This window comes from Tauraco erythrolophus, chromosome 1 (genome assembly GCF_009769465.1).
Source record: "Tauraco erythrolophus isolate bTauEry1 chromosome 1, bTauEry1.pri, whole genome shotgun sequence".
NCBI lineage: Eukaryota > Metazoa > Chordata > Aves > Musophagiformes > Musophagidae > Tauraco > Tauraco erythrolophus.
Genome location: NC_141465.1, coordinates 123,590,850 through 123,735,028, shown reverse-complemented (window position 1 = coordinate 123,735,028; position 144,179 = coordinate 123,590,850).

Below are 144,179 nucleotides of genomic sequence, written 5' to 3'. Positions count from 1 at the left end.
CTGGCCAATTAATCCAATGTATGTGCCTTGTGCAAAACACAAGGGAAAACGTTTTCATATCACATATCTTTTCCTCACTCAACCACACAATGCTGCTTCTCTCTGTTCTTGATTCTTTGCTTCAACTCCATCCTCTTTGCCCGGAAATCTCCTACATTTCTTTAAATAAGATAAACTTTGAAAGGGTTTACCTGGAATTCATAATGGTATATTTATCCAGAACATTACATCATAGTGTACATGAATGTAGGGAAGTCCCTTTGAAAAGTTTATTAATTCCAAATAAATGGATATGTTCTCAATTTTGAAAAAGTAAAGCAGAATTTTAAGAATATAATAAGATTTCAATGCTTTTCATAATGATAGAAACAGCAAGATTTTTTTGGTCTTTTTTCTATCAGAATACACAACATTTTCAAGGATTTAAAGTATTTAACTCTGAAAGTTGTAACTGTCATAACCCAGATAGAGGCAATTGTCTAGTCCTGTAGCATTGTATCTGAATACATTAACGTTATCATTTCTATTATTCACTACTCCCACTCACCTCCAGAATTATTTCCTCTGCTCTGTAGTCCTGTTAAGATCTATTTTGGCCATCCTGCTTTGGTGACATTGACAGCAGGACAAGTCTACGGAAATCTCAGTTCTAGGTGGTAACAAGCTCCCAAGCAGAAGAATTTACTCAGAGAAGTTGTGGATGTCCCATCCCCGGAAGTATTCAAGGCCAGGTTGGATGAGGCTTTGGGCAACCTGGTCTAGTGGAAGGTGTCGTTCCCACAGCCTGGGGGTTGGAACTAGATGATTGTTGAGGTCCCTTCCAACCCAAACCATTCTGTGATTCTATGATTCTGTGATAAGACAGCTAAGAATGGAAAACTATTCTGGTGCATTCCACATGGCAAAACTCAAAACCCTTCAAAGTTTTGGACTCCACAGCAATACTCAGACAAGTGACCTAAAGTGATTAGAATCATATTTTCTTCTTGAATCAGTCTGGCAGGTGGTGGTGGTGGTGTTATTTTATCATTATTTTGGGAGAAGTTAGATTCTATGGAAAGACATTTTCACTGTAACTCTACATGTTATAATCCATATATTATAACTTATGGTAATATTATATTTACCAGTCAGAGGCATAAGGCTTTCCATGTTTTCATTTTAAAGCCCATATTCTGCTCCTTATCATTTTGCCATATTTGGATCAAATAGACTAAGGTTCTTGTCTTAAATTTATGTATATATTGCACACATGACTGCTGAGGAATCTGGCTGATGTCATTATGAGGATACTTCATTATCTTTGGAAGGTCACAGGGATTTGGGGGACGAAAGTGTTCCTAAGTGGTGGCAGAGAGCAAACGTCACTCCTGTCTTCAAGATGGGCAATCAGTAGGATCAGGGAGACTACAGGTAGGTTAGTTTCGTCGTAATCCCTAGAAAGGTGATAGAAGGCTCCTAGAAGCCTTTTCCAAGTACATTTAGCAGAATAAGACGAATAGAATAGTCAGAATGGATTTGCAAAGGAGAATTGCAAATCAAGTATTTGCCTACAAATACTCAAAATCTCAAGTATTTGCCTACAAATACTTGAGAAGGGATGGTGGGGAGGTGGGGGAAGGGCTCTTTACATTAGTGATGGGTGATAGAACAAGAGGAAATGGGTATAAGCTTAGTCAGGGCAGATTCAGGTTGGATGTTAGGAAGTATTTCTTCTCTGAAAGGGTTGTCAGCCACTGGAATAGGCTGCCCAGGGAGGTGGCTGAGTCCCCATCCCTGGATGTGTTTAAGAATAGGGTGGATGATCTACTTGAGGATATGGTTTAATGGGGATTAGGGACGGTTGGACTCGATGATCTCTAAGGTCTTTTCCAACCTAGAAATCTATGAAATCTATGAAATTATGCCTGACCAACCCAATAATCTTCTCTGATGAGGTGACTGGTGAGCTGGATAAAGTAAGACCAGTAGATGCTGTTTATCTTGGCTTAAGTGAGGCTTTCCACACTGTCTTCCATAACGTTCCCATAGACAAGCTGATGAAGCATGGACTATATAAGAACGGTAAGATAGATTAGAAAACTGTCTGAACAACTGGGCTCAAAGTGTTGTGAACAGTGGTGCAAAGTCCAGCTGGATACCAGTCCTTACTGGGGCCAATATTTTTTAATATCTTCATGAAGAGTGTACCCTCAACAAGTTCACAGATTATACAAAACTGGGAAAAGTAGTTGATCCACCAGACAGATGTGCTACCATTCAGAGCATCCTCAACAGGCTGGAGAAATGGACTAGCGGGAACCTCATGAAGTGTAACATAAGGAAATGTCAACTTCTGCCCCTGTGAAGGAGTAATATCAGGTTAAGTAAAGGCTGGGGGCTGACTGGCTGGGAGGCAGCTTGGAGAAGAAGACCAGAAGGTCCTGTTTGACACCAAATTGACTATAGCAGAGCAATGAGCCCTTGCAGTAAAGAAGGCCCCAGATGACCCTGCTTTCAGCAGGGATTTGGAGTAGACGACTTCCAGAAGTTCCTTCACACATCAGCTGTGTCCTGCGACTGTAGGAATGAGAATGCTCCCTTGCCCAACACAGGAGCTTGCAGAGAACTTCCCAATACACAAAGGTGATAACAACTGTTCACAGGGTAGTTGAAAGTGGGCAGAACAACTGAAATGTGAGACACTGTATTCTTGCTGCAGTCTGTAATACTGCCTACACAGTACTGCCTATAGATGCGAATGCAGAGTGCTTACAGTCTGGATCTTGCTCTCTATCTTTCTCAGGGGAGTACTAGCTTTGTATTCCACTTTTCCTTGCTGCAACCACACGGCAAAGTCGACACACCTGATACTTTTACTTTTTGCACAGTAAAATGACTCAGATTTCTTTGATGGGAACTGTGCAGCCTTGCACACATTAGAGATGTCTCAGATTTCCTAATGCTCTTTCACTATGATGGAGTTTAATATTTCTTCCCAAAATAGCCTACTTACTAAATTTCTTACTTCCTGCAAATGTAGTTTCCTTAATTCTTATAACCTTGTCCTGATGTACTGCTAAAAACAAACACTTCTTGAATTATTTTAAGCTGAAAACATATTGGCCCCTAATGCTCTAATCAAATTAAATATAAGATCAAGTTAAGCAGTGATCAAATTAGCTGGTCCTGTTATTTGTGTAGCCAGATTAAATTTTGAATATCTACTCGGGCAGGCATCCACTAGCCGTGGATGAGTACTTCTGTTAAAAGCTCTGAAAATTGCATTCACTGCTGTCTCTTTTCCTGATTTTGTTGTAGTAGTCATTTAAGATATAAAATAATTATTATTTCTACAGCTGTTGGAATCAGGTGGTTACTAGAGAACCTCATCTTTCTTAAAGAAAATGTACAAGTAACCTGATAAGCTTTCTGTTTAAAAAAAAAAACCCACAAACTAGATACTGTGAACATCTGCAGAATATCTATCTGGTCAGTGAGAGGAAGAAAACATTGGAAGAAAAGCCAATATTTAATATTCTTAATCTTCATGTTTTTAGAAAAATAACTTCATGATTTTGGAAGCTTTATTTTGTTACATAGCAAGGACTTGAAATTAACAAAGTTCAATTCCAAGAAACCAGTAAATGAAAAAAAAAAAAAATTTTTGAAATGAGATATTGAGAAACCAATTTGGTCATTTCTCTATGGATTTTTTCTTTCTACAAATCAAGAGTGATTGAATTGAGATTGAATTGCAGGGAGGCATACTGAACAATGCTGCAGACAGAGAACAGCATAAAGTACACAGTGTGCGCTGTGCTTCCTGACATGCTTGCATTACCTCTGTGGGCAGACAAATTAAGCAGTGATTTTTCTCTTCCAGATCTGATATTTTCCTGGTCTTCCATGTAGACCAGTAAACATACTCTTTATCTTTATCAAAATTACTCATCCTCATGGTACAAACAAAATTAAAAAAAAAAAAAAACAGGACTCTAATTTTCAGGTGATTTCACGTATAAAAAGTATTTAGATTTCGTGTCTTAAGAAATCTTATTACTGGATGCAGACATTTTTGGTCCTTCATTTAATGAGGATACATTTGGTCTATACATTAATGCAATACTTCAAAAATACTAAATAATGTAATACCACTATGATACAGTACTACTAGTAGTGCAATATAACTTACTGTAATACTATAAATCCTTGTAAATTTTGTTTGTTTATTTTTGGCAGAAGACATGTGATTCTAGTGTTTGAAAAATCGCCTTGATGATCTGAGGATCTGTACATGCCAATTATCAGACTATCCGGTAACTCCCTTTTCCACCAGTGTTTATTTGTTCCTTTTTTTTTTTTAAATATCCAACATCTCATGGGCCTTACTGTAGGTTTTTCACATGCTGGTAAAACTAAAGCCTTTAGACATATTCCTGTAGCTATTTGAAAATCTGCAGGAAATATCTGTCTTAAGAACTCAGAAAGCTATCTTTAAAAAAAAAAAAAAAGAAAAGTAGTATCGTTTCTATCTTTAGAGCCTTTAGGCTTTCCCTGTCTGCAGGCACTCTGTGCTTTGAATTTATTCCTGATATTAACCTCTTACTCTATAAACATTTCTTGTCTTAAAAGAGGAAAAGTAGAATTTTCGTATAAATCCAGGAGTTCCACTGTCAAGGGAGTCTCAGACTTTACTTTGAAATTGGTCTATGGAAAAAAATCTTTTCTACAAGCACCTAAAGCCAGCTGGCTTGAAGGAAAGTTTAATTTTTCAATAGTTGCAAAGTGGCAAATTGGGAAGTTTACTGAAAATGCTCTTCTTAATCTAGTTGCAAACTCTATGATCTTTCACAATAAACAATCACAGTTTGGGAACCAAATCAAAAAATGTGATGAAAATTGACTATAAGGGACTTAGGGAAATATATTTTTCTTTACAGTAAAGTAAATTAGTATCCTGAGATGAAGAAATAAACCTAATTATTGAAATGAGAAGCATACAGAATGGCACATGAGAGAATACCATTCTTTAAATACAGCTGCATTGAATTGACGTAAGGAAGCAGCATGTGGATGGGATTAAAATCCTAATTGTAGACACCTACACTTTGCATTGGCATATGAGCTTGATATCTTGGCTCCCATCACTGGCCTCAAACAATTTCTTCACTGCAGGCATGTCCTTTCATCAGGGACACTCTAGGACATCTAGGACATCTGCAAATGTGATTTAGGACCTGGGGGAGACCTATTCCTGGCTAGAATGGCATCTGAGGGCCAGGGAGATAATGGAGGGTATTTCAAATGACACTACATGTCTATGAATACACAACTTGACCAAACCCTTTAAATCACATCGGTCCATTGAACTTTTTGAGAAGACCTCCTTTGGTTATGATGGGAGAACAGATCTCCAGACCACAAGCAGACAGCAGCACTCAGACATAAAAATGAAAGTGTCTAAGAATTTAGAGATGAATGTCGCCCCTGACAGACACTATGTTGATATGATTTGTTTGCAAGAGCATCGACCAGATGGCAGAGAGGATCCTTGCAAATTTTCCTGTGAAAACCATTTCTCATCTTCCTCTCTCTGATTATGGGAAACCTTGAGTGAATAAGTAAGAAATTTTTGTGGTTATCATCACCAACAGGAATTATATTTTCCCTGTGTTCCAGGTGCATGTTTTTCTACTGTTATTCCATTGAAGAAGCAAATAAACGTTTACTGATTGAACTGATTAATTTTTTTTCATGTTCTCCAAAGCAACAAAAGAAGACTCATTAATTGGCATATGTCTTGTCTGTTTTGGAACTGTGCTGTTAGGTTTTAATGTGTGTATATGCATATACATATGTACAGGACTATATATACATATGACACTGAACTTGGATTTTATAGTTTTACATGTTATTGAAAAATGCATTTTTTCATCAGAATATTGCCAGCAAAATACTTTTGTCCCTTTCCAATTCAAACTTTAAATGATTCTTTAAGTAATATTTTCACTGATTTCCCTTTGAATAACACCCTTCTGACCCTGTGTTTACTGATAGAAGCACCTGTGAGGTTGTGCAGAAAAATTGATAGGTCTCATTTATTTAAATAAACTACCATGAAAGTTCAGGGATTATTCTGCCTTTGGAGATTATTGGAATCCAGGAATAGTAGTACTAGTTAGATTTATCTAATTAATCTTCATATCTTTCATTAGTCACAACTCGTTTTATATTTAAACGAGCATCCAGATATTTTCTTTAGCTCAGTGGACCAGAGTGCTGCCTTTGGGGCCTGAGGAGCAGGTGTAGAACATCAGCTTGTGTGGTGTATAGTGGTATAACAAGCTGCAGGTTGTGGATGTCAAAGGTGCTAGAGTTATGCTGAAGAACATCAAGCGAGGTGACCTGTCTGTAACGAGGATACCTTTGAAATGTATTTAAGGGAAATAATCCGAGAGGGAGGGACTAAGAAAAGAGAGGCCTAATCCTGTTGATAAAGTGTCATCAAATCCCATTCTCTCAAGGATTTAAAGAGATAATCCCAGGCAACCCTCTCGAAGACTTTTTCACCACCTAGTGATAATGCTACCAGAAACTCTTTCCAGTACTGTGATATTGCAGTCGTGTGTCAATTTAGCTGCTTGCCTGCTTAAATTTATGGAAAGCTGTTTGTAAAAGCACAACATTCCTTCACCTTCCGCCTATATAACAGATGCAAAAGTACACTTGAGGGTATATATACTAGGAAGACTAAACTGTTCAATTTGACACATTTAGCTTGTTGGCAATGTGCTTTGTTTGAATTAAAAATAACGCTTTGCAAAAGATGACAAAGCAGACTGCTGCAGTGAATGAAAGTATTAATCATAATTATTGTAGTGATTCGTTCTTTATTAATGTTGTTGTTTTAGTAGTCTCAGGCCCAAACCTAGTTCACTGCCCCATTTGTGTAGACCAATTCATATTAAAATATTAATGAATTAAAATACACATTTCCTGTACACCAACACATAATAGAACTGGCCTCTTCTCCAGAGAAGCTGACTCTGCTGGTTTTTGTTTAGAATGTATGATTTTTGGTAAAGGGCTGGGTTGCATTTTGTTCATGTGGCAGAGCAAGACTCACTGGCCACTAACAAGGCCAGAGTATTCCCAGTGCTGCCATCCCTGGGGTTCTGGTTTCACTGATGGGGGAGGGATGTGCCTTTCCAAAGTCGTCTGCGGCATCAACGCAGCTGTACTTGTGAGTGTGCGTGCGTGTGTGTGTGTGTGTGTGAGGGTCCAGGTGAGAACATTTTGTACAGGGTGTGAGAGAAGAGCCAGCCTTGGTATATTCACATGGACAAACAGCACAATAGAAATTGGTAAATAACGTGGGTTTTTTCCCCATGTCTGTATTAATTATTCTTAAATATGGGCTGTCCTTGTCACATTTTGTAGGGAATCCATGAGTCGATCCTCAGAGTACTGGTTTGGTATTCACTTTTGGTGGTTATAAATTAGCGTAAATTCTGCTGATTCACTGATTTTAGTCCTGATAGGGCATCAGAGTCACATGTGAGGTTTGTTAATCAGCATGTCTTCATTTCCTTTATTGTATTTAAGTAGTTTTTAATGGCTTTTACAAAAGACTTCATCCTAACTCTGCTAATGCAGCTATATGGCTCACCTCCACAGCAGTGGTGGCAAATTAGTGCTACTTGTGAGGGATGTATTCCTGGGTGGTGCTCCCTGATAGTTCACTGCTGCTGGCTATGGGCAGAGCAGGGAGCCTTTTGACTGCAGAACTGTAAAGGCTTTCAATTAAAAAAGAAATAATAAAAAAAGAAAGTATTTTGCATTTGAAAATCAGGAAAATTTTTGAATATTTCATGTTGAGCTATATCCAAAGCCCTCTCTGAAGTTAGCTAGGAAACTCCAGGAGACTTTCCTTGTGAGATTCTATACTCTGATTCTGCTTGAGAGATAAATACTATCAGTAGATTTTATTCTCTCACTGGAAAATGAGGTGTTTCCATCTCAGTGTGAAACTAGAAACCTGCAGGTTAGACAAATACTGCAATTCTGAGAAAAAATTAAACTAAACTTTTATTACCCCCAAACCTCTGGGAAAAAAACAAAAGCAATCCCTTCCTCTAAAATGTTGTTTAAGTGGGAAGTGTGGGAGAGTTTCTCTAATGTCTCAGCAAAAGCAGTATTTATCTCCTTTAAATGAAAACAAGAACAATGTTCCTTGTTCTATAGCTTAGTGATCAGAGTTCTACCCTGGGATTTTGCTCTTCTTCCTTGAAAAACAAACAAACAGAGAACTCAGGGGGAAAAAAGTCTAATCTCTGTCTCTTTTTCTAGTTTATATTCTGGCTTTAGCTTTTTGAGTGAACATGGGTAAATGGTTTCACTTTTCTGTTTCTTCATTTTTGTAAACGTCTCACAGGTGAAGTCTTCTGTGAGAAACCACAATTCTGATGGAGGTGCGAAGGGCAAAATTGTAAGAGTCTGAGTACTTCCCTGCTGCAGAACCATCTTCCTCCCAGAGTCTGTCTGCGTTCCAATATGCAGAGGGAATGGTAAGTGCATTCAAAGTGAGGATATATCTATGATAATGTATATATGTATATGTATATGTATATGTATCTGTCTGTCTGTCTTTCTCTCTTTTATCTGTTCACAGTTGTTAATGCCAGTACAATTATTTAAAAAATTATGTTCCCTACTGCCTAGTTCCAGAAATCTGCTTTGCTCTGAGAGGGTCAAAGACTGGACCAGAAAGTTTATATTAAAGACTAGTCACATGACTATTTTACTTGTTTAAGTATTATACTCCTAAGTAAACATTACAGCCACTGTGCTATATCTGTATGTAGAAGCACACTTCCTAGACACAAGAAGAAAAGGTAATGAGAAAGCTTTATTCGTCTCTTTAGAAGTCTTGGAATCAGTTACTCTACATTTCTTTTAGGCTGTTCTGGTAACAAAACAGGATGATGGCGATAACAGCAAAAGGACGCTTTGCTGAATGATACAGAGACAAGGAAGGGGATCTATAATGTAACATAACCAAACATCTGGGAAAGCGTTGTCCAGAAGACAGTAATAAACTGATATGGTTTAAGTTCGTTGAATCTCAGAATTTATTTTCCACAGTAAGTCTTCATGTATTTAGAATAATAGTAACAACAAAGAACAAAACTCATTGAGTTATTGGTTGAGTGGGAGTTAGAGAGGCATAGTTGTCTCTAAAGAGAGGCATATCCTTGTCTCTAAACTGGAAAGACATGGTCTTGATGGATGGACCACTCGGTGGATAAGGAATTGGCTGGATGGTCGCTCTCAAAGAGTTGTGGTCAACGGTTCAATGTCCACGTGGAGGCCAGTGATGAGTGGTGTTCCTCAGGGGTTGACACTGGGACCGGTGTTATTTAACATCTTTGTTGGAGACATGGACAGTGGGATTGAGTGCACCCTCAGCAAGTTTGCAGATGACACCAAGTTGTGGGGTGTTGTGGACATGCTGGAGGGACGGGATGCCATCCAGAGGGACCTTGACAGGCTGGAGAGGTGGGCCTGTGAGAACCTCATGAAGTTCAACAAGGCCAAGTGCAAGGTCCTGCACGTGGGTCAGGGCAATCCCATGCACAAGTACAGGCTGGGCGGAGGATGGATCAAGAGTAGCCCTGAGGAAAAGGACTTGGGAGTGCTGGTGGATGAGAAGCTCAACATGAGCCGGCAATGTGCGCTGGCAGCCCAGAAAGCAAATTGTATCCTGGGCTGTATCAAAAGGAGCGTGGCCAGCAGGTCGAGGGAAGTGATTCTGCCCCTCTACTCAGCTCTCATGAGACCCCACCTAGAATACTGTGTTCAGCTCTGGAGTCCCCAACACAAGAAGGACATGGAGCTAATGGAACGAGTCCAGAGGAGGGCCACGAAGATGATCAGAGGGCTGGAGCATCTCTGCTATGAAGACAGGCTGAGAGAGTTGGGGCTGTTCAGCGTGGAGGAGAGAAGGCTCCGGGCTGATCTTATAGCAGCTTTCCAGTACCTAAAGGGGGCCTACAGGAAAGCTGGAGAGGGACTTTTTACAAGGGTGTGTAGTGATAGGACAAGGGGCAACGGATTTCAACTGAAAGAGGGCAGATTTAGGTTAGATATAAGAAAGAAATTCTTTACATTGAGGGTGGTGAGGTACTGGAACAGGTTGCCCAGAGAAGTTGTGGATGCCCCATCCCTGGCAGTGTTCAAGGCCAGGTTGGATGAGGCTTTGGGCAACGTGGTGTAGTGGAGGGTTTCCCTGCCCATGGCAGGGGGGGTTGGAACTAGATGATCTTTGAGGTCCCTTCCAACCCTAACCATTCTATGATTCTATGAATCAATGTCAGAGTCAGAATCATAGAATGGTTTGGGTTGGAAGGGACTTTAAAGATCATCTAGTCCCAACCCCCCTGCTATGGGCAGGGATACTACTTTCCACTAAATCAGGTTTTTCAAAAGCCTCATCCAGCCTGGCCATGGACATTTCAGGGATGGGGCATCCACAACTTCTTTGGCAAACCTGTTCCAGTGCTTCACCACCCTCATTGTAAAAGCTTTCTACCTTATATCTAATCAAAATCTATCCTATTTCAGTTTAAAGCCATTACCCCTTGTTGTTTCACAAATCAAAGTAGTCTGTGACAGTTCAGGGATAATGTGGTTCATGCTAGATAATGACATATGTTTTTAAATAGAAAGAGATTTCAAAACGATAGCTGAAAAATCTAAACATTGTGTGCAAAATTGCCCAAATATTCTATTGTTCCAGCTACGTTTTCAGACACAATTTTGTCAAAACTGACATATCATTTCAGAAACATTGATGCTGATGAAATGGCATTTTTGGTTGATAAATGCTTGGAAACCTTGGAAAGCTTTAAATTTGTTTTACTGTGACTGTATTGTCTCTAACTACTGATCTTTGATCCCTGAGGTCCTGAGCATCAACAGAAACTAGAAGAGATCTTCCTAATAGCTTGCATCAACTGCTTGTGATCCCAAGGGCTTGCTACTGCACCCATCGTTTTCCTTGCAAGGGCTGTCCTGGCAATGTCTTCTTCACTCTCAGTTATATTTTGTGTATCATTTGTAGAGTGGAGAAATGTATCACAACAGTGAATTTCTGATATCTAGAGATCTTTATCCACTTTACTACACATAGAAATTCTTATAGCTAATATTAATGTGATAAATCAATGTCTTCTGATGATGCATAACACCCCGAAGTATCCCAGTATCACTCTTTGGCAATACTTTGGAAGCATAACTCTTCAGAAATTTTTTTGTCTTAGTTTCTGATGAGGTTAAATGAATTTTTAAAGTGGTACATCTTCATGTATTCTATTATTCTAAATTATTATTTGATGTATTCTATTATTCCAATAAAATTGCATCTAGAGAAGGGATATGTGAAGTTTAATTTAAAAAGTCGCTAAGCACTGCACAATGGCTGATTTTCAAAGTTCAGTATACTGGGTCCATTGATCAAGACCTCCTGGGCATCAGTCTTTTTGTGGGAGGAGGTAAGAGACTGCCTTTGAATACCTTTTTTGTGGGATTTTTTTTTTTTCTAGCACTTACTGAACTGTCCTTGTCTTGACCCATGAGATTTATCACTTCTGTTTTTCCTGTTCTCTCCCTTGTCCTGCTGTGGAGTAAAGAGAACAGGGGTCTGTGTGATACTTAGCTGCTAGCTGTGGTCAATACACCATGCCTAGATATTTTCTTTCATTTTCAAATGCCAAAAGTTTCTCCTACACATATCAGAGCACTGCAGATTAAGGTATCAAAAACCAATCTGAATTGCAACATAAAAAAAATAATCAAGCTGATTAAAACTTTCAGTTTATTATTAGTCATGAAGTCTCTCAGACTGTAATGGTTAGCAATGAAAAGAAAGAGGTTTAGTTTTAAACAGGAGTACAAATCTTACATTTTCAGCTGTCAACAGTCAGTAAACACATTTTTGTAGAACATCTTATGTCTATGAAAACAAAAGAATAAAAGCCATAACAAAATCCTAATCTCAGCATTATTTTATTATTTCCTTTTATATTAAAAAACAAAACAAAACAACCAACCAAACAAAAACCAAACAAAACCCACCCAGTTCAGCATCTCTGGGAGTTTTGCGAAGAGTAAGAAACAGTGCTGTTTCTGAGGACTGCCTTTGCTGTCATCATACTGCGCTCAGAGCGGGAATGTGGTGAGTTCTGATGAGGTTGGTTCTGGTGGTTGAGTACCCCACCGGGGTGCAGGGATGGTGAGCTTTAAGCCACTGATGTCATTTGTGCTGGTGGGGCTGAATCTCTATCTGAAATTCTGCAACACAATGCCAGCAAGATGCTAGCAAGGTTTTGCGAACTGTTAACTATCATGGGCATCCCTGAAGAACTCTGTGGTATAGCCACAGCCTCATAACTTGATGTCCTGTGGGAAACTCTGCTTGTGTTCACCATAACATTAAGTGAAAGCACTCAGCACTTGATCTTCTTGTATAATTGTTCTTGTTCTTAAAAGCAAATTAGATCTGTGATGGAAAATTGTAACCACACAGCAGTATAATTCTATACAAAATTAGTCTACAAAGCTAAATTAAGAAATGAATCTTATTAAATGTTATATTGCATGTTATATCACATATTATAACATGTTTTTTAATTTTTTCTTAGCTATTACCAACAAATCCTGTTTATAAAACAAGAAATACACTTAAAATTTTGATAATGCTGATGAAAGTAAGTTGATATAATAAAAAAAGGATATGTCATACCTACGACTTTATATCTTGTTATTTAAGTTTTTCTTCTAAAATTCTAAAGCAAAGGGTGATGATGTATTTTATTATTACCAATAATGTGGCTTCTGTTCCCTAATTTTCTTACTTTTCACTCATCCCAAACAAAAATTGAACTACAAGAGACACAATACTAAGCTGTTTCCTGAGTTTCAGTTAGTCAGCTCTATTGATGTGCATTGAATACAAGAGGTAGAGGCAGCCTCCATTATATGTTTTAAACACAGCTCAGAAAAGTGAAAACTTAATGTCATGTTCATCATATAGATAGGGAGCTGAGACAGATAGAGCAAGAGTCTTCAACATTGTGTGTTGTAGTGCTTTATTGTTGTTTTTGTTTGTTTTTTCTTTTCTCCAGAGCTGCTTTAACTTGTAAGTCATTATGCTTGACTTACAAATAAGAAGAGAAAACTTATACTCCAAATTATTTCAAAGCTATTTTGTCAAATATTTGTTTCGAATGTAAGAATAAAATAAAATTTAAATAGAATTAAATTACATAAAGTAAAAGTTTTATAGATTCTTGAGAACGCAGGGCAGATTTTTGAATGTCATAGATATTTGGGAACAGATGGCCATGTGTATCAGAACCTTTTTCAGGATTGGGTTTTTTAGAAATTATAGATGCTCAGGGTCAGGTGTACCATGTCTCTGTACACCTCCTGTTAGTAAAAATGATGTTAGTAAAAATATTCTTTCCCAGATATAAATTTATTTTCATTAGTTTGTTGCTGATATAATTATTTATTAAACCAGCTCACCCCTTTCCTTTCTATTAAATAGCATCAAATTCTTCTCAGAAAACAAAAGCCAATAGGCAGCATCTCAAGATGCTAAAGTCTAAGACCAGCAGCATTAGCAGAGAATTCAACTGACGTAATTCAACACTTTCACATGGGCCACATACCTGACAGGAGTCCATACTGGTTTTTGATCTGCTACATATATGAATGTCTAAGAGGAAAATTCACCTTTCCCAAGTCCCCAGTGGACTTCACCTGATTCCGTGGGGAGTATGGGTGCAGAACGGGGGCAGACAATGTGTTCTAGATGGAGAAACCACATGTGCACTCACAGGGTTGAACTGTGCCTTAAGTCTTTCCCAAATTCTGCATTTCAGCTTAAAAAAAAAAGAAATATTAGCTTGTTATTCTTCGTAAAAAATACTTCATATCGTGGGTTTTTTTTTTAATTTTTGCTATGTTTTGAAGCAGCTATGCTGCCTTGCAATTTAAATAATTAGTCTAGTTCAAGTAGGGCTTTCAATGCTTTCAGCTTTGTAAGGATATATATTTTCCTGATTACTGAAACCTCTAGACACTTAAGAAAAAAGAGCAGTTGACTACTAGGTATTCATAGATTCATAGATTCATAGATTTCTAGGTTGGAAAAGACCTTAGAGATCATCGAGTCCAACCATCCCTAATCCCCATTAAACCATATCCTCAAGTAGATCATCCACCCTATTCTTAAACACATCCAGGGATGGGGACTCAACCACCTCCCTGGGCAGCCTATTCCAGTGGCTGACAACCCTAATAGAATCATAGAATCATAGAATGGTTAGGGTTGGAAGGGACCTTAAAGATCATCTAGTTCCAACCCCCCTGCCATGGGCAGGGACACCTTCCACTACACCAGGTTGCCCAAAGCCTCATCTAACCTGGCCTTGAACACTTCCAGGGATGGGGCACCCACAACTTCTCTGGGCAACCTGTTCCACTGCCTCACCACCCTCTGAGTGAAAAATTTCTTCCTTATATCTAATCAACATCTCCCCTTTTTCAGTTTAAAGCCATTGCCTCTTATCCTATCACTACATGCCCTTGGAAAAAGTCCCTCTCCAGCTTTCCTGTAGGCCCCCTTTAGGTACTGGAGGGCTGCAATAAGATCACCCCGGAGCCTTGTCTTCTCCAGGCTGAACAGCCCCAACTCTCTCAGCCTGTCTTCATAGCAGAGGTGCCCCAGCCCTCCGATCATCTTTGCGGCCCTCCTCTGGACCCGCTCCAGTAGCTCCATGTCCTTGTGTTGGGGACTCCAGAGCTGAACACAGTATTCTAGGTGGGGTCTCACGAGAGCTGAGCAGATGGACAGAATCACCTCCCTCGACCTGCTGGCCACGCTTCTTTTGATACAGCCCAGGATACGATTTGCTTTCTGGGCTGCCAGTGCACATTGCTGGCTCATGTTGAGCTTCTCATCCACCATTCAGTTCATAATTTTCAGAAATACACAGTATTTTACATATTAGTGGTTACATTTCATATGCTGAGACACGCAGTCGACAAACAAGCCTAGATTTGACATCCATGTAAAACAATGGAATGACACCTGTTGCTTATCTACACAGAAAAGAATACAGGTAATAAAACTGTAAGTGATTATTTGCCATCTAACAAACGTACGAATTGTAATTCATGGAAGTAGATAATGTTCCAGATAAATATAATTTTTATTGTTTTCTAGAAAATATGTTAAATTCAGGTATTCATATTCCTTCATTTACTTCTTGCTGGGTTTGGGGTCTTTTTTGGTGTTGGCATAGAAACATTTTGAGGGATCATTTTAGGATACTTTTAATTGCGCTACATTATTTAGAGAGAAATTTCACACCTTGAGGCATAATGGCAGGTGGGGACTTCCACTGACATCCCAACTCAACTGTTTCCAGGACAAGTGAGTGAGCAGCCCCCTAAAGGCTAATCCACCCCACACTCTGAAGGACTCTGTGGCACAAGGTCAGGGACGAGCCCAAATGACCCCAACCAGTCTCCGCAGGGCTCTCCCAGGGAAACTTCAGCTCATGGGCCAGGGGACATCTGTCACCATAAGCCAACATGAGAGTATTCCCATCACCCCATAGACTGAAGAGTCACTGTTGTCAAGGGGATGGGACTCAGTATGGGGTGCAGGGGGAGGATGTTCTGGGTTTTCACAGGATTTACTATGGGATATTTTAGGGATGAACCAAGGGTAAGGAAAGGAAGGGATCAAGGTAGTTTGAGGAGGAACAAGTGGAAACAGAGGGATAAGTGGATAGAGGAGCTGGTTGTGTGCAAGCAGGGGCTGGTCAGTGCACCTGCTTGGCCATGCTCTCTGTCGATCAACACAGTGTGTCCTGACTTCTCACCAAATCCCATTTCTAGCCATTTTCCTGAGTGAGTCAGAGTGGTTCAAGTGTCTGTGATGACAGGGACCGGAGTGAGTGCAGGTATGCAAGTGAGTGTGAGTGCTGGGAAAGGTCCCGCTGGATGAGATGATGAGCAGGTAATGTGGTCTGGAGTCTGGAAGGAGATCTCTGAGGGTACAACCACAGGAGGACCTGGCAGCTGGAGGGACCAGGGATCCAGGCCAACTGCTGGAGATATCGTGCAGTCTGGTGGTAGACTACAGTCAAGAGGATCCAGGACCAGCGACTGGATGGACTGGTAGTCTAAACTCAGTTACTGAAGGAATCCAATGTCTGTGTGTATATCTGTGTATATACACCAGTGAGGCAACCTGTACCTGCAGCTAGAGTGGGGCTGTCAACTCAAGGACTCGTATGTCCATATAGAATCATAGAATCATAGAACCGTTAGGGCTGGAAGGGACCTTCAAAGGTCATCTAGTCCAACCCCCCTGCAAGGAACAGGGATATCTCCAACTAGATCAGGTTGCTCAGGGCCTCATCCAACCGGGCCTTGAACGTCTCCAGGGATGGAGCATCCACCACCTCTCTGGGCAACCTGTTCCAGTGTTCTACAACTCTTATGGTAAAAAATTTTTTCCTAATATCTAACCTGAATCTACCTCCCTCTATTTTAAAACCATTACCCCTTGTCCTATCACAACTGGCCCTCCTGAACAGCCTCTCCCCATCTTTCTTGTAGACCCCCTTGAGGTACTGGCAACTGGGGAGACTGGGATCCAGGGGCAGCTACTGGGTAGAATGACTGTCTGAACCTAGCTATGGGAGCTGTACAGGTTGTACATAAGTGTGCATATATATATCCTGACTAAAAGATCCTCCTCTTACTTAGCTAGAGAAGGGTAGCAGTATGAGACTGTTGTTGCTGCTGATGTTTATGTGAGTGCTCCGTGTGGCTGTGTTGACCTGCATGGCTGGCTGTGAATATATGCATATATGTGGTGCACATATGTGCTCCATGTGTGTACGTCTACTGGGAATACAAGCTCAGTCTGGCTGCTGGTTGGATCTGAGGGCATGGTGCTGCTACAACTTCATGTCTATCAGACCACCAAATTTACCCACTAGTGAAGAATACATTATAGGAATTTACTGTTCTGACATTTTGCCAGCTAGCTTGCATTTTCAGTGAGTTTCCAAAAAGCAGTCAAAATACATTTAGCAAACGAGTCTACACTTTGAATATTTCCATTAACTCCTACAATTGTCTAGTCCTTAATAGGAAGCAGATGTATTTGTTTAAAGTATTCTTTTGTAATTTTTTTTACTTTGCACATTTTGATATCAGTGTTGATGACCTGTCCAATTGAAAATTTTTCTCTAAGGTCACAGAATCACAGAATGGCTGAGATTGGAGGGGACCTCTGGAGGTTGTCTAGTCCAAATCCTCTGCTACAGGTGGGCCATCAAGAGCCAGTTGCTCAGGGCTGATATATTTTGAACTTCCCCGAGGATAGAAACTCCACCACCTTCCGGTGCAACCTATGTCAGTGCTTGGTCACCCTCACAGCAAAAAAGTGTTTCCTGATGTTCAGATGGAGCCTCCTGTGTCACGGTTTGTGCACAAATGGCAGTCCAATAGTAAACTGCAGATAGGATTGAATTGCACAATAATAGTAGTAACTGGTAGATAAGTGGTGGAAGCCTGATATTTCCATAAGCATGATGTATTATGTAAAATATACTTACCATGAGATGGGGAACTTGAGCTCAGTTCCAAATTATTTTCCCTGGATGCTTCAGCTTTTATATTATGCCTATGCTAAACTGTTGACCATAGAAGTTGAGGCAATGTAGCCCACAGAAAAGATTTCAGTGATCTGTGGAAAAGGGACAGTTTTTTTATCATCAAAACATACTAATTTCACTTAGGAAAGAGCAAAATATGTGCTCATGCAAAACATTTTGATTTCACTGAACTAGTATTTTCTAACAGAAAATGAATTAATTGGAAATATTTTAAAGAGTAAGTAGTGTAGTGATATTAAACTAAATCCTCATCTTTTATATTACTATTACCTCTTTGGATGATGACGTAAATTTGTACTGGATCTGTCTGAGACGGAGTTAACCTTCTTCATAATAGCCTGTATGGTGCTATATTTTGGATCTGTGACTAAACCAGTGTTGTTAACACACCAGTGTGTTGTCTGTGGCTGAACAGTGGTGGTACAGCACCAAGGCTTTCCCTTTTTCTCACTCTGCCTTGCCACCCTCCCCCTGACCGAGTAAGCTAGGGGTGAGCAAGAAACTGTGATGGGACACAGCAGGCACCTGTGACCCAAAATGGTTGAAGGGATATCCCATACCATATGGCATCATGCTCAGTGACAAAAGTGGGGTGAAGGAATGTTTGTCTTCCAAGGTAGCCGTTGCTAAGACACTGGCTAATCATCAGTCTGCTTGTGGCAGGCAGTGAGTGATTGCCTTTGTATCACTGCTTATTGTTGTTCTTCTCTTTTTTCCTAACCTTTATCCCGACCCAAGACTCTTTTCACTTTTGCTCTTTGTATTCTTTCATCCCATTGAGGGAGGCAGGGACTGAGCAGCTATGTGGGTGCTCATCTCCCGGATGAGGAGGGAACTCAATGCAAATTTCCAGATCTAATTCAGAGTTTTCAGTAAAGATAATTGTATATACACAAACAATTTCAGTTTCCTAAAAACTGTAGTTCTTTAAAAGCATATTTCTTATTTTAGCATTTGTATTGGAAAATCAAATATATTACCTAAGTGGGAATATTTAGTTTTACTAAACTGCCTTCATTTTATTATCATTTTAGCGAAAGAGTAAACCATGTTTCCTGTCATTCATTAGGATTGAGTGCATAATCACTGCATCATGACAGATGTGCTTTGGATAAGGATCCCTGTCCACAGCAAGAACCTTACACTTTCATACTGCAGTCACTGTTGTGCTCTGCTCCCGTATAGAAAAATGCAGTTCAGTATTGAAAGGACTTGTGAGAAATAGCTGGATCTGTACTAGCCACCTTTAGATATGTGTGGTGGGTGTGACTACAGTCAACTGGTCTGTTCGGGTTTGTTTTATAGTCAAACATATAGAGGAGGAAAAAGACAACAAAAAAATATTTTAGGCTCTGATTCTCATGTAGGTGTTTATAATAAACCAAAGGAACTGCTCCCTAGCATTGGCTGTTTCTATCAGCCACAGAACGAACATAAAATGACTCAGATGAAGACTAAAATTAGGCTTGATTAATCTCATCCTCATTTTTATAGAGAATTTGCATTTAGAGAATGCAGAGATTTTTCATTTCCATTAAAATATCAAAATTTACATCCTGCAAAATAGTTTTGAATCTGCTTTCTTCCTATTTTGAGACTAAAAGAAGTTTGGTATATTTTTTTTGTCTTTTAAAAGTTGAATTTCACTTAGTACTGTTAATTATGGCTTCATTCTTGTACAGCTTCCCCCTATTACTAATTTTTTGAGGCTACATCTAGACTATGGTGTTTCCTGGTATTCCCCACTTAAGACTGTGGTGGAGATCTGGCATACTTGACTCGGCCAGAGTATGCTACATCTCTGAGCTCTGTGCAAGGGGCCAGTGAGGGTTATGCACCACCTCAAAGCAAAAGAATGAAAATGAAAATTTAAAGTCTGTAGTGCTTAAGTGAACTGAACCGTAAAACTTTAAGGGTGCACTGAATCAGTGATATCTTACTTTTGTCCTTACAAAATAAATAACCCTAAAATGTAATGTAGTAGTATGAAATGTGGATTTCTCACATTTATTTGAAGAATATGAGTTCATGAGTTTCTGTTTTAATTAGAATGAGTCATAGGTTCTGTATTTTCCTTTGTGACAGAGACTTTTTTTATTCTATTCATAGAATGCATTCTTTTTAAACCAGTTAGATAAGAAGCAGCATCTCAACATGGCACAAGTGGTCTAGAATTATACTTGAAAATAAAGTTTTTTAATTATAATTATGATCTGAAAATTAATTTTAAACTGTACTTCACAGTTATTTTTTCTTTTTTTTACAGGGAAATAATTCTATCTTTCTGAACTTTTAGATTATTTGACTATGTCAAAGAAACAGTTTACTCAACAATTTCTCTACACCATAAGGAACATTAATGCCCTCCTCAATCCAGTCCTTAGGTATTGCAATGGTTTTGTGAAATAGTTTATTTTGTAACAGTTTTCATAATATTAAATTTGAGCCTACTCCTCATGTTTAAAATACATTCCAGAACCTCAGTGCTCTAACAAATAGAAACATTTTCCTGTTTCACACCTTTACTTTACTTCTGGATCATTCAGTTCTTCTATTGATGAGGGGTTTAGAGCTTTCCTGCTGTGTCTGCAAACTCCTGTGTATCTGTGGACTACTTTGAAAAAGACTGGAAGGGGCATCGGACAAAAGCCTGTTTATATTCCATGTATAGAGTAATGCCTACATGATTTTTCTCAAACTTTCAAAAGCTCCTAAAGAAATGTTAGATGTTTGTAAACTGGAAAAGGTTGGAAAACACTGAATCAGATGAAAAATAAATTTGATTCTCTAGTACTTACTCCACAGATATGTTTGTAAGCGATGGTTACATTCCCTTTGGGAATTAATATGTTTTAACATATTTTTTGTCTCATAACACAGTAAGTTTAAGTCCCTGATCTCTCTATTTGTCTTTCTTGGACTATCTGTCTGATTTAATCATTCTGAAGCCTAAGGATGCGCCTATTTTGATGAATAAAAGAAAGACAAGGAGTAGCCCCTGGCCCTGGTGCCAGGTAGAACTGATTCAATCGTGTCCATGCTGTGCCAGGGACAGCCCCTCCCTGGCAGACTGGCTACATTCAAAGGCATACACTGGCCCTTGGCATCTTCAGGCCCAGCTAGTACCCCTAAAGTGTCAAATTATTAACACGTGTGGCAGTGATGGTATTGGGGATAATCCATAAGTGCCTTAAGTAATACAAGGATTACATTGCAGTTTGTTGCGGCCGAAGACGGGGAAGCAAGACGCATCAATATGATGAGTAAAAAGGCTTCAGCTTTATTCTGTGACACTGCTCTTTTTATAGCATAGCTCGGTTCTGTGCACGCTTTCATGCGCTGTACTTAGCAAGCTAATTGGTCTAGCACTACTGTTCACGCGACAAGCACGAGTATGATACACACTGTGATTGGATACAGATTTCTATATTTGTTACAATATTTTAATATTTTTGCAGTTAGTATGTTTTGCTCAGAATCTTGTTTTTCATAGTTTCATCCTTCTTGTTTTATTCCCAGGGACAGTGTGTTTTTCACAGCTTCAACCTACCTTCTTATCTCAAGGACAGTGTTCTTTTTATATTCGCTGATACACATTCCTTACTGTTAACACTTGGGCTGCAACATCTCCCCCTCTTTTTTCAAAAACGGCGTGCGCTATAGCTGACAAGCGTTGGGTCATACATTGCATTAAGCATGGTCCAAAAAGCAAGAGAAAGCCTAACAACAAAAGAGGCCCCAAGCACGTTTTGATGAGATCTCTCAACCAACCATCTATTCCCCAGGAAGTCAACCATCCATCGATGCCATCTACCTCTTTCAAGGCATGTAGTTTGTCCTTTAGTTGTTTAAGTTTTCTATGCACTGACTCTCCTGGACCTGTTAAATTCATACAACACATTCCTTCGATCTCTTCGCAACCATGCCCATGGGCTAAAAGCAAATAGTCAATCGCTGCTCTGTTTTGCAATACCGCATGATTTACGCTTTCTACATCTTTCGTTAATTCATCTAGAATGCTGGATGTTAAGTTTATCTCGTCACGAGCCCAGCAACCTAGTTGTTTTGCTAAGGTGAGCGCTTTTGCTGCTGCTAACCCTGGGAAAAGTGTGGAGGCAGCTACTCGTCCAAATTCACTCCAAAACGTGGGATTGCCTACACTGCTACAGTCTAGATCATGAAGGCTTCTTTTTCTCCTGGTGTGATTTTCACTCCATTTTCTCAACAGGGATATATTGGGATGGAATAGGGCTAGCTGGCCTAAATAACAAGGACTTCCTTGTGGTTGTTTTGGAATGCCATTCCATGCCCTGTCTCCACAAATTAAGAAAATTCCTTCGGGCAACCTTCGAGGTTCAGTAATGTTGCTGCCATTGCAGCTCGAGTATAGAAATCGAAGTACCGATGCGCTGTCAAGATTAGAATCTAAGGTTGCCCATAGTTTCCTGTTTTTATTTGAGCTGTTTGGGTCTAACGGCAAAAATGAAAACCATCCTCCTATTTTCCCAGCGGTAGTGTTTGCATGCATACTACCAAGCAGGTCTAATTCTTCTGGATCAGACTGGAGGGAAGCATTAAGTGCATGAATAAGCCGGCATTGTACTGCTCATACTGTTGAGGGGTCGCTCCATAGATCGTTGTGGTATTGAAGTTGCTATATGTTAGGTTAGTGGTGTTTACTAGCCCTCTAAAGGCTGCCACTTTCCATGTTGGTACTCCTATGAGACAGGTACGGAATGGGTTTCCAATACCACCCAGGGCTAGGCAAATTGATGACTGGTTCGTTTTGTTAGCAATGGTTACCCATATGTTGTCTCTCGGGCTGATGGAGTTGATTCCATAGGTCATTTGGCACCAAACTAAGATTCCTGTTACTATGAATATTGTCTTACCAATAAACTCCTCCATCCTTGTCATGATGTCTACACTGCCTCTGATATCTGGTACCCATCACTTGTGTCTTTTGTGCTACTTCTACAACAGTCAGTAGTTTTTGTAACCTAAAGGCTGCGTGTGCTAATATAGCTTCTTCTGCACTTTCAAACAACGCAGTTAACCTTTGTCGTGAAGCGTTCTCTATTTTAAGCCAAGCAGTGAGCGCCTGGTATGGGTTAATATCTAAAGCGCGTCTACAATCTGTACAGCCTTGCACTGCATCACGTTGCGATTCATGACATATGCGACTACAACCTCCACACTCTATAGTTATAACCTGTAACCTTCTACATCTACACCTACAGTGCGTTAGCGGGTATAATTTTGCAGCTTTGCGCGTGCGTATCAGACTACGGATAAAGGCAAAATCTATCTCGTCTGGATCAGAGTCGTCTAATATGTTCTTTGGAAGATTTAACACTTCTTCTATTCTTCTGCAGAGAGGTCCGAGTCTTTGGGAACTCCTGGATTGCCTCCGCCTTCGCCTTTCAGTTCGCGCGTTGGGGGACATCTCCCCCTCTTTTTTCAAAATGGCAGCGAGTCGCTTTACATCTTGATGGCACTGTTCAACAATAGCCTGACCCGTACTGTTGTACGGAACACCTTTTCTATGTTCAATTCCCCAATCTGATAAAAATGCAGCACATGCTGTTCCTGCGTATGCAGGAGCATTGTCTGTTTTGATGACTTGTGGTAAGCCAAGGGCAGCAAATGCTGAAAGCCAATGTTGTTTTACACATCGGAAGGCGGTAGAAGGCGCTGGTGTCGCCCATACAGCTCTGCTGCAAGTGTCCATGGTGACGTGGATATGGCGCAGTGGACCAAAGGTGGGAAACTCAGTTACATCAGTTTGCCACACTCGTCTTGGTTGCAATCCTCGAGGGTTGGTGCCTTGCAGCGACGATGGCACGGGCTTGTGCTCGCGACAGTGCAAACTCTTTCTGAAGAGGTCGAGCAGATTGGTGAAAAAATTTGTGTGATCGATCAGTGACAGCGTTGCCCCTTTTTCTTTTCTTGCACGAATAAAACTCTGTGTAGGAGACTGGCAATTTCAGTTACTAGCATATTGTTTTGGTACAGCCTTGCAAAAGCAGTTTCTAGTATACTACTTCCCTTTCCGAGGGCCTTACTATTTCCACTATACCCAAGATTTCGCTGAGCAGGAGGGTGTCAATCGGCAGGGTCGTTGTGGAGAAGGGAGGCAGGCACGGCACCTTCAGGGCGTCCCCTGTTTATCCACACAGTGTGCTCTGCAGCCTCCCTCAGCTCCGCTCTGAGCCATCTCTTTTCACCCTTAGCAGAGTCTACGACAAAGGTACTGACACGGCGTTGCCGCACGCGTGGCCAGTGCGTGCAACAAGGCTGCCCAGTATGTGCTCTGCCGGCTAACAGCGATTTTTGCGAATCGCAACATGTCGTTCAATAACAATCCTCCTAGCTTCTCTTTTCAAAGTTACGTGCTTACAACTAAGTCCAGTTAGTAATTCTTTGTCATTAATTTGGTACCAGTTAATTCTTTTCCTTCCAGTAGCTACGGGTGGAATCCATACACTTTCCGATCGGAGAAAAGACACAAAGCATATATACAAGCAATATATACAAGCAACTTTCACACACGTAATATACCTAACAATGAGAAACATAAGAACAGTTGATATATTAACATGAAATCTTCTATTACAAGTCTGTCCATTTGAACCATTCTCTTCATTCGGTGTTTCTGTGATCTCTGCTTGCTCTGCTAATTCTTGGATCTACCCTTCTCTATTTGTAGTTTCAAAAGTCCTGGTTGGCTTTACGTTGCTTGCTGGTAACCAGTATGGACCTGTGGGAAGAACACAAACATACCCTCTTCCCCATGTAAGCAGAGGCGCAGGGCCATCCCATGAGTTGAGTCCAACTTCTTATAACATGCTGTTGATTTTTCTGCAAAAATGGCACTGGGTTAAAATTGTGATCCACAGCCATAGTATGTTGCCTAGAAGCAGACAAATTAAGAAAATTTAAAACATATGTGGCTTTGTCCAAGGATTCTTGCGGGGAAATATACGGAAGACTGCCCCTTTTTTGTTTATCAAACATTTGTTTTAACATTAAATGAGTTTGTTCAATAACAGCTTGTCCCATAGGTGAATGAGGGATGCTGGTAGTGTGAGTCACTCTCCAATTCTGTAAAAAGGCACCATACCGGATCACTGTCTGTCCCAATTTTCTTTGGTGCTCCCATGGTTTTCTTCAGTGTGAGCAGTAGCAACAACAAGGGCAGAAAACATATCAACAGTTACATGCACATATTTAGATCGATTAGACAATTGAATATAAGTAATATCAGTTTGCCATAATTCATTGGCACATAAACCTGTTGGATTTACTCCTGCTGGAGTATTTGAAGGCACAATACATTGACGGTCAGGGTAGGCATGTACAATTTGCTAAGCTTGATTCACTGTCTGACCTGACAGAGAGCATCATCTACTACCAATTGACAAACTGTAGGACTATTCATCATTCCTTGGGGCAGTACAATCCAATGATATTGTTGCGTGGGTCGTTCATTGTTAAGCACTGGAACTGAAAAGGCAAATCTAGGACAATCGTTAGGGTGTAAATAAATAAAAAAGTAAAAAGGTGAAATAACCCAATCTTCTAAATCAATTGCCATCAAATGCTAACATTCTGGAATCATAGTAGGATTTGGTACACCCGGTTGTAATGCACCCATTGGTGAAATGATTGTATTAATAGCTCTTAAATCTTCTAACATAAATCTCCATTTTCCTGATTTCTTTGGGGTAACAAATATTGGAGGGAATTATATGTCCTAATTTGAGCTGTTCATTGACTAATTTTTGAGTTCAGTCCAGTCGCTCACCTTTTAGTGGCCACTGATCGACCCAGACCGGCTTGCCAGCTTGAGTCAGGGCTGGACATCAGTGACGTGCTAAAAATTTGAGGTTAGCCTCACATTCCAGTGATTCAACAAATCCCGACCTCATAATGTACATGGGACATCAAAAACATATGGTTTCAAAACAGCTTGTTTGTTACCTGGGCCTACTACTAACAAGGTCTGTGCACTCTGCTGTGGGATCTGTGTTCCACCTACTCCGATCACAGCTGCCAGGGCTTGTATCAGAGGCCGAGAGGGCGGTCAGTCAGGATTTTTCATTATAGATACATCAGCCCCTGTGTCAACTAGGCCAGAAAAGCCTCCCCATTAATGATTACTGTTAAAGGAGGCTGTGCAGCTGTGACTGTCTGTGTCCAAAATTCTTTTGTGATAGCAGAGTGACCTTTATTGTTGTTGTACACGCAGCTTTTATAGATTATTACTCTGGCCACGATGTGTCCATGCGGCTCTCACCCAACTGTGATTGATTACAAACAATAGTGCACGCACCTATTTTAACTTTATTATTGGCTATGCCTAAAAAGGAGCTATTTTTTACTTGCTAAACTAAACATCATTTTCTCACACACTCTATATCAACTTCCCAAACTCCTCATGTCAACTTCTCACACTCCCTGCACCAGCTGTTCACACTCCCTTTTCTTTCTCATCCTCTTTATCGGTGTTTCCCAACTTCAGAAAAGAGCACAGGCTTAAATCATCAAGGTCAAACCTCAACTGTAGCTGTGTGTATGATGCCACAATTCCCCTTTTTTGTTTTTCCGTGACCATTACTTGATTAACCGTACTCTGTACCGCCTGCTGGGAGCGTGACAATAGGCAGGGGGTGATTATTGCTATGCATAAAAGAACTACTAGCAATATAATGTCTGCTTTATTAAAGATTTTAACCATCCTGTCAATTAAGAGCATTGATAAAGCAGAAGCTGTAGCATTAATCTGTTTTGCAAGCCAACAACCCAACTTATTCAGTGTAGTTAACACCTGTGCCACTCCAACTCCTGGTGCAAATATTGAAGCTGCAATGATTTTAGCTGGTTCCCAAAATTTTGCTTTATAGTGTTTCAAGCCCACATTGTGACACGCCTTTACTAAATCTGCAATCATTTTTGCCCGATTTCTGATAAGATCAAGAGCTTGTTGGCAGTCTGTGTTAGCATTTTCAATGGCTGACTGGAATACCAACACATCTGCAGTAGCTGGATTTTCTGTTTATCTCTGAACTGCCATTTGTAACTGATCAAAGAAATGCTCATAAGGTTCCTGTGCTCCCTGCCGAATGGAAGCAAAGGAAGCCTCCCCTGTCCCAAAAATCAGGGACACGTTTTAATGCTCTCGTAGCCAATTCAGTCAGTTGTTGGAAAGCTACTTGCTGTAACCCTGCCTGTGCCTGATTTGACATGTGTGACATCTTACTCATCCCAAAAATATTTAGCTCTTGATTTAAGAAATTTAACACCTATAACACTTTAGCTATTGTTTCATTGAGAGATTTCCCCATCATTCCCCCTTCTTGTTTTCAAAGCATATTCTCCAAAGTACCATGTGCGTATTCTATGATCGGTCGCTCAGTAGGATTGTAAGAAGTACCAGCAACATGCTCAATACTTTATGATGACAAAAATACATATGTCTGATAAGAAGTGTATGCCAAAGTTCCTGCGAGTGTAAACCACGAAGATTAACACCATTCACTGGTGGCATGATCATATTTTAACAGCTAGTACACAATTGTACGATTGAGCGGGCTTATTGTCGTGTTAAACCAAATTGTCACTTAATAGCGTCAGTATCCTGATGGTAGAAGTCCTGCAAGGTTTTGCCTGTATTAACGAGTTTGGTACCAGAGCTGCACTCGTGAGAGGCTCAGCTCGCCTGTTCCCTTCTGCTATAGGCCCTGGCAGCGTGGTGTGCGCTCGCAGATGTACAATGGAATGTGCATGTTTACGGTTTTGCAACACTGATATTAACTGTTGAAATTGCTGGAACAAAAGAGGATTAGTTATTTCCCGCGATGCCGATCGAGACGATCCAAGTTACGATGTGCTCTGTGCTCTCTCTCGGGGGGTTCAGCAGCGGCGGGGGGGGGGGGGGGCAGCCCTCCCTCGCCTCAGCCGGGCGGGGGGGCGGGGTGGCGATGACGACCCAGCAGCCCTGTGCCGCCCCCCCCTTGTTGTTGTTGCTCTTGTTGTTGTTGCCGCAGCTCCGGCCGCTCGCGCTCCGCAACCGCCGCCGCCCCCTCCCGCCGAGGGGACCATCAGCCGCGAACGAACCGGCGCAGCGGGGCCCGCAGCGCGTCTCCGTCCTTTCCAGCCGCGGTTCGTTCCTGCACACGAGCGGCAGCGCCGGGGCAAACGCCGCCCGCGGCCCCGGCCGGCAGCAGCAGCGGCGTTCCCGGGGCGCCGCCGGGCGCGGTGGGCGGCGCCGCGCGGGGGTGCCGGTGTACCGACTTCGTTGGAAGAGGGGGAAAGAAATAAGTCTGTCTTTCGTTCGGGGCCCTGGATTAAAAGATTCGATGATGACTTTTCCAGGCCAGCAGCATCCCCACAGGTGGCTGCACGCCAAAGTTTAACGTCTATAGTGTCCCAAGTCCTTGTCAGGTATATATTTGAAGAGCTTGCCTCCGGTACATGGGCTGATACCCAAACCAGGAGTACCGGGAGTTTTATCAAGTTAGAACTGTTAGTAGTGCTGGTTTCTCTAGCACTTTGTCCCAGTCGCTTACCTCCTCCTGTTGAGGCAGTTGTTGCTTTTTTGTGTTTTTTTGTTTTGGTTTTTTTTGTTTGTTTGTTTGTTTTTGTTTCTTTTTTTTGTTTTTTTTTTTTTTTTTTTTTTTTTTTTTGTTTTTCAGTCGCTTACTTCTTTTGCATACCCCCCTGCAATCAGGGGCCAATATCTTTTTCCAAGTTTTAGTCCACGCTCCTCTAAGAAGCTTTTCAACAACGACAATGCAACGTCCCGTTCCATCATCTCGTTCCCAGGCTGTCATTGCAGCATTCCCATCCCGAACCAGACCTCGGTCTGCCTGACTCACCGGTCAGTCCGTAGCGCTACGATTCCGCCTCTCTCGGACGATCCGCCTCTCGGGCTATTCCGCCTCTCTCGGGCTATCCGCCTCTCTCGGGCGCCGGGATGGCCGTCCTCTCTCTCGTCCGCGTTGTGGTCGTTGAAAACCCTCTTGATCACGTCGGGGTCACCAGATGTTGCGGCCGAAGACGGGGAAGCAAGACGCATCAATATGATGAGTAAAAAGGCTTCAGCTTTATTCTGTGACACTGCTCTTTTTATAGCATAGCTCGGTTCTGTGCACGCTTTCATGCGCTGTACTTAGCAAGCTAATTGGTCTAGCACTACTGTTCACGCGACAAGCACGAGTATGATACACACTGTGATTGGATACAGATTTCTATATTTGTTACAATATTTTAATATTTTTGCAGTTAGTATGTTTTGCTCAGAATCTTGTTTTTCATAGTTTCATCCTTCTTGTTTTTTTCCCAGGGACAGTGTGTTTTTCACAGCTTCAACCTACCTTCTTATCTCAAGGACAGTGTTCTTTTTATATTCGCTGATACACATTCCTTACTGTTAACACTTGGGCTGCAACAGCAGTTTGTTAGGGAAAAGTTTTTATAGCATGAACAGGAGAACATGACTTGTATGCAATGGTGTATGGCATATGTAGGAGTACTCAAAGGTACAAAACTGGTTTGGATAATATTGTAAAACTACAGAGAATTGTGTCAGGCAGACTTTGTGTGGTTGTGTACACGTTACCTTATGGACACAGAAGCTGGGTGGCATTGTTCCCTGAAGAGGAATGGACCTATGCTGTGGAAATCATGCTGGAGCGATCCAGGATAGATCCAGACAGTGAGCTGACAGTTGAGCAATGTGAACAATCAAGTCTGGCACTTAAACTTCTTCCTGACTGTGTTATAACCGTCAATGTAGATGTATACTGTATGACTAGAGTATGCAGTATTCTGGTTGAAATCTTACCTGTGATTGCTGATTCTAGTATAGTTTGGAAAAAAATATGATGTTACCAGTATAGTCAAGGATTTGTCTTCATGATGACATTGTCATATTGGTGGCTCACCATTATCCTCCAATTGACTAAAAATTTAGGATTCCTCTCTCTCTCTCTCATATTCCAGCTAAATTAGAATTATCACTTTATGCAGAAGTGTCCTAGTCAAAATTACACTCTAAAGCTACTGACACTCACAGTTACTTCTAGGGTGTGTAGTGTGTTTTCTGCTTCTCAAATGGACTTGGGATATAGGGAATTAAAAAGATTCTTTGGGCTTTTCATTGCTTCACTAAACCATATGTGTGGATGTTTGCTGAGATAAAGCTAATGTTGGAAACGTTCCCATTACAGTCTGATTTGCAAAGTACCAATTAAAAGTCGCCAAGCAAATGCTGACAGGTTTTCATTGGGAAAAAAACAAAGTATTGTGTAATCGCACCACTGAGCAGGGCATATTTAATAGGAATATTAGGATGCTAAGCCAAAAAATAGAAAAGAATTTACAATTTCAGCAGACATCAGAACTGCTGCAGCTGTTTAGGGGTGACACACAGGGCTAACTGCTTTGAACTGCTGAAGTAGATCAAATGTCATTCTGTACCAGTAAAGTTTTTCAAAGTTCAACTGATGAGCTTCCAGTTTGTGGCTGAAATGTATTTAATTAATCCTGTAAAAGAGGCTTAGTCATAACTAGACACCCTTCAAACACCATTTACAGTTAATGAAAGGATCCCCCAGAAAACAACTCATTCACTTAGGATTCTGTATCTCAGTCTGGAGATGCCTGTTTCTCTCAACTGGTTGTAGAAATAACCTACAATAACTAGTCCCCAGATCTGTCTAAACTGAGATACATCAAGAGACAGGTGCATGGCCATATGCCTTAAATGATTATATCTCACTATTTTTCTGTATCATCCCTGTTTTCCTCTGTAAAATACATTGTAATCGTTCAGTATGTTAACAATGCTTCCAACATAATTAACATACTAACTTTTTTTTTTCTGCCAAAGCTATCAGTTATTTTTCTCTAGTAGAAAAAATTATTAAATAATATGGTCCCAAGATGTTTAAGTATCTCCACTCATAATGCCAATCCAGGTGGCTATTTCTATATCTTGCTAAACTCATTATGTCTTTCTTCTCTTTGATACTCATTTCTACATTCTTGCCCATCTTTCTTTGCCTAATTAATTATTTTCTCAAGGACAACAGATCTGTTGATTTTATCTTATTTTCCATTTTTTTTCTATGTATGTATTTTTTATTTCTTGCGAAATGCATTCTGAAAGCTTGCACATAGTTGAAGTCATGCTATTCTCTAAAGGTACAGTACCTTTACAAGTATTATTAAAATCTTTGCTACCACATTTGTAAATTCCTGTGTTTGTTCTAACAAAAATTTAAAGCAGAGGTTAAATCTCTGAGGTTTTTTTTTTGCATCTCAGTCATATTCTATTTCCAGAATCTGTCCCTATTCCACTATTCAACATCATTGTCCTTACTGACAAAAATTCAAGTAGAGATTTTAGGTTAAATTTATAAAGAACTTCAACTTTACAAAGAAAATAACCTCTCTGGGCAAGCTGTTCCAGTGTTTGACCACCTTCACAGTAAAAAAAAGAGAAAAAAAACCACAAAAGGGTTTATAATACTTAAAATGAGTTTCTTGTATTTCAATTTGTGCCCATTGCCTCGTGTCTGTTCACTGGACATCATTGAGAAGACTCTTACTCCATTATCTTTACTTCCCCCATCAGCTATTTATACGCATTGACCCAATCCCTCTCAGCCTTCTCTTCTCCAGGCCAAACAGTTGTTGAAAAATAACAGAAACTGGGGGAATGAGAGAATATTTGCCCCCAAAGTTCAGCTTACATCTTAAACAATGAGCTGTAATATTAGAGCAGCTTTGAGGTGATACACAGTTGCTGTTACAAGGAACGGAGCGCGCAGGAACGGATGTGTGAACGGTTAAGACCTGCATCTGGCCCGATGGAACGTGTGATATCCCTGAGATGGGGAGTAGAGTGGTGCGGAGGTACCATGGCTCATCCCTGTTATCAGAAGATAACAGCACAGCTGCTGTCAAGAAAGATGGATCGCAACTGCCTCCTCAACAACAATGGTGGAATCGTGCCCTGAAGCTGACCTTTGCTCATTATAATGTCATTGTAATATGTATGACTAGAATCACTCAAGCTCCACCTAAAAGTAAAGAAATAGTATAAAATGGCTAAAGAGAAAGGGGATGTTAGGGGAAAAGACTTCCATCAAAACGTCTGGTATCAGTCGACGGGCTGGACCTTTCTTCCCCCCCTGCAATCGGGAGGCCTGTTGGGTGAGAGCTCTGTGTTACGCGCGTTTACTTACCAACACTTTGTTAGCTATTTAGTATTATCACTGATCAGTTCTAGTTTGTATTGTTCTAAATCAAATCTGTTTTCACAGTCAGTCCCTATCACCGGCTATCTTTGAATCTGCAAAATCTCCTGTCACAGGCATCAGTAATAAAATTTGTTATTTTAATATAAGTTTCCGGAAACTTTATAATTGATATAATATAAGGGAGGATGACCCATTGAGCTGCCAGCGAGATCCCTGAATAGATTAGGCAAACACTCTCCAACTTAGCGGGCTGTCCAGGGTAGGCAGGTGAGTTGGATACAAGAGTCTTGTCTTTCTTGGGAAACTGGTAGACTGGTCAAATTGCTCCTGACTTTTATTGAACTGACCTCTATTGGTCAGATACTGTTTCATTCCGTGACAACAGTCCCAGCTCTCTCAGCCTCCCCTCACATGACAGATGCTCCAAGCCCTTAGTCACCTTAGTGGCCCTTTGCTGGACTTGGTCCAGTAAGTCCATGTCTCTCTTGTACTGGATAGCCCTGCACTGGGCACGGAACTCCAGATATGTCTCACCCAGGACCCCCAGGTCCTTCCCTGTCAAGCTGCTTTCCAACAATTTGGACCAAATCTGGTCCTGGTACCTGGGATTATTCCTCCCCAAGTGCAGAACTTTGCTTTTCCCTGTGTCAAATTTCATAACTCTTCTGTTGGCCCGTTTCTCAGCCTGTTGAGGTCTCTTCAGATGGCAGCACAGACATATGGTGTATCAGTCACTGCTCCCAGTTTTGTAACATCTGCAAACATGTTGCAGTTGAGCAGAATTGGCCCTGGTATCGAACCCTGGCACACAACACTAATGACTGGCCTCCAGCTGGACTTGATGCGGCTGATCACAACTCTCTGGGCCTGACAGTTGAGCCTCCTTTCAATCCATCTCACTGCCCACTATCTTGATCATATTTAATCAGTTGCTTCATGTGGATTTTGTGGGACACAGTGTCAAAATATGAAGTCAACATGAACAACATCAGCTAATCTGCTGAGCCAGTTATTTCTTTGCAAAAGGCTATCAGGCTGTTCAGGTATGATTTCTGCTTTGTAAAACCATGTTGACAACTCTCAATCATTTTACTTAATATAATTGGAAAATACATATAATTTTGAGATTATTTGTTTTGTCACTTTCTCAGGGACTGAGGTGATGCTGACCAACCTGTAGTTTCCCCAATCCTCATTCTTGCCTGTCTTGATAAGTTTGCTTTTTTTCCATTGCCCAAGAACCTCTTGTGGTTGTCATGATCTTTCCAAGACATTTGAGAGTGACTTTGCAACGTTTTCCATCTCCATCAACACTCATGGGTGCCCAGGTCCCATGAATCTGTGTTTGTTCAATTTCTTTAAATATTTCACAATCTGATCCTCCTCTATGGAGAGTAATTCTTCCTTGCTTCAGACTTTTCCACAGATTTCAGGAACCTGAGATTCCTGAAGATAAGTCTTAGCAATAAAGATCATGGTCTTTTCCATGTTCTCTTTCACCAGATTCCCTGCCCTGTTCAGCAATGGACTATTAGTCCTGGTCTTCCTTTTGCTGCTGATGTACCTGTTGAAGCTTTGCCAGATAAAACTCCAAATAGTTTTTGGCTTTCCTAACCACAACCTTGCACACTTGGACAGTGTCTCTATACTTTTTCTGTGTTACCCTGCTTCCATCTCTCATATGCTTCCTTTTTTTTACATTTGAATGTAGTGAATACACCAAGACTCAAACCATGTTCATCCTTGCAGGCATCCTGTCACCTTTACTTGATTTCCCACACATTGGGATGGACTATTCACAAGCTTGGAGAAAGTGACCCCTGAAAATTAAGCAGCTTTCCTGGACCCCTCTTTTGCCTGGTTTACTCTTTTCAGGATCACAAATGCCGCCGTCTTGTTGGGGCCTTCTCCCAGCCTCCACATTCCTGACCATCATTTGTTATAATTCTAAGATCCAGCAAAGCACGTCCCTTCATCAACTTCTCGATCACCAGGAAATTGTCAACAATGCAACCCAGAAAAATCCCAGATTGCTTTAGCTCTGCTGTGTTGTCCTTCTAGCAAATATAGGGGTGGTTTAGGTTCCCCATGAGGGCCAGGACTCATGGATGTGAGACTTCTTCCTGTTTTCTGAAGAAAGCCTCATCTATTTCTTCCTCATCAGGCAGTCACCCAGTACAACATCTGAGTCACATTGTGATCTGTCTCCTAAACCTGTCTCATCAGCTCTCAGATGGCTCAACATCCACACCTAGGCAGAGCTCCAGACATTCTGGTTGCTCCCTTGTACAAAGGGCAATTCACCTTCATAGGCTGTTCTTCCTAAAGACCCTGTATTCATTCATTGCAGCACCTGAGCTGCATGAGCTATCCCACCCTGTCTCTCCATCATCCCAAAGAGACAGCAGCCCTGCAATTGCACACAGACCTCTAATGCCTCCTGTTTTTTTCCCATGCTGCAAAAATTTGGATACCTGCAGTTCAAACATACACTCACTTGTGCTTTCACTCAGAAAGGGTATGAGAGTTTCACCTGTGAAGATATCCTCTCCATTCTTCTCATTTGTGTGCACACACTTGGGGTTGCCTCCCTTCAGCCCTGTTCTGTTGATTGCAAGGTGTCTCTTGTCCACATCCTGATCTTAACTGGTCTGATTTCAGCTTCCAGACACTATTAGGCTCCTTTTCGTCTGTCAAGTCTTCTCTCCCTATTGAATATAAGAAGCTTATTTTTAAATATCAGAACCTTACCCAAACTCAAACTAAATGTTGTTAAGTTATTAACTAGGACAGTTATTCGTCCGAAATTACTCTTTCAAAACTGGTGAGAGATTCTATACATTACATTAGACAATTATTTACCACACCTGCTCATTGACATAGAATGGTCGTTCTTTTGCTGGGGGTTATTAAAAGCAGTAATAGCCGTATATGCTTATGTTTTTGGTTTTTTTTAAATAAAAGTGCTATGCTTATTTTGGTTTTGAATTCATTCCTAAGTGCATCATTAACATTCAGAAGGAATTATAACAAGATAATGACTAGAAAATAATCTTTCTAATGGTTGCTGTTAAATTTAAAAAAAATGATACATTAGCAATAAAGCCTTTAAAAACCTCCTTCATTGTATATCTTGGTGAATGTATATGTACATACAAGCATCTTTAGGAAAGATCTTAGGAATGTGTGCTTTACCTGACGAGGAACAAAGCTCATTACCGCTAGAGTAATCAATAACCCCTGCTAATGTGTTCAGCTGGCGACATAGACCAGATCAATAAAACCTGCCACATGCTTTTGTTTTAGGAAATGAAACCTTTTAGTTCTTAATTAAGGGAGAGACCTCACATCCTTAATGATGTTTGCAATGACTGTTGCCACAGAGGACAAGAAGAACCCAGTTTGAGGTTTGCTCTAAAAGACTTTGACAAAGTAATAAGAGAGTTGAGCCAAAACTGATCTAAATTTCTTTAATTTATTTTAATGCAGGAAGACTGGGGAAAAAAATGTTCGAGAAGGAGAAATATTCTGATGAATTACTGTGGTTATCAGAGGAAATAACACTTCCATTAGTACAACGTGTGTGTCTGCAATCTGGCAACAAAGGATGCAGAATCCAACCACGCAGGAATGCTTTGTGTGGTACTGATTGTGGGTCTTCAAGACACTGTAAAATGTTAAGTTATTATTTTTGTCTTCATCTCTGTTATTACTATTCTTATGACTTCTCTACACTTCTATGGACTACTGCATTTTCTACAAGGCAGTTAAGCTAGGGGAGAGCACATGTGGAGTTGAGAGCAAGAACAAACTAACAGTAACAACTGCACTGAAAATAGCTCAGCTATGTACAACTAATAAAAGCACAAACATCGAGAGGGAATGAATTACTTTAAATGTTTAATAAAATATCTTATTTGCATAATACATGGAAGATGCAAACTGGCTTGCACACATGGGTCTTGATGATGGTAGTATTGTCTTTTCCGATGCTAATATGTAGGAAAACAACTTAAATCAGAGGTTTATATAACTGCAATTAACCCTTTCATTTCCAGCCTAGTTTCCGCGATATATTTGTTGCAATTAATTCTTAAAAGTTAAAACGAGTTTTAAGAGCAGCATATCTGAGAGTTTCGATTTGCAAAGCATTAAACCTTCACAGAAAGTGACTAACAGTTCCTCTGTGTAAGAAGCTGTGGGGATATGGATGGGAATGTAGGAATCAAAAGGAGAATTGCTATGCATTTGCATAGCAACCTAACAATGCCAAAGCTTCCATTATCAGTAATCCTACAAATACAAATCTATATGCCTAATTTTACTCACATGAGTGATCATTTACAGGACCAAGCTTAAAGGTCATCATTATTAACTGAGAAATAAAAGTCTCTAAAAGCATAATGATTGACTCCCCTTTCATTTGCACAGTACAAGCAACCACTAAATGTGTTGAAAGCAGTAGTGTTATAGTAGTTTAAACTCAAGAAATTAAGTTTAGGCTGGGTGTACATACAGGGAACAGTGTGATGTGGAGGAGATCAAGTTAGGTAAAGATGTAAAGAAATTGTGTTTCATGCACAAAAAAGGTATGAAACATGCAGTTTCTCAAAGTAGTCTTTTTAATATACATTGGAGTGCTTTGAGAACAATAAGTGCATCTTGAAATGTAAAATCCCGCATATATAAGATCTGAACTTTATACGGCAAATGATTAGGATTTATTTTGGTTTATTTTGCTGTGAGTTTTGGGGGGTTGGTTTTGAGTTGGATTTTTTGAGTTGGTTTTTTTTTTTTTTTTTCTGTGGTAATGATGTTGGAGCAGTTCTGGATGAATAAAACCCAATAACTATGCCAGTATTTTAGCTTGTCAAACAACATTTTTTTTCAGACATGGAACATTTGTTTCTTTTTTTTTTTCATATTGACATTCCTTTTTAATAAATTATGAAACCGAGCACTGCAACTAAAATTTGAATTTTATGATTCTATATGTTGTAAGTGTTTGTTCTGGTGAATAAACTGCTCACTTGGAAAAAGACCTACATGTACTTATCACTAAAATAAGCACAGTAGATAGTTTCATAACGTTCTTACCTATCTCTAGCCAGCTTCAAATATAGACATTTAAAGTTGGTTCAATAGCTTAAATGTAGGTATCGTCTGCTTTTCAGTTTCCCTACAATATCTGAGACATTAAAACATAGCTTGCATCTAAACAGAAGGCCAAGGGTAAACATCTTATCTTTCTGGTTGGATACCACATGGCATGTCTACACTAGATGCCTATATGTAGGCAAATGAGTTGCTTCCCAAGTCAAAACTAATTTCCTTTACAGCCAGTGGAGCAACAGAAGTGAAATGAGCTGACCTTTAGAGACACCTCTTGAAGATGCCTGTGTTAGGATGAAATGAAACACCATTGGGAAGTGCTGCTCGTTCTCTGATGGCAAAATAAGTTGCTTGATGATTTACCTAGGTTGCATGCATAATTCTTAAAAAAATTAGTTCTACCTCCTATGAAAGTAACAGCACCTCTGTATACTGTAATAATATATCCTGCCTGAAGCCACTGAGAATGTTGTTGTTAACCTGATTGATAGCAAGGGTGGACATGTTATTCATATGAATTAATGTACAAAAATACAGTAATTATTCTCCCACACTTTCTTTTTTTGAGTATTTCAAGCCTAAAATTTTGTATGTTTCCAAGTATCTTTAGATGTTTATATAGCACTCCACTGACAAATACAAAACAGCCTATTTTAGAAGATTATGCTAAATAAAATACAAGCTAACTTTCTGAGAAAATGAAGAGGGGAAAAATAGCTCTAAGAGGCTATACTTCAACCAGATGAGGAAGTTTAGTAAAGAAATATGATCAAAGCAATTTAATATATGCCTTCCAGAAATAATAGGTACATATTAAAATTTCCACTTTTAACTTGGGGTATGGTTGTTTAAAGATTTGCATATATCCATAGCTGTTCAACATTTTTCTTTCTACAGATTCCATGAAACAACTAGTATCTCCATGGAATGTGGAAAAAAAAGACATAGGAGAAGAGAGGATGCCAGGGAGGCTTTCAGGATTAACATGTCTGTGCTGAATATTTGATTAGCCAGGGATAACAACAGATAATTATGAAATGAGGCAAAGTTTTATTATACATCATTTTATAATTCATACGGGTGTGTCATAAAATTACAGGCATTTGTACTTTTAAAAAACTAACCGTGTGTTTAATGCAAATGTAATCATGCTAATGCAATTCACACTCTTTAAAGTGCACATTGGGAGAGTGGGTAATAATGAGAGGCTTTGTAAACAAAATCGCTGGGAGATACTAGATGTACCACTACTAAAGCATGTTATTTATGGCAAAATTTGAAGGAGAGAAACAATGGCCTATAATCAGCTCTTCATTTGCCTTTTTTAATTATCAGGTATTTTAGGATTGCATTTTTCTTTTATTGTTACTTTATCTGTTAGTGTTCCTAGTATAAGCACTAATCTAGTCAGAGCCCTTCTGCACCTTGCAGAGGCCTTGGATATGTAAGTCCAGGAGAAGGACTCGGTGTACAGAGGGAGTGAGGACATGTTCATACCATTTTGTTTCAATTCAGCTGGTTAAGTGGAAGGACATGATCTCCTCTGAACTGCCTCTGGCAAAAACTCAGGTGACTCCAGGGGAATCTTAGCCTATGTGCATAAAGTTATATAACATAATATATAAAGTTATAGTACATGGAAACTAGAAGGTGATCAACTATCTAAGGCTAGTTGTTACATTAATCATAGAATCATAGAATGGTTAGGGTTGGAAGGGACATCAAAGATCATCTAATTCCAACCCCCCCATCTAATCTCAGGTTGCAGGTGGCCTCTAGGGTACCACAGAGTTTCCAAAACATTCGTACAGGATGGCAAATATAATCTCCTGGTAAGCGGCAGCTGGAGGGAATGAGGAATACCCTAGACCTTCTAAAATGGCACAAAACACCTATGTTTAGACTACTGAATCCCACCATGGGTATCTATGTTCAGACTAATTGAATAGCTTTCTGTTCCCCACTAACAATATCGAATAGAACTAGATGAATTATGATATCTGGTGCACTCCTAGATCTAAATGTTAGTGTCTTAATCTCAAATGGAATCCTGACATCAATGCCTAAAGTCATGGGATGTGACTATAAAGAGACCAACAGCTTGACAGTCTGTATCAGGCAGAGTGTTGCCAGCAGGTCGAGGGAGGTGATCTTTCCTCCTATTCAGTCCTGGTGAGACATTCCTGGAGTGTCGTGCGCAGTGCTGGGTTGCTAGTACAAGAGAGACATGGACTTACTGGACCAAGTCCAGCGAAGGGCCACTAAGGCGACCAAGGGCTTGGAGCATCCGTCATATGAGGGGATGCTGAGAGAGCTGGGACTGTTTGGCCTGGAGAAGAGAAGGCTGAGAGGGATTGGGCCAATGTGTATAAATACCTGATGGGGGGAGTAAAGATGATGGAGCCAGAGTCTTCTCAACGGCGCCCAGTGAACAGACATGAAGCAATGGCCACAAATTGAAATACAAGAAAATAAATATATTAAAAAAACACTTTTTTTTTTTTATGGTGAAGGTGGTCAAACATTGGAACAAGTTTCCCAGAGAGGTTAGGGAATTTCCTTCCTTGGAGACAGACAATATCCAACTGACACGGCACTCGGCAGCCTTCTGTAGGTGACCCTGCTCTGAGCAGGTGGTTGGACTTGATCTCTGCAACTGCCTTCTCACTTCAGCTGTTCTGTGATTCTGTTCTGCTGACATGTGCAAGGAAGGAATAACTTTTGAAGGAAGAGCTACTTAGGAATGCTTCTAGCAGAAAACTGGGGTTTCTAGTATCTGTAAACACAATAATTCAGGCAACTAAACTGGAGTTCCTTGATTCATACTCGTGTATCCAATAACCAAAAATACCTACATTGTGAACGCAGAAGAATGTAATACTGTTGCTCATCTTGCAACCTGAAAAGCAAAGCAAAGTGTCACTGTGTAGAGCCTTTTCACTCTCCAATGTACCATTTTTTTAGAACAGTAATTTTAATGCCCCATAAAAATATGTTGGTCAAAACATAGGTCCAACTAGAGGTTTTATACAGATTCCTAGGTCTCTGCTCATAAGCAAAATATACTGGAGTTATCCAGAATACGTTTTTGAAGGATTTGCTCACTGGTAAATATCTTGACTCCTCATATGACTCCTGGTTCTCGGTATCTAGATCATTCACACAATTATAATTTCATTTCTTGGTTTTATTTTGAAGCCTTCCTACTGCTTACCTTCAAAATGGTATCAGGGAATGTTTCTCAGTAGGGTTAATCCCAAAAGTCAGTAGAAATGAAATATAATGCCCATAGGCCTTCGACATTATCTCAATGCTAATACTCTCAAACACTACCACTCCTCATAAATACATAAGAATGCTATATTTAGTCAATCAAAGATCCATGTAATTAATGTGTTCAATAGAATAAAAAGCTGCAAAGTATGAGTAAAGCATATATGGTACCTTCCCTTAATAGTCTCTCATTATATCATTCATGCCCCAAATTACTATCAATTACTCCATTATTTAGACATAACATGTTCTAAATTTAGAAAGTACTGTATAAACAAAAAATGGTAAATAAATATCTTCTCTTAATAACTGTGAAGGACAATGATTCAACAAAATTCATCTGTAAAAAGAGGTTTTTGTGTAGTTTCAGTTTTACTTTGCTAAATCTTTGCTTAAATACCTTCACTGAGTTGTTCTTGTATAAATATAATCTTGCAGCAGTGACTCAACTACATATACATTTTCAGTTTTTTGTGATGTGGAACTTAGTCCTAACAAGTTTTTCTTCACAGAGAAGTATGTCAGGTAGACAGTGAGGTTTAAGATGGCAATATAGCTTCTCCCACTTGAAGACTCTCTGCAGACTCTCCATGGAAATCCTTTAGCTTCAGTTTCATTGCATTTAAGATTATGTTGTAAATAACTGCATGATGGGGAAAAAAGTTAATATTTTGCTACATTCCCAATTTCAATTTCAGTTCAAAAAGCATAAATTATATTTGCAAATGGATACTTTGTTTTTCAACTTAAGACAGAGTCAGTTATTTTATGAAGAGTGGTTGATATTTTTTACTCTATGGTATTGTAATCAAAACTCTTTCCTAGGCAAAGCCTTCCAGCATTAAGCTTAGATTTTTTTTATTTTTTTTTTTATAGCTGACTCATAAACCCTGAAAAATGGATCTTATAATGGAAATGCTGACATAACATTAACCATAGCAGCAAGAACAGCACCATGGTAATTTATTTACATGTTGCTTTTCAATTACTTTGCATGCTATTGTTATCATTTTTATGGCAAGTATTATTTTTCAACAAGTTTCTGATTTGCAATTTTATACTGCAATCTTTACAGTTGGCTGGGGTCTTCTTGTAAATTAATTACACTGTTCAAGGAAATTGCTTAGGTCTAGAAAACTGACACAATTTATTATTGTTTCCAAAGGGAAAACTTAATGTCTTCACTACAGTATGGGCCTAGTCTTATTATAATTGTCTCTGTAGTGGTAAGCATAATAAGACAAATAATAATGTAATAATAATTCTTAAAAATCATTGGCATACATCTGTTCCAGTCAGAAAAGATTGCTGGTCTAATTCTCTTCTCAACTACAAAGATTTAATATTGGTACAACTCCAATTTCTGTGAATTTATTACAGATTGCACCACTTAGAAGAGTTAAACCTATCTCTTTTCTAATGGAGTGAACTAAAATCTGAAGAAATACATGTAAACCACGGAATTAAAGCTCAAGATTTATGGGGAAAGAGAGGACAAGGACTTTGTTCATAACAGAATTATAGGAAGAATAATTACGCTGTATTAGGTGTCTGTAAACTATTAACGTAGAAGTACAAGGAGGTACTTCAAATCTTAATTCATGATCAAAATGATGATTTGACTGTCATCACAGAGATCGTGTTGTATGCTGCGCATCTGACACAGATATAGAAGAATACAATTTGTTCAGAGAGACAAGCAAGGAAAAAAAGCAAGATATGTTCTTTATATCAAAGATGTGAATACTGATTTAAATGCTACATGAGAATAGAGTGATTTAAAATCTGGAACTAATGTTAAAAGGGAAAAGGAAAAGGGAACTGTTATGGCTGGTGATTACTCTAAGCAACAAAATACATACAAGGAGTAAAACTCAGGAGAGAAGTCGATTTGTAACTAATAGAAGAAGGAGCAAAGTGTCATAACAGGTAATAAGGGGAACATTTAGCTATCAAGGGGTCTGTTGACATCAGGGAAAAGGGAAATGAATTGTACAGGAAGATTTTGGAATTAGTTAAGAAATTATTTAAATAAAAATTGGAGACATCCATGAGACAGACAAGCTCTTCTGTACTGATTCTATTAAAGCGGGAAGAGGCTGCTGAAAATAAGGTAAGAGTGACAACATTATGATATGATTCTTAACAAAAATTGGATAGAGAACAGCAAACAAACAGTAAAGGACTCTAAGAAAAAAAGCCTTGGAACTGGTAAGGACGAAAGTGTGTATATATATATAAAGAAAGAGTGCAAGAGAGAAGATAGCTTTTAAAAGAAATAACTGCAAACTATTCCATTTCAGATGGTGGCTAGGGGAAGCAGCAATAGGTTAAGTCAGCTAAATCAAGTTATCTTATCTTCCTTGTCCTTAAATTCAACAGTGAAGTTCACAAAATGCTAACATGACCAAATACTGAGAAGCAATATTAAGGGAGACATTCACGTGGGACTGTAGGCCTTGATGAGAATAGAGATGTAACTATGGAGCAGTTTCTGAAAAAAAACAGCACTCTGTAAGTATATTAACAGTGCGAGGAAGAAAGGTGTTGGTTTGCTAGTGAGTGGAAAGCAATTTGGTGGGCTAATAAATGTGTTTGCAGCCTTGTTTGTACCACTTCTACTGGGAAGATATGACCCACATCCCAAATCCAACTGATGGACTTGAAGGAGCTCAGATTTCCACATATTCCATTACATTCCATTTCACTTTAGTCATAAGGTGAAATCAAAGAGGGGCTTCTCCAATTCTATTTATTAAGCAGAGTGCTACCTCTTAAGTCTCAGGTGTCAGTGTCACTGCTCATTATGTTAATTACTTCAGACTTTATCCACTAAAAACTAATACAGAAATCTAATAGTGAAAAAGATAGTGGTACACTTCCTACATTCTTGTGTCAACTATATCAAGGTAAAAATATTCTGATTTATAGCATTGAAGGAGTATGAGGGAGAACTTGATTTATTCTTGGTTGGTTGGTTTCTTTCCCCCCAATTAATCTTAACTGGTGCTTCACGATGTTACAGAAAATGTCAAAATATGTCTCTTTAGTTTTGAGATCCTCTTACTTTATCTACTTTATTAGTGCTGTCTGTCCTGCAGTAACACTCAGAAGTTGAAGAAATTACAGTATAAGTAGATAAGACAGCAAAGAGTGCAAGAAAGGCTTGCAGCATTCCTCTGAAGTACATATTTTTTACTCATACTGACTATCCACACTGTCTGTCTACTGCAACTGTGCTAGGGGATGAATAAAGCGAGCACAGAGAAATAGTCATCTTAACACGCAGAGGAGGGTTTTAGAGACTTAGTATCACCGATCCATAATTATCTATGCAGAAGTGAGATAGTATATATTACATCCATAAACTTCCATAAACTTGTATTTCATGAGACATTCCCATGCACTGTCTGATAAAGGGTGTATCTTTATATCTCAATCTAGTGAGCTTAGAAGAAAACAATCTCTCTACTATACCCGTATTATCCTAAAAGAGCAATGACTGTTTGTCCTCTTTGTTCACCTCATTGATATGTAGTTTTGTATTTGGTGTACTGCTGTTGACTCCCTGGATGCATGCTAACTTCTGCCCACTTTATTTATTTGAAGTATAACTCACCTTCTGCAATGAGATCCTACTTTACAGCCTTCATTTTGACAACATGGGCACTCCAAAGGAACGTCTCTAAGATTTTCTGAGCAGCTAGATTATATCTCCTAGACAGCCAGAATTGCTGCCCAGAGGGTTTTAGATCCTGATCCAAAGCTCACAGCAACACTCACTCCCTTCCACTGACTTTGCAGGATTTTGGATCAGGCTTATTGTTCGTTAGGATACATGATAAAAAGCTGGTCTCCATGCAAAAATGAGTCCCAAGGAGCAATGGCAGAGAGGGAGCTCAAATAACACCCTGACTCGGCTGTTCCCAGGGCATCGTAGGAGAGGAACAAGCCCCACAAAGGCTCACTCCCACCCCAAAGAATCTCAGGAAACAAGAGCAGGGAGGAGCCCCAGTGACCCTACCACAGGCAGGAGCCTTGACCAGTCCCAGCAGGGTTCTCCCAGGGAAACTTCAGCTCGTGGGCCAGGGCACATCTGTCACCATAAGCCAACATTAGAAGGTCCCCATCACTCCACAAACTGAGAGGTCACTGTCCTCAAGGGGATGGGGCTCAGTACGGGGTGCAGGGGAAGGACATTTGATTGAACAAGATTTACTACGTTTTAGAAAGAAACCAAGGATAGGGAAAGGGAGAGATCAAGGTAATTTAAGGAGGAACAAATGGGAAAATAGAGAGATAAGTGGATAGAGGGGTTGACTGTATGCCAGCAGGGGCTGGTCAGTGCACCTGCTTGGCCGTGTCCTATGCCTGACCAGCACAGTGTGTCCTGGCTTCTTACCAAACCAAATTTCTAGTTATTTTCCTGAGTGAGGATCATTCTGTCCTGTGTGCATGGGTCTCAGTGACAGCCCCTGGGTCTGGGACCAGAAGTCATAGAGGTCCCTGTGTCCATGGTGCCAGCAACTGGTGTGAGTATGAGTGTGATTGTTAGTGAAGATCCTTCCGGATGAGCCAGAGAGTAGGTAACATGATCTGTGGACTGGGAGAGGATGTGCATCTCTGGAGGTGAGACCATGGGAGAAGCTGGCAGCTGGAGAGACCAGGAGTCCAGGCCAGCACTGGTGAGGCCATGAGGTCTGGAGGTGGACTGGGAAACCCACCTGTATGTATGTATACAGAAGGGTCCTGCAGCTAAAGCGGGGCTGTGGCCTCGAGGATTTGTATGTCTGTGTACTGGCAACTGGGGAGGCTGACATCCAGGGGCAGCTACTGGGCAGACTGATTGTCTAAGCCCAGCTATTGGAGCTGTCCACATTGTGTGTAAGTGTATCTATATCTCCACTAAAAGGTCTTCCTCTTGCTTAGCTGGAAAGGGGGAGCAGGATGAGGCTGTTGGTGCTGTTGATGTTTGTGAGTGTTGTGTGTGTCTGTATCGATCTGTGTAGCTGGCTGTGAATATATGTACATGAGTGTTGTACATATATTCACTTCATGAATGTGTGTTGATTGGGAATACAAGCTCAGCCTGGCTGTTCCTTGGACCTGGGGTCGTGGAGCTGTCACAGCCTCACACCTAGCAGGCTTCTAGATTCAGCAACTCCCTAATATCTACAAATCAAGGATTTCATTAATTTGCTCAAACCAAGTGCTACATATCAAAGTAAAGAGCCTTACCTGGTTCTGTATTCCCTGAAAACGGTCTTTGAATATAGAAACATTTAATGACGTATATAAAATATAGCCATATTAAAATGAAGATTAAGTTTATGTGTCACTTCTCTGTTTGTATGTATTTACAAGACTGTGGGCTTAAGTTACAACCTACATTATTTAAAGAAAGGACTAAGCTACAACCAGATTCTCCAGGGGCATGGTGGCTAAGAAGTTTAGCAGCTCAGTTGCTATATCTATTATGATGTACAGCTAAAATCCTAGAGTCACCATCCTTGGTCATTATTCTGCAATCCATGGCCATTCTGCCAACACCAGATCTTCTGTTCTTTTTCTTCTCCCTTTTTTGTGACTTTCTTATTGAGGGATGTTAAGTGAAAATAAATGGTAAGGGGAAACAAAGCAAAACAGAAAAAAGAATCCATGCTGCTCAGTGTTTGAATACTCTTTAACAAGTTGCTATAGAAACGACCTTCCCATTGGTAATATGAAAATCACTGAATTCAGAAGACTTCTAATTTACTTTGTAAAGTCAAATTCCATGTAAATATTCAAATTCTATGAAGATCAAATGTAGTCTAAAATTGTACTTTTCACAGTTCAAGAAGATTCACATTCAAAACACCCAAGAATCCAGTGTCATAGCCTGAGTGCCATGTCTTAGAGATAAGAATGTTTATTGCATACCAGCACTGTCTCGCTCTTCAGAAATTCTCTAGTGAGGGAAGGGAAAGGAGGCACTTAAGTTTTACAGTTTCAAAAACTTTGATGGCATATTTGGCATTTCATCTCTCAGTTAAAAGTTCAGTCACTTTCATGGGCAGCAAAGCTTTCTGAAAATTAAGATCCTTCCTTTGTTCCATGGAGGTCCACTGAGAAGGGTCTTACTGGTATTAAAAGATTTTGTCATAGCTTGTAATGGCAGTGTAAACATAGAAGGAAATATTTATGTGTAGAAAACACAACATAAACTTGAGAGAAAGTAACTCCATTTCCAAAATAAAACAAAAAAAAAGAGCAAAAGAAATCCATCAGATGATCAAGCTGAGGAACAACGAGAACAACAGAAACCATAAGACCATATGGGTCCTTGAGTCTGCTGTGTACTTGGTAGTGGGTCCTCTTTCTTGATTCACACTTAGAAAAGTAACCAGCATGAAGCATTTAGCTTAGGCAGATCAGCAATGCCACTGCTTTGCTATTATTTGGCACATTTGTTGGCAGCTGCTTTGTTTGCGTGTAGTTTATCGCTAAGAATAATTTCAAATAGACATTCAGAATTCATTTGCAAAAAATCCTTTTACTCTTGTGGATTTCTTACTCTGGTAATTTAAGACCTACGAAACTGTGCCTTTCTCTAAAATTACTTCCTTCCATGATTAATTCCATGACTTACAAATATCTTAACAGCATCCAAACCATTGCTGACATTGGTACCTCTGCTTTCCAAATAAGTCAACCTTTTTCTGCCATGTAAAATCTAAAACATGCTATTAGGCAATACAATGTACACAGTGACCAGCTCTGCTGGTCATACGCTGCACTGTGATTACTGAATGCTCATAGCAACAGAGGCCTAAAAACCAACAGAGCATCTAAAAAAATCTAAAAACATCTTTAAAGCTTTCTGTCTAGACTTTTCCAGTTATTTTCAACATTTCAGTAAGAACAAAAGAAACTCTGCATAATTTCATTTAGGGATGTTTTCTTCCCATTTGTAGAGACAAGTTGTTGATTATTACTTTATCATTTAAGGCTAGATTCCGAAAAGATCTTATTCTTTACTCTGTTTCACAGAAACCGATGCACTGTTCAATAAGAATGAGGTTATCAATAAGAATGAGGTTATCAGGAACTAGCCCTGCTAGAGAAAACCTTAGGCAAAAGATGTGTTCCCACAAAACATTAATTAAATGACTGTGAATAATGCAGAAATTAATAGAAATTGCTGTCTATTCACAGACAATTCCGTAATGGATTGGGTTTGACAAACTGTTTGCTACAAATAGTTCACACCAGCAATGCATATAATCTCTCCAGCTGTATGCATATTTTGGATTAATAGAGGATTTTTCAGACCTATTTTCTCCCTACATCATCCGGTTTTTTTGTTCTGTTTGTACAGTTTGCACAAAATTGCTCAGCTTGTGGTCTATAGCCAGCAATTAACACCACTTAACAGCTGTTAAATAGGGTAATCGCCTGTTGTTATCCTCATGTAGCTCAATTCAGGCACTAATTGCTCTCAGTGCACCACTCATAAACCCACCAAAACACCAGGTATAATCTGCTGAAGATGGTCTGATATGAAATGGATTTTCCTTTCCTCCTCAAGGAGAAGTTCGACTGGCTACCAACACCTGCCAAGAGTGGAAGAACGTGGGAGCACTGAGAAGGATTTCCTCTTGTGAAAATCAGGGTGTCAGTGAGCCCACAGCTGGTCGGGTTTGGTGAGTAAGAAGAATTGCGAGTAAGATCACAGACAGCACCTAGTGCCAATATAAACGGCGCTGGCTCTGTCACTGCCCTGGTTTGAAGTGAGAGAACAAAAGAAACTATGAAACTCAGCATCCTGTGTGATCCCTACATCGTTCCGAAATCAATGGTTAATGTTTTCTCATTCCTTTTCCTGACTGTTATCCTGAAGACATTTTTAATGCAGATGGAACAGAAATAATTTTCTTAATAAAACTAACTATATAAAATCAAAAGAATGCTAGTGGTGGAAACAAATTTAATTAAAATAATTAATTATTAAATTAATAGAATGAAGTAATGTAATTGTGTTACATTATTTACCTGTGGAATACGTTTAATGTGGTCTTTTTTGGTGAAATACTCTTGAAGCACCAGTAATCAATAATGTGAGTATATTTCAAATATGTACACATCTTCTCTTGGCTTGCAGCTACACATAGAAAAGAAATATCATAGAATCATAGAATGGTTAGGGCTGGAAGGGACCTTCAAAGGTCATCTAGTCCAACCCCCCTGCAAGGAACAGGGATATCTCCAACTAGATCAGGTTGCTCAGGGCCTTGTCCAACCTGGCCTTGAACGTCTCCAGGGATGGAGCATCCACCACCTCTCTGGGCAACCTGTTCCAGTGTTCTACCACTCTCATAGTAAAAAATTTTTTCCTAATATCCAACCTGAACCTACCTCCCTCTATTTTAAAACCATTACCCCTTGTCCTATCATAACTGGCCCTCCTGAACAGCCTCTCCCCATCTTTCCTGTAGGCCCCCTTGAGGTACTGGAAGACCGCTATAAGGTCACCCCGGAGCCTCCTCTTCTCCAGGCTGAACAGCCCCAACTCTTTCAGCCTGTCCTCATAGGAAAGGTGCTCCAGCCCTCTTATCATCTTCGTGGCCCTCCTCTGGACCCTCTCCAACTGGTCCATGTCCTTCTTATGTTGGGGGCTCCAGAACTGGACGCAGTACTCCAAGTGAGGTCTCACAAGGGCAGAGTAGAGGGGGAGAATCACCTCCCTCGACCTGCTGGCCACGCTCCTCTTGATGCAGCCCAGGACGCGGTTGGCCTTCTGGGCCGCAAGAGCACATTGCCGGCTCATATTGAGCTTCTCGTCCACCAGTACTCCCAAGTCCTTCTCCTCAGGGCTGCTCTCGATCCAATCACCACCCAGTCTGTATTTATGCCTGGGATTGCCACGACCCAGATGTAGGACCTTGCATTTGGCCTGGTTAAACTTCATGAGGTTGGTACGGGCCCACCTCTCCAGCCTGTCAAGGTCCCTCTGGATGGCATCCCTCCCTTCCAGCGTGTCAACGGCACCACACAGCTTGGTGTCATCGGCGAACTTGCTGAGGGTGCACTCCATGCCACTGTCCACGTCACCGACAAAGATGTTGAAGAGGGTCGGGCCCAACACGGACCCCTGAGGGACGCCACTCGTGACCGGTCTCCACTTGGACATTGAGCCGTTGACCACTACTCTCTGAGTGCGGCCATTGAGCCAATTCCTTATCCACCGAGTGGTCCATCCATCAAACCCATGCCTCTCTAATTTAGAGAGAAGAATGTCGTGCGGGACAGTGTCAAAAGCTTTGCACAAGTCCAGGTAGATGACATCCATTGGTCGACCCTTGTCCACCGATGCTGTCACCCCATCGTAAAAGGCCACCAAGTTGGTCAGGCACGATCTGCCTTTGGTGAAGCCATGTTGGCTGTCACCCACCACCTCCTTGCTCTCCATGTGCCTTAGCATGGTTCCCAGGAGAATCTGCTCCATGACCTTGCCAGGCACAGAGGTGAGGCTGACCGGTCTGTAGTTGCCCGGGTCCTCCTTGTTCCCCTTTTTAAAAATGGGGGTTATGTTCCCTCTCTTCCAGTCATCGGGGACCTCGCCAGACCGCCACGACTTCTCGAATACAATAGCCAGTGGCTTGGCAACTTCATCCGCCAGTTCCTTCAGGACCCGCGGATGGATCTCATCAGGTCCCATGGACTTGTGCACCTTCAAGTTCCTCAGATGTTCTCGAACCTGGTCTTCAAGTACAGTGGGCGGTGGTTCATCCTCACAGTCCCTGCTAGTTCTTTCCACAGCTTGGGTGGTAAGACAAGAGGCTTTACCATTGAAGACTGAGGCAAAAAATTCATTAAGTACCTCAGCCTTCTCTATGTCCCGGGTAACCAGAGCACCAGTATCCTTCCGGAGGGGGCCTACATTCTCTTTGGACTTCCTTTTGTCCCCTACATACCTATAGAAGCATTTCTTGTTGCTTTTTATATCCCTTGCCAAATTCAATTCCTTCAGGGCTTTAGCCTTCCTCACTTGATCCCTGGTCACTCTTACAGCTTCTCTGTATTCCTCCCAGGCTATCTGTCTCCGCTTCCACCCTCTGTAGGCTAACCTCTTCATTTTCAGTTGGTCCAGGAGCTCCTTGCTCATCCACGCTGGCCTCCTGGTCTTTTTGCCCGACTTGTTCTTCGTCGGGATGCACCTCTGCTGAGCTTGGAGAAGGTGCTCCTTGAATGTGGACCAAATATGCCTTCAAATACAAATGAAATATACTTTCTAATTAATGGGGAACTTACCAATGCAGCAGTCGGAAGTCGAAGAGGTGGTTTTTAATCCCTGTACATATCTCTTTGAAGTATATTGAATGTGGTTCTAGAATAAGTAATGTAAAGTGACTCATGATATCTTGAATTTATCTCAGATATCCTCATTAGACCCTTGTCCTGGTCGCTTATGCCGGATACTTTAGAAATACTCATTGATTTCAGGTTTCCTCTATTTTAGACAGCTCCTAGTTTGGGTAGTCTAACTAGAAAAGATAATGATGACTCATAACTCCTCAAGAAATGGATAAGAACCCTACATCTTCCACACCACTGGAAGTTGGTTTTCTCTATAGACTTCAGGAGAAACATACGCAAGCAGAAATACACAAATGGTTATTGCATTGATGATCTCTGAGGTCCCTTCCAACTCTAACAACAATTCTATGAAAACAAAATTAAGAATCTCCCTGTGTTTCCTATGTATTAAATTGTACGCTTATGTCGTGGTTTTAGGCTGATCCAGCAACTAAAACTCACACAGTCTCTCCTTCTCCAATAAAGTAGAGAGGAGAGAAAAAAAAAAAAAAACCAAAAGGACTGAGGGTTGAGGCAAGAACAGAGGGAGCACCCACCAACCATGGTCCTGGGCAAAACAGGCAGCGCTTTTCTCAAAGCAAAACAGTTTATTAATGATTACTTAGAAGGACAAAGGGAAATAAAAACCGATTACTTGAGAGGACAGAAAGAAACAAAACCAGATCTTAAAACCGACACCTTCCCCCCCCCCCCCTTCCTTTTCCTCCCGGCTCTACCTCCTCCCCCCAGCAGCACAGGGGGCAGGGACTGGGGGAGTGCAGGTCAGTTCATTCCGTGCTGTTACTGCTGCTTCTTTCTTAAAGGAGAAGGAGTCCTTACACCCTTTTCCCCTGCTCCAATGGATCCCCTACCCACGAGGAAAAATCCACAAATTTCTCCAACGTGAGTCCAGCCCACTGGAAACAATCCTTCCCCACAGATTGCTCCGGTGTGGGCTATACCACAGTCTCGGGTACTTAGGGAGCTGTAGCCACTCGCTCCGGCGTGGGTCGTCACGAAGACTCCAGATGCCTTTCTGCCTTGCCGTGCCCCCAACACGACCATCCTCGGGCTCAGGCATCTTCTCCCCACGGGCTGCGAGTGGGTCGCTGCTCCACCGAGGCCGTCCTGGTTGCAGGGGGGCAGCCTGCTATCTCACCATCAGCCACAGGGGAAACTCGGCTCCGGCACACCTCCTCCCGCTCCATCCTCACTGACCTGCTGTCGATGCAGCTGTTTCTCTCAGATCTCAGTCCTCTCCAGGTGAACTCAGCCCAGTGGGCACCCTGGGAGTGGGGTGCCCCCGAGTTCCCCAGCTGGCTCCGCCGCCGCCATTCTCCATGGGCGGCGCCGGCCCGACGCAGGCAGCCGCCCGGCCGGGAGCCAGGGAGCGGGGGCAGTGCCCTCCTCCCTTCTCTGGTCGATCCTGGGCGAAGCACCTTTTCCGGTTCCCTTGTCCTGACTTAAATAGGGCAATTCGCAGAGGCGCCCTATTGGCTCAACCCCGAGGGGGATGGCAGTCTGATCCGGTGGCCAGAACTAAGCCTAACCCGGTTCCAAAACCGGGGAGGTCGCAGGGAGCAAAATCCCTCTCCTGCCACCAGAACCACCCCCCCCTCCACATCAAACCATGACAGCTTACAACATAATAAGTGTATTGGAAGGAAGCAATTTTTTATTGTCTGTAAAGTGTTGAAGTAGGATGTTATTCAACTTTATCTTCAAGCTAGTTTAAATGTTTTAGGTAAAGATCCAGGTAAAGATTCAGACCGGAACGTTAATGTTTATTGACTCTGGTATGAGCTAACACTAAAAATAAAACAGAAAATAGACTCTGGTATGAGCTAACACTGAAAATAAAACAGAAAATATTTTGCTTACATTGATAATTGGTTTTCTTTATTACCTTTCTGTTAATCTGACAAGGTTGTTTGAATGTTGTTTGCATGTGTGTGCATGTAGAGGGTTCAAGCATTAATTTCAGGAGCTATAAATTTTGCATATAATTCATATAATAATAAAACCTTTACAACCAACAACACAAAAACTCCCAGCAAAATACAAACAACAATAAAGAACATGAAGCAACACAAATAGCTTGCGAGTTCAAATTCACAAATATTGAATGAAATTGAAATGCACCTGTTACAGGTCAAATCTATTTCACTGTACAAATTTGTACTAGGACTATATGCTCATTTCTGTTAAAATGCTCTGCATCAGTTGAAGAGAAATGCAGAAGTTTAGCATGAATTCATTGTTTTGACTGAGAAAATGATGTGTCTAACCATAATGCGTCTCCCTGCAATCCTAGTTCCCAGAAGTTACAAATCTAAGATGGGTCCTTTTGTTCCCATACAGTAAAGGGAAAGAATTACAGCTTTAATAATAGCCAGCCTGCTGATCAGAGAGACCTATATGAGTTTCAACAACTCATGCTAAAAAGAAAGTCTGAAACTTGGATTATGTCCCATATTATGTGTGTATACATGAGAATTAGGTGTATACATGAGAATTAGATATATACATATGAGACAGCGATTTCCAGGATGAAACCTCTTGAACCTGCCTCGATCATTTATTTACAGATGACTCACACTGAATACTCAAGGTAGTGTTACCTATGAGTACCTACTAGTTTATTAGAATAATCATCCAGAAAGGAGGATAGGATTTGAAAGTTCTTTCTACACAAGAAGACTCAGATTTACAGCTTTATCCCTCCATGAAGGCTGAGATCAGGTGAGTAGTTTAGTGGCAGTTCCTCAGGGTTCACAGAACACCTCCCTTGGTCCAGAAATTTTGCACACACTTTCATATCCTCATAATTCATCATTTGTTCCTTTATAGCAAGCTTCCATCCTTTGCAACCTGCTGTCTTTCCACACTTCTCCAAACTCTGCAGTAATGTACTACAGCAGATACACTCTCTCAGAGGTATCAACATAGTATTGCCTAATAGGGTGGCAACAGAAACATTCCAGCTTTTCGAGGAGCTGCTATAGCCAAAACACACAGAAAAGCTTTCCTGAAGCTGTTATGCATCACATAAGAATTTGTTGTTCTAGGTGAGTACCCAATATACCTGTATATCTGATTATTACATATAACTTCAAAGGGAAACATGCCAAAGACCTTCCATTCAATGAAATATCCAAAATCCTATGATACATCAAAGAAAAAATCCAGTAGTCAACTGAGTTTTGGATAGAATGCAGAATTGATATAACAGGTCTGCATGAGAAAAAGAAATAAAGGAAACGGTGAAAACTAATTTTCTGGTTTTGTTTCGTTCATTCCTTCTTTTTCTGAACGTGTAATAATTTTTTTCAGATGTTTTACAGCACTGTTTGCAATGGACATAAGCAAGAGAGAACTTTCCAAAACACTGACCATGCTTCACATATCATCAGTATATTTCGTTAAGAGCATTGAAATTCAAGCAGTTATCAACAATTTGCATCCAAATGTTATTTTTATGTTTGTAATGAGTATTATTAGACACTCTTCCCAAGTGCATCAAATTATATTTCAGCACAAGTAGGGCAGGATCGATATCCAGTAGATGAGCAATAATGTGGATTTTTTATTTCTGTTAACAAGAAGCTGCAGGTAAAACCAGATACAGTTTAAATAACTTATCTGACAACTGCAAACTTATCAAAAGTGGCCAAAGGAAAAGTATAAAAGACGTCTGCGAAATGCCATCTCTGTCTATTAGGAATGACTACTGGTGAGAAATAAATGACTACATAAGAAATCAACTTCCATATTAGAAAGAATCTTTATGGGTCAGGAAGTCTCTCCTTTATGGGTTATTGACAAGCTTGATAAATCAAGAGTTTATTATAGTTCTTCTTTTAACTAACCACTAAATAGGAAAGATTTCAAAGCAGAGTTAGTTGTTTTTTTTTCCCAAAAGATCTTAGGCTACTGAGATCTAATGTGTAGTTCTGAACAACAGTGTTTCAGTTCAGATAATAAACAAAGTAGTTAAACCCATGCTACCTGCTAGTGAAGTACATTCAGTTTTGATTGGCGTTCTTAATCTTGTTATTTTGAAAAACAGAAAGATATACATCTAAAAATCAACAGCTGAACTATGACATACAGAGCTATATCTGCCATGCATTACAAAAGCCTCTTTCGGGTTACCATATGCAAAGTGGACAGTTATTCTATGACAAATGTTGGCATTTTAACTAATAGCTAAACACACTACATTATTATGGGTTAAACCCTCTACATCGTTCATAGAGTGAAACAAAACTGAAGGGAAATTCCATATGGAGGGTGCCTACAAGACATAGGAAGTATACTCCTTTCTGTGACACCTCGTGGGAAGGAGTCCTGGAGCAGATTGTGATTAAGGCTCATTAATATTCTCTGCTACTGAAGAGCAATGGCTGCTGGCAGTTTCGCAGAAATCATGTCAGCCACTGACACTGTTCTGGCCTTGAAATGTATAAATCAGTTACTGCTGTCTTATTTCCATAGCAAGTGAGGAGATGTAGGATGGGATGCTAGGAGTATGCTTTCACTTACTTTTGGTTGACAGGCATGCTAGCTTCAGGAATTTCTGCTGTCTAGCTACCTGTTCTTATTCTTGCACTTCCCTTTCAGTTATGTCAGTAATTGTGAAACCAGATTGGAAAAAGCAAGTTGTTAGCCTGCATTGGTTTACTGATCTCTTTAATCCAACAATTCATAGTATTGTAGAAAGTCCTTCTTGGCATCAGAAAAAGTATCTGAAACCGTATACTAAGTTACAGCTTTAAAACCTCTGTTTAAAGTTGCAAAATGTGCTTTGGACAATGGAGGGAGAGCTGTTTTTCTGACGAGCTTGCTCTTAATGGAGAAAGAAGATTTTCAGGATAATTCCAAATCTTAAAGATCTCTTTTCCGATAAAAAATAAATGTGTGCTAAGAAATTTGTAATAGCTCTGCAGAAGTATCTAAACCAGAGTCTGTAGAAACAGAGAGCAATAGCTTTTTCTTTCACAGGTATAGGAACGTATCCAGTGCCTCCCTCCACTGAAGCCAATGACAACATATCTAGTCATTACAGTAAGAACAATATAGGATGATTAGTATTTATTATTTTTCCATTAAGAATAGACATTTCATCCTTTCTTTCTCCTGGCTCATCTTGCATCCAGCCCGTGTCTTATATCCTAAAATCTTGGAGACGTTAGAAAGATGCTGGGAAAGAAGGAAATTCTTTTCCATATAGAGCACTATTACAGCACGTAATTTATTGCCACAGGACGTTACGAAGGCCAAAAGTACAAATGAGTTCAAAAAGGAACTGGACCTGTGCATAAAGATTAAGTCTTTAGTGGCTGATAAACATGATCCTGAGGGTGTAACCTCTGGCTCAGAAAAGTCCCTGAACTGCAGATTATGGAAATTTGGCAGCTATATGAGGACCAGAATTGCTTTATCTAAGCCTTATCTCAAACACTCTTTTTCTTTCCCTCTGACCACCTAGTAGGGCTAAATGTCATTTCTGTATGACCCTATATGACAGCTCTCAGTCTGCTTCGGATCTTTCATGTGCTGAATAGAACCTAGTTAGATTACAGCTGTGTGACCAGACTCTGGGTTGAAGAACGGAAAAGTAATACTATCTGCAGTAAATTTTTGTCAAGTATATCAGTGATATTTTTCAGTCCCTTCGTTTTGTTTCTTGTGTCCCTTGTGGATTAAACCAGTTGTTAATCTAATACAGATAAAAAGTCATTTTAGTTCTCCAATTATTATTTTCTGGTGAAGAACATTTTAACTACTGATGCTTGTTTTTGTGCTAATGAAAGGAAATCCAAGAGGCATCTAGCAGAAGAATTCTGAACAGACAAATAATTTTGTTTATTTTTTTTTTCCATCAAAATGGAATATTTTCCTAACAAATTTAATGTAAAATACAGAGAATAAAAAGCCTGTTTTGAAATTTTATATGCTGGTGTTTACTTTATACTAATTTTTATTTAGCATTTGCACAATCTTTAATTAATATTCAAGTTGTTATGACAGTTATGAAAATATTAGTAAATTAGGTATTTGGTGGTGACTTACATACACGATAAACATGTACCTAATTACAAGCAAGTGAACATGACATGACATCACATGTCTAATGCAAGTGGCCTCTTTGAAATAAACTGTTGTGTAACTGTTGTCCTAAGCCCCGTCTGGCTGCTTGCTCACTCCTCCACCAATAAGACAGGCAAGAGAATTGGAAGGGTAGAAGTGAGAAAACTCATGGGTTGAGAAAAAGACAGTTTAATAGGGAAAGCAAAAGCTGTATGCATCAGCAAAGCAAAACTTCCCATCAGCAGGCAGGTGTTCAGCCATCGTTAGGAAAGCAGGGCTTCATCATATCTAACGATGGCTTGGGAAGACAAACGTCACCACTTTGATCATTGCCTCTTCCTCCTTCTTCCCGCAACTTTTATTGCTGAGCATGATGTCATACAGTATGGGATATCCCTTTGGTCAGTTGGGGTTACCTATCTCAGCTCTGTCCCCTCCCACCCCAGCCTACTTGCCAGTGGAGTGTTGTGAGAAGCAGAAAGGCCTTGACTCTGTGTAAGCACTGCTCAGCAATAGCTAAAACATCAGTGTGTGATCAACACTGTTTTGGTCACAAATCCAAAATATAGCCCCGCACAAGGTGCTATGAAAAATATTAACTCTATCCCAGCCAAAACCTGTACATAAATATACTCTCATAAACAATATTTGAGATCTCACAGTTATTTTTTTCAATGCCTGATCTCCCAAATCACTAACTGACTAGAAATTTTGTAGGCAGGCAGGATCCCATTGGTAAAGTTTCTACATTAAAATTAGGCAAAGGAGCATTGCACCATCAAAACCAAACATCTGCAAAATAAATAAATGCTGTTGAAATTACTGATGTTCTCTTTTTAAACCTTCAAGTATTTATTTAGAAGCAATGATATTTTCCTGTCTTGGTGGTACATAGTAAATTGCAATTAATTAGGTTTATCCAGTCATTTATTTTGTAATTTTCTTGGAATAAGACTATATAGAGGTTTACAGATTACATATGCCGTTTCTATAAAAAGGTTTTCAGAGCTATTTGGGAATGTACTATTTTTAAAAAACTGTACCAAAAATTAAACACTTAATATATTTAGACATCTTTTAAGGACTAACTAGGTGGGGTTTTTATTTGTTTTTTTTTTCATTATTATTATTTTAGCCCAGTAGAAGCCAATTTCTCCCACATGCAAGCATGTAGTGGTGGTTAAAAATGTTTCTGTAGAGTCTGAAATCAGATAGGTCCACTAAACTCTTACATATAAGTAGCCTAAAGGGATCCAGGTTTTAACCATTAAACTCTTGCCTATGTTGAGCAGTGAGATACCTGGATTTTGTCAAAAAGTACCAAGTAGACAACCTGATGAGGCAGATGTTCATTCAACGATTGGTTCTCCACATAAAATAAAGCCAGAGTGTGATGTCATTCATTGGATAAGACTTCTGTCCAGTAATCTAACTAACCTCAGGATATTATTGTTAACGTGCACATTGACATTTAGCTCCCTCATCTACATAAAGATATTTTGTTTCCAAGCTAAACCAAAATCCTTTATCACCAATGACTATTTCACAAAGATTTGTTCATAGCTTTCTGCTCCTTATTCATAGTGTTCTCTTGCTATACTAATACACTCAATGTCATCCATGTTCACTTGGCAGGAACAGTTGAGTGAAAACTCCAGAAACATGCAAACACTTTCCAATTAATAGAATCTTTTATACAATTTTCTAATAAATCCAGAAAATATGATCATGTCTTTGACTAAAGAAACACAAATAACATCAGCTGGCAAAACAGATTTATCTAAAACTGCTGCACAAGCTTACAGACTTATAGCCTTAGACTGATAGACAATTTCAGTTAGAAGGGATGTACAACAGTCATCTAGTCCAACTGTCCGAACAATTCGAGGCTTACCAAGTTAAAGCACGTTATTGAGGGCATTGTCCAAATGCCTTTTAAACACTGACAGGCTTTGGGCATTGACCGGCTCTATAGGTAGCTTGTACCAGTGTTTGACGACCCTCTGGGTAAAGAAATGTTTCCTAATGTCCAGTCTGAATCTCCCCTGGTGCAGCTTCGAACCATTCTCACACATCTTATCACTGGATACCAGAGAGAGGAGATCATTATCTCCCTCTCCACTTCCCTTCCTCAGGAAGCTGTAGGGAGCAATGAGATAGCCCCTAAGCCTCCATCTCTCCATACTAGACAAGCCTAAAGGCCTCACCTGCTCCTCATAGGACATTCCTTCCAGCCCTTTCATCAGCATTGTTGCCCTCCTCTGGAAACATTCAAGGACCTGAACATCCTTCTTAAATTGTGGGATCCAGAACTGCACATAATACTCAAGGTGAGGCCACACCAATACTGAATATAGTGAGACAATCACCTCTTTTGACAGGCTGGTTGTACTGTGTTTGATGCACCTCAGGATACAGTTTGCTTTCTTGGCTGTCAGAGCACACTGTTGATTCACGTAGAGCCTACTGTCGACCCGCACCCCTGGATCCCTTTCTGCCAGACTGCTCTGCAGCCACTCTGCCAATTTATACTCGTGCCCGGCACTACCGTGTTCTAGGTGCAGAATCCAGCATTTTGACTTGTTAAATTCAATCCCATTAATCATTATCCAAAGCTCTGATCTATCTAGATCACTGTGCAAGGCCTCTTGTTCCTGAAGAAATTCAACAGCACCTTCTGGCTTGGTATCATCAGTAAACTTGCTAATAGTGCATTTAACTTCTGCATGGAGATTGTTGATAAATACGTTCAACAGAACTGGCCTTAGGATTGAACCCTAAGGAACACTGCTGATGACTGGTCGCCAGCTAGATGTAGCTCCATTCACTACAACCCTTTGAGCTCTCCCTTCAGCCAGTTATTGACCCAGAGCACTGTGAACTCTCTCATCCCACAGACGGAAAATTTGTCTCTGCCAGACTGCTCAGCGTGGTGGCAGAGCTGCGAGAGGAAGTAGAAAGCTTAAGGAGCATCTCTGAAAAAGAGAGAGACTGGTGGTGTCATGGTCTGCCAAACCTGAGGCAGAAACAGGAAGATCCACAAAAAACCACCCAAGGTGAAGGGGATTCTGTATCCTCCTCGCATCAGGCTGAAGGCAGTAACTTAAGGGAAAGGAATGACTGAAGAATAGTCCGTGCTCAGGGCAGCAAGTGAACCCCCTCCTTGCCCACATCACCTTCCCAGGTGCCTCTGTACAACAGGTTTGAGGCTCTAGCGGTGGAAGGCCAGTGAACAGATGATGAGGATGACAGTCCATCTACACCAGAGGTGTCACCAGGGTCAGAAAGGACTACCCACTGTATCACGACCACCTCCATGAGGAAGAAAACATGGGTAATAGTTATAGGCGACTCCTATCTGAGGGGAACAGAGGGTCCAATATGTTGGACTGACCCTCCTCTTAGGGAAGTCTGCTGCCACCCTGGGGCCGGGGTTAAGGACATCACTAGGAAAATTCCTAGCCTGGTAACGGCCCTTGGACTATTACTTGTTACTGCTCTTCCATGTGGGTGGTGATGAAGCTGCAACACACAGTCCAAGGGCAATGAAGAGAGACTTCAGGTCCTTGGGAAGGTTGGTAAGGGGATCTGGGGCACAGGTTATCTTTTCCTGCCTCCTTCCAGTTGAAGGCAGCAACACTGGAAGAAGCAGACACGATTTCTCAATACATGACTCCCTGGCTGGTATCACTGCCACAATTTTTAGGATTTTGATAATAGGATGGCCTGCATGGCGCCAGGCTTGCTGGTGCCAGATGGGATTCACCTTTCTGAAGGTGGGACCTCTGCCACAGTCTTGACTGAAAAGTGCTGCAGTCGCACAGCCCAAGTCACAGAAGGCAGAGGCAGGGACTGGGAGAATGAAGAACCACCTGCTGTAGAAGATCAGATTCGAGATCATCTAAGGATCTTGGCATCCTTGTCTCCAAATTGGAGAGACACAGATTTGACAGATGGACCACTTAGTGGGTAAGAAATAGGCTGGATGGTTGCACTCAAAGAGTTGTGGTCAACAGCTTGAAGTCCAAGTGGAGACCAGTGATGAGTGGCATTCTTCAGGGGCCAAAATTGGGGCCGGTGCTGTTTAATATCTTTGTCTGTGACATGGACAGTGGGATCGAGTGTACCCTCAGCAAGTTTGCTGATGCCCTCAGAGATCATGCAATTTATTTTTCCTCTTCAGCTCAATGAGGAGTTCCCATCAGCCAAGATGATCTTCTACCCCACTTGCTTGACTTACAACACAGTGGAGTTGCCTGCTCTTGTGCTTCTAAAAGGTGAATCTTAAAGACTGATGAGCACTTGTGGACTCCTAAGCCCTCAAAAGTAGATTGTCAGGGTACTCTGTTAAATATCTCCCTGAATAGCTTATAGTTTGTTCTCCTAAAGTCCCGGGTAGCAATTCTGCTGTTCTTTTTCCTTTTTACACTGAAAATTTTTAACTCAACCCTTTTATGTTTGCTGTGGCAAAGACAGCAACCTACCATCACATCTCCCATGAGTGTGTTCCAGATTCACTAGAACTAATGCAATATAAGTTTAGATAGAATTTCCCTTGGAGAAAAATTCTCTGAAACACTAATCATCAGAGTCAGTCTTAAGTCAATATCCTCAACATACCTATGTATTACGCAGTGCCTTTTTCCTGTGTTCTCACCAGGACCCCATGCCATATCACTTTTATAGAACCAAAGCTTCCTCCCTGACAGATTTCTGTAAAAGAAAAAAAAAGAAAAAAAGTGCTATGTTTATACAACAAGTGGTCAGTGTAATCAGCTCTTTTACGTTTTTTTCAGCAATGTAACATAATATAACATTATGGTTATTCTGAGATAGAAATATAGGTCTAAGAGTAAGCCAACACTGTAATTTGACATAGACATACCAAACTAGACTGAAGACTGCAAGACATCTATCATGGCAGTAGAAAGCTCACTGCAGGTTAATTTATCCTGCTGAGAGAAGACGTTTCTAGCATTGTCTAACTCACTACACTTGCTTTGCTCTCTGTATACCCTTGCTCATAAAAGTGTGGTTTTTTCCTTATTCAATATGCATAGAGCTTTGCAGTCAATTAAAACTGAAAAAAACCCAAAAGAAATCTAAGGGTAAAGTCATCTGGATCCCTAGTCTTGTCATTATTATAAAGTTACTGGTCAAAGTTTCTGTTGAGAGCTTGTAAAGACAGTAAAAAATAAAAACAGCAGGAATTTTGTCTCTGTTACTGAATCTTAGCCAATTTAAGCAGAAAACTGGTATTCATAACAACGGAGTGTCGTGGTTTTTGGACTGAGGGTCGAGACAAGAACCCGAGAAGGAGCACCCACCAACCATGGTCCTGGGCAAAACATGACTCAGGCTTTCTTCATAAAACAAAACAATTTATTAACAGTTGCTTAACAGGAGACATAAGGGAACGAAACCTGTTACTTGAGAGGAGAAAAGAGAAAGCAAGGACAGATCTTAAAACAACACCTCCCCACCCCCTATTTCCTTTCGTTCCTGGCTCTACCTCCCCCTGGCGGCGCAGGCGGACAGGGAATGGGGAGTACAGGTCAGTTCATCCATGTTGTTAACTGCCGCTCCTTTCTTAAGGGAGGAGGAGTCTTTACACCATTTTTCCCTTGCTTCGGTGGATCCCCTACTCACGAAGAAAAAGTTCCCAAACTTTTCCACCATAAGTCCTGCCCGCAGGATTGCAGTCCTTCCCCATGGATTGCACCAGTTCGGGCTTTACCAGTCTCGGCCTCTTAGGGAGCTGCTGCCACTCGCGTCGGCGTGGGTCGTCCCACGGATTCCAGATGCCTCCACGACCTCGTCGTGCATTCCATGCCCATTATTAACAGTACCTGGTCGTGCATCCCCTGCTCCACGACCTCTCCTGGGCTCAGGCATCTCTTCCCCGACGTGGGTTTCTCCACGGGCCACGAGTGGGTCTCTGCTCCGCCGAGTGCACCCTGGCTGCAGGGGGGCCGCCTGCCATCTTCACACCGATTGCAAGGGAAACCTCAGCTCCAGTACACCTCCTCCTGCTCCATCTTGACTGACCTGGTCGTTGTGGTTGTTTTCTCTTAGATCTTAATCCTCTCTGGAGGAGCTCGGCCCGGCGGGCACCCCGGGAGCTGGGCGCTTCCTGAGTCCCCCATGTGGCTCCCCCGGCGCCATCTTGAGCACATGGCACCGGCCCGGGCCCGGGCAGCCGCCCGGCCCGGAGCCAGGGGCGAGGGCAGCGCCCTCCTGCTCTCTCCTCGCTCCTGAGCAAAAAGCCCTTTTCCCGCCCCTTTGTCTCAACTTAAATAGGGCAATTTGCAGAGGCGCCAATTTGGCTCAACCCCCCGGGGGGGATGGGACTCAGATCTGGTGGCACAGGGAGCAAATCCCCTCTCCTGCCACCAGAACACCCCCACACACATCAAACTATCACATGGAGTTATTTATCTTTATTAGAGCAACATACATTGTGTGTGACACCCATCATTGAAGTGACCTCATTGATTCAAGAATAATTTTTCCAATGAAGCTTAGACATTATATGTCTTCAGTCCTTCAGTTCAGTACTAATACTTGCATATCTCAAACCATCTGTACTCAGAGATAAAATCCTTTGAATTCTGCCCACTCTACATTCTCAAACACAGTGGAAACAGAGAGGCATGGGAAGTTCAGCATCAGAAAGTGGTCTGCCTTCTCAGGGTCAGAATCACTTTTTGTTGTGTTGTTCCTGAATAACCTGAATGGAGTGCAGAGCTCAAGAGACCACTATAAACTGACAATATAAAAGAGGAATGGAAAATCAAATGCATTTTCTGCCATTATGTGTCAGTTTTTTGCCTGGTCCTTCCTAGGTTTTAGAATGGAGAAGAAGAAAAGTGAGTCTAACTTTTTGTCTCTTTTCTTCATTACTCTTTTATATACTCTTCAGAAAAATCTGGGGTATGTAGTGACTGAAATGTGCTGTTCACTGTGTTTGTAGAATGAATGCAATGTGTAGCCATAAGCCATTTGTGCAAATGTTGTCCCTTCAATAGACTTTGCCAAGATTTCAGAGGATTGTTTATTTGCTTTTAAGGAGTACTCACAAAGTCTAACTTCTGAGTTTAAGTCAGGTAACTTTCCAGTCCTCCTATTTAGTCAAAGGAAAGAAACAGGTTCCACTTGAGTGGAGCTGAGTTAGTTAGGTTCCACCTTTGGCTCACCCTTAGAGAAACCTTTTTCTCCATTGACTGAAGAGGGAAACTGAAGAGACTCATCTGCTAACGTCGGGCTCTGACAGATGAGCAGTGAGAGCTTGGCTTAGAATGGTACACCCACTTCTCTGTCTCCCTCTCACTTGATGGACTCCTGACCTGCTCATTAATCAATTTCTGAACCTCTCAGCTTTTTACAGTAAGATATCACTGACACCACTTTTCCTTAAGACATCCTGTTATAAACCACAGATGCTGATTGATGGGTGGGAATGGCTTAACTCAGATGGGTGGCCAGCCTCTATCTGTGCTCTACCCTTGCTGCAGGGACATCTGAAATGGACATTTATCAAATCCTGAGTAACAAGAGTTTATGGTGCAATTTTCTGAGGGGTAAAAAAATGACTGAATTTAGCCTGCAATCAGGAGGTGATTGACAAAGAGCTCGGAAATCTGTGCAGCAGTTAGTTAGAATAGGCAGGAAAGGGCAGCAGCTTCAAAAGTTGTCTCAAGTGACACCATCCTTGCTTGACAACAAAACCTTTAGCTGCCCAAGACAGATGCCTAACATGGAAGAGCCCAAATAGCTTCTTAACATCCCTTTCATAGATTTCTAGGTTGGAAAAGACCTTAGAGATCATCCAGTCCAACCTTTAATCACTTAGTTTCCTACTGAGACTGCATGCACATGTAGCGTCAGTTCTTGTCATGATGGACACTTGTTCTACAGGACCAGCACTGAGATTTCATAGATTTCATAGATTTCTAGGTTGGAAAAGACCTTAGAGATCATCCAGTCCAACCATCCCTAATCTCCCATTAAACCATATCCTTAAGTAGTTCATCCACCCTTTTCTTAAACACATCCAGGGATGGGGACTTAACCACCTCCCTGGGCAGCCTATTCCAGTGGCTGACAACCCTTTCAGAGAAGAAATACTTTCTAACATTCAACCTGAATCTCCCCTGACTAAGCTTATACCCATTTCCTCTTGTCCTATCACCCATCACTAACGTAAAGAGCCCTTCCCCCACCTCCCCACCATCCCTTCTCAAGTATTTGTAGGCCGAGAGATCTTTAATTCCTTTTGCAGAGATTATGAAAGAGCTATGAGACAGCTGTGGCAAATGGCAGTCATAGCAGGGGTAGAAGACTGCAAACTATTAAAACCTTGTACTTTATACGCTTTCGCTAGGTACTTTTAAACTAAACATTCAATATCACAAACATACATTTGCATACCTGATACATAATTTGCAAGTTTCCAATTCTATATTCAATTAATATCAAGTAAACCACAAAATGTAATGAATTCCAATGAATAACATTTTAATTTGTGTGAGTTTTTTTAATATCACCCAAAAGGCCAAAATGGGGGAAAATGACAGTTTTGTGCCTGCTGACTTAGCTTCAGAATCAAACCTCATAATGTCAATATACTTGTTGTCTCAGGATAAAATTATTTTTCTATGTAGTGTTTGAATCAAAAGAAGAGTAAGGGAAAAATATATTAATATGATTAAAAAATTAAAATATGAAGAGGGAAAATTATATAAATATATATCCTGATCTAAGTTAATTTTGTAGTGTCTGTACATGAGGAGAATTAAAATTGTTTATGAAAAAATCATTATGAACTGTTAATTTAAAGGCAAAAGCATAGAAGTCAGCATTTGGATTCAATATTTTAAGAATGTGATTTAAATAGATTCCATTATGTTTTGTGCTCAGTCACCACTGAGCTTCACCACTGTTGTGGGTTAGGTCGATCCGGCAACTGAACTCCACACAGCTGCTCCTTCTCCAGTAAAGTGGAGAGGAGAAAAATATAATAAAAGGACTGAGGGTCGAAACAAGAACAGAGGGAGCACCCACCAACCATGGTCCCAGGCAAAACAGACTCAGCTTACTTAAACCAAAACAATTTATTAATAACTACTTAAAAGAATAAAGACAAGCAAAACCAGTTACTTAAAAGGATAAAAAGAAAACAAGGCCAGATCTTAAAAACAACACCTCTCCACCTCCCTTTCCTTTCCTTCCCGACTCTACTTCCTCTCCTCAGTGGCGCAGGGGGGGCAGGGAATAGGGGAGTGCAGGTCAGTTCATTCCATGTTGTTACTGCCGCTCCTCTCTCAAAGGAGAAGGAGTCCTTACACCATTTTCCTGTGCTCCGGTGGATCCCCTACTCACGAGGAAAATCCACAAACCTCCCCAGCGTGAGTCCTACCCGCAGGATGCAATCCTTCCCAATCGGATTGCTCCAGTGCGGGCTTTACCACAGTCTCGGATTCTTAGGGAGTTGTTGCCACTCATTCTGGTGTGGGTCGTCATATCGACCTTAAATGCGTCTCCATACAGACTTTACATTTTTTGCCTCAGTCTTCACTGATAAAGCCTCTTGTCTTACCACCCAAGCTGTGGAAAGAACTAGCAGGGACTGTGAGGATGAACCACCGCCCACTGTACTTGAAGAGCAGGTTTGAAAACGCCTGAGGAACTTGAAGGTGCACAAGTCCATGGGACCTGATGAGATCCATCCGCGGGTCCTGAAGGAACTGGCGGATGAAGTTGCCAAGCCACTGGCTATTGTATTTGAGAAGTCGTGGCGGTCTGGTGAGGTCCCCGATGACTGGAAGAGAGAGAACATAACCCCCATATTTAAAAAGGGGAACAAGGAGGAACCAGGCAACTACAGGCCAGTCAGCCTCACCTCTGTGCCTGGCAAGGTCATGGAGCAGATTCTCCTGGGAACCATGCTAAGGCACATGGAGAGCAAGGAGGTGGTGGGTGACAGCCAACATGGCTTCACCAAAGGCAGATCATGCCTGACCAACTTGGTGGCCTTTTATGATGGGATGACAACATCGGTGGACAAGAGTTGACCAACGGATATCATCTACCTGGACTTGTGCAAAGCTTTTGACACTGTCCCGCACGACATTCTTCTCTCTAAACTAGAGAGGCATGGGTTTGATGGATGGACCACTCGGTGGATAAGGAATTGGCTCAATGGCCGCACTCAGAGAGTAGTGGTCAACGGCTCGATGTCCAAGTGGAGACCGGTCACGAGTGGTGTCCCTCAGGGGTCCGTGTTGGGCACAGCCCTCTTCAACATCTTTGTCGGTGACGTGGACAGTGGCATGGAGTGCACCCTCAGCAAGTTCGCCGATGACACCAAGCTGTGTGGTGCTGTTGACACTCTGGAAGGGAGGGATGCCATCCAGAGGGACCTCGACAGGCTGGAGAAGTGGGCCTGTGTCAACCTCATGAAGTTCAACTAGGCCAAATGCAAGGTCCTACATCTGGGTTGTGGCAATCCCAGGCACAAATACAGACTGGGTGGTGAATGGATTGAGAGCAGCCCTGAGGAGAAGGACTTGGGAGTACTGGTGGACGAGAAGCTCAATATGAGCCGGCAATGTGCTCTTGCGGCCCAGAAGGCCAACCGCGTCCTGGGCTGCATCAAGAGGAGCGTGGCCAGCAGGTCGAGGGAGGTGATTCTCCCCCTCTACTCTGCCCTCGTGAGACCTCACCTGGAGTACTGCGTCCAGTTCTGGAGCCCCCAACATAAGAAGGACATGGACCCAGAGGAGGGCCACGAAGATGATAAGAGGGCTGGAGCATCTTTCCTATGAGGACAGGCTGAAAGAGTTGGGGCTGTTCAGCATGGAGAAGAGGAGGCTCCGGGGTGACCTTATAGCGGTCTTCCAGTACCTCAAGGGGGCCTACAAGAACGATGGGGAGAGGCTGTTCAGGAGGGCCTGTTGTGATAGGACAAGGGGTAATGGTTTTAAAATAGAGGGAGGTAGATTCAGATTGGATATAAGGAAAAAATTTTTTACCATGAGAGTTGTAGAACACTGGAACAGGTTGCCCAGAGAGGTGGTGGATGCCCCATCCCTGGAGATGGTCAAGGCCAGGTTGGACGAGGCCCTGAGCAACCTGATCTAGTTGGAGATATCCCTGTTCCTTGCAGGGTGGTTGGACTAGATGACCTTTGAAGGTCCCTTCCAGCCCTAACGATTCTATGATTCTATGATTCTAAATGCGTAAATGCATCTCTACCTGTGCCCATAATTCACAGCTCTCTTCAGGCTCAGGCATCTCCTTTAAACAAAACACCTCCCCACCGACGGGGGTTGTCCCATGGACTCTAGATGCCTACTGTACGCAGGCTCAGCCATCTCTTCTTCAACGTGGGTTTTCCACGGGCTGTGAGTGGGTCTCTGCTCCCCCGGGACCGCCTGGCTACAAGGGGGCCGCTTGCCGTCTCACCACTGCTTGCAAGGGAAACTTAACTCCGGGACACCTCATCCCGTTCTATCTTCACTGACCTGCTGTCGGTGTGGCCGTTTCTCTCAGATCTCAGTCCTCTCTGGGTGAACTCGGCCCGGTGGGCACTGCGGGAGCGGGGCTCTCCCCGAGTTTCCCAAGCAGCTCCGCCGCCGCCATCCTTAGCGGGTGGCGCCCGCCTGGCCAGGCGCTGGGAGCAGGGGCAGCGCCCTCCTCCCCTCTCCTCACTCCTGGGCACAGGCACACCTTTCCAGTTCCTTTGCCCCAACGTAAATAGGGCAATTCGCAGAGGCGCCGATTGGCTCAAGCCCCGAGGGGGATGGAAGTCTGATCTGATGGGCAGCTCCTGCCACCAGAACCTCCCCCCCACATCAAACCATGACAACCACTCATGAAGCTTTTTCTGTTTCTGTCAAATATTAAAGCCATTTGAAGACCCATTGCGCTGTGAGTGATGCTCAGACACACACATATGCAAATCTTGTAATGAGAGAAACAGAGACTGAACTATATAGAACAGTGAGTTTAGAGATGACAGCATGCTTACTGTTCTGATATCAGGAATCAGTACTGGGATGAAGAGTCTACGAAAAGATATGGCTATTAAAAACCAAAAACAACAAAAAAAAGCCAAAACAAAAAAAAAACATCCAAACAGAATAAAGTCCTGTTCTTCAGAGATGTGACAAGATTCATTTCACTTATTTGCTCCACTCAAGAGCTAGGCTAGTCATTGATCCATCTTTCTTATGCCTTAGACATCTAACATAATTTGAATAAACTGCTCATGGATGGTACCTGTTTCTTTTCTTTACTGTGGAAATAATCTAGATGACTAGTTAAATTTGAATACTAACTTTTTTGTGGTTAAAGTTAGTTGATCTAAATCTCACTTCTCATGTTTCTTTTGATCTGAGAAATATTAGCTCTTGCAAGTCATTTTTTGATACAATAAAAGCTATTTTAAAAGAAAACACAAAAATAAAGGAGAGTAAAAGGAAGTTATTATCTGTCTTTTCTCAGTCCAATGAGGCTACTTTGTTTTTGTATTTTTTGATTTGGTGTTTCACCTTCCTGAGTTTCTGAATTACTTAACTTAGCGTCTTTTCCTTCTCCCTATATAGCTGTATATTATATCTCAGAAGCAAAGCACAATATTGAAAGTATTGCGTGCAGTATCCTGAAGAAAGAATACAAACCAAATCTACTAATGCTTTTGTTTTATTACCTTAATTTTAGCTAGACCAAAGTGTGAAATGCCAAAACTAACAGCTCTTTCAGAAATGACATTTTCAAGCTGTCGTTTCTTTATCACAGCAGAAGGATACTGTGGCCTCATCTTGTCTCCCAGTGCTGGATCCAAGTTTACTTAAGAATGTCTAACTTTCTCAATGAACTGCCAGAATTTTGCCCTAACAGCTGAGTGATACTCAGAAAACGTATTTGCTGTCAATAAAATCTCTAGAAAATCAAGGAAAAATAAGAACTGTTGAAGGCTCCTAGAAGAATGATATTTTGCAGACATTGAGATAGCCCTAATCTCATGAAGAACATGGTGTTCTGGTGTTCATGTTAATGTCAGAAGACCTGGCAATATGTATGACTGTGGATCAGTAGCAAGGCAGAGCTAAAATTCCCAGAAACCCCTTTCTCCCAAGTCCTCCAGTAGATTTGTGCCTCTCTCAGTTCAATAAATATATCATTGCCTAAAGGAGAGACAATGCAATCAAATCTACAAGTGAGCAAATCGTTATGAAATGGCCAGAAATTAATTCAAGGTGGAGATTAAAAGTAAATTACTTATCACTGGTGAAGGCTGCAGATGATCCTGCTGCAATATTCCTTCTGAGCAGCTTTATGATGGAGCTTCAAAAATGCATATATGGAATGATATGAGCTAACTCTGTCACTGTCCTGGATCTGGTACTTCCCTCAGTTCTTGTGTCATAAACATTGGAAGGTGTAGATTTGGGTCTAGCTCTAGAAGGGATATGATAAATAATTTTTTTTACTCTTGGACTCAATGATGTTATAAGTCTTTTCCAACCTAAATGATTCTGTGATTCTATGATCCTATGATTCTAAATCACTTCAGGAGGGGAGGTGCTGACTGCTGCCTGCTCTACCTATGCCAGACTCAAAGAGAGGTGGGCTGCTGCTCCTCTCATTGCTGAGGGAAGGGTCTGGACACATGGGGCCTTGGGGACCTGAAAGGACTCCCAGCATTAGCAGTCTTGGCTCTCAGAATGCCACATCTGACCAGCTCTCTCCCATCCATCAGTGATAGTCAAAGGACAATTTATCTCTCTGAGTTTTACTAATTTGATCTTAAACCTTGCAGTGGCAAAATTTAACTTTGCCTACACTACTAAGAAGCCCTGAACTGACTCTTTTTATATTAGTATAGAAAATATTTCTAAAAAACTCTTTGGGAATCATTTGTTATCCCAGGTTAGACTCAATGATTACCTTCCTTATTCTACTTTTAGAGTGAAATACAGCATATAATTGATTATTTTAGACAAATTTACATACTGGGTCTGCCTGGGATGGAGTTAACTTTCTTGTAGCATCTTGTAATAATAAACTAATAATAAATTGCCTTTATCTCAGTCCCCAGGCTTTTCCATCATATTCTCTTCCCCTGTCCTGTTGAGAAGAAGGAGTGAATCACTGGGTAGGGGTCTGGCAGTCAGCCAAGGTCAAGCTCCCCCACCCTAGAATTTAGCAGCGATAGAAAACTCTCAGGTGAGTTACAGCTGCTCCATGTGCCATATTCATCAAGTACTTAAAGTGTAGCTTTATTTCTTACCTGCTCTTAACTTTTGGTGAAAATTATATCACTTTTTTTTCTGGCTTGGGTCTACCGGAAAACTTGCAGATAGTTAATAAAATTTTATAGTCATGGAAAATCTGTACTGCTTGCTGATAAAAGCACAATTGGATGTCCATTGAGTAATTTAGAGACTGTTAATAAAAATAGCCATTTACAATGGAAAGAAGATAAATAAGCAGAGATGTCACTCAGCTACTAAATGCCAGAAGGCCAATAGTGTCTATTGTTTATGCCTTAATGAGTCCTCCTTGTCTGAAGAGTTTATAGTAGAAATGAAGATAGATTTTCTTTTAGATTTTTATTATTATTTTTATTGGTTAAATGGTTTATATTTGATTATTTATTTTATTTACATTTTAGAAGATTGATCATTATTCTGTATTTTAAGACTTACAGATCAGCTTATGATATCAGAGAATATTAACCAAATTTTAAATCTGCAAAACTAATGAAGTACTTTTCAGTATAAAAAAATGTTTGCTTAAAACCCACAGACACTCGTGGGCAGATCTGCAAAGGACTTGGGAGCCTATGGCCAAAGCTGGGAGCCTGGGAACATCTGTTTATCTGACACATAGCCCTGGCAGTTTCCAAAATACATAGACACTCTCCCTGACACCCAACCCCCGCCTCCAATTAAGAAGCAATTCAGTTTGAAATTAATCTTTGGGCACTCAGGTTGCTCAGGAACACAGGAAATTTCATCCTTTTACATAGCACAGTACGTCAAGAGTAACTCATTACGTGTCACAATCAACTCTATTGTGACAGAGCTATTGTGTATATTGGACAGTTCATAATTATGCTTTAGTTAAAACTTGGCCATTTTCTTTCTTTGACTAGACAATGGGAGGATTTTTGTTGCATTTATGGTAGGCGCAATGTAGATGTGGGCGATACTGTGCTAACATGGACGAATGCTGCTAATATGGAGGGAAGATTTCCTTTAATTCATCTCTGAGCTTCCACCACTGGCTTTACACTAACTGGAGATGTCTTCGGAGGACAAGCAATCGTAAAATTTAGTCTTCACCCACATTTCTAAGATAAGCTTTGCTGCTTTTAGTCTACTGACAGCAGATGCAAGGTCCTTCACCTGGGTTGGGCCAATCCTGGGCACAATACAAACTGGACACAGAGTGGGTTGAGAGTAGCCCTGAAGAGAAGGATTTGGGGGTGTTTATAGATGAGAAGCTCAACGTGAGCCAGCAGTGTGCTCATGCGGCCCAGAAGGCCAACCGCATCCTGGGATGTATCAAGAGAAGCGTGGTCAGTAGGTCGAGAGAGGTGATTCTGCCCCTTTACTCTGCTCTTGTGAGACCCCACCTTGAATACTGCGTCCAGTTCTGGTGTCTCCACCATAAGAGAGACATAGATTTGTTGGAGCGTGTTCAGAGGAGGGCCACAAAGATGATCCAGGGGCTGGAGCACCTCTGCTACGAGGACAGGTTGCGGGAGCTGGGATTGTTCAGCCTTGAAAAGAGAAGACTTCGGGGGCATCTAATAGCTGCCTTCCAATACCTGAAGGGAACCTACAGGAAGGCTGGGGAGGGACTTTTTACAAGAGTGTCCACTGATAGGACAAGGGGAAATGGGTTTAAGCTGAAGAAGAACAGATTTAGATTAGATCTTACGAAGAAACTCTTCAGTACAAGGGTGGTGAGACTTTGAAACAGATTGCCCAGAGAAGTTGTGGATGCCCCCTCCCTGGAGGTGTTCAAGGTCAAGTTGGACAGAGCCTTGAGTAGCCTGATCTATTTGAGAGGTGTCCCTGCCAATGACAGGGAGGTTGGATTAGATGATCTCTAAGGTCCCTTCCAGCCTATGCCGTTCTATGATTCTATGTTAAGTGAAAGCATTTACATTACACGTCTCAGACTCGTGTTTTCCAGTGTATTCACGTGAAAAGCTTTCAGCCCTTCTTGTTCTATCCTGTTCTTCATCTACAACTAAGCAACTTGACAAGCTTCAGAGAGAGAACCTGTGAAACTTCTCTTTTCTTACCCTGGCCCCTGACTAACTGATGGACCTCAGCTTGTCCAGCCAGTGTGCTGCACCACAGACTAGCTGCTAAAAGCTGGAGATGCAACTGCTTTATTTTCATGGAGATATTCAGCTGGGTAGCTTCCAGCTGGGCGCTGCACCGGCCACTGCTGCCTGGCAAAGAAGACTTCAGGAAAAGGTCACATCTTAGCACCTCCTTCCAGTATCTTCACTCCAGTGGGACTGCGGGTTTTTGATAAACAATTAGATCTGCCAACTCTTGTCCACTGAACTGCAATTACAAATTTAGGCACATGTTTTCTTCTGACAGATTGAGAAGCTGTGAATTGTCCCACCTTTCAGTATGTGAGAGTGGACTAATATCAAGAGCACTGGAAATGGCTAGGATCTCACTGCAATCTGCTTTTCCAGGTCCATAGTTTGGAACAGGTTGTTTTATAACATTAGGCTGCAAAAGAAGACATAAGGTAAAACTAAAGATTTTTAATAGCGATTTTCACAGTAAACTGCATGCACCACCTGTTAACACTGATTTTCAGTTGTTCATGGTTTATATAATCATGGTTAATTAGTTGCATGAGTTATTAATTTATTACTTGGTACACAATACTAAAAACATCTTAGTATTAATTCATGTTTTTTATACATGATCATCTACAAAATTATTGATGTTTTGGGGGATTTACATTATCATGAATATATAATATTTCTTGGATTTTTTTCTAATTGATAATTACTGTGCTGTCATTTAGGAAGAATTTTACAGAGCACATTTTAGTTCATAGTTCCCTGTCTTCTCTTTTCATTTTGCTAGTTGGAGAGTAAAATCTCATGGTGATCAGAACTAGTTTCATATTGGATCAAAATAATGGTTTAATAAGCTAAACCAAAAAGTCTCCAGAAAAAAAGAAAATAATTGATTTTTTAATGCACCCATGATACAGAGTTCCATTGAAATCAGAGTACAAATTGTGTTATTGCTAGCAATATGTGACCAAACTTAAGGTTTCTTTGAAAATATGTACATAGGTGTGAGTAAAATGTGATCCAGTTTGAGTAATACGGTGAATTTTTGATCTGAGGCTGTGGGAGAAGTCCAGTATGAAGCAGTAGCACAATGTGAGCTCCTAATGATAGCCAATATGCTCATCAGTCGTAAGTTTGATTAAAAGGATCAGCGAGCTCTTTAGAGCTGCTGTGCTGTGGTTCGGTGAGAATTTGTCACTTGACTCCTACTGACATCAGTGGGATTTACAAAGTTGGGATTTGCAAGGTAGGGATGTCTCACAGTACTTTTTATTTATCCCAAAATCCAAACAAGTCTTATTGGCTCTTTCTAAAGCATCGCGGAACATTGCATAAAGAAGCAGGCACATGACAATTATGCTAATTCCCTTCTTCCTTCAAACATGTTTCTGAATTATTTCTTAGAGAACATGATCTTGCAGCAAAGGAAAGTGACATTGCTTTTCTTATTCTCAGAAATATCCAAATGTCCTTTGAGAAAAAATAAACAACCACATGAAAAAAAAAAAAGACAACCATTATTTGCTGTATCTAGCCTGTAAATAGGAGGACTTTTTGGTCTACATGTCGTGACTGACCTTCACTAAGAAAATGTTGTGCCTTTCATGGCAATGATTTATTTATTCTAGTACTTGACAACAGAAAGGGTTATACAAGAAGACAATTTCAAGGCTTCAGATTAATAAAGGGAAACAATTCTTTTAACCCAGTAGCAATTTAAAATATAAGAAAAATAGAACTATTGCAAAGTGGATATTTGAAACCTGGAGCTGGGTAAATTTTGGAAGTACAAAGACAAGTTTGAGTTGAATATCCACAGAGTATATATTAGTTTTGATTCAGACTGATAAAAAAAATAGTATTGATTTGTTTGTGAGATCATATGAATTTATTAAATATCATAGCTTGATATTATTTCCTTACAAGGCCCCCAAGAAAAAGTGGGGATAGAAGTTATACTACAATTCTAACAATTTGTGGTAGATTTTGCGATAAAAATACCATATTTTTTACAAAGTACAAGTAGGATTTCAATAGAATATATTTGCCAGTTCCTTTGCAATATTCAGGCCAGTCTGTTTAGTTCACAACATACACACAGATCTTGTTGGCATTCAACAAAGACAGAAATTGCAACAGCATATTATGTCAGTAATTCCATGTGCAGAATATGAGTTATAGAATAGCCTTTTCATCTAGAATGGTTGTCTTCCAATTGTTTCCCAGTTCCAACATTTGCCTCTAAACAAAACCGACAAAAATTACTTTTTCATGCTGTATGCCTGTTTCCACTTCTCTACCAAGCATATCTTATTCACAGTACATTGAATTTAAATGGAAGTCTCCACCCAGGAGAGAATTTTTATCTATTCCATCATATATAGGCAATAAAGAGTACATCAAACCAATGTAACCATAGAGGTTACTTTGTCAGCATTTGTTTTATTTAATGCCTTCTGTGGAAAGTACCATATTTCAATAATCCACTAGCCTTGTATTTCATTATTGTTTTCACCCAAGTCTGATAAGAGTTTTTTACCAGAGGGGATCATGGCAATAATTCAAATCATAGAATCATAGAATCATAGAATCATAGAATGGTTAGGGGTGGAAGGGACCTCAAAGATCATCTAGTTCCAACCCCCCTGCCATGGGCAAGGAAACCCTCCACTACACCAGGTTGCCCAAAGCCTCATCCAACCTGGCCTTGAACACTTCCAGGAATGGGGCATCCACAACTTCTCTGGGCAACCCGTTCCAGTACCTCACCACCCTCAATGTAAAGAATTTCTTCCTTATATCTAACCTAAATCTGCCCTCTTTCAGTTTAAATCCATTGCCTCTTGTCCTATCACTACACACCCTTGTAAAAAGTCCCTCTCCAGCTTTCCTGTAGGCCCCCTTTAAGTACTGGAAAGCTGCTAGAAGATCAGCCCGGAGCCTTCTCTTCTCCAGGCTGAACAGCCCCAACTCTCTCAGCCTGTCTTCATAACAGAGGTGCCCAGCCTTTGCATCATCTTCGTGGCCCTCCTCTGGGCTCGTTCCAGTAGCTCCATGTCCTTCTTGTGTTGGGGACTTCAGAGCTGAACATAATATTCTAGGTGGGGTCTCACAAGATCTGAGTAGAGGGGCAGAATCACTTCCCTCGACCTGCTGGCCACGCTCCTTTTGATACAGCCCAGGATACGGTTGGCTTTCTGGGCTGCAAGCGCACATTGCTGGCTCATGTTGAGCTTCTCATCCACCAGCACTCCCAAGTCCTTCTCCTCAGGGCTGCTCTCAATCCATTCTCCGCCCAGCCTGTACTTGTGCATGGGATTGCCCCGACCCACGTGCAGGACTTTGCACTTGGCCTTGTTGAACTTCATGAGGTTCTTACAGGCCCATCTCTCCAGCCTGTCAAGGTCCCTCTGGATGGCATCCCTTCCCTCCAGCGTGTCCACAACACCACACAACTTGGTGTCATCTGCAAACTTGCTGAGGGTACACTCAATCTCACTGTCCATGTCTCCAACAAAGATGTTAAATAGCACTGGCCCCAGTACTGACCCCTGAGGAACACCACTCGTCACTGGCCTCCACGTGGACATTGAACCGTTGACCACAACTCTTTGAGTGTGACCATCCAGCCAATTCCTTATCCACCGAGTGGTCCATCCATCAAAACCACGTCTTTCCAGTTTAGAGATATGGATGTCGTGTGGGACAGTATCAAATGCTTTGGATAAGTCCAGGTAGATGATGTCAGTTGCTCTTCTCCTATCCATCAATGCTGTAACCTCATCATAGAAGGCCACCAAATTAATCAGACAGGATTTGCCCTTAGTGAAGCCATGTTGGCTGTCACCAATCACCTCCTTGTTTTCTATGTGCCTTAGCATAGTCGCCAGGAGGATCTGCTCCATGATCTTTGATATGGATGATCTTTGATATGGATGATATACTCCATGATATTTGATCATCAAATGGACCACCTCATGTAACACTTAAAGTATTTCCACAAGAATTCCTGTAACAGGACTATCATTCTTCCATGATTTTCACCTCTAATGATTTTATCATAGCTTTTGTGGATATTTAGAGCTATTCTTTGAAAGTTTCAGATCTTGGAAATACATGATTAAATAAGAACTTTAACTTTCTTTTTAAAAGCTGAGTCTTAATGATGCTGAATTTGTAAGGTCTGATTTTCTTGGATATTATTTTTTAAATATTGAATTTCAAAAGTATCTCATGATTCTTAGCAATATGTGATGTTAAATCCACCTTATTTCCCAGTATATCTCCTAGTTCTGGAAACTTTAACAGCATGTGTATAATTTTGCTTGCTTCGTTTAGGATGACTTGCATTCTTTGTGGTATAGATGCTCTTTTGGCAGATATTTGAGGAACCTTGCAAAGACTGTAGCTCCTTTTATACTTTCTCTCTTATCTACTCTAGTAAGCAAGTCTATTCCCTGCCAGCTGGCTGGGGAGGCTTTCATGCATACTTCTGCACTGTGGTGAGGCTGTAGGCCGGCCAATGGAGATGTCTCTTGCTCAGTAAAATACATAGGAACTTGTTCATTTGTGCCTCACTTGCGTGTTACATGTACCTTATGCAATATTTATCTGTTTCATTCTTGCTGTGTGATCATGTTAATTCTTATTACGGGTTATGTTTAGCACTTTTAAAAAATTTTTGAGCAGCACTGCTTAACATCTCCACCTGTAACATGAAGACACCTTGCCTGGTGCCTGTAGATGTAGTCTCGCAATTAGTCCTCTCCTCCTTCAACCCTGCCCTTTTGCCTTATGCCAGTGTTTTGTTCAGCTTGACGCATACTAAAGCCCTTGAGTCCCATTTGTTGACCCTTAGGATGGGAGAAATTTGAGGTCTGGGGGAGAGAACGGTCTGTGAGTGGATGTGGTCACAGCAGAGCTGTAAGTGCGGTACTGATGGTACAACCAGCAAGGTACACGGTAGGCAATCAGAGGAGCAAGATAGGAGGTAACTCAAAGTGACAGAAAAGACCCCTGATACTTCCTGCAGGAGGCAGTCAGTTCTCAAGTGCCACTTTATAATCATGTCACTTTTCCGCTTGTTTTTCATATGACATTTTCAATACCACTTTCTGAAGTCACAGAGAACAAGACAAAAATCTCTTGGAAGCAGTTGGCACTTCATATAGCTGGTATCTCAGATTCAAATTGTACTTCAGAAGGAAGAGCAGTGAGAAACTTTACAGTGGTCATTGCAAAATAAATTAGAAAGAGGCCTGATATTAGGAGTCTGGAAGATCTAAGTCTGGGCTAGAGGATACCTTTAGCCAACCCAGGATTTTGACTGGTTTTCCTCTATATTAATTTTGATACATTTTAATGTTAAATTAATCATGATAGAATTGAAAGAGGCAAAACACTATTTTTTTTAATGTCCTTCACCAACAAAACTGTTTTTCAAGTTGGATCATCTGTCAATAGATGTAGGCCATTAATTTACCAGCTCTTTCCTCTCTTTCATCTTTAGAACTTTACAACCTGAAGTTATATATTATTCAGCCATTCAATATACTTACACATAATGTGAAACCTAGTTGTGGTTTAGCTGCATAACACAGAAAAGTGAGGACAGGAGATCTGAAAAAGTGGCTCTTTGCCATATCTTGGTAAATAAATCCCCAAATGGAAACCCACAGAGAACATCTGTAAATTTTCTGCATTTGTATTAAAATCAAGCTAGGAGTACAGAAAATACTTTTGTACATCATTGTAAATGACTAGAATTTTATGAATTTCTGGACAAGGCAGAGTTAAGCAGGAAAGCTAAAAGGAATATTAAGCATGATTGCTTCACGTCATGATCATTTTAACTTCTTTATTCACTCTGAATGCAATCAGACAGTTCTGTCTTTTCTCTGCAATTTTCTAGGGGTTATGGATAAAATTTATTAGGATAGCTTGCCATAGAACAACTATTTATTTATAGGATAAAAAACAATGTATTTTTGCCTGAAACTGGAATTTGCAATATCTTGCATTGTGCTTATGAAACATTGTATTGAGTGCTTCTGAATGGTGCTATTATTTCTTGCAAATGCATAAAACTATCAATTTTTCTCAAATGCTAAAATTGGAAAAGATTTTTTTATTATTTCTGATTAGTAAAAGAATGAACATCTTTAACCTGATTCTTTCTAAATATCTGACAGGTAATTGTAGCAACAAATCTGAACCTGTCATTATACCAATCTTTATACAAATTTCTTTCTTTTGAGAGTAGGTTGTTCAAACAGTGAAAAATAATTTTCCTGAACATGAATCTGATCTTCTGTAAAATAAATGTATTCATTGTAACTGAATGATATAGCAACTTAGATTGTAGGTCAGAAATATATGACTGCTGTAGGATAGAATTTAGCTGAGACTTCAAGTCCTATGGGATTTAAGAGTAAAAAATGCTCCTTGTTTCTAACAATGTAAGAACTAGGGAGCACCTAATGACATCATCACTGAAAAAAAGCAAACAAGAAATGTATTTTTACCTGAATACATACACTGTGGAAACTCTGCGAAGCAGTATTCCAGATGTCAAAAGTGCAAATTGGTTCAAAAAGCAGTAAGACAAACTCTTGGAAGAGAAATATATCAGGATTTTAGCAGACAAAAATATCTCTGGCTCCAGAAATCCCTAGACAATCTGCTGAAGGCTAAGAGGATAAAGCAGGAAATATATAGAATAAGCCTGTATCTTAAAGACTTGCCTGCTTCTCACAGGCTTTGTCTAATCAGCTGCCACTTCCTATTGTCAAAGACAGACTGTTCAGCAAACAAACCCTCGGTCTGGTCCAGTACGCTCTTCCTATTTTCTCTTATATTATGCAGGCCCCCCACAAAACCCGGCAAGTTTCCTATTCACATATTTGATCCAGACGAGCAGATTTGTTCACACCAGTGTATTTCATTCCCACAGTGGAGCTGCTGAGTGGACCCTTAATTCTAAGAGATGAAGTGAGGGGGTTCTAAATGGTTGCCAAGTTAGTGAAACATTTATTACCATTTTCTTAGAACAGAGTCCAAAGGAATAGCATAGCCATGAGGAAAGCTATTTTTAAAAGAAAAGCTAGTTATTCGTTTGCCATCACCCACACTGAGAATTTTAAGCCTTCTGTCATTATAGTCACCAGAGACACAATTTATAAAGTACCAAAGTGCCTTGTAGACTCAAACTAGAGCTTGTACTAAAAAAATTCTCTAATCGAGACAGAAATTGTGAAGATTTATACACTGAAGGCACTATTTAGATTGTCTACATGTGAGCATACCTTCTGACACCATGTCCTCTAGCTATTGAGACCTTTTTCTATAAATAATATAGAAAATCTATAAATAAGACAGGCTGCCAGGATATTCTGAGGCTCTACACTGCGGCAAGCTATTTGTGTCTGTCTGAATTTACATGTTCCGTTATTTCTTGTGCATGTGCTTAAGTTTGACTCTAAGTAAAATTTCATCTCCGATTTCTGCTGCAATATTGCAATGACTTTTAGGGGTGGGAATTGATGTTTCATAAGTTAGTTTGTAAAATTAACTAAGCTTAGTCTATTTTTTGAAATAATTATTCTTATTTTTCCATGTAGAAGTTAGATCGTCCAACGTTATTTTATTATCTCTTTAAGCCCACTGCTGAAAATTCAGTACATTAAGATGCATGTAATATTTGTTTTACCTTAGTTAATATAGTGGTTCGGCCTTAATATTTAAGTTTTACGTAGTTGAATATAATTTTTACTTGGACGTAATGGTCCCTTGCAAGTCACTGGTCATAATTCATTGATATGAGGATATCTAGTGTTCTTGCAGATACAAAGCAAGAATCAGAAAAACATGAGACTCCAATCAAAGTAGGATAAGAGTTCAATGTTTTATCTTAGGATATCTTTCAAAGAAAAACTACTGTTGTGCTGAACATATGTTTAGAATATTTTCTGTAGACACGTGTGTTGGGTTTGATTGAGATTGAGTTAACTTTCCTCATAGTGGCCCATATAGTGCTTTGCATTTGCCGCTAAAACTGTTAACACACCAGCGTTTTGGCTATTGCTGAACAGTGCTTGCACAGTACCAAGACTCTCTCTTTCTCACTCTGCCCTCTCCCCATCCCTACAACGAGTAGGTCAGAGGTGGGCAAGTGGTCTGGAGGGGATACAACGAGGACAGCTGACCCAAACCGACCAAAGGGATATCCCACACCATATGACACTATGCTCAGCAGTAAAAGATCGGGGAAGGGGGGTGTATGTGCATCTTGGTTATGGCGTTTGTCTTCTCAAGCAACTGTTTTGTGTGCTGAGGCCCTGTTTTCCGAGAAGTGGATGGACATCTGCCTGCTGATGGGAAGTGATGAATTAATGCCTTATTTCTCTTGCTTGCACATGTAGCTTCTACTTTCCCTGTTAATCTGTCTTCATCTCCAAACAAAGAGTCTTCTTGCCTCCTTTCTGCTTTCTCCCCAGCCTGCAGGAGAAGGGAGTGAACGAGCAGCATGGGTGAGAATTTGACTATTAGCAAGGATAACTCAGTACAACATCACTCAGTTTTATTTCCTGATATCAGCTGTATTAACTGATAACTGTTCTCTTGTTTATCTAATTCACAAATAGTGATCATGTGAAAATAAACTGATTTATTTTTCTCATTCTTATCAATTTTCTTCTAATTTACTACTTCATAGCCCTATTTTAATCCCACTAACTCTGTAAATCTTTGTCTTCTGTTACTACTTTAGCTGAACAACAGAAACAAAGCCTTTGATCCACCCCTTTCCATGTCCATACATAAATGGTCCCTATCTTGGGAAAGTACACTTTGAAAACCCTCGAACAACTAGATTTTTTTGAACAATGTAATGGAAAACAATACGCCATGGGAAATTTTCAATAGCTTTTAATAATTATTTTTAGAAGTATATGCTCTTTACCCACTCACTTTCTTCTATTTTCCTCTCTTTTTAATAGTAAATACAATAGTGAAGAATATCCACCACTCTTTTTCTACTTGAATTTTTCTAAATTTCTTCAAATTTGAAATGAATCTTACTCTTTACCTACATTTCTTTAAGCTAAGTCTTCAAACTACGAATAAACATGTTCTAAAAAGAGTAACTGAGTATCAACATTATCAGATGATTTCTTTTATTTCCCCATAATAAACAGAATTTGATCTTAACAAATATTTCAGTCACTATTTCTGATGAATGTTTTTTTAAAAAAAAAATTGCAAAAAGAGTCAGTGAAAACTAGGACAGCCTGTTTAGGGTTTATCTGTAAAAAAACCCAAAAGACATCTGGAAAAAAAATGCCTTTGTGACATCAATGATGGAGTTCAATGTAGATTACAACATAGATGACTGCACCTGACACTGTTATTTAGATATGGCTTTGTTTTTAAGGTTTAGTTTAGTAAGACACTAATTTCCTCCTCCTCCTCACCTATAAGAGGAGCCCAGGATGAGAAGCTCAAATATATATATGTGCACTGAATGAAGCCAGCTGCATATGCTTTTGTATACACATGTTGCATTTGCAAATGCAATGGAATCTCATTGTTTTAATGGTGAGAAAATATTAACTCTAAATATATTTATCGCTTGTTTATATTCACAAATTCTTAGGACGGTATTCCCCCTGGGCAGCATCTGGTGAAGAATTCTGATACTACATTAAGAATGTCTTGGCTGTATCACTTGAGAATGTCACAGATCCTGGCAGTATTTTTTCCTCTGACATTGTAACATCAAAATCAAATTGAATCTATACCAGGGTTCAGGAATGGCACTTTTATTTTATCTTGCTCTTCCAAAGTAAGTTTGGCCAAAGTAGATTCTGTTTCATCAATGTAATTCCTTAGGCCTAGACCTTTTTAATCAGTTGAAAAACTTACATAGCTTGGGTTGTTAACTACCAGTCGAGGTTTAGTTCATTGTGTTAGCATGTAAAAGCCAATGTGAATAGAAATATTGATTTTCTTCTCCCCAAGACAAGGAAGGGAATTCAAGCAGAGATTGAAATGAAACAAGATTTGCCACTATCACTAGGAACTCGTCTATACAATAAGACATTTTATTTACTTAAATATATTCTAAAAGAAATATTTCTATTTCTATACCTCTCATATAATGTGAATTAAATTTTTTATCTACTAATTGGAACTCAAAGTCTTCTGCTTATTACTGTCTGTGGAATAGAGATAGAGATATTGATGCCAAAACACTTGTGACTTTTTTTTTTTTTTTACAGAACCTGTTAATTAACTGTGCTCTAATATTTATGCTGAAGTTTTCTATCTTGAGTTTCTGAATTATTTAAAAAAACCCAAAACATCAGTAAGGTGATTCTCACAATGAGATTAGAGAGATAAAATTGCAGGGTCCTATTAAAAACACTAGTAAGAAAAGCAATATTGTGACTGCTTGACAGGGAGGCAAAGTTTTCATGTCTTGACAGCTGACATTGTGGCTCTACCTTCTGGACTCTGTATGAAAGTTTACCAGTGCTATATCATACTCAAAACGTCCCTCAAAACTGCATTTCAGTGGAAACTTCAAAGAGTTTCATGATTCATTTTTCAAAGGTTCTGCATGCCAGGCATGTGGTGTGAGCTTGTACTGCTGCAGCTGAGTACGAGTTTGAGTGCAGAGCCAACTCTTGGGGGCCAACTGGTCATTGGAGAAGAAGTCTGAGAACAGGCAGGCTGAGTATGGGCAGTTTGAAGCAGAAAGACGCTCCACAGCTCAGAAGAAGATGATGTGCAAGGACCAAGGCCCAGAAGAATGAGAAAACTAAATAAGGTAATAGCAGGGGAAGGAACTGGGATAAGAAAGGTTGAAATAGAGGACTATAGAGAAAAAGGAAGAGCAGCAAAACCTGGCAACAGCAACAACAGTACCAAGCCTGGATTGCCCCCAGGGATTCTCAATCCCCACCTTTGTCTCCTGGCAACAAATATCTGGGAAACCTTCCAGTCACAGCCCCAAATAGGGGCTACTAATGGTATCAAGCCTGCCTGTGGTAGGTCCTCTTGCAGCCTCCTGAAGAGTGGTTCTGAAGGATTTGACTCTCAAAAAAAGCACTGCTTGATTTCAGAGTAAAACATTTCTTCTCTATTTTTGCCTCAACAACAGTGGGTTTTTTCATGTTTTTAAAAGCTAATTATAATTGATACATGAGGAGTGTTGAGATTGCAAGGTCAATTACTCAGAAGATAGAAAAATGTCAGAATTAAGGTTGCCTATACAGCCTTAATTATTCTGTCTTAGATGTAAGTATTACCATGTATAATTACATTAACGCATGCAATTTTTTTTCATATCATTCTTTCTTCATTCAGTTGACAGATTGCAAATCAGATTTTATAATGAAAGAGATTGTTGACTATAGGATACCAGTGTATTTTTTTCAGAAAATCAAGGTACATAACTAATGAAGCAGTAATTGAAAGAAAGAAAATTTAATAATTGTGGTTGTTGGATGTTCCCCAAAGAAACCGGATTTTATCAGAGAGTTCCTTTGTGGTGCTAGGCAAGTCGCACTCACATCGGTGTGGACTTTTCATCTCTTCTGTGCCCAGTTGCTCTGATCTGATTAACAATCTGCTCTGGCGATTAACAATACACAATGTGATCATGCAGAGGCTGTTATAACACAAAAGTGTAGGGTGTCAAACCAGGGTTTCATTTGAAACCTCAGTTCTGTTTTTTCCTAACTTTTGAGTACTCATCCAGTAATATTTTAATGTAGTGCTTCTCCTTTTGGGTGCTTTGTTTGTGTGTTTCTTGGATGTTAAAGGTAACTGGGCTATTCACACCTTAGTGCCTATCTTGACTTTTGTCATCCTGAAAAAAGAGTCTGAAATTGAATCATTTTGAATTATGACTTTGCCTTTAACATTCAGAATGGGTTTGAGTCAGAGCTGTGAAGAGCTGTGGATAGTTCTTACATTTCCTTACCCTTCTTTCTTTTCTGTGACTAATCTCTATATTTCTTTGTCCTTTTTCCTTTCTGTGAAAGTGCAAATTTATTTCCATATTAATAATAAAGTTAATGTAAACTATCTAAATTATCTGTTAAAATAAACTAACTGGCCATGAAAGAAACCAAGTTCTAGCAAACACAGTCATACCTGATGTGTTTTATGTACAGTTGCTCTTGTATGACGGAGGAGAAGCTAGGGTAATACATTACAGGCCCATTCTTCTTCATTATCAAATACCAATGCTTTTATTTCATCAAAGTAAATAGTTTGTGGGTGGTACCCAGCATCCTATCCCTCACCATTGCAGCATTCCTACTGAGAAGTCTTGCTGAAGATGTGTTCAGATGCTCCACATAATATCACTGTCCGAGGTCTTGTCTTGCTCTTTTTTCTGATTCTTTGATGTGCTCCTTTAAGAAATCATGTAACTTCTGATAGCTGCATGACAAGGATGTCATTTCTCATGGGCTCCTATAACATCAACCACTGGTGAATGTTTGACATGCGGAAATAGACTCCACAACTCGGAAAGCTGTAAAGTAGGTATGTTTATTGCAGCGCTGGGTGCACGGGGGATCGCTCCACCACAAACGTGCACACCTGCCGTAGCAGTTTTCTTGTATTTATACAGACATGCTCATAACCCCCTCCCCAAAAGGGCAGTCTCTCCCAGGAAATCATTTCCATAGTTCCCGCCTCAGGATCCGCCTCAGGCTCCTCCTTGACACGCCTCCTGGTGGTCATGGGCAGGGGTCTTCAGGATGAAGGATGTAGGTCTTCCTCACTCTGTATTTTTACCTCTTCCCTAGAATTCCTGTTTCGGCTGAGCTTGCAGAGCCAAACCGGTTCCAGCCTGGCCTGTCCTTGAGTGAACATCTGGTTGTCTCTTACTTGTTATTGTTTGAAGACAAATGTTAGATCTTGTTAGTCCTTATGTCTCCTCTTTGTCTTTTCATTCTCCCTACGGGTCGGGTCATAAGTTACAACCTTGCTAGCATTCATTTTGTCTCTCTTACTGGCCTTCTTTTCGGTTAGTTAGTATTTCAAAGCAGGGATTAGTATTTGATAACTTCTAACATTGCACAGAGCTATTTCACAAAGCTATGTATTTCACAGAGTCTTATGCAGTCTTATGCCTATTCTTATACCTATCCATAGAAATAATAGCTAATATAGTTTTATATGGTCTCATGCCTACTCCTATACCTATCCCCCTATCATGTTTACCTTGGATTCCTAGAACGTCAGGAAAAAATCCATGTGAATATCACCAGGGTGAAGGTTTCTTCTATAGCTCTCACTGCTTTCCAAATCTATATTTAAAAATATATTTTTCTCTTATGCCACAGCAGTGCCACAGCAAGCACCCGTGGTATCTAGAGATAGGCTGTATTAGTCATATTTCAGCATAAATCGCCTTAAGCTATCCTTAGAATATCAGAACTCATGTACTCTATAAAATGGCTATATCTTATGAAATATTAAAGCACAGCATGATATCAACATAGTACAGTCAATTAAAAGAACAACATTATCAAATGAAATTCAACACCCTGCATCTTTTTAAAAGAGATGAAAAGTGTTTATACCTGCATCAGAGTTACTAGCTAAATTTTTATGCTAGTACTGACAGATTTTACCTCATTCTTAGAAAGTTTCCAACACTGTTGCTTCTTGAAAAGACATTAGAAACCAAGACAGGAAAGACAAAGGAGCAGGAAATATCTTGTATCCAACTGATTTCTGCTTAGTTTACTCTGGTTAGAAGGTTTCCTGATTTGAAATGGGGATTTGAGTCTTGTATCTCCCTAGAGTTGTTTTACCCACTATGCTTAGAAAACTCTCTCTTCTTTCTGTATAACCATATAGTTTAAAAAACATTATGAAGTCATAATAGCTTGGTGCATATTACACCCAATTGGGAAGTCTATGGTTCAATGAGTGTGTAGGGAATCATATAGTTATGTACAACTTTGATAGGAAAGACTGTAAGTTTATTATTTACCTGAACAAAATGCATACAGACCTGTGCCTGTATTGCTTACTTAGAAGTCATCAGGAACCTGATGCAGAAGTGGATGTGCTGATTTACCTATCATTTGTCATGGAAGCAGCAGTACTAAAAAATCTTCTATTTGATTTTCAGTGTGCTGAAAGTAGACCTTCCAGAGACGCTACTGGCAAAGCAAGCATTTTAATTGTCATATAAAATTAGTTTGATGCGGCCCAATTAATGTTTTTTAATCTCGCTAGGTTTATTGAAGAAAGTCAGAGATTTAATTCAGCAGAAGTAGGGATCTGAGTTAACATTCTTCATCACTAAAATTAAAGTGTCTGTTTTCCAGTAGGGTTTCAGCTTGTTATCTTCTTTCCTTTTCACATGGCCTAGCAGAAGCGGGTGGTCTGGCATTAATAGAAACTGCCCTGGGGAAAACTCTGAAGAATCACTCCTTTAAAAACGCCTCATTTTATCTACTTTACATAGTCGTTCTGCAAGATATTCTTACACACGTTGAGATCAATACATTAGGGTGTCTAACTCTTATTACCTACACAAAACATTCTTTTTATTAACATCAAACTCACATTAGCAATTATTATCATATTACCATAATTATATCATTATTATAACTTAAACTTGCAGATAATTTATTGCCCAAACCCAATTCTATCAAACAACTCAAATGTTGAAACTTGTTACAAATAGCATGTCCCTGTTTTCCTTTCTAGCCAACAAAGTTACTTTCTACTTTCTCAGGTACTTGCTGAGTATTGAGATGGCTTCCTGTAATGTCCTACCCATTATTCAGTTCTCTTACATGAAACAGGTTGAAATTTTCTTCTACTGCATGAACAAAAGCCTTAATTGGGATCAACAGGTGGAAGACTTCTGACCTGTTGATTTCTGGTCAGGGGCTCTTGTTCCAAGCTAGGAGCAGATGCATTCATCATACCAAAATCTTATGGAGCAAATGGTGTTGCCACCTCATCTGCAGTGACTCATTTGAAGAAGAATAGTATCTATTAGGAAGAGATATAACCAAATTGAACAAGAGTGGGAAAAAAATCATTATAAGAAGACGAGGCTTCCACTTTGTAAGAAAGATAGAAATCATATTTTTGAAATTTCAGGATAATCTCAGTCCATGGAAAGACACCAAGTCAATTCCTCTTTGAGTTCAGTTCCAAAGGAGAAGGTAGCAATCAGGAATAGTTAAAATGGATTTACAAAGGATCAATCATGCTTGTCCGATGTGAAAGGTTGCAATGAAATAACTGGCTATGTGGATAGGGAAGAATGGTGTAATATATATTTATTCAAAATACACATATGCTTGAATTTATTAAAGCTTTGAACATCTCCTCCAACAGCATTCTTATTTCAAATCTGAGGAGGTATTGGTTAGATCAAGGAGCTGGTAAGCAGATTGAATGTTGTCTGGCCAGCTGTATTCAAAGGGAAGTGCCCATCCATTTCCAGTCTGGCTTGCATCCAGTGACAAATGTTTCAATTAACAACTCCAGGGACTGATACTTGACAGAAACCTCAAGAAGTTCAAGAGGCAGCAGTGCCAAGTTCTTCACCTGAAGTATAGTAATTCTGTGGTATAGGATAGGAAGCTACTGACTGAGCAATAACCTTCCTGAAAGGCATCTGGGGATTATGGAGATTCAAACCCACACTGGATATGAACCAGCAGAGAGCTTCTATTGTAAATAACAGTATAACCATAATATATTGGGTTATATTAGAAGAAACATGACTACCATATTGAGCAAAAGTTATGTTTCCCTAGTAGCTGACATTGCTGAGTTCACATCTGGTCTGCTGCACCCAGTATTGGGTTCTTTTATTCAAGACGTGGAAAATCTGGTGGAGCTCCAGCAGACAGTCGAAACTATCAGAAGCCTTGAGCATGTGAGAAATGAGCAGAGGCTGAAGAAGCTGAGCTTCTTTAGTCTGGTGTAGAGGTGATTAAGAGGTGATCTAAGAGAGACTTGAAACTACCTGAATGGCAGTTACAAAGCTGACAGGACTGAATTCTTTTTGGTAGTAGCAAACAATAAAGGAAGGGACGAAGATCACATTTGTCTTGGTGGTTCATGTTGGACATTTTGAAAAACAAAATTACTAGGGGAGCAGTGCAGCACTGAGCTAGGTTACTCGGAGAGTTGGTGAAGTCTCCAACTTTCGAGCTTTTCAACACTTACCTGGACAAAGACATAGTTGATCTGACCTAGGGCTGTTGAGAGCCCAGCTTTGAAATGGAGGATCGACCAGATGATACTCCAAAAGTACCTTCAATCCAACATTTCTATGAGTTTATTTGCAACACCTACAACTAAATAAATCATACTCTAAACAGCACCGACTGCAATGATTTATACTTATTAAGGAAGGCATGGATGAAGTCTTTAGTCATAGCTGGGGAATCCTAGCCTTAGAGACTTCAGAGTCGAGATTCATCTACCTGAATGTGACTATCCATAATTTGAATTAGTCACCCTCTGCTCCTCTTTTCATTATTTGCAGAGTACAATTAATCTCATCAGACTAGTCAACCAAAATTGGTCACGTTAATTGCATGATGAGTGCCACTATGTCTTCCATTGACTATAAAGGAGCCAAGTTTGGCTAACCAAGGTATAGATGTGTACCTGTAGACATTCTCAATTGTTCCTAAGAATCCTATTATGAATGTTCAAAACATTCAGTTAAAAAGGATATTGTTTATGTTGATTCCATCTTCATGTTGGATATTAGCAGTGAAAATACTGGTTGATTACTGAGTGTCTAAAATTAGGTGTTCAATTATTTAAAACAAACAAAAAGTGTCAGTATGCATGAGATGTTAGTTCTAAAAGCAGTGTATTAAGCATTGGACAGTGACCATACAACAATTTTTTTACAAAGGCAGAGAATTATTAATTGACTGATCATCATGCAATCACATATGTATTTTACTCTTATTAGTAAAGAGATTAATGACCATTAGATAGTCAGAAGGCATTCTGAACACTTAGGTAAGTTTCTACAATCACAATTAAACTTAAGCTGTAGTGATTTGAAAAGGGCATTTATGCTTTCATTAAGGAAACAAAGTGATAGCCAACCAAATACGGTATTTTAGAAAGACAATGTTTCTTCAGTGCAAGAATACCAAACTGCATATAATTTGGTTTGTTGCACTAAAATTTGGGTTGTTGCAAGATGCCAGGTTATTGAAGTGAGAAAGGAAAAACATGCACAGTTTGAAGTCAAACACATACGTTTAAATTTAAAAAAAAATCCAGACAATGAGAAAATTTTTTCAGATTTCTTTTAGACTTATAGTATTCAATTGTTTGATTGTCTGTTTTTGTTAGTAACTGTAGAGTTTTGTGGTAATGATAACTGGGAATTCAAATATAGTCTAGTAACTTAACTTCTCATGTATACTTTCAATTAGTTTTATATGAAGCTTTATTTTGTTTAAAAATGTAACAGAAAATGAGAAACACATGCTCTGAATAATGACAGTCCAGTCACCACATGTTTCCAATTTAAATATTTGTCAAGGTCATAAATCAGATTCATAAGATTCTGGCCTACTGAAGCAGGTTGCCACTGGCTGTTATTTTTTACCTCATCTGTGCAGGGAAGATATTTTCCACTACTTCCATACAAGATTGGAAATATTAACAATAAATTCTAGAATATTTGAGAAAAATTATTTCTGTCTTTTTTTAAGTTCAATTTAGTTATTCAGCTATAACCAAAAAGATAATTTGACAGCACAATCTTTAAGATACATATTTCCAGTTAAAATATCCCATTGGGATCAAGAAATAATACAGCAGCTTTTAATTAGAATGTTTTGCATGAAATGTTTTGCATAGTTAACTAATATAAATAAGCCTTTATTGCACAAAGTATGGAAATCAGAGTATTAATTCGACAAGTGCACTAAAAATGCTATTGTAAAGGACATATTAAGAAAAGCAGAATAAGCAAATAAAAACCTCAGAAGAAATATGTCGTCTTTTTTTTTTTTTTTTTTAACTTCTGAAAATTGTTCTGTTGTCCATATCCAGCATAACTCGCAGATGGATATCCCAAATCCAGCCCATTAGAACAACTGATATAATGAAATAGAGTCACTGACCTCCAGGTCAGAGATTAAATCATAGGACAGAATCATTTCAAACCCTGGAGCACGCACTCCAGGGACATCCCAGCTCCATACTAGAGCTAAACTGAACAGTGGTCATCATCATGTCCATATTCATGATTTCATTTCCAGTGAAAGGAACTTTGGATAATAGCAGTATGCAGGAAACAGAATATGCCACAACGGGCTACAGTCTGGATAGCTGGAGATCAGGAGCTCCAGGTATTGTTCATCGTGTACTTGCAGAGCAGATAATAAATTACTGAAAATCTGTTTTTCAGTGGTCAAGAACTCTCTTGTATTATTCTCAAACTGTCTCTGGATGTGCAAATTGTCTATTCATAGTCATGTTTCCATTTGTATGTGAAATTACTTGATGTCCTTTCATGAGATAAGTACTCGTATTCAATAAAAAATACCTTCTGTATGCAGAATGTCCGGTACAAGAAGTTTACTTTGTTGTACAAATGTCATTCTCGCTTTCACATTTGTACTAATGTGGAAATATTCTAGCTAAATCAGTGTTGCAACCTCTGCATTATAGCACTGCAACATATCACTGTTCAGCTTTTTATATCCTTGCAAACCAAATCTTCAGAATTTCCTAAAGGCATAAGAAAGGGCATTTCAGATTGGGCCTGTGGTTCAGTGTTTTGTCTCCAAGGTATGTGTGGGGCATAATAGATGCAGAAAATATATATATACACAGACACATATATACACATACGTATATATATTTGCAGAATATGCTTGTTCTGGTACTTCTGTCCCCTCAACACTTCCATTGAGAATGTTTTTTGTGTGCATATATACATATATACATGTAACCGTGCATACACATATATATGTATGCACTTTGTAGGTGTCATGGTTTAGCCCAGCCAGCGCTCACTCTCTGCTCCCCAACAGTGGGATGGGGAGGACAAATATGTAACAAAAGCCTTGAGGGTCAAGATAAGAACAGGGAGGAATCATCCACCAGCCATGTTCCCAGGCAAGACGGACTGGGCTTGCGACAAATCAACTTAATTTGTGAACAGTTCATTCAGAGAGGTTGACGAGAAAACAGAATCAGATCTTTAAAACACCTTCCCCCATCCCTCTCTTTTCCCCCTCCCCCCTCTCCCGGCTCTACCTTCTTCCCCCAGCAGTGCAGGGGGATGGGATTGGGAGGGATGATGCACGTCAGTTCATCATATGCAGTTTCTGCTGGTCCTTCCTTAAAGGAGAAGGACTGCTGACACAATTTGCCTGCTCTGTAGGGCCCCCCCATCATCAGAAATAGTCCACAGACTTCTCCAACGTAAGTCCTTTCCACAGATTGCTCCAGAGCGGGCTTTTCCCAAGGAGTCACAGCTTCTTAGGAAACAGCCACCTGCTCCGACATGGATTCCCTTCCCATAGACTTCAGATCCATGTGTGCTTTGCCATCAGTCTCCAGCAGCATGGGGGGTGCAGGCTTCTCCTTCCCATAGAGACAATCCTCTATGAACTCCCTTAGGGACAGGCATCTCTGCTCTGGCGTAGAGTCCTCCACGGGCTGCAGGTGGGTCTCTGCTCCACCATATCTCTCATGGGCAGCAGCAGGACTGCCTGCCACCTCACCACAGGCTGTAGGGGAATCTCAGCTCTGGCACATCTCCTCACACTCTATCCTCACTGACCTAGTGTCTGCATAGCTGTTCATCTCAGCTCTCAGTCCTCCCTCCACTGCACCTGTGCTGGGCCGAAATGGCCCAATGAGCCTCAGCAGTCCTGGCAGGATGAGCTCTGACCAGTGGGCGCTGCAGGAGCAGGGCACTTCGGAGCTCTCCAAGCCGCGCTGCTGCGGCCATCTCCCGTCGAGTGGTGGTGGTCCAGCATGGGCAGCCACCTGCCCAGGAGGCAGGAGAGGGTCAGCCCCCACCTCGTCCCTCACTTCACTGCAGGTCTCGCCTGGTTCGGGTTCCTTTGTTCCCTCCTTAACCAGGGCAGTCACAGTCGGAGTGATAGACTCAGCCCTGGCCAAAGGGGAGGGGGATTTGACCTGACCAAGGAGTGGTTCAGCTGGTTTTGGAGCTGGGGAAGTTTCTTGCATCTCCTTACAGGGGCTCTCTCTGCAGCCCCTCCCACGCTACCAAAAACCATCACATAAACCCAGTACAACAGACATAAATATATGCCCTATGCAGGGATTTGTGTGTCTATGTAATACTGAAGATGATTGTTTATTTTTATTATTTGAATTTTTTTACTTAATTCTGATTAGGCCTGGAAATGAATTGACTCAGAAGTAAAACAGATACTTATTTATGTGTACAATCCAAATTGTCTGGAGTAAAAATTCTTCGTCTTCATATTATTCAACCAACTTCGAAGCACAGACAACAGAGTTTAGCACATTCTATAAGTGGCAAAGAAATCCTGTAGCAGAGCTCAGTGATGATGAAAACATTAACCTGAAAAGTAAGTTATTAAAACTATTTAGGACAATCTTTTCAAACTTCTATGTTCCTGTAGGCTCATAAATGGTACTTTTATCTGATTAGACCTGTCAACACAACACTAAGACAATTCATTAGAAGGCAGATGCTTACAACAGAAATAAAAGTGTTAGTTTGAACAGAAGTCTAATAAAGATGTGTGGGCAGCCTCTTTGATTTCTCAGATTCACAGGAGCACTGAGATGAAGAACAGCAGTTCCTGACTTGAAGATGAGGGTACAGATAAGGACATCAAATTAGTTAGATGTTGGAAGACCAACTCACACCTTCTAATGCAATGATCAGTTCTGGTATCAGAAGTCGAGACATACTTTGTATTCTATTTGATATAGAGAATCTCAAGTGCAATTGCTTAGCTGTGTGCAGATGAATGATGATTGGATAACAAGAAAAGAAATGGGAAGTAGAAGCCGTTCCACCTAATCCAATAACACATCCCTATAACATGGATGAACATTTGCTATTTTAAGAGGATCTCTTTGCAGACAAAAAAACATCTTAAGGGTCTTTTCCAACCTAAACAATTCTATGATTCTGTGATTCTATAATTCTATTTTCTTGGGAGAATGTCATTACGTTTGATATATTTGAGTGGTGAAAAGAAGCAGCTCAGAGTTTCAAAGCAGCTGTCATGGTAAACTGCTTGTACCTGTAAGACAGACATACAAGTTTGTGTCAGTGATTGGTAGAAAACAAAAATGAGAAAAAGATATACACTGGGTTGCCAGAACTTCTAATAAAGATAACTTTCTGTCTGTGTAATTGCCTAAAATGGAGCTAAAAATATTACAGTTGAATTCTAGCCATACATAACCATTTGGAAAGATGCTGTCAGAGAAAATTATCCTCTTTAATAGAGAGATATTGTGTCTTTACTTAATTTTTATGTGCCTCTCAGCTATGTATTAGGTGTTTGGAAATGTGTAACAAACATTTTATAATTCCAGGCAGATGGGAAAATTCACAAAAATTTTGACATCAAGGAATTTGTCATATTGGATTAGAATTCTGAATCAACAACTGTTAAATTATATTTTGATCTACTTTCTTTCTTTTTCTTTTTTAACTTTGTATAGATTAGGAGTAATTTCACTGAAGTAAACAATTTCAATTCACACCTGGTTTATGCTATTGCAGTGAAGTTCCATCTATTTAACACAGATGCATGTGTGGTAGATACGAATCCCCATTAGACATACATTCTGGCAAGCTTCCAAAAAAAGGGAATTTTTATATCTAATGAAGTTATTATCATGAAACATAGTGCTGATGCTATGACATTTTGTAATGTTCTATGTGTTGGGCTGGGATATTTTCTCTCAGGACTTACATATCTTGGCCAATTGAAGAAGATCTCTGGTGGGCATTATTTGTTTCTGTGCCTTTAAGAAGCAACTGCCAATGCCCAAATTAATAGTGATGGTGCAGTTGGAGCTTCTCTGTCGTGGGATGTGAAGGCTTATAGATGAGTTTATAGAACGTCAAGTCATATTATCTGCTACATGAGGATATGATGTGACAGGCAGAAATCAAAGCTTCAAAGTATCATCCTGATACACTGGAGACTGAGAGCCACTGACCTAGCTTTTAGTGGCATAAATTTGTTTGTAGTGATATAAAAATAGCTTCCACTCTGGATACAACAACATTACAGCTGGAAAGGTCAAGATATTTATAATAATTCTTGTAAAAAGATCATAGGCATGAGATTCATAGATTCATAGATTCATAGATTTCTAGGTTGGAAAAGACCTTAGAGATCATCGAGTCCAACCATCCCTAATCCCCATTAAACCATATCCTCAAGTAGATCATCCACCCTATTCTTAAACACATCCAGGGATGGGGACTCAACCACCTCCCTGGGCAGCCTATTCCAGTGGTTGACAACCCTTTCAGAGAAGAAATACTTCCTAACATCCAACCTGAATCTCCCCTGACTAAGCTTATGCCCATTTCCTCTTGTTCTATCACCCATCACTAATGTAAAGAGTCCTTCCCCTACCTCCCCACCATCTTTTCTCAAGTATTTATAGGCCGTAATCAGGTCTCCCCTCAGCCTCCTCTTCTCCAGGCTAAACAGCCCCAGTTCCCTCAGCCTCTCTTCATAAGTTTTATTTTCCAGCCCCTTGACCAGTTTAGTCGCCCTTCTTTGGACTCGCTCCAGGAGCTCAATATCTCTCTTAAAGCGAGGGGCCCAAAACTGGACACAGTATTCCAGGTGCGGCCTCACCAGTGCCGAGTACAGGGGCAGGATCACTTCCCTGCTCCTGCTGGTCACACTATTCTTGATACACGCCAATATCCCATTGGCCGTTTTGGCCACCTGGGCACACTGCTGGCTCATATCAAGCCGGTAGTCAACCAACACCCCCAGGTCCTTCTCCGCCAGGCAGCTCTCCAGCCACTCTTCCCCGAGCCTATAGCGATGCTTGGGGTTTTTATACCCCAAGTGAAGGACTCTGCACTTGGCCTTATTAAAGCTCATGTCATTGGCCTCAGCCCAACGATCCAGTCTGTTCAAATCCCTCTGAAGGGCCTCCCTACCCTCGAGCAGATCGACACAGCCTCCCAGCTTGGTGTCGTCCGCAAATTTGAGGTGCAATGCTTTTCAATTCCTTTTGTTTATCCTCTCCTCTTTACCAATAAATAACCGCACTTCACCAAATTAGTAGGAGGGGCATTATTCTAGCAATGACTTGGGGCTGGTTTTCCAAAGACAGCAGCAGCACCAAACTTCTGTTTATAGCATCTGAGTAAGGCATCTAAGTTCAGACAAGTTTCAGGTGGTTCTTGGGAGTGGAGACTGAAAGAGTCGGGTAAGGCATTTGCTGTCAACCACCTCCTGTCCTACATGTGTCTTGTGGCTTTATATTAGCTGTACAGTCTTCGTCTGTGCATTCAAAAGTGAAGTTCTGCTCACATCAATGCCTAAACATGGAAGTACTTCAAGCATGTAAAGGACTGCTGTCAACAGTGACATTTTCCAGGAAAGTGAAATTTGGCATCTGAGCAGTCCTGGCTTCTTCTTCACTTGTTTCCCGAGGTCCATGATGTAGCTGTGTCTCTGTGTTATTCATGCCACACTTACTGCAGCAAGCTTTGCACACACGTACATGACAATTCCACCAATGTTAGCTCCCTGCTTAGAGATTCTTTACAAGGAATAAGAGACACAGATCTGTTCCTTCTTTTATCTGAAGGAATAAGAGATTCAGATTCATTCCTTCCTTTATCTGAAGGAATTAGAGCTAATCTCCCGGCTGATATCCTTTCTGTCACTTTTATTCGAAGTTTCTTGCTTGGAATGGAATAGAGCCAGCACATAACTGCTATTTTAAATGATTTGACTTAAAACGTGTTTGGGTCAGTATGCTGTATGTTACCAGGATTGGTTTTTAACTTGGGTTTTAATTCCAGGCAGTAAATTTCACTAAAAAAAAACCCCAAAGCACCTCTCTCTCTCTCTCTCTGAACAGCAGTGCTAAATCAGACCGGAGCCTTCCCTTTGATGGTGACCAGCAGCAGATGTTCAGGGAACAAGTATAAGAACAGGATATGCACAGAGTGGTACTTTCCTTGATGATGTTCTTGCACCTTCTGGCTATCTCTGGTTCAGGGACCTCCTGAACTAAAGCCAGAGGCTGTAATCAGACCACCATGTTTAGTAGTCCTTGGTGGAGCTTTTCTCCATTAGCTTGCCTAATCAACTTTTGAATCCATTTATACTCTTGGCATCCAAAACATTCTGTAGCCATAGGTTCAACAATCCATTTAAGTATTGAATGACAAAGGTATTTCCTTTGAGTATTTCAGAAAATTTTCTTTATAATTCCATTTGATGTTCTCTCATTTCCGTGTCATCAAAACCACAATACTATTACGCATTCCGTATTATTCATATTTTACGGATCTCAGTTATATCTCATTCATCTATTGTCTGACTTTGAGAATCTTGATCAGTTTAATATTTTTGTTGAGAAGCCTTACCTGTCTTTCAGCCTTCTAGTGACACTCTATTCCTCTTCACATGAGGTGACCAGAACCCCATGAGGTTTTCAAACGGTAAGTGAACCAGTGATTCGCATATATTCACAGAATTACAGTTTTCAGTTGTCTTTCAGTTCTGCTTTCTATTCCTCACTCAACAGTTCTTGACATTGTCTTATTCACCACATCTAAATATTAAACACACTATCAGAAAATCATTAACAATAATTTTAGGTGTTTTTTTTTTTAATCTGGAAAGTCTATTTGAACTTCAGTGCATACAAATTTTAATGTATAGTTAAATGAATACACTTTAATGGAAATATAAAATAAATTAATATAGAATGTTAACATAAACTAAACTGAAAAAAATGAACATGAACTAAAAGATGCTGATTTTTAAAAAGTAATACAAACTGGTTTTATGGAAATCAAACTTATGTTTTTGTTTATGTTACTCACAATATACAAGGATTTTAGAGGTCCAAGAGAAGATCAACTCCTTTTTAGTACAAGTATGACCCAAAAATTCAAGCAAAATTTGCAGATTAAGACAAGATGAAGAAAATGAAATATTATTGCAGAAATATTATTTACAGACAGAATAGAAGCAGAGAGTGAGTTTACTAGACCATAGAAAAAAAAAACCTATAGATCTTTAGGAACTACCTTTGAAAATTCTGAAAGTCTTAGCCAGTGTTATATCCATAATACTAACCAACCTTGTTCAAAATCCTAAACAGAACCATGTCTTTCCTATCTGTTTACTTAGTCAGAAACATTGGCTTGGAATATGGTGTGGCATACCATGAATCACACCTTCTGTGCTGATATTTTCTTTTGACTGATTTATTGGATTGCTAGGATTAAGATATAGATGTTCTATATAATATGTTGCTCTATATATATGGATGCAAAAGCATGACTTGTAATAAATCCATTCATTGTTCACCTTTGAGTTTCAGGTCACATGTCCTCTTTCACTAATTCATCTCCCTCAGACTTATTCTACTATTACAAAGCTAGGAAAAGCCACCATCCTTCAAAAGAAGGCATCAGTCTAATATCTCATTGTTTTTTTTTCTCAGAAGTGTATAGAATTGCCTGGTGTAAAAAGCAGGTCAGTCAAGGTTTATGGTGAAAAAAGCTCAGAATATTAATAATTTGTACTGGTATAAAAGTGCAATGGTTTTAAAGTCACATAAAATCTTACAGGATTCCTGATTTTAGGCAGACAACATTGAGTATTATGGCAAGAATTTTTTGTCATGTTAAAGACGAAAGCAGATTAAGGACATTCTGCTTGCAGGACAAAATCTAAATTTAATGTGAATCTCAAAACTATGTGATTGCCAAGCCGACGCCAACGAACCCTATCTCTCAGTGGGACTGTGCTCAGTGTCATACTGCATGTGGGTATCCATTTCTGGCTGGTAACAGAGTCGATAGCAAGCCCGTGACTGTCTGCATTTCCATGTGAAATGTAATGTGCTCTAAATGGATCAATTATCAAAGAAAAACAGAATAGCAGATAAAGCAAGAGAAATAAAGGATTAATTAGTGGTAATGAGAACACCATTCTCATAAAAGAAAAAGACGTTGCTAGAAAAGGTGAGTTTTAAAGTGTGATTTCAAGAAGGGAGAAACTGCTTTTTTGCAGCTGTGCTTCTGCAAGCGATAAAGAAACTCAGGGTTTCCAATAATCAACTGCGGACTCCAAGGAAAATGTTAGAGCCAAAAATAGAATCAGTGTAATATTCTTACCAAAAAATGTGAAATGTGGGTGCTTTTAATTTGTAACTTATTGTCAATTAACTGTCTGGCAATTTGGTCACTTCAATGTTGCAGAGCTGCCATTATCTTTTCCATCAGAACAAACATACTAGAAACACCAGGCTCCAATAGGAGACTGCTAAGACCATTCAGAACCCAGACGTTAAGAAGGAATTAGCATTTTATAAGGTCTTTTCGGCAGGCTATAAGTGTTTCATTGACATTTGTACTACCTTTTTTTTTTTTTAATTAGATATGAAGAGTATGTAAAATCTCTTTTTTTTTTTCCTACTTAGTAGTATTTCCTGCTCTCATCTATACCCAGGGATTACTCCTCTGTTGTTCTCAATTTAAAACAAACCCAAGACGAGTCAGCTTTACTGATCAACTGTAAAAAAGCCCCTATATAATGGATTCCTTCTCTGTGCTTAGTAAACCTTGATGGGACCTACTAATCCGTAAGCATTATTGTCTCCTCAAATAGCAAACAATTTCAAAAATAAAAAGCATCCCAATTATTCTATATACTCAAGTTATGTGAACAATCTCACAAAGTTGATGAAATCGATGAGGATTAAGACATAGAATGTTGGATAGCTAGTGCTATCCAAAAATAAAATAGCTAGAGCAAAATCCTGCAACCCAGATAGGAGCATAGCTTCTGCGTGGACAGGCAAAAGTTCACTGACTAAAGGAATGATTTTGTAAAAGTTAAATAGAAAGTGAATTTAGAATAAGTAGTTACACATACAAACACATCCGTATTTATTCACAACCATATTATGTATCTAGAGAGTTCAACAGGCTAATAAATAGCATGATGAGCTATTCATCGTGAATCACCGATGGAATTTACTTCTTGTTTTCCTAGTGTGAATTAATAGGAGTCATATCACAGTTTCCATGATTATTTCATTATTCAAAATAATTCACTGTCTTGAACAAATAGTATTCCAGTGTACAATTTTTCATATTTATGAATATTCATGTATCATTTACTGTTTTTTTGCTTATTCAGAAATTCAGATTTCATCTGTTTTGTTGACACATTTAGACATATTGATCCTGGCTAAAATTGACAATTCTTACAGTTGGATTTCTGGGACAATTATTTGCATCAGTTCATTAAAAATATTCTGTGCATTATTATTCTGAAAGAACATACTTCAAATTCTCTGGATATTGTCTTCAGAATATATCTTTGAATTATTTTTTCTTTTTGCTATGCTATTTGCAGAAAATTAATAGAAACAGGTCAAGTAAAACTGGATGAAAACACTTTCCCACTATACTTCTTATCCTCCTCTTCATCCCTGTGACAGCAGCCTTATTCAAAGGTTATCAACACATGTAGTGCATTGTGGATGCATTGTTTTATGGCTTTTATCGACATATGTAGATAAAACCCCAAAATGAATAATCAAACTTCAATTTGAAGTTAATTATTTCCACTAGAAATGCTATTCTTTGAACTCCTTTCTATTTACCATTTTATGCTTTAACTTGGTATTTCTACCCTTCCACTCTAGGCAATGGCTTGTTTAGGATTCAGTCCTAAAGGACTTTAGGATACTGTCTTACATTTATGTTTCTTAAAGACTCCTGAAGTTATCCTTAGTTCAACACTGATCTCTCTGTTGTAGCTATAGACTTTACCGATGTAGGCAGAATAAATATAAGACTGAGAAACTATATGTTTATTTTAAGAGTTTTTATCACAGCACAGGGAAGATGAGGTCTAACAGGCTGTATTTTCTACAGAGATTAATATATGTTAATAAAAAAGTAGCTAAATAGATAAAATTAATAGTGTTATTGGTATTTCATCAGGGGATAAAAATCACATGAAGTTCCACTTGTAAATGCATATCCCAGGTCTAACAAAGCTTGGGGAACGTCACTGGAATTCATGTTTGCCTTTTCTATATCCAATACTTGTCTAATCCTTTTGTCATGTTCTTGCAATGCAGTGATGTCATTACATGTAAGAAAACTTAGAGGAACTCTGCACTAAACTTCAGACATAGAAATTTCTTTTTGCAGATATGTAAGCAAGTACAGGCACAAGTACAGGCTGGGCAGAGAATCGATTGAGAGCAGCCCTGAGGAAAAGGACTTGGGAGTGCTGGTGGATGAGAAGCTCGACATGAGCTGGCAATGTGGAGAGGGACTTTTTACAAGGGCGTGTAGTGATAGGACAAGGGGCAATGGATTTAAACTGAAAGAGGGCAGATTTCTATTAGATATAAGGAAGAAATTCTTTACATTGAGGGTGGTGAGGCAGTGGAACAGGTTGCCCCGAGAAGTTGTGGATGCCCCATCCCTGGAAGTGTTCAAGGCCAGGTTAGATGAGGCTTTGGGCAACCTGGTGTAGTGGAGGATTTCTCTGCCCATGGCAGGGGAGTTGGAACTAGATGATCTTTGAGATCCCTTCCAGCCCTAACCATTCTGTGATTCTATGATTCTATGTTTTTGGCTTCTTAACATGTCTCCAATGGAAGTCTAACCTAACAGGAAAATTCATATTTCAAAGTGATGTGTTATGGAAGCTTCGATCGCAACTTTTAGTCTTATACATTGAAGAGAGAGGAAATTCATATTTAGCTCCAAATGTAACACTTGAGTCTGTAGATTGATGATCACATCTAGATTTATCTTTTTAAAGCTTTTTGTCTCCAAGAATCCAATTGTTATTAAGTGATATATCAAACACAAAGAATTTTGTAAATTTAGCTCTATTTGAATCAGGCCAAAAGTCCACCTTGCCCAAAAGCCTGTCTCACACACACATATTCATATCTTAAAAAGCTATATATGATATTCTTTAAGATATATGACCTTCTGTCATCACAGCAATTGATTCTCTGGCAAATACAAAAGTTTTACAAATGGAGAACCTACAAATGTATGTCAAAGTCTCTGGTTTGTGACTGGAACCATTTCAGACCAAGAGGGCACAACTTTCCCAAGTCTTTCCCAACCCTTCCTCTGACATCATTTGTCTACATATCAAAAAGTATTTGAGAAAACTTTTTGCAAACCACAAAAGCAATGGCACTGATTTTCTTGTTGAAGGATCTTTGCCAATACTGCCATATTCAAATGAAGTTCCAGCTAACAAAACAGAAAGATAAGTTGTACATTTTTGCCTCTCACAAATATTAATTTTATTATAGTTATGAATGCTGTTTTATTTTTAGACTTTGGTATTTTTTATAGACCTCTGCTGATTTTCCACGTTTCTCTTCCATTCATTTAGTCTGCTTATCTTTAAGGAAACCGTTGTTTACATTGTTTTTCTTTCCATTTTTCCTGTAGAATTATCCTGTGGGTAATCTCTTTTGTTTTGGTTTTATTTTTTCCTTCTTATTAACGTTGATGTTATGTTCTAAATACCTTTTCCATTTATGTTTTCATTTTTAACAGGTCTGTTTTACATACACTCACCTTTGAGCAGATGACAACTTACCAGGAAAACAAACCTCCCTGTCACTTCTTTGTGATACCAATATCAAAATAACGTTAAACTGATTACTCTTTTTAACTGCCTATCCTTTTGTGTTGCCTTCTTCTCCCACATCACCATTCTTGGTTTGTTCCCTTAATTTTCTTTTCTAAATAAGAAAGCAAAAAGAAAATCTTTACTCCCTTAAAATTGAGTAAGAGAAATGGTAAAAAAATTAGTCCCCCAAATTTGGTGCCATCCAGTGAGACCTTGACAGGCTTTATTAAGAGAAAAATATGCTTAAAAGATAACAACATAGGTAGATAAGTAAATGATAAAATGAAGAGGAAATGGAGTTCGGCTATATTAATTTTTTTTTTAACACAGCTAACTGTATGTGGTGGTGCAACCCCCTTCCCCCCGCCAAGTCCACATTGTGATGTCAGCATCTGTCAATATTGTTCTTGTTCGAATTGCAAGTGCAGTGGGCTGGGGCCATCTGGCACTTTCTGATCTCATCTACTGGAGCAGAGTTGAAACAGTCCAGTACCTTTTTGTCCTCTGTACAAGTAGAGTGAGTTGGGACAGTTAGGCACTCTCTAGCTGCACCTGCAACTCCTGTGGCCTGAGAAACATACCTATAACCCCTCTTGCCTGAACTGCAGCCCGCTCTGAAAGTTGCCAAAGATTACCTAACACGAATTGTGGTCGAAATGTCAAAGTACCTGAAAAAAGTCAATTATCTCGGACCCTATAGTGATTCTAAGCGAGATCCTTTGAGCTCTCCTGGATTGCAGCATGCTGTGACCAACGTTTCCTCTGAGCTGGGACACCTCTCAGGTTCCTACTCCATGGACCGTTTGCTGACATAGTTGATGGAAGAGAGAGGCGAAGTACCCTCCTTGAGTCTCAACTATCTCCCGTTGAGGAATGCCAATGCATTGTGAGTATTTACTCTAAATTTGAGAAGGAAATTTTACCTATAGGCTAGCCTTTTCCATCCACCTCTACCTATTTATGTGTCTGAACATACACATTTGTCTTCATAAGTGTGGATGTTTGTATTTCATTGGATCCAAATATTTCTGTCTGCGTGCTTCATGTTTCATACATATGTACATATATATATTTTGATATAGGATACCTTGTATAAGTTAGTGTGAATCTTGTCATTTTTGAATCTGTACTTAAGTTGCTGGTTTAGTTAAAACATATTCTAATGAATTGCCTTGTTAATCTTTAAATTGGTTAATCATCAAGTGTTGCTAAAATTTAACCTTTTATTTACTGCATACCAATAATAAAACTTGAATTGTTGTTAAATCATAACCACATAAAAATATTTAATCTGCTATACTGTAAAGTCAAAAGTGTGAACAGAGAGTATGGTGCCATCCAGTGAGACCTTGACAGGCCTGAGAATTGGGCCCGTGCAAACCCCATGAAGTTCAACAAGGCCAAGTGCCTGCACATGGGTTGAGGCAATCCCAAGCACAAAGACAGGCTCCACGGAGAATTGATTGAGAGCAAGTCTGAGGAGAAGGACTTCAGGGTGTTCGCTGGTGAGGAGCTCGACACGAACCAACAATGTCCGCTTGCAGGCCAGAAAGCCCACTGTATCCTGGGCTGCATCCAAAGAAGCTTGGCCAGCAGGTCGAGGGAGGTGATTCTGTCCCTCTACTCTGCTCTTGGGAGACCAGATTTGGAGTACTGCTTTCAGCTTGGATATCCCCAACATAAGAAGGACATGGACCTGTTGGAGTGAGTCCAGAGAAGGGCTACAAAGATCATCTGAGGGCTGGAGCACCTCTCCTATACAGATAGGCTGAGAGAGCTGGAGTTGTTCAGTCTGGAGAAGGGAAAGCTGCTGGGAAACCTTCTAGCAGCCTTCCAGTACGTAAAGGGGGCCTACAGGAAAGCTGGAGAGGGACTTTTTACAAGGGCATGTACTGATAGGACAAGGGGCAATGGATTTAAACTGAGAGAGGGTAGATTTAGATTAGATCTAAGGAAGAAATTTTTTACAATGAGGGTGATGAAGCACTAGAATAAGCTGTCCAGAGAAGTTGTGGCTGCCCCATCCCTGGAAGTGTTCAAGGCTAGGTTGGATGGGACATTAAGCAACCTGGTCTCATGGAAAGTGTCCCTGCTTGTGGGACAGGCCTGTGTCAGTGTGGTTGGAACTAGATGATCTTTAAGATTCCTTCCAACCCAAATCATTCTATGATTCTACGACTCTATGATTCTACAATTCTACAATTCTACGATTCTATGATTATATGATTCTATGATTCTACGATTCTATGATTCTATGATTCTACGAAATAACACATTTTTCCAATTGTTTTTAAGAAGCATTGGCTCTGAAAGAGATGAAAGTTTTTGTGGATAACTGGTTGTGTCTGAGCTGCGGTGTTATGCAATAGTTAAGAGGGAAAATGCGACCTTTAAGATAGGAAATGCAAAAGTGTAAGAAGATGGCATGACTTCTATAAATGGTGGTACTGAGACTAGAAACCATATTTGTTTCCATTGTCCCTTGTTTGTAAGATATATGTGAACAAGCTGGAAAGAATTCAGAGAAATGCTTTATGGTTGGTCTGTGGTCTGCAGAAACTATGGGGTAGCAACAACTTGTTGATGAAGAACCTGTTTAGCTTACAGGAGAATTAGAGGAGAGTTAACCTATAGACAGAATGATGTGACCTCTTGGTGCCTCACTTCGTTTTGGCCAAAGAGCAGAAAATACAATGTGGAGACACTGTATTTTTTTCTTCCCCCCTCCCCCTCAGCAAAACAAGTAAAGAATATCTATCTTGTTCAACTACAAAAGACTCTCAATATAAGGTTTGAACGTGTCCAGCCTTTTAAAAGTTTTTAAATTGAAATGTAAACATAATTTTATAGTAAAGATTATACATTTCATTTTGTTTTGGTTATTGGAGTTAAACTCAAATTCTGAGTGGTTGCAACTGAAAAAAAATAAATTAGACTACTCAATAAACAAATTATTGTTCAAAAATTTCATTTCAGTTTATCCACAGACATAAATTCAAGAACATCTCCAATAACAGACAATTGCATAATTCAGAAAAAAAATAGCTAGTTATCCAGCAGACGGGAAATGTAACTTGGCAAATTTAAACCAGAAAATATCCTTCCCTTTCCTCTTTCTCCTCTCCTCTTCTCTCATCTTGATCTTGCACCATCTCTTTTTTTATGTTTCTTCTACAATTTTAGCAAGATATTGAGAGTTCAAATTACAGATCTGTTTTACATATTTAACTTCAGACTTCCTTCCTTTAAGAAACAAGAAAGCAGTGCAATGCTCTACAGCAACTTCAGCCCATTAGGCTTCCAGAATTAGACTTAAAAAGAATGCATCTTTCTCATCTTCTGAGATATTGACACCGGCAGTGTTCAAGATGTGAATAAGAGAGTAGCTTTCTTTCAATTGCTGCTGCAGAATCAAACAGTGAAAGAGGCAGGGTGATTAATTGCCTTCTCTGCACTTTCACAGTTCTTCCAGAAGCTGATAGGCATTTCCCTATGAAATCTCAGTTAGAGATTATTAAAGTATGTCCATTTTTGTTTCATATTAAATGTGCATTTTAATCAGCAGTATTAAAAGCTGAGAATGTCCAGTGAAGCGTTGCCTCTTTTGATGCGGGTCAAAGCTATAGATTGTCACGACTTCAATAGTGTAAATCCCCAAACCAGTGCTATTTATAACAAACCAAACCAAATCAAAAATTTAAAAAAAAAAAAAAAAGTATGAATCAAAAGCACCTCAAACAATAGATAGATTAGGATTATTGCAATTCCTTACATGATTATGAGATGAAGTTTTAACATATTCCTGAGAGAGACTTGGACCATTTCTTTTACAGTTGTTGCCTTGATTCCAAATTTGGCTGTAGTAATTCTGCCTACTCCCTAAAAAAGCTTTTCTGGCTTTCTGCCCTTTGGTCCTACCTTTAACAAAGAGATCGCTGGAGTAATTGTGGTGCCTAGTGCCAAGAGTATTTCTGCATTCACTTTAAAGCGGAACTGTACTATCTATGGCCTATGCACTACAGAAATCATCTGGCTTGCATCCTTCTCCCCAGCCTTGTTTCTTCCAGGTGTCCCTCAAATGTAAATACGAATATTTAATAGGACAGGGTAGTCAGTGTCTGAAATACAGTCATGTTCAAATACATAACAGAATGAACACTTGCTCCCTGACTTGTGTGATGGTGCCATGACAAGTGTAGAGATGGTGACATAATGGGTTGGGACTGAAGTGTAAGGTACTTCTGTGGCTTCATATTAGGCCCATTCCAGGAAATATGTTGCTTTAAAGAATCATTGCATAAAAAGTGTTAGGAGCAGAAGAACAGAAACTCAATATTTGCATATAAATGCCTGTAATAGAGGACTTCTGTTCCATTCTTCCAGTAGTGCCTCCTCTCTGTAACTGTGAATTCAAGAACAGGAAGAGAAGAGACTGATGCTTTCTGTCAAGGTTACTTGCAGAATCACAAACTGTTGAGTTGGGGAGGGACCTCTGGAGATCATTTAGTCCAATCCCCTATGCAGATGAGGGACACCTAGTAAAGGTTGCTCAGGACCATATCCAGTTAGGTTTTGAATATCTCTAAGGTGGAGACTCCAAAACCCTCCTCCAGTGTCTGACTACCTTCATAGCAATTTTTTTCTTTTCTTTAAGTAGAATATCTATCTCCAGAATTTCAATTTATGCCCAAATTATTGTCTAAGTTCTATTGATTTTTTTGACCAGCTCTCCACTGACTGAAACGAGAACTTAGATATTTGGTGCACATGAAGACACCTACATATGCAAGTGTCTAATCCTGAACTGAATGCTATTTCATGTATCCGTAAGTTAAGATCTGTAAACCTTAAGGGGATGAAACTTAAACAGTCTGAGAAAATCAAACAACCAGGTAAACAAAAATACGACACAGTGCACAGGAGACCATATTAGCAATATTAACTTAGCAATGTAACTTACTTAACTGCTTAAGTGGCAAATCTATAATAAGACTTAACTGGAATTTAAACTAGAAGACAACATTAAGTCATGTTACTGCTAGTTATTGACTACAACCAATGAATTTCATTTATTACCAAAATTATGAATGTAAGGTAGTTTCTGCAGACCTGTTCTGAGAGGTTCCCAGATGGTGTATTTCTCCATGTAGTAAAAGAAACCATATGTTTTCTGTCTAAATTACTTTTTGCTTTAAATGGAAGAAAATAATAATGTAATATAACATAATTAAAGGGAAAGACCTTCACCTTCATCAGGTTACACACAATATAGAGATGCTCGTGAGTTGCCAGGGACTCACTACATCCTTCTCAAAGTATGAATAAAATTCAGTGTCCTGTCTTCACATCTGTTGACAATTTCCTGGTTTGAATGATTAGGGGCCCAAATGCCAGCAGAAGCCGTTAGAGGCTACATGGATATTTCTGACAAGACAGCTAGGGTTCAATCTCAGTTCTTGAGACCAAGAAATATGCATTGGCTTGCATCTTCATTGCTTAGGATTAGCTTGCTTTAGACTAGATTTTTCTCAGAGAGCTGAAGCAGTCCAGAATAGAAAGAAGGAATAAGATGATGATTAACCATAACGGACTATCAGGTCCTGATTTTACTCCATGAAGTTCTTTTATCCACATATGTAGATTTTACTCCAAGAAGCTCATTTATCAATAGATGTAGATTTTATGACCTCTTTTTGCCACTCAATTGGTACTTAAGGAACAGCACTTTGTATGAGAATATGGTCCATTATGGTCTTTAGAGGTGTTGGGATTTTTTGGGGGGCATATAGTGCAATCTAGCAATATAAGAGATTCTCAAGCAAGCTCTGAGTGAGATACCAGGTCTCTGCAGAGATATTAGCTTAAGGAGTATAGTCATTTTAGAGCAGTGATTTGTCCATTCCAATTATGCCTGCTTAGGCAAACGAATCCAGTAATGCAGTTATACTTCTTCTAATAGTGATATTTTGTTCAAATTATTCCATTCATATTTCATTGCTGATAATATTTTAGTAAAATATATGATATGGGGGGACCTCTTCTCAGTAGGTTATAGTAACTCTAAAACCAAAAATGAAGATTTTCCATGTTAAGTAAATTGTTTTGCAAATGGGCATCAAAGAAAGCACCGTTTTAAGCCCCAATTAGCACAAAATTTCACAGAAATGAAAGCATATTTTGCATCCTGCAGAGATATAAAACTCAGCTCAGTTCCAATTATAGAACATGATGATCAGTGTCTTTGCAACACAGTACACATTCAACGATTATATGATAATACTGTCACTAGGAAGTGTTTACCCAATACAGACCGAACAGCTATCTCTTGCCCAAAAACCCGATAAAACTTACCACTAGTAAACCAAACAATAATTCCATCAATACTTTTTTAAGATACTTTTAACATATGAGAATTAGGAGCCATCTATGGAACCTCAGGGACCAGATCTGTTGTCAAATGCTATAGCTGATTCCAAAATATTTTGGTGACTTGTTCTGTTAGAGTATGAACCATTTGTATTCATTTAACAGCAGCTGCCAAAGGGAACCCAGAAGTGATACAGGACAGCCCTAAGCTGTAATTAACCTCCCACATCAGTTCAACAGCCACAGAGAGACCTGTGTTTCAGTTCTGTTCTGTGCCACTATCAAAGACCCTGTCCAAAATGACCTAGACACAGACCTAGCTGAACAAAAGTGTATCTAGAATCCAAATGTTCTATAACCAGCCTGCTTGTTGCTGCTACTGTTATGGGCCCTGATGCACACAAAAATGTCACTTGTCTTCTCAAAAGAAGACAAATGTGAAAGTCTGTTTAAATTCTTCTTGCTTTCGTTTCCATTTTGCCTTCAGTGATATCTATTACAAAAGATAATTAGCACCATGAATGGGCAATCTGCATCACTCATGTTGATTTTCCACTCCCTCCAGAGTTGAACCTTTAGCCTTTAACTTAGCCATTTGGTGCCTGTGAGACTAGCTGTATGTCACAGTCATTGACATAGATAAATAACGACGCTCTACTGAAGTAAGCAGAAGCTATTAATAAGAAGAATGTGAAATGGGCTGATCTGAATGTCTCTCGCTGGTAAGCTTCTTAAACAAAAGCTCAGACTTCTTTTTAGCACTAAAACTTCCCCTACAGAATCTCAAAAAAAAAAAAAAAAAGAGAGAGAAGAAAATTATTTAAACCTTACATAACCTGCTTTTCTCTCTGTATGGAGTTCAGTTACAGCAGTCATAATTGGATGTACAGTCAGATTAAGAGGTGTTGCTAGATTTTTCAAGATTTCAAGCAGGTGCAAGATTTATCTTTACTGATTTCAGAAAAAATGCCAACCAAATACGTAAAACTTTTCTTGCTGACTCCCAAATGTCCAAATTTGTCCTTAAATCAGCTCCTTTCTAGTCAGAAGAGAGAAAATAAATAAAAGATGATGCTGTATTAACATGTCTTACCATCCAATAGTTTTGTTCACCTATTTTTCAGTTTCTACAATTTGCGAAGATTTCAAGTCCCAAACTTTATATCAGAAATTCTCCTAAACTCTTTAGCAGAATGTTCTGGTCTCTCTATGCGGCTTGGGAGGAAGAGAGGCATTCCTCAAGGGTCAGTATTGGGACCGATATTGGTTAATAATTTTGTTGGCGACATGGGCAATGGGATTGAGTGCACCCTCAGAAGGCTTGTTGACGACACCAAGCTGTGTGGTGTGGTTGACATCCTGGAGGGAAGGGATGCCATCCAGAGGGACCTTGACAGACTTGAGAATTGGGCCTGTGCAAACCTCATGAAATTCAACAAGGCCAAGTGCAAGATCCTGCACATCGGTAAAGGCAAACACAAGTACAGGCTGAGCAGAGAATGGATTGAGAGCAGCCCTAAGGAAAAGGACTTGGGAGTGTTGGTTGATGAGCCGGCAATGTGCGCTTGCAACCCAGAAAACCAACCACATCCTGGGCTGCATCCAAAGAAACATGGCCAGAAGGTCGAGAGAGGTGATTCTGTCCCTGTACTCTACTGTCATGAGACCCCACCTGAAGCACTGTGTTCAGCTCTGGGGTCCCCAACACAAGAAGGATATGGACCTGTTGAGACCGAGACCAGAGGAAGGCCATGAAGATGATCCAAGGGCTGGAGCACCTCTCCGCTGAAGACAGGTTGAGAGAGTTGGGGTTGTTCAGCCTGGAGAAGAGAAGGCTCCGGGGGGACCTTCTAACAGCCTTCCAGTACCTGAAAAGAGCCTACAAGAAAGCTGAAGAGGGACTTTTTACAAGGGCATCTAGTGATAGGGCAAGGGGCAATGACTTTAAACTGAAAGAAGGTAGATTTCAATTAGATAGAAAGAAAAAATCCATCATTCTGAGGGTGGTGAGGCACTGGAATAGGTTGCCCAGAGAAGTTGTGAATGTCCCATCCCTGGGAGTGTTCCAGGCCAGGTTGGATGAAACTTTGAGCAGCCTGGTGTAGTGGAAGATGTTCTTGCTCATGGCAGGGGAGTTGGAACTACATGATCTTTGAGGTCCCTTCCAACCCAAACCATTCTATAATTTTATGATTCTTGCTCAAACGGCCTGGAGAGTTGTTGGCTGTCAAAGGATTTATGCCTCAGGGGTCCTTAGCTAGTATTTATTGGTCTTCAGCTCCCCTGGGATGTTTAGGTAGTTTAGAACAGTACACTAGCCAAAATCCTCCAACAGCCACACTTCTTACTTTCTCAGTGTGATATTTCACAATGGAGGTGTATAAAATTCACAGTGTTGATGACCTAGTGACTATGGATTATAAAGGTTCAGAAGGGAGCTTTAAATGCTGTAGAGTACAGGACAAGTGAATTAAGGGAATTTTTTCGCATAGTGGACAACTCTCACTCTGAATTGTTAAATTTCTTTGTTTCAGTTCCAGAGGGGAAAAGATTGCCTTCAGTTTATCGGTTATGAGTAGGTTAAATATGGGCAGAGTGCAGAGAAAAGAATATTTCTGTAATAGTGAACGTTCAGTCATCCCATTCTGGTTTGCAGGGAATAATACTTTGAAGATCATGTGAAAATGTAATATGATAAATACCGACAATTAAAATCAAAGCAGTCAGAATCGTCAACAGGCAAGTCTGACAAGAAGCAAACTAAATGAAATGATAGTAGGTCATGTTAAGTAAAAAAAAAATAAAGGGCAACTATCTTTTAAAATGTCTTTTATGTTATTTTGAAATATTCATATCTGACTGTCTTCAGCAATTAAGATTTTTTTACATCTGCCCCAGAAAACTTACTTTTTTCAGATTGAAAATTAATGAAAAAATGCAAAATAATTGTTTAGGATTTCAGTTCCTTTAAGAAACAATCCACTAATATACTAAATCTACTAAAATATGAAAAGTCTGAAGGTCTGATTGGTTATTGAAAAAGCTTCTTTCAATTTGGTGTAAGAAAATAAATAAGATATTTACCCTTCTAATGGTATTTTTTGTTTGTTTGATTGATTTTATTTTTTTTTATGATGAGTGATTGGCAGATTCAGGATCCTGATAGGAATACTAGTTGTATGGACTTCCTTGTGGGCTTGGAGTAAATGGGTTTCTTGCTGGAAACTGAAGATCTGTCTTCAAGTTAAGATGAGTGATTGATACCTATAAAGGTGGAAATAATGAATTCAGTCACTAGCTAATGGAAACTGTTATCATCTGACCATTTTCTAGCATTGTAAAAAAACATTTTCAAATTTCAAGACAATACCTGTCCTTATAAGAAAATCATTGCCAACACTCATTTGATCTGATCCTAGAAGTCACACTTACGAAGTAGTCAGAAAACAATATCTTCAGAGCAGAGAGTTCTCTAGTATATTTTTATCCCATGTATATGTAGGTCCTTGATTTGACTGAAGGCTCAATTGCATAAATGACAATTGATCTTGACAAAAAGAATAACACTTTATGCACACCATTGCCTAACACCTTTCACTGGAAGATGGTAGCAGTTGGATGAATATAGAGAGGTGTTGAGTTTTTGTCATGATATTATCACAAAAGAGGAGGTTTTCTCAGTATAAGAATAGTTCTTGGATGAGAATAATGACAATAAACTTCTGACTACTGAGAAAAAATTCTTGTGATATCTTATGATGTTGTTCTTACACTGATGTTAAGTCTGACAGGTGATATTGAGATTTAGCCTTTTTTATTCCATAAAGAAGAAAGAAGATACTCACCCAACAATATTTTAATTATTATCTGTTCTTCATATATGTATTACATTTGCATAACTTACTTGTGACAGCTGCTTTTGCATCTGAAGTCAAGGGAACTGCGAACAACTTCAAATATTTGGCATCTGTTTTTTTTGCCAGATTGCTTTTCGACACAATCAGTGAGGACAAACTGTCACTGCATATAACACAGAAAGTTAAAACATTTAGGACTTTTACAAATCCACTCTGACCGTAGACAAGTTATTGCAGTAGTAAACTCACGGGATTATTTCCATGCTAATGTCATTCTGATGACTTCTAGACAAACCACTCAGACCTTTACTGGTGTAGATATAGAAAGCTGGTTTAGTTTTCTGTTCTTTTTTTTTTTTTTAATTTGCTTACTGCTTGTGACTGTTGAAACATCAGCTATCAGGAGAAGCATTCAAATAAGTTGATTTTAAGTCAAATTCAGTAGCACAGATTTCAGCTCTTGTATACAAAATGCAGTTTCAGGAGATCGAAAACACATTGAAATTGGAGTCTGTAATACTTAAATAAAAAAAAGTGTCAGGATGTCTGATTTAGGATATAAATTAATAAAAGAACAAGGAAAGGAGTACTACCATTTCTGACAGTTCCAGCCCCAGCATCCTCATTAATGGAGCAGAGGCCGACATTTTTAAACCCATTCATAATCACCTCTGAACTACACTCTGAAACTGGAACAGTTTTTGTTTCCTCAGTAGTTGACATTATCTTCCTGAATGTTTTGATACTTCACACCAGAGACTTTGTGCTGTGTGTTGGATTTAGGCTTTATGGGTTTTGTGAATGGCATATCAAAATATATAAAAGAAAATCCAAGTGTCAGAACAACATAAAGATATTACTAGATACATTAAATAATGTAAAAATGTCGTGAGGGAACAAAAGTATAGATCTTTTATTCATACTGAAAGCTAATTTAGTACAGATGTATTTATTTAATTTTAATTTTGGATTCTTCAGAAAGCATGTCATGTAAAATACATAAACAATTAGGGAAACATCTCAGCAGATATTAAACAAATTTGTGTTAGGTTTCCTGGGTGCACAATAAACTTATCTTTTCTTGAAGAGGTATATAGGAATGCAATGATAAATCTACAGTTAAACATTACCCAATAAAGCTTGAAAAACTAGCATGTTATGGCTGGACCTAAACGAATGTCATACCTAGATGAAGAAGATAGCAAAATTTCAACTAAAAGGGGAAATATCAACTAGTATTTCCTAAGTAGACCAGAATAAGTTATTAAAATATGCATGAAGATATGCATTGTTCTAATACCATATGAAAAGTTTTGCAGGAAATTTTGCAACTTTGCTTTGCCCATCACTAAATCACAGCAAATAGAGATGAATGAGATTTGTGTGTTTATCTAAATCATCACTCTATCAAAGTCAGATTATTTTAAACAGCCCATTGTCTAGTCCACTTTACAGTCTCATACTATATGTCTTCCACAAACAGGTCACAGAGACAATTTCTTTATTTAATAAATCATATGGGAGTGTTTTAGAATATTTCATTCCACTGTAAAATAGAAACTAGGACAAAATTCAACCCATTAGCAGGGATTTTCTCTAAGAATTCAATCAATTTCCCTGTTTGATCAGTGCCCACTTATTATTCCTTCACTATTCACTTTCATTATTACTTCTTTTGCATTCCCTCAAAGCCTAAAGTCAATTGCATTTATTGTTAAAACATTTATTAACATCATTCAGCCATTCTGCTTATTTTTTTCAGTTCAAACTGTCCTTTAAATTTGTTACTGAGTCCTTTGAATAATGTATTCTGCCCAACTTTGACAGAGCAGCATCCTAAGGAAAATCACTTGTGGGAAAGGTTTCTGTTCAGCTGTTGTTTAAACTTTCCAAGATGGAAAGTTTGCTACAACACAAATACACAAAAAAGCCCCAAACAAACGAAAAATCCACCCTTCAAACAAACAAGCACAGATTTTCCTTGTCCAAGCAGCCAGGGATCATGTTAAGACAGTTAAAACCCTGATAGAATTAAATCTGGCCAAGGACATCAAGGGCAGAAGGAAAAACTTCTATTGGTACATCAGTGAAAAAAGGAAGACTAAGGAAAATGTGGGCCCTCTCCAGAAAGAAACAGAAGACCTCGTTACTCAGGATATAGAGAAGGCTGAGGTACTTAATGATTTTGTTTCCTCAGCCTTCACTGAAAAAGGCTCCAGCTGCGCTGCCCAAGTCACAGAAGGCAAAGGCAGGGACTGGGAGAATGAATGAAGAATTGCCCACTGTAGGAGAAGATCAAGTTCGAGATCATCTAAGGAAACTGAAGGTGTACAAATCCATGCGACCTGTTGAGGTGCATCCGCGGGTCCCAAGGGAACCGATGGATGAAGTTACTCAGCCACTATCAGTCATATTTGAGAAGCTGAGGCAGTCTCGTGAAGTTCCCACTGACTGGAAAAGGTGAAACATAGCCCCCGTCTTTAAAAAGGGATGATGTCTGAAACTATAGTAGTTATCATATTGGTAATTTACAGCATTTTAATCAGTGTCATCTGCAGCAATAAGGAAACAACTGTTCACTGGGGAAAAGTGGACACCATATGCAGGAGTTAACAATTTATCTTGATGGGTCACATCCTTGTTTCATTAAAACAGGATGGAGCTCTGAAGCCTGGGTTTCTGGTGTCCAGAATGGGATTGAAGAGTGTCATGCGATAACAAAGATGATAAAATGAACACTAAAACTAACACCTACTTCAATAGTTAAAATGTTTCTCTAAACGTACAATGCCTGCAGAGACAGCAATTGTACCTGCTGAGCACTTGGTTTGCCAAAGATAAGTACAAACACTATACAAGTTTTGAATCCCAAAATGAATCAACTTTAAATGATTTAAAGAGTTTATGATCTTAATCTCTTATGCGGAAAAATGCTTGTTGCTTGCAAAAATGTTTACAAGCAAAACACTTAAAGATAAGCTTCAACTCCAAAATCCTAATCAAAGTCACATAAAGAAAACAAGAGAATTGAAATTAGTGACAAATACCAGCACTATCTCCTCTACAGGTGTGTACTAGCTCCACAGACTGCTAGCTATTTTGCCACATACAGCTACAAATGTGTATGTACTGGTATTATTATATAGGACTGAACTTTCCCGGAATGTGAGAGAGACTTTGGATTCAGCTCACGGCATTATACCCACATTGCCACTGAACAGCCAATATCACCATTGAATAGCGGATGGAAAAGGTGGTTTGGTGATGAGGTTCAGAACTGTTAAGGACTTTAATTGGAATTTGCCTATGTATAGTTGAGCAGATACTCAGAACGGACAGTTTGGTGTTATATGCCCTTAAGTGAAGGAGCATGTAAAATGACAAGCCACCCTCTTTTTGTGGTTCCTTGGTCCCAGAGTTGCTATGCGTTAGAGAGGCTGATAATAGGTTCTGTTAGGATGACTGGGGAATCATCCAAAGCATTTCTTCACCTGCAGCTCCTCCTCCTGTTCCCTCACTACCTTTCCACAGATCCCAGTGAATAAATTAAATAACAAATACACAGGCATGGCAAGTAAATAACGGTTTAATTCAGTGAAGTCAATTAATCATTTCTAAGGTATTTGTGTGCATGTTCATAGAATCATAGAATCGTTAGGGCTGGAAGGGACCTTCAAAGGTCATCTAGTCCAACCCCCCTGCAAGGAACAGGGATATCTCCAACTAGATCAGGTTGCTCAGGGCCTCATCCAACCGGGCCTTGAACGTCTCCAGGGATGGAGCATCCACCACCTCTCTGGGCAACCTGTTCCAGTGTTCTACAACTCTCATGGTAAAAAATTTTTTCCTAATATCCAGCCTGAATCTACCTCCCTCTATTTTAAAACCATTACCCCTTGTCCTATCACAACTGGCCCTCCTGAACAGCCTCTCCCCATCTTTCTTGTAGGCCCCCTTGAGGTACTGGAAGACCGCTATAAGGTCACCCCGGAGTCTCCTCTTCTCCAGGCTGAACAGCCCCAACTCTTTCAGCCTGTCCTCATAGGAAAGGTGCTCCAGCCCTCTTAGCATCTTCGTGGCCCTCCTCTGGACCCTCTCCAACTGGTCCATGTCCTTCTTATGTTGGGGGCTCCAGAACTGGACTCAATACTCCAAGTGAGGTCTCACGAGGGCAGAGTAGAGGGGGAGAATCACCTCCCTCGACCTGCTGGCCACGCTCCTCTTGATGCAGCCCAGGACGCGGTTGGCCTTCTGGGCCGCAAGAGCACATTGCCGGCTCATATTGAGCTTCTCGTCCACCAGTACTCCCAAGTCCTTCTCCTCAGGGCTGCTCACGATCCATTCTCCGCCCAGTCTGTATTTGTGCCTGGGATTGCCACGACCCAGATGTAGGACCTTGCATTTGGCCTGGTTAAACTTCATGAGGTTGGTACGGGCCCACCTCTCCAGCCTGTCGAGGTCCCTCTGGATGGCATCCCTCCCTTCCAGCGTGTCGACGGCACCACACAGCTTGGTGTCATCGGCGAACTTGCTGAGGGTGCACTCCATGCCACTGTCCACGTCACCGACAAAGATGTTGAAGAGGGCCGGGCCCAACACGGACCCCTGAGGGACGCCACTCGTGACCGGTCTCCACATGGACATCGAGCCGTTGACCACTACTCTCTGAGTGCAGCCATTGAGCCAATTCCTTATCCACCGAATGGTCCATCCATCAAACCCATGCCTCTCTAGTTTAGAGAGAAGAATGTCGTGCGGGACAGTGTCAAAAGCTTTGCACAAGTCCAGGTAGATGACATTCGTTGGTTGACCCTTGTCCACCGATGCTGTCACCCCATCATAAAAGGCCACCAAGTTGGTCAGGCACGATCTGCCTTTGGTGAAGCCATGTTGGCTGTCACCCACCACCTCCTTGCTCTCCATGTGCCTTAGCATGGTTCCCAGGAGAATCTGCTCCATGACCTTGCCAGGCACAGAGGTGAGGCTGACCGGCCTGTAGTTGCCCGGGTCCTCCTTGTTCCCCTTTTTAAAAATGGGGGTTATGTTCCCTCTCTTCCAGTCATCGGGGACCTCGCCAGACTGCCACGACTTCTCAAATACAATGGCCAGTGGCTTGGCAACTTCATCCGCCAGTTCCTTCAGGACCCGCGGATGGATCTCATCAGGTCCCATGGACTTGTGCACCTTCAAGTTCCTCAGATGTTCCCAAACCTGCTCTTCAAGTACAGTGGGCAGTGGTTCATCCTCACAGTCCCTGCTAGTTCTTTCCACAGCTTGGGTGGTAAGACAAGAGGCTTTATCAGTGAAGACTGAGGCAAAAAATTCATTGAGTACCTCAGCCTTCTCTATGTCCCGGGTGACCAGAACACCAGTATCCTTCTGGAGGGGGCCTACATTCTCCTTGGACTTCCTTTTGTCCCCTACATACCTATAGAAGCATTTCTTATTGCTTTTTATATCCCTTGCCAAATTCAATTCCTTCAGGGCTTTAGCCTTCCTCACTTGATCCCTGGTCACTCGTACAGCTTCTCTGTATTCCTCCCAGGCTATCTGTCTCCGCTTCCACCCTCTGTAGGCTATCCTCTTCATTTTCAGTTGGTCCAGGAGCTCCTTGCTCATCCACGCAGGCCTCCTGGTCTTTTTGCCCGACTTGTTCTTCATCGGGATGCACTCTGCTGAGCTTGGAGGAGGTGCTCCTTGAATGTGGACCAACTTTCCTGGGCCCCTCGTCCCTCCAGGGCCGCCTCCCATGGCACTTTGCCCATCAAGTCCTTGAAGAGGCCGAAGTCCGCCTTCTTGAAGTCTAGGGTACAGAATTTGCTGAATGGTTTCCTTGCTGCCCCATGGATCTTGAACTCCACCATGTCGCGGTCACTGCAGCCAAGGCTGTCCTTAAGTTTCACATCACCCACCAGTCCCTCCCTGTTGGTGAGCACAAGGTCGAGCATGGCACCCCTCCTTGTCGGCTCCTCTATCACCTGCAGGAGGAAGTGGTCATCCACGCATTCCAGGAACCTCCTGGACTGCCTGTGCCCTGCCGTATTGTCTCTCCAACAGATGTCAGGGTGGTTGAAGTCCCCCATGAGGACCAGGGCTTGTGACCGCGAGGCTGCTCCTATCTGGCTATAAAGCGCCTCATCTGCTCTGTCCTCCTGGCCAGGTGGCCTGTAACAGACCCCTACGGTAACATCGCCTATCCGTCCCCGTCCTCTAATCTTGACCCATAAGCTCTCTGTCAGCTCCTCCTCCGACCCCAGGCGAAGCTCCACGCACTCCAGCCGGTTGCTGACATAGAGAGCGACACCCCCTCCTCGTCTCCCCTTCCTGTCCTTTCTAAAAAGCTTATACCCCTCCATGTTGACATTCCAGTCATAGGAGTCGTCCCACCACGTCTCCGTGATGCCAATAAGGTCGTAGGCCTGCTCATGTGCACGCATCTCCAGCTCATCCTGTTTATTTCCCATGCTGCGTGCGTTGGTGTACATACACTTCAGCTGGGCCTCCGACAAAGCCCACTCGCTGGCTGGAGCGACAGGGGTTCTCTTGGATGGCAGTGTAAGTTCGTTTGAACATACCTGCGATCCTTCCTCAGCCTCTGGACCCTCGGTGCTGGCACTGGTGCCATGCTGACAGCGGTATGAATCTGACTTCTTGGCTGGAGCGGCTGGAATTCCCTTCTTCTGTTCTACAGGTACTTATGGTATGTTATTCCATAAAATCATCTTTGAGTCAGTTTATTGCTTTTTATTTCTTTTAATCTTCTGATTTGCCTAGTTTGGAAGAGGTAGATATGAACCAGGTACACTGTATAGCATGGTACTATTGGTAGAGTTGTTAACACTGCTTCCATATGAAGATTCTCCAAGTAGAAGACCCTGGTCAGAGGGTGAATGAACATAACATCCAAGACCAAGTTGTTGCTCACCAGCCTGGGCTGCGGATCCAAGGATGCCGTTGCATCTTCCACAGCCAGGAGGAAATGGCCCGCCTTCTGTAGGTGGGGTCTCAACCTTAGTTAATTAGTTCAGTAGTTTCAATTCATGCCAGCTAGGTAATAACAGGATACCATAATTCCCCCTTTTTGTTTTACAATTTTTTGGTTTTAGAGGAAACTGAAGGCTTTACAGTGAGCAGAGACCCAGTCCATTCGTTCCAACTCCAGCATGCTTCCCTCCCGTGAATACCACGTTGGGACTTGTGGCTTTACCTTCTTTACCAAAGGACTCTCGCTCTGGCCCTGGCTCCGGCGAGGGAGTCGCGGTCCTCAGAGTCTCTCAGACATATCACGTCAGGGTCACCAGATGCCACAACGGGAAGGCTTCAGGCGGCTCCAAGCAGACCAATGTTCCAACACAACAGGAAAGCTTCAGGCTCTACTCTAAGACAAGCCCACACTCCTCCAATGCTCAGGAGGAAATGCCTCACTCTTAGGCGTAAACGCCCCACCTTAATTAGTCTGAAGTCACGTGGTTTACTAGATGGGTCAAGGCTATTGGTCACTTGACCATCCATCTCCCAGAGTGATTGGCTGAATGCTACAGCACCTGTTTCAAGGCAACTTTCCCAGTGTAACAAGCCACAAGTGTTTCTTAGTTAGCCTGCATAGGGAAAGAACTTTCACAGGATGCTGCAGCGGCCAGATTTCTCCACACCAAATACATGAGTTTAAATTTTTGAAAGGCTATTTCAGGAAGAACTGTCATGCTCTAGGTTTCAGGAAGCATGGTGAAGATTAGGTGGTTTATGTCAAAGAGAAACCTGTTCTCTGAGTGTGCCGAGGCCATTCTCTGCACAGGCTGCAGAATAGAATCCATCCCGCAATGTCAGTCTGCCTTACTTAATTAAAAAATATTTTATAAAACATATTTCACAATCTCCAATGAGATTGAAGTCATGCATTAATAGGCTCCAACCCACACAGACTTAACTCACTCTGCTTTCCAGTTGAGAGGGTGGTTTGTTTGGGTGGGTTTTTTTTTAAGAACAGAAATTATGCTGTTTTGTGAGGAAAAGGAAAAAAGGTGATAGAGAAATTTCAGGAAGATAAGCCAGCTGTCTCACTGATCACTGATGCAGATACTAGAGAAGAGGTATTGGTGTGTTCTATTTGAGGGTATAGTTGCTGGGGAAACATCTTCAGGAGTATATTCTACAAATGAAAACAACCTAAAAGAAACAGCATCCCATTAGGATGTAACCCACACTATTATGATGGTGAAATTGTTAAGATAGAGTGCAGGCCCATGAAGACAGACCTTACCACAAGTGTATAGTTTTGGGGTCTCTTTACTCAGTTTTCCCTCCAATTTTTGTGATTACTTATTTTCATGAACAGAGGAGTGTTTACATCAAATTTCTGTAAATCCTTCAAATATTCCAGTATTTCCAAAAACTACCCATTAAGCCTGTGCCGTTTCAAAGACAGAAGTTCTCAAAGAAAACTTTTAGACTTGGTGATCTTAAAGATCTTTTCCAACATAATGAATTTTAAAACCTTGACAGAGCCTTGAGGGTAAGTGTTTAATGTTTTAGTGTGTGACTCCAAATCTGTCCAGGTAAGTGGAAAATGAGTGCTTTATGCAACCATGTAAAACAGTTCAGAAATTTCTAAATCTCACTTCAGCATCAAATATTTGTACATGTGATGAACTGCTGAAATTTCAGCCAGAAACTGCCCCTGTAATTTCATTTTAACATATGTAAAATATAATCTAATAATCCAGTTGATGCTAATTGAAGTTGGCATTAAATAAGAGACCCAGTGCTTCATTCAATTTGTTATGGTGCAATAAAAGGAGCTACTAAGAGCCTGACTGTGGTGGGTTGATCTTGGCTGGACACTAGATGCCCACCAAAGCTGCTCTATTACTCCTCTCCTTACCTGGACAGTGGAGAGAAAATATAAGGAAAGGCTTGTGAGTCAAGATAAGGACAGAGACATCACTCAACAGTTACTGTCAAGGGCAAAATAGACTTGACTTGGGGAAAATTAATTTGATTTATTACCAATTAAAGTCAGAGAAGGACAAAAGAAAATAAAAACCAAATCTTAAAACACCTTCCCCCCACCCCTCCTTTCTTTCCAGGCTTAACTTTACTCCCGAAATCTCTACCTCCTCCCGTCAGCAGCACAGGGGGACAGGGAATGGAGATTGAGGTCAGTGCATCATACATTGCTTCTGTGAGTCCTTCTTCATCAGTGGGAGGACTCCTCACACTTTTCCCCTACTCCAGTGTGGGGTCTCTCCAACAGGAGAAAGTCCTCCATTAACTTCTCCAATGTGAATCGTTCCCATGGACTGCAGATCTTCACCAACTACTCAAGTGCGAGTCCTTTGCATGGGCTGCAGATCTTCAGGAACACACTGCTCCAGCATGAGTCCCCCATGCGGTCACAAGTTCTACCAGCAAACCTGCTCCAGCACGGGTTCCTCTCTCCACAGGTCCACAGGTTCTGCCAGGAGCCTGCCCCAGCATGAGCTTCCCATAGGGCCACAGCCTCATTCGGTCACCTCCATCTGCTCTGACATGGGGTCCTCCATGGGCTGCAGGTGGATCTCTGCTCCGTCATTAACCTTCATGGGCTGCAGAGGGACAGCCTGACTCACCATGGTCTTCACCATAGGCTACAGGGGAATTTCTGCTCCAGTGCCTGGAGCACCTCCTCCCCCTTCTTCTTCACTGACCTTGGTGTCTGAAGGGCTGCTTCTCTGACATATTCTCACATCTCTTTCAGGGTGCAATTGCTGTTTTTTTATTGTGACTTTTTTTCCCCACTTCTTATATATGTTATCACAGATGTCCTGTGTTGTTGTCACTGATTGGCTCAGCCTTGGCCAACAGTGTGTCTGTCTTGGAACCAGCTGACATTGGTTTTATCACACACAGAGGAAACTTCTAGCAGCTTCTCAGAGAAGCCACTCCTGTAGCCCCTCTGCTAGCAACACCTTGCCATGCAAACCCAATGCAATGACAAAACTCAGTTGATATGAATAACCTATGAATAGCCTATGAGCAAAGAGACCAGGATCAAACATGACGGAATCATCAACTGCTTTGCCCATGTTTGCTGCCTATTTCCCACTTCTACTTTTTTGTTAGAGATATACCCACAGATACCCAACCAGTACCAGTTGGGGACTGAACTGTTGGGGAACAGCACAGGGGAAAGGGACCTGGGGGTCCTGGTGGACAGCAGGATGACCATGAGACAGCAATGTGCCCTTGTGGCCAAGAAGGTCAATGGCATCCTGGGCTGTATTAGAAAGGGTGTGATTAGTAGGTCGAGAGAGGTTCTCCTCCCCCTCTACTCTGCCCTGGTGAGGCCGCATCTGGAATATAGTGTCCAGTTCTGGGCACCTCAGTTCAAGAAGGACAAGGAACTGCTTGAGAGAGTCCAGCGCAGGGCCACAAAGATGATGAAGGGAGTGGAGCATCTCCCTTATGAGGAAAGGCTGAGGGAGCTGGGTCTCTTTAGCTTGGAGAAGAGGAGACTGAGGGGGGACCTCATTAATGTTTATAAATATGTAAAGGGTGACTGTCATGAGGATGGAACCAGGCTCTTCTCAGTGGCATCCAATGATAGAACAAGGGGAAATGAATATAAGCTGGAACATAGGAGGTTCCACTTAAACATGAGGAAGAACTTCTTCCCAGTAAGGGTAACAGAACACTGGAACAGGCTTCCCAGAGAGGTTGTGGAGTCTCCTTCTCTGGAGATGTTCCAAACCCGCCTGGATGAGCTCTTGTGTGATCTGATCTAGGTGGTCCTGCTCCGGCAGGGGGATTGGACTAGATGATCCTTTGAGGTCCCTTCCAATCCCTAACATTCTGTGATTCTGTGATTCTGTGATTTTGAACTCTCACCGCAATTCATGCAGCTTTTCTGATTGAAACAGGATGCAAACCCATTAAGCCTATTCTGAGCAGAACATTTGCTTAAGTGCTCACCTAAGTAAAGTCTTCATCAAGGAAGTGGCAAGTTACAGGTCTTCCACTGAAATCAATTAAATTTTTTCAGCTTGATAAGATGCAAACTCTGACCTGCATATGTCAGAAGACAAGGTTTAGCCAAATCTCTCCTAGTGAACTCACAACAAAGTAAAAGATTGATGTGATTTCTTCAACTAAATGTGGGATCCTTTCAAGTAATAGAATTGTGCAGGCTTTATCCTGAAATTTTCTTTTATTTAGTTTCACTTTGCAGAAAGCTTTTATGCCAGTTTTACAACCAAACCCCTGGATGTTCATAGCTGTATTTCTGTGCATACATGAACAAGAAGAAAATTGTTTATAGTTCTACAGCACACTATACACTAAAAGTTGAGGCAAATGCTTCCTGAAAACAGCAGAAAGATTTTGACAAAATGAACGCTAAGATGCCTTTAGCTTAATAGTATTATAGATTTTCCATTTCTAAAAAAGTGGAGTCACAATTATAGATTCTGTTTTTTATGTGATTTGAAGCGGAATTGTTTCAGCATAAACTAGATATTTACTCACACAAAGATGTTGTAAAATTGAGAAGACATTTCCAGCTGAAATATTGTTGCTCTGAATCTTCCTTTTCATAGAACCATAGAATCATAGAATGGGGTTGGAAGGGACCATAAAGATCATCTAGTTAATGTCTGGAGATTGACAGTTGTGATGAAGTCCACTCGGAGATTTATTTTGTCAGAGATACATCCTGCAACACCAAAGTCAGTGTGATTCCCAAATATTTAGGCCAAAGAGGATTTTTGATGAACCACCTAATAAGTATAAAAGCAAAGGATCTGGGAATCATCGAGGATGCTGAAATGTAACAATTTTGTATAAAGTTCCCAGGCTTAAAACAGGAATATTTTTTCATTATCTGTTTGTTCAGTCTCATGACAACAGGCATGACATAAAAACCAGAGAAAGCTATTAGAATTATTCAGAAGACTCTACTTTTGTCTAGTCCTCATGATGAGCCTCAGTACCATGACCTCAAAGTCAGAGGTGTAGAACTGAGCTAATGACTCATTGGTCCAACCATTTTAAAAGTATGATGTTGTCTACTATCTGCATATAAAGACCAAGATACCTTGTCAAGTACATTTTTTAACAATCCTGAAACTTCTGATTGCAGTACAAAACGACTAGTAATGACGAAGAATTTATTGAAACCCTAAGCTACGAATCTTCATCATTTAGAAGTTCCTTATACTTTTTTCTGTTATAAAAGTTTAGAAGTTCTTATACTTTTTTCTGTTTTCTTTCACCTTATAAATCTATCCAAGTCAGTATGTATAAATAAAAACTTCCTATTTTTATCAAAACATTCTGTAATATCACCTAACAATTTCAGTAGCAACAATTTCATATTTTCTTTTAGGGAGTTGAAAAAAACAGAAGAGGCTTAGGAACAGAGAGGCAAATAGAAGAAACTGTTATATCATGAATAGTTGAAAATCATGTTTGAAAACACATAAACCGTTAGAAGTGTTGGAAGAGCCATCAAATCAAAGGCTTGTCAAATCTGTTATCTGCTCTGTGACAATGGCTGATAATAGATGCATAGGTGAAAGTATGAGGAAAAGACTTGTGAAAATAGGAATATTTTGCCTGGCATGGTCTCCAATACACTCTCAGAAATTTTCAGATCATGAACTTTATGAGCAAAATGGTGTATCTTTGAGTGTAACAGTCTCAATGGATTATTTTCCTATTAATTTCTCTGAGTTTAAAGTTGCTTTCAGAAGCCTTTGGTGCCTATTGACATCCAAAGTAACTTACGCCAGAGAGCTCCACTGTCAGTTTAATCTGATTCTCCCTAATGTTCCTATGTGAAGAGCAGTGACAAATCATTCCCCATTCATGTTCTCCTTGACATTTATGATTTTGCAGATCTCTGTTGCATCTCCTTGTCCATTTCCTCCAGCATCAATTTAACAGAATGAAGAATGTCTTTCTCTTTAGTGGTTCCTTGCGTGGGGAATGGTTCTTTACTGTCTGGAAGTAAATAATTCCTGTCACTTTTTCTGTGCCTTTTCCTTCTAGAACTACTACATTGTTTCCTTAATAAGGGAGCCAGACATCTATGTATTATGCAAGACCAGGGCAAATGGATTTACATAGTAGGACATGATGTCTTCTCTTTTTTAAGAAAACCAAACCTATTCTTTTCCTAACCAGTCCTAACATGTATGGTTCTGCTTTGCTACTGATCATTGAGCTGGTGTTTTCACACAGCTACTTACTACAAGTCAAGATCTCTTTCTTGAGTTTTAATTGCAGAGCCATCAATGTGTATGGAAAATTTTGTGGTTTTTTTCCCCGAAGATATTAATTTAGATATATATGCATTGAATTTTTCAATGTGAACGTTCAGTGTTAGCAGACTTTATCACTTCACTGTCTCTCCTCTTCCTGGGATGTTTACGAATAGCACAGGCATCAATACACATTTGTATGGGATCTTTCTCCATTAGTAACCACTTTCCACTGGTAAAATAGACCATTACTTCCTACTTTTGTTTCTCGCCTTTTGAACAGCCATGTATACATGCAATGGCCTTCTTTTTTTATCCCACAGTAGTTTACTTTCTTGAAAAACACCTGATGAGGAACTTTGTCAAACATCTTTTGGAAATCTGAGTAAATCATGTCTCATGCTGGTGGATGAGAAGATCAACATGAGCCAGCAATGTGCACTGGCAGCCCAGAAAGCCAACTGTATCCTGGGCTGCATCAAAAGGAGCGTGGCCAGCAGGTTGAGGGAGGTGATTCTGCCCCTCTACTCTGCTCTCATGAGACCCCACCTAGAATACTGCATTCAGCTCTGAAGTCTCCAGCACAAGAAGGACATGGAGCTGCTGGAGCGGGTCCAGAGGAGGGCCACAAAGATAATCAGAGGGCTGGAGCACCTCTGCTATGAAGACAGGCTGAGAGAGTTGGGGCTGTTCTCTTCTGGAGAAGAGAAGGCTCCGGGGTGATCTTATTGCAGCCTTCCAGTACCTGAAGGGGGCCTACAGGAAAGCTGGAGAGGGACTTTTTCCAAGGGCATGTAGTGATAGGACAAGGGGCAATGGCTTTAAACTGAAAGACGGGAGATTTTGATTAGATCTAAGGAAGAAATTTTTCACTCAGAGGGTGGTGAGGCACTGGAACAAGTTGCCCAGAGAAATTGTAGATGCCCCATCCCTGGAAGCGTTCAAGGCCAGGTTAGATGAGGCTTTGGGCAACCTGGTGTAGTGGAGGGTTTCCCTGCCCATGGCAGGGGGTTTGGAACTAGATGATCTTTGAGGTCCCTTCCAACTCTAGCCATTCTATGATTCTATGATTCTTTTGTCTGTGTGCTGACTCCCACAAAGAAACTAGTGAGCTTGTCAAATATGATATCCCTTTACAAAGAGGGGGAAGACTGTTTCTTTGAATTTCACATTTATCCACTAATCTTACCTTTTCTTACACTTTTTTTTTTTGCCAGTAGAGTAGCTACAGACATAAGGCTTATTTATTCATAGCTCTCAGGATTCCTCATGGACACTGTTGGTAAAAGTGGCATCACCCTTGCCGTCTTCCAGTCCCTTAATACCAATATAGTTTTAAATAGGATTTTTATTTTTTAAAAAAAATCCTAAGTGAATATCAGTGGCAAATTGATACTGTTCATTTTTTTGTCTGGTAAGTTCTGCCTGCAGTTCAATTTGAAACATAACCCCTGTAGAGAAAGGTTCAAATGAGAGCCTCAGTAAGCTTCTGTTCGTAAGCTGTGAACACTAATGAAAAATCTAAATCATTTTTCTATTTCTTATCTTACCTGAGTGCTCATTTTATTACTTGCTCAGTTTTTAACCTTACGGTCTTCCTTGTGGACTTCCAGCTTCCTGAAAAAAAGGATTTATTACTAGTTTTTATGCCCTTGGCAAACATATTTACTCTGATTATATATGTTATGTTACTGCAATTCTTTATCCCTCTCAATGAATTAGATTATAAGATTTGAGAGAGTGATAGACCAGCTTCTATTCTGCTTATACATCACTAAGCCCACAGAGGTCCAGGTGGTAAGGTTTTCCCAGCTATACAGTAAAACATTTTTTTCTAATTGAATATGACTTGAGAGTAGAAGCTATAGCAAAGGTGATGTAAAATTAGTATTGCATAGACAGATTATGACTGAATGTGGGAAATAATAGTAATGAAACTGCTCCTGATTTGCAGATGAGAAAGAAGAGCTCCATACTAAACTGTTACGCAAGCGAATAGGAGGCAGAAGATAATTACTAAGGATATATCTGACACAATGAATGACACATCTTTATTAATAATAATCTTTGAGATGTAAGGACTCTGTATTTGAGTGGAGATAGCTGAAATTTTTATGCCTGCCAGTAGAATTCAAATCATGCTTGTATATGTTTTGTTTTATGCAAAAATTTTGAACACTTAAAATGATCTTTTAAGCAAAGCAATTTAAGATGGATATTTTCTAATCAATAATAAAGCAATCATTTATTAAAACAGTTGCTTTAGTCAAATAAGTTTCTTTATTTTAATTATCCTAAGAAAGATGCACTATGACACTCTTATTCCTCTGTTGCCTTTCATTGACACCAGCAGTAGAATGCTGTTTGCAAAGAAGACACCTAAAGATTTATTTTTATATGCAAGTTTCTACTTATGAACTAAACATCTAAACTTCTATTGTAGTAACTGAAGAAGTAGTCAAAACAGTCAATGGCATCCAAGGAGAAAGTCAGCTGCCTGCCAATAGGCAAGATTTGAAGAGCTTCTAGAAGAACTTAAATATCTAGCTTATACTTAGACACCTACTGTTGATACCTAAATTTAGGAGACTTCATCTGGAGCTGAATCCCACCCTTTAAGTTGTCTAAATCTAATTTCTTAGGCTAATGTCATTGTTGGGCCACTTTTGTAATTTTTAAAAGGTTGTGAAGATCATGCAGGGTCCCTGGTGACTGGAGAAAGGCCATTACTGCACCCATCTCCAAAAAAAGCAGGAAGGACAATCCATGGAGCTACAGGCTGCTCAGCTCCAGTTTGGTCCCTGGGAAAATCAAGCAGCTAGTCCTCTTCACAATCCTTGTTGTACACACAAAGATGAAGAAGGTAAAAGAGAACAGTCCACGTGGATTTATCCAGGAGGCTGGACTAAAGACCTACTGAAGTCCCTTCCAGTCTGAATTATTACATGGTCCTATGATTCTGTGATTAAAGCCTTTTATTTGCAAATAGTGTACTTGTTCAGAGATCGTTGCAATGCCAGATACATTTTAGAGATTGCTCCTACTAGAGCAGGATCACTAGAATATAACATATCATAACCTTACTGCCTGTAATGCCTTCTATAAATTATGAAGTATAAGATAGTTCCTGCCCAGCAGAGCTGAAAAACAGCCAGAAAGAGAAGAAAAGCAAGACACATTAAAGAAACCAGAGGAAAATGCAAAGTATTTTTATTAGTATTTGATTTGATTGCATATCATATAAAAAATTGTAGCTATAACTATACAGACAAATCTTCAGAAAATATCTGAATGACGAGACAATGATGGATTTAGAAGTGAAAAACATTGTCTCCACTCCAATTTGCATCCAAAGAACTAGTTAAATAGTCAGTAGAAGTACCTAGGGATATTACTCTGAGATCAAAATAAATATATATGTTAGAGAATAGATTAACATATTTAATGCAATATGGAAAAAAAATCTTACTATTTTGGAATAAGTACAATAAATCTTTGTGAAATATAAACAGAAAACTGCAGTCTTAATTAGGTAACTATAAGAAGTTTGATCATGTTTGCAGCTAATATGTCAGGCTGTTATATCATAATCAGGTAAAATTAACAGACTGCACGTCTAATCCTTAAATGAACCCAATTTAATTTTGTCTAATTACTCATTTAATTCCCAGACATGGCATGCAGCTGTAAAGCCAGATGACTTAGCAGCTTTTGTGATTTACAAAACTGGGCACAAACAAATTCCAGCAAGTTCCAGTATACTGTATGGTTGAAAAATCTCCAGAAGATGCTTATAAATGGCATTCCACTGAAAAGTGATGAGTTATGGCAATATCTTAGCAACATGGTTAAATGAAATATAGTTTTTAAAAGGTAGAGTTTTCTAACCTCCTCTACTTACAATTTGACAGGCATCGTAAGTGGTTTTCTCCTAAGTAAATACGTACAGGACAATCAGACAACACTCAATTTAAGCTAGTCACCTTAAATATTCAGAGAGAGTTAACAAAACTCCTTAGTAAATTGTCTTTCTGTTGGGTGAAACACGTAAATCACAGGTTGACAAAATGACTTACAGAAGTCCTGTGGTCCCTTCTCCCATCCTGTGGCAGAACACACTACACGTAGATGGTCTTAGTTAGATGTCTATCTAATCTGTGTTCATGTTAATGATAAGAATTTTTCAGCTTCCATCAGTTAGTGCTCGACTGTAGTCTTAGACTGAAAGTCTCACCAAAGAAGATCTCTTCTGCTAAAAATTAAGATGATTATTTCTCATTCTGTCTTCAAAAGACAGATAGAGCAAGAAACCTTTGTAAGTCCATAAATGGAAAATTTAAGTCCATAAATGGTAAATTCTCAGCATGTCTTTCCTCAGCTGAACAAAACTTGTCCATCAATGACATCAGTTTTTTCTTTCTCTTATTTTTCTAAAGTTTTATTTACTGTTGCCTCTTGGTCTCGAATCTTCTCTATGTTCTGTAACATGTTGTGCTTAAAACTGAACACTCTGCTTCCTGCAAGAGGAAACAGAACTAAGAAATCATCTCTGATGTCTCTCAGTGATTCTTATTGATCCCTTCCAAGATGGGCGACCAGCACTGCCTCTCCCATTCCCACATTCATTGATTTGTTCCAAGACTCCACTTAGTATGAAAATTACTTATTAATAAAATATTAAATGACATAGGACTTAGGATACTTGATTCCTCCTTCAAAATTTATAAATAAGTACTGCAACTTTTTAAATATGCTTTTTCAATTGGTCTATAACCACCCTGTTGTAATATGGTCATCTCTACTACATTTTCCTATCAAAGTCATACAAATCAGTGTAAAAAATGCTTACCAGAAAGTTTTAAAAAGATTCTGAAGTCCTGGTTTTCTACATCAGTCACCACATCATAGAAGACGATTAGGTCTGACAATATGCTTTGATAACAATATCTGGCAATATGTTTATTCTATTATCACCTTGTTACTTGTTAAGTGCTTACAGATTATTCAGTACTTTCCCTGGTATATTTATGGGCTTCAGAATCAATATTATACTGTTCTGTTCATAAAGGTTTCCTTTGAAAGGAGTCGTATGCTTGTCCATCTTCTCTGGTCCTGTGGGAGTTCTTAAAGATAATTGCTAATGGATTAGGAATTGATTGACACATTTCCTAAGTACTTCAGTGCAATGTTTTCCAACTTGTGGCCTGTGGACTGTTGGAGGTCTGTAAGACACCAGATAACAGTTACTGCTTTATTTATTTGTTAGACAGAATAGACTGCAAAACAGAAAAGCATGGGAAAGGAGACAAACAATTCATCCAGCAACATTTCTATTAATGGCTTCAAAAAAAAATGTACATAAAGAAAATGGGGGAGAAGTAAGAGATAAACAGCCAAAGTTTATGGCTGTTATTAATAGTTATTTGACTGCAGATGCAAACCATAGTGGCAATATAATGGAAGATGTGCTGTGAATGTTTTCTTCCTAAATATTGGGAGGAAAAAGAAGGAAATGTCTTCCAACTATGCGTAGTAGTATTTTAACAATGAACTACAGGATTAAAAAAACATAGTTGAGAAATTTTGGTGGTATCAAAAAGCTAAAGGCAATAGACAAAAAAAAAAAAATAACTGGACGCTTATCTGAAGCAGTGTGGATTGCTCAGAAAAATCCAGCAAGTAGTGTGTTTCAGTATGGATGGTCATAAAGCTGTACTTCAGGACTTTCGGTTATGCTTAAAGACTGTTATCTTTAGTCTTTTTCAGTGAACAAGAACCAAGAAATTGCAAGGTAGTTCTCAACAGTTTTTCATCATTGATTAGAGATTTCAATCAGGTTACACTGGTGTAAATTTTTACTACAAAGTCATACTATTAACTGTACTGTAGTTAAAAAAAGTACTCTGCTATGCATAACTACATGAAATTCTGCGAACTGTGCAGTCGAACCATCTGTTAAAAATAGACTGTTCTGATTTTAAAGTCTAAATCTATAAAAATCAGTACCAAATAAGAATCAGGTGTTGCTTTTTAATTTAGAGTATCTCATTGGCCCACAAAAAAAGTTAGTTTGGGAAAAAATAAACTAGAGTTTTTCCATTCTTCTGCACCTGTAAGTATTTGAACAGACTGGATCGTTGGGCTGAGGCCAATGGCATGAGCTTTAATAAGGCCAAGTGCAGAGTCCTTCACTTGGGGTATAAAAACCCCAAGCATCGCTATAGGCTTGGGGAAGAGTGGCTGGAGAGCTGCCTGGCGGAAAAGGACCTGGGGGTGTTGGTTGACTAACGGCTTGATATGAGCCAGCAGTGTGCCCAGGTGGCCAAAAAGGCCAATGGGATACTGGCGTGTATCAAGAATAGTGTAACCAGCAGGAGCAGGGAAGTGATCCTGCCCCTGTACTCGGCACCGGTGAGGCCGCACCTGGAATATTGTGTCCAGTTTTGGGCCCCTCACTGTAAGAGAGATATTGAGCTCCTGGAGCGAGTCCAGAGAAGGGCGACTAAACTGGTCAAGGGGCTGGAAAATAAAACTTATGGGGAGTGGCTGAGGGAATTGGGGCTGTTTAGCCTGGAGAAGAGAAGGCTGAGGGGAGACCTGATTACAGCCTACAAATACTTGAGAAGAGATGGTGGGGAGGTGGGGGAAGGGCTCTTTACATTAGTGATGGGTAATAGGACAAGAGGAAATGGGCATAAGCTTAGTCAGGGGAGATTCAGGTCGGATGTTAGAAAGAATTTCTTCTCTGAAAGGGTTGTCAGCCACTGGAATAGGCTGCCCAGGGAGGTGGTTGCATCCCCATCCCTGGATGTGTTTAAGAAAAGGGTGGATGTACTGCTTAGGGACATGGTTTAATGAGAGATTAGGGACGGTTGGACTGGATGATCTCTAAGGTCTTTTCCAACCTAGAAATTCTATGATTCTATGATTCTATGATTTCAAAGACAGTGCACCAAACACATAAAAAGAATCATATAATGGTTTGGGTTGGGAAGGATCATAAAGATCATCTTGTTCTAACCCCCCTGCCATGGGCAGGGACAACTTCCACTAGATCAGATTGCTCAAAGTCTCATCCAACCTGGCCTTGAGCACTTCCAGATATGGGGCACCCACAACTTCTCCGAGAAACTTGTTCCAGTGTTGTTCCAGTGTGTCACTACCCTCCAAGTGAAGAATTTCTTTCTTATATCCAAACGAAATCTCCCCTCTTTCAGTTTATATCCATTGCCCCTTATCCTGTAACTCTATGCCCTTGTAAAAAGTCCCTTTCCAGCTTTCCTGTAGGTCCCTTTAAGTACTGGAAAGTTTCTAGAAGATCTCATCAGAGCCTTCATTTCTCCAAGCTGAACAACCCAAATTCTCTCAGCCTGGAAAAGAAACATAATATAACCCTCCCAAAACCCCAATGAATTATAAAGAAGAATTCTGCTCTCTTGGAGTTCTTCTGACCAGAAAACTCTATCTTTTTCTCTCTTACTTCAGTTGTGTTGATTCAAACCCAAGGAACTCCATGAGCACAGTGCCGTAGGATAGGTCTTTAAACATACCTCTGTTGAAGAAAATACAGATTACTAGTGGATAACTCATCAGCATTTGCTGAGCTCAGTGTATCACTTCATCTGATTAAACGTAACAAATTTAAACAAAGGAGTTCTGAAATGAAGCTGTAGTTGATAGTGGTCCATTTCCAGAGCTTTAAGCTGTCAAGGCAAAGAATTCACCACATAAAAGAACATTAGATATCTGTCAGTCATTTATTTGCCTGCCAGCTCTCTTCATGGTGCACTGTGGGATTAGATCATTTGCCTTTTAGAGATATATATATCTCTTCAGATTGTTAGAGGAAAAGGTGCAAGAGGATAGGATAAAGTGCCACTGCTCTCATCTCTCTCTCCCCTTGATAAAAATTCAAATTTAAGCAGACTAATAAAAAAGAAATGCACTCTACCACTACCACTCAGCTGAGAGAGGACAGAGACAAACCAGCTCTTCTTGTCAAAAATGACAAAGGAAATAAGAACCTTCCTTCATCCCACATTGCTGGGAAATATGGAAACATCAGAGAGCTATAAGGCTGATATCTTGTGGTCAATCCAGAAAAGATATTTCAGTTTCCTTTCCTTTATTCTCATTATTAATGTATTTGCATTAAAGGAGAATCAAAACTTAAGTTTATGTTTAAACCCTGTATGCTCTTTCTCCAAAAATATCTGTAAGATTTCAGTTTCTCCCTCAGATTTCTGCTAATACAAAATACATGAATAATAAATTTAGCTGTCAGTAGAATAAGTTCATTACTTATGAATCTACTCTTCTACCTCTTTTCTCAGCTTTTTAAAGCTCTAGAGAAAAAAAAATAAACAAACAAACAGCCACCTTTCTAAACAGACTATGTATTCTGTTGTATTTTTAAAAGACAATTAAATATATAACATAAAAAACTTAGAACGCTGTACAGCATATTGACTATTCCAAAGCGAGAAGTGATGCTGTATGAAAGACTGGAGGGCTTGAACCTTGAGTTCAGACTGTAGATTTTGCTCTGAATAATGCTGCAAAAATCATTTCCAGTCCATTTTTCAAGCACTCTAACAGCTATAAACAGTCTTGATATACTTAAATCCAAACCAGCAAAATAACTCTGATTAGCGGATGTTCACATTTTCCATGGTGTGTTCTCACTTGAATAGTAATTTTCCAAATAAAGACATCAACAGTTTGGTTTAAGAACATATTCAGAACATGTCTGGAGGCTGTGGTTTTTGATGATCCATATTCTGTACAGAAGAGTTCTCAAGTCGCTTGGAGATACTGTTTGAGCATAACTAACACACCTATAAGTTTTTGCTTTGGTAAGCAGTTAAGAAATTATGGTGACTTAAACCAACTTAGTAGTGCTAATTGACTTTTATATAGTGGCTTGGATATTAGATAACCCATTGATGAAAAAGAAAATCTAGTTTCAGATTTCTGTTTAGCCTGAGGAGGTCCAGACTCAAAACTTTACAAAAGGGTGAACTAATTACTGTGTCATAGGTTTAGGTAGGGAAGAAAACATACTTCATCAGTACCTCTCCCCACTGCGAAGCAAAGAAAAGAAGGAAAAATGATAGAGTGTGAACTTAGCCTAGTTTAGTCACTCAGCAAGGAGTGGGGTCTCCCAGCTTGTAATATTTGCTTCTGGAAGAATGCATGTATTTTATGTTTAATAGCCTTCTTGATCACTTGATAGCAGGATCATTGTGGGAGATAGCCCAAGGAGAGCTCAGGCTTTCTGGACAGAGAAGATGGGTTTTTTAATTACAGCTGAGGGAATACTGCATAACTGCTCTATCTCTTCAATAAAGAGAAACACATTACTCTGCTTCAGGTTGATATTATTTGTTGCACTACCTTAACTTCAGGCAGGAAAAAAAGAATACTTTCCTTATGTGATTTCTGTTCAGAAGGAGAACCTTCATCACAAATTGTATTCATGATATAGTATTGAAATCAAACATGACAAGTTAGCTTGGAAAGACACTGAGATTGCTGTAGGCTCTGATCATATCAGATGTGCTCCTGTGAGCAGAAACAGTGCGCCAATGCAGAGCATGTGCATTTTCTTGGAGTACCTGGCAAGGCTGAGGTAACTGTGTTCTTTCCTGAAAATGAAGAAATCCCAAAATATTTCCTTTTAATACCACATTTTTTCCTGAACTGCCAACCTCAAGTGCCTTGTAACATGAGAAAACAAGGACTTAACATAGGGGTAATACTCAGTTACAGGCCCTTTCCCTTAGAATAATACCATCTCTTTCCTTCAAAGCACACAAATCTGACGGTCAGATTTCTGGGACATACTTGTCTTTTTCGTGTGCTTGTGCAGCATCTTGCATAGCAGAGAGCCAGTGAGTGTTTTGGGCTCTTCAGCACTAGTACATTACAGATTAATCCATAAAGTTGTATTTCTGTCTTTATTTCTCTCCTACCTGACAACAGTAAATGCACAATTTTGCTGGCCCCTATAGAAAGAGAAAACCAGAAAAGCTGACAGCTTGTCATAAAATACACCATATTGGAGAACAAAGATGTGAATAAAAATCTAAACAACTTTATTGAAGGGAAGTAGCAATAAATACCTTGAAGAAACTTACTAGGGAAGTTGAGTTCATCACAAAATTTCCTTCCAGTAAATCCTCTGAAGGATGGCATAGAAGAGAGGAATGAACAGAACAATAAAATCATTGCCCATGACTTCCTATTGGCTTTTCCAAGCATTATTTCCATGGCATTGTGTTGATAGGAGGGAAAACAAACACAATTCTCTTAATTTTCTGCATGTTGATTTGAAAGATTTAGAGTTCTAAAAGCAGTTGTATGGTTGTCTCTTCAATGTGTAAAATTACCCCTTATGTCTTGGAAAGTCTAACATTACTAAAAGATGATGAAACAAAAGAATAATTGCAAAACAGTTGGTATTTTACTAATTAGCACATATATATTATAACATATATTTATATATATATGTGTATGTATATATATTTTTTACATATTAGCCCATGTACACATATATTAAAAATCTAACCTAAGAAAGTGAACAGATTGTTTCATTAACTGAAATTTTCATGTCTAACCTTCCCTGAGATCTAGAATGTTATATGTTAAAGCCAGGTTTCTCAGTGATTATCTCCTGTTGAGGGCACTCTCTACATATGTAAGGTGATTAAAATCTTTTGTTGCAGCAAGACAGACCTTATTCCTCTTACTCGTTGTGATAGTTTGATGTGAGGGGGGGGTGTTCTGGTGGCAGGAGAGGGGATTTGCTCCCTGTGCCACCAGATCTGAGTCCCATCCCCCCTCGGGGGGTTGAGCCAAATTGGCGCCTCTGCGAATTGCCCTATTTAAGTTGGGACAAAGGGGCGGGAAAAGGTTTTTCTTTTGCCCAGGAACGAGGAGAGGGGAGGAGGGCTTTGCCCTCGCTCCCGGCCGGCCGGCGCCATGTGCTCAAGATGGCGCCGGGGAAGCCGCATGGGGGGCTCGGGAAGCACCTCGCTCCTGGGGTGCCCGCCGGGCCGAGCTCCCCCAGAGAGGATTAAGATCTAAGAGAAAACAACCACAACGACCAGGTCAGTCAAGATGGAGCAGGAGGAGGTGTACTGGAGCTGAGGTTTCCCTTGCAATCGGTGTGAAGATGGCAGGCGGCCCCCCTGCAGCCAGGGTGTACTCGGCGGAGCAGAGACCCACTCGTGACCTGTGGAGAAACCCACATCGGGGAAGAGATGCCTGAGCCCAGGAGAGGTCGTGGAGCAGGGGATGCACGACCAGGTACTGTTAATAATGGGCATGGAAATGCACGACGAGGTCGTGGAGGCATCTGGAGTCCGTGGGACGACCCACACCGACGCGAGTGGCAGCAGCTCCCTAAGAGGCCGCGACTGGTAAAGCCCGAACTGGTGCAATCCATGGGGAAGGATTGCAATTCTGCGGGCGGGACTTACGCTGGAAAAGTTTGGGGACTTTTTCTTCGTGAGTAGGGGATCCACCAAAGCAAGGGAAAAATGGTGTAAAGACTCCTCCTCCTTTAAGAAAGGAGCGGCAATTAACAACATGGATGAACTGACCTGCACTCCCCCATTCCCTGTCCCCCTGCGCCGCCGGGGGGGAGGTAGAGCCAGGAACGAAAGGAAATAGGGGTGGAGATGTTTTGTTTTAAGATCTGTCCTTGTTTTTCTCTTTCTCCTCTCAAGTAACCAGTTTCGTTCCCTTATGTTTCTTGTTAAGTAACTGTTAATAAATTGTTTTGTTTTATGAAGAAAGCCTGAGTCATGTTTTGCCCGGGACCATGGTTGGTGGGTGCTCCTTCTCGGGTTCTTGTCTCGACCCTCAGTCCAAAAAAAAAAACCACGACACTCGTGTATCTAGTCCCATTGACTGGATGTTTCTTCATTTTAGTAGAGGGCGAGTAAGATGGTTCAAGACATATAAGTTGCATATTAAATTACCCATATCTGTACAATGTTGAACTTAGCAGGAAGAAAATTGACAAGATATTTTCTTTTTCGTGTAAAATGCTACTTCTATTTCTGATCATTTCATCTTCAAGATACAGAGAAAACAAAAATAATCCAGGGAAAGAAATTAGATACACATCAACAGGATAGAAAGATTTTTACACAGTAATGTTTATATATGTATTCTGCTTAGTTTTTGGAAACAAGTAATAATAGGCAATGTGTTACCTGTATATATATTGGACAATGATATACTGAAGGTCATACAACTGCTCCTATTTAGCTTATAATATGACAGCTAGGCAAAAGGTATTCAAAGGCGACTGACAAAAAATGAGGTATCTCTAATTAGCCTGTGAAAAGCTGAGAGGAAAAGTAATACGAGTCAAGATTGGTGACTATTCATAAGAAAATACAATTACCAGTTGAAATCAAATATGTATGATCATGTTATGGCCATACTACAATAGCAGAGTTTGTGCTAGGCACACATGCTAGGAAAAAGGGATAAGACAGCCCACAATATAGAAAAGTAAGTCTGTTTTAATTTCTTGTATTTTAGTTAGTTATAATGTGAAGTACCTGCAGGAAAGATGTCCTTATTAGACACTGCAGACCATTAAAGAAACACCTACATATAATCACAGATCCCAGAGACCAGTTGGGTCTGCTGTGGTGGATGTATGGTGACAAGAGGGACATAACTGGAGGCATTATAGAAGGTCAGTGAACCATAGTTGGCCAGTTGTTTATGTTGTGATTTAGCTGGATCTTACTGGACTTTTGGATAAAGTCCTTATGCTCATTTTTCCATCATCACGTGAGGTTTGGCTTCATCCTCCTTAAAAGTAGCTCTAAGCACCTGGGAGCAGAATGAAGCAGGCACCAAAACCAGCAGTAAATCCTTGGTTTCAGGACCCCTGACCACAATTTTCCTCTTCAGGCCCTACAGACGGAATACTTCTGACCTATAGAGACTTTATCACAAAAAAAAAAAATACATTAAACAAGTGTACAGCTATGTGGCAGCCACTCTCTCTCCTCTCTCTCCAGCTGGGTTGCTGCTTGTTGCTGTGCAATTTTTACTACTGTCAAATTCAGGTTCCACATCCCTGATCCTCAGGTAAAGGTGCTGCTCTTTGGATGTAAAATTCATTTCTGCTTGCCCTTCTATGATGGTTTGAGCCATTTCTGGCCTTATGTTATTCTGTGTAAATAAGACAGGATGTTTATCAAGAAGGAAATAATAAAACTGGTCTGCGAATAAGGCATCACCATACCCAGAACCCTACTATTAATTTGAATGAGTTAATAAGGGGGTTAATATGCTTGTGTTGAAGACATAGTCAGACACAGCATGGAAGTGTGTGTGGTATGACAGAAATAGGCTGAAATGCAGAAGAAAAAAAGTTTTGTTCAGTTGTGAAGAATTATTGAAAATCAATGCTGGCACATAAGAGAAAAGCAAAAATTTTTGCCAAAACTCAGCAGACTTGGGCATGCATTTTTTTCTTGCTTTTATCTAGATAATTTCTGGAAATAGCAATTTTACAAAGAGGTAGATAGATATGAGGTAAGAGTCAACTCTGTTTTTCCCCTTGTTTGGTGAAATCCTCTTACATGCTCACTAGGACATAAGTAGACTACCATACACAGAAATATACCGCGACATTTGGCTTTGGCAATACTCCACCAGTGGGAGCATTTGTACATCATGTTGTGAATAATCTTTGTCTCCGACCTTAGAGTCAAAAAGGATCTCTTTCCTTAGAAAAATTGCCAAAACTGGGAGTAAATAGATTTGTGTGCATCTGACATTTGAGCTGATCACAAGTATTCACTATTGTACAGGCCTAGAATACAGGTAGGTACTAAAGCTGAGATATTTATTGGGAGAGGAGAGTGAAATAATTCAAAATTCACACAGTGGTCTAAAATCAAGAGATAGATTTTATTTCCCCTGCAGCTTATTGGCAAGAAGTTCAAATCATCTGTCTCCTTGCTTCTTACATGGATGTAAATAAATGCGGTTCAGGGTTACAGTGGCAGCTGGGACATATGGGATTTCCATCCCTGCAGCCTCTCCAATCTATTGACAGAGCTGTCATGATCGCTGAAAGGATCTCACTCTGAAATCTGAACCAGACCTAATCCAAAAAAATGACCTATCATGGGATGAAGAGACTTCTCTTGACTACGTCAACCAGAATAAACTACTGCCATGATACACATTTTCCTCAAAACTCACGGCATGCACAAACTCCACATTTTGCAACTTCACAACTTCATCTATCTGATGCAGTTAAAGGGAAGGTTCTTCTACTCCTACATTAGCAGCTGCTTTTTACTATATTTAGTCCCAATGGAGTCCTTCGACAGTAAGATATCGTTCATCAAAGATGATAGTGTCTAGCCAGAAGTGAACATCTGACTATTTCCCTCCCCTTGAGAAAGCTTTTGCAGGTCAGTGTTGAAGCATATATGTCGTTGAAGAAAGTAATTTCATCTTCAGTATCATCAGTCTGATATCTTTCATGGACAATAAATCCACTCAGAATAAAAAAGTTATATTCTTGGTGACATCATAAAGATGTCAAGTCTATTTCCTAACATTGTCATACTTCAGTAAAATGTTTATAATATTTTTATTGTTGATGAATATTCTTTCCTTTTCTTCTCTGAACTTGTCTGGAAGGCAAGAATTTTAATGCAGTTACTGTACAGAAAACACAAGTAATATTACAAAATGAGTAAGAATTCATGAACAATTCCTTTTTTTTCCTTACTAATTGTAAGTGCAGAGACAAAACAAAGGTATAGATGCAAACACAAGATTTAAATATTTTTTATCTTCAAGAACTAATTATGCTTGATTTGTGTTCCCGTATTTATTAATGAAATTCTGCAGAATTTGAAATAAAAATTTCCTTCTGACTGATAAAGATTCTGTCACACAAGCTCAGTCACAGTAGGACTTGAGTATACACATAAGAATGGATTTTTAAAGTCGTTTTTGTTTAATTCCCAATAATTTATGCCTGAATACAATCCATCTTCTCATAAGATCCAGAACAGAAACATAAAATGGCCTTATTCAGTTAAAGTTATAAGTTTTAAAAGCAAAAATAAGTATTAAAAAGTAACTAAAAATAAAATTCATGGAAGCTTAGAAAGCATTTTAAGCTTTGAGGATTAATGAGCTCTAGTTGTTCAAGCTTTCAGCTGTAGATCACTGATTTTTAACCTAGTTTAACAGTGCCTCAAACTTGTTACTCTTTGAAGGTTCTTTGGCAGTTCAATTGAAGCAATCTATTTTATATAGCTTTCTACAGAAAAATGTCCATATAAAGAAAATCAGTTCAATGAAAACAAAACTTGTTATCAACCTCAACTGAGGCCATGGAATAAAAGAGCATGAAGATCATTAAGGGATTATTTACCTTGCTGAAGCTAAATCCCTCAAAGAGTCCATAGCCAGAAGGGAGAAAAAGAAGATAAGGAAGATAAGAGGAAGAAATTTTCCCAAAACACAACTTCAGAAAGAAACCTCCTCCAGAATAAGTTTAGCAACATAAGAAAAGATTTGTAACCAAAGGTCATGGATGAGTGTTTAGATAAAAACGTGACTTAACAGAATTCGGTGGCAAGGTTCATTCTATTACTTACTACATGGAGGAAACATACAGCAGGAAAATCCAGTTAGAATCAATTTGGAATGATTTACACAGGGACTGGAGATACAAAAATGTAAGGGAAACCCTCTCATTGAGTCATGAGGTTTAAAATGGACCCCCTTGCTTTCTAAACTCCTTCTCAGAGAGGAGTCCAGATGCAGTTGGATCCACTCCTAGTTCAAGACTTGGTCAACGATTTATGGCTAAGGAATTGTATGTGTTTCTAGCTAAAGGGTTACATGGGCACACCTGATTCTCTATGTCATTTAGCTAAGATTTCGAAGTTTCATCATGCTTATTCCAAATTCTCTCACTTTCTGTTTGGGAGTCCAGTGTTAGCTCGCTCTGAAGTCTGAACCCTAGGTTTCCCAAAGTAGATTTTCAGGTGTCAGATTCCAAGAAAAATAATTCAACAGAGTGGTACAGCAGCAGGGTCAGCTCAGGCTGGGTGGTTTCAGAGAGGAGCTGATCCGAACAAAGAAATCCCTGGGTAATTATACCCTTACAGATGATTTATATACCCCTCAAGCAATGGTTCCACCCAGTAGTAATATTTGGGTCTGGCGTCTTCTTGTTCCTCATTGGATTCTTTCACTGTCTTCAGACAGGTCGTTATCTTGTCTAATTGCAGCTGCTGTTGATGGTTGTAACCTTGAAACCTCCATATCTTCTGATTTACATAGGCTCTGGAGGCCCTGTTTTGGCTAAGTAGGTACATTCAGTAAATCGAAGTGGAGATTTACAGCTTGTGGCCCAAGGCTTCAGCAAATCCAGCTACTTGTGCTGGGCAAGTAAAGCTAAGCAAACAGTGTACTAAATCACACAGTATTATAACTCTAAGTGATTTATTCTATCTAAAATTTGCTTATTTAAGCTAAACAACTAATACCTCTTAAAACGGAGAGGTGTCCCTGCTAAAGGGGAGAGTTTCCTGGCATGCAGTCCAGTTACCATCCAGGGAGAATTCAAATTGGGCTCATCCAGCGATCTGTCGTTGGTAAAAGGTCTCGTTGCTTCAAGAAGCACCCTTGAAAGGTGTCCCTGATAAAGGGGAGATCATCACCGTGCAGCCACGCTGCCCAGCAGGGAGAGCTCAAAGAAGGCTCACTCAGTCTGTTCTCTTCATGGGATAAAGTGGTTGGCTCATTGTCAAATTGCATACAATGGGAGAGGTACGCACGGGGCTCCTTACACCCACAACTTATTGATGTTCACTGTGTCTCTCTGCTCCTGGTAGGTTTCCTAGAGGATTTCTTGGCCTGGATACGGCTCAGACCTTTACCTCTGGAGCCTGAACCAAACTGTTACTGGTTTGGTTAAGGCGGGGTGGGGCTGAGTGCATTTGTCACAACAAAACATGAAGGAAATGCTACATATAAGGTTACGATAAAGCAGTATGAGATACCTTGATTTACTTAGCCCAGGGAGATGGCTTCCAGAATGTCTTCACCAGCACACTGTAGGTAAACTGCAGAGACATTCGACTTTTGTCACTGATATTACCATGTCAAAGAAAGCTTATTCTCTTCTAGGAGCTAGAATAATTTACATCTAGACTTTCTCTGACAGAAATATAGCAGTGTCTTTTAAGTAACATCTGTGACAAATCTTCCATCCCCAAAACTTAAACTTATAACACAGAGTGGAAAGAGCAGTGTCTTGCTACCTCCTGTACTACGAAATGCTAATGAAAAGCCTGCAGAGCGCTTGTGCTTAAAGTCAGTTCCAAATTACTCAGTGGTTTCAGACCAGCCACCTGGTATTACCAATGATTAGATTAAGGAAGGCCAAACTCACGGGGGTAGAAAAAACATGTATCTCCATTGCTGATGCTGTGTGCTTTATGCAGAACAGAGGGATCTTAGGGACCATTAACTTCAACAAAATAAATACAACTCTAACAAACAAACATATAAAGACAGAGAAATAATAAATCTTTTAAAAATAAGTTT